Raw genomic sequence first — 140,206 nt, forward strand, 5'->3', positions numbered from 1 at the left:
ACACTTAACCCTTATTTGAGCTAATCTCTGATGGAATGACAAACAGATGAATCAATGCTCTTACCAAAAAAATTTACGACTATTTATCCAATATGTATGACCAATATCCTTGTGATGGCGCGACCTCTGGCTCCAGTAACACCATTGGTGCCAAAACAGCAAGCTGGCACTTTGATGCTACTTTCGCTGCTTCATCAGCCGCGATATTACCTTTACCAACCATTTTGTTACCTCTACGATTATTTGACACTGTATCACTGCCAATTTTCAATTTTCATGACTGCAATCCGCTCCTTCATTTGGACCTCCTGTCGCACTGGACTTCCGTCTGACCTCCTGAACCCTCTCTGCTTCAAAACTGCTTCAAACAAATAGCAACTATCATGAGCATATGCAGAATCTGTGTACACATTCGTAACCTTACCTTTCACCAGTCAACATGCTTCCGTTAGTGCCTTCAGTTCAGCCAACTCTGCCGAACATGGCTGTTCCCACTTCTCAGCTTTCACCATCACAAAGTTTTCCACCTTCCTGTTTCACAACTGCAAAACCTGCATGATCACCCAAATGATCTCACAACATGAACCATACACAACATAAGTGACATCAGCCTGCACAAGTGAAGTTGCTTCTAAGTCAGGTCTCAGTTTAATGTATCTCACAGCTTCTGACACACGCTCATGTGGTTCTCCTTCAAACTCACGTGGAATGACATCCGCAGGATCTGATGTAGTACACTTCTGTAATCACATCTGGATGTGTCAAAAGATGCACAACCTGCAAACATCCTGTCCGAGTCACAACATACCTACTCTGATTTATTAGTTCTGAAATCTTATGGTTTTTATTGGAGACATATAAGAAAAATGGCTTCTCATAGACTAGTGTTGGCCGTTTTGGATGACTTTTGCTAATTTCGTTTCAAATTTTCAAAGGCTAACTTAGCCTCGTTTGTCCTCTCCAGTTGTGCTTTCAACCTTTGATCTTTGGATCTTTCATGATTCCTTCCAGAGGAAGCGCATTTTATTGCATAATCCTCCCAAAAGAAGATCATACTTGTTGTATTTTAATTTTACTTATTTATTCATTAGATATTTATTCATTTATGTTGGACATGGCGCTTTTCTTACTCCCTCCAAGTGGGATGGAGAGATATCAGTAATTCCCTATGGGCTAAATAGATACTCTACTTCAGGCTATCAATGCTAAAATTTAAATTAGAAACTTGTTCCGTTCAAATTTTAGAACTTCGTAATAGTGGCACATTTAAATTTTAAATTCAGAAACTTGTTTTGTTTTGTCCTAGTAACAGTGACCTATTTAAATTCAAGTTTTAGAAACTTAGCAGTCGTGACACATTTAACTTAAAAACTTTGTTTTGTTTTGTAATAATGACACACCTGAGGGCGGTTTTTAAACCCTTTTGAGTACGTCTGGTGTAAGTGTACTTCTTACCTCTATATGTCAATGTAAACCAATACTGGGATTCCTCTGCCAGAGGAACGCCTTGGACCTGCCGGGCCACTTGCTCCGCCCCGCAGGGACTGGCCACGGTCCTGCCGAACACTCGGGTTTCTCGGTGCTCTCGGACAGCTGTCAGCAAAGTGTCCCCTCTCGCCACAGGCCCAACATGCCCCCGAGGACCTTCGTCCTCCAGGTGCACCTCTTCTTGACCTTTGACAGGGTCGACGATGGACTCGCCCCTGTGATGGCTGTTCAGCGGCCCCCGCTGTTATGGCCTCATTTCGTACTTCTTGCTTCGCTTGCAGTTCTTCTAACTGCAACCGTGCAAGTTCCCTTTGCATATCCTTCTCCTGCTCATTCCGTTTCAGTTCTTTTCTGTATTTGTTTACTGCATGCACCACGTGGTCTCGGAATTGTCCATGTGACATTGAATTCAACCCCATCACATCCTCCAGCCTCCCCTGAACTGGGGCAGGCAGAGCCTCTTTGATGGAAACTCTGAACAATGTCACCCAAGCTGGGCTCTTCTCGATTTCTCCCTCAGACTCTTGTCTCCATTTCTTCAATTGTTGGGCAATGTACACAGCTGGACTCTCTGTTCCTGACAGTGGTTGCTCCTTTAATGCTTCGAGGTCCACTCCCACAGGAAACTCAGCTCGTAACGCTCTCCAGAGTGCAGCTCAATATGCATTAAAGTCAGTTCCATCAGCTCGGTGGCTCAACATCCAGTCATTCTCACTGTGTCTCAAAATGCCCTCCATGGTAGAAGTTCCCAAACACAGTGCCCACACTGCCTTAATGTGTCCAACAGACAACAGTTTATGCACAGTCTCTTGTTCAAAAGCTCTTATCCATTTGCTTGCACCTGTGTGAATGTAATCGAGCAACCAGCCCCCCTAAGACGAGCGTCTGCCACGGCACATACTGTCCCTGCGTCATTTCTATCAAACTCGGTGCTGACGCTGTTGGACTCTTATGTTCTTCAGAAGATGCCTTTTGAACTGGTGGTGCCAGTTCGGGTGATTTTTGGTATTGTGGGAGCTGTCCCCTTGCCTGATCTGAATTACAGATGGCGTCTGGCTCAGGAGCTCCATGACTGCTTGATGTAGCTATTTGTGGTTCTGGACGTTCATGAGATATTTTATGATCTTTTATTTCAGAACCTCCTTGTATGTTTGCTGCTCCCGGCAGTGTTGGATATAGCTCTGCATTTTCAAAGAAATGTAGAACTTTTAATTCAAGCTCTCTCTTTTCCTGTCTATTTTTGCTTTTGTCCTTTGGTTTGTAAGCTTTAATCCTTTATTCCATAATCTTACAGGTAGTTACATTGAAAGTGCCACCTTTTGGCCAGGGTGAGACGTTATTTTTTGTTCGTTTTTCCCATTTTTGAGATATCTTTTTAATATCTTTGGAATGTTCAGGGTGTTTGGCGCTGATGATTATTGTTAGTGTTACATCCATTGTTTCAACTAGTTAGTTCCCTTCTATTGACTTTTGACTTTTTCTTTTTATTTACTTATCTATTTTCTAAATTTTCCTTATTTATTATTCGTATTCCCCCTTTTTTTTTTTTTTTTTTTTTTTTATTTGAAAGTCAATTTAAATTAACTCATTATTTAACTCTAATCAATGCTAATTTAATGCTCGGCTAAATTTAGCTTAGATGCAGCTAATTATTGGATTGGATGTTGTCAATGCTAATGTTAAGGTTAGCCTACGTTAGCTTTGAAAGCTTATGCTCTAGGTTGTTTTTTTTTTAAATTAAACCAATGTTAATTCAATGTTAGGCTAATTTAGCTTTTTGACTTCCGGTTTGGAGTTCGGTTACTATTATTGCTAATGTTAATGTTTGCTAACCAATGCCAATTGATGTTAGCTTCCTAGCTGTTGCTAATAAATGCTAACCTCTTGCTAATTAAGATTTAAACCAATATTTGCCTTATTGCTATTGCTAATCAATGCTAATTGTCTTTCTGATCAATGCTAATTATGGCTAACGAAATGCTAACAAATGCTACTAATGCTAACCAATGCTAACTATTGCTAATCAATGCTACTTATTGCTAATCAATACTAGCTTCCTTGTTGACCAATGCTAATTGAATGCTAATTATGCTATTCAACGCTAGTGATTGCTAATCAATGCTAGTTATTGCTAATCAATACTTGCTGTATTGCTAATGCTACCCAATGTTAATTTATTGCTAATCGAAAGCTCAGTTAATGCTTACTCTGTTTGAAGTGACTCAGGCTAAAGGCGTTGCCCCAACTTTTGCTCACATCCGGATGTTGCCGATCCAATCCACACACAATGTCCTCCACCAATCCAGATGATCCAATGTACGTCACAGCTACGTCAATTCTGACCAATGAAATAAAAATATATATTTTGACCAATGAAATCTGAACACACCTCTAAGCCCGCCTCCAATGAACCACGTGAATTTCTAACCAACCAAATATGAACACATCATTACATCTACTTCCTAGACTGTTATTAACTCCTCCCAAGCATAACAATTGAACCAGACATAACAATTGAACCACACCCCAACTCAAAATGGCGTTTGTCACACTTTTTGTTACAAGTTAAGAAAAAGGAGGAAATACAAACTTTCCAGCTGGACAGAGAAAAAATACAAACCAAACACAGAAATAACAGTTGCACTATTCTTCACCTCAAAATGGCATTTGTTAAGAAAGAGAAAGAAATACACTTTAACGCGCTGTGAACAGAGAAAATACAGACCAAAAGATACAGAAACAATGCATAAGCGAAAAACATCCTTTATCAGGAATGTTAACATTCAACTTGACTAGAGACAGAAACTCTCCTCTAGAATTGCGAAACCCTCATTACTCGACTGATAACAACTCCGCAATTAGCACATTACCTAAATAAAACTAATAATTATTACAGTTCAACCATAAATTGCCCCTGGAAGACACAAGGAAAGAAAATGCGGTCACACACGAACATTTGCAGCAGCAGAAAACTGTCAAGGACAAACCACGCTCCTTCACACCAGCCGCGTGGACGCGCAGCACCCTCTGTCCCCCTGAAATCCAAAACACCTTCACTTGCCTGTTGAGAATAGAACTTTAGAAACTTAACACCAATCACAGCAGTATTCAATAATCAATAGTAACAAGATGCACTCAACGAAAATACAGAATCTTAAAGAAATAAACACTCAGCGTTTAAAAATCACAGCACATTACTGCAACAACTCCTTATCTCCCCAAGTTATTAATGTGGCAACTATAACAATTAAGCAAACTATAAAAATGAAGCAAATTATAACAATGAGGCAAATCTGAGTTTAACTTAAAATACTACGAATACTCAAAAGTCAAGGGATGATATGAGTTAGAACTTTTTCCTTTTCTTGTCTTTCTTGATTCACACAAACATCAGATTTCACACACACTGACAGACAACAGAGACCGGTCACACTCACACCAGGTCAGTCGATAAAAGTTTTGTGTCAGTCACCGTTCAAATCTTCACATTTTTTAATTATCAATTTCTTTCATTTAGACTTTTAATTGTTCAGAAGATGTGGGTGTCGGCAATATATGAAATACAAAATGTGTTTTCCCTACAAGCCTTGTGATATGGTTTCTTGACCAAAGCAACAGATGCTGACGTGTACTTTACCAGCCTCGCTGTGACCTCTTAATAATAATCTCCTGTGGCCAATTTCATGAACGAATTTGAATTTTCTTCTCAAAATGTCTTTATACTGAGGTCTCGGATAACTCCAAAGAGTTCTAGGCAGATATATAAAATGATATAAACATATATACTTAAAATGTGCTCCTCATAGAACTGGATTTTTTCATTTCAGAGTTTTTTTTGAAAGCCTGATTGATTCAATCGTTGAACTTTAATGTTCGCCAGTCAATCAATTATCAGTATTCGTTTTACTCCTTGACTAGTGAAAATAATTTTCACGTATGTTTAATGAGTCTAGTGTACCCCGTACTCCCGTCAGTGTTCCTCCCCCCAATGCATTGAAGGATGGCTGATAGGATGCAAGAGGTACTATTGGTGGTTGCTCAACAACCTACCCGCTTCTTTACAGCTATTAATTAATCCAGTTTGAATTCATCCGATTCACAATTGGCCGGAGCGCAGCGACTATAGTCCTTCTTAATTACCCCAAAAATACAACAACCACACAAGCCAGACCAACTGACCACAGCTGTCTGCTTTACAACTCACATCAGCTGCTGTTTACCCAATTTTATCCCAATTCACACATATGGCTCCTCTTGGCCCAAAATTTCCCAAACAATTTCAGCAGCCCCCCTGCGCAGAGGAAAGCAATGGAAGAGCTTACCGAATGCAGGATCCGTCTCTCTCCTGTGTTCTTTTAAATTTGGGGAAGCCGGAAGAAGCCGTCAGCTGTGCTCCACTAACCGAGATCAACTGCATAATGGTAGGAACAAAATCCCACCTGCCGGCTTGTTACAGCTGATGTCGGCTGTCGGGGCACAGAGGACACGCTCCGCCGGGATCCAGATGCAAACTCTCACGCACTCGGGGTCACCATTATGTTGTGGAGGAAATAGGGCCGAGTACACTGTCGGCCAGAAGTCCATTGGGGAGTTTATTGAACAAACCGTCACAGCAAATGTGCATACAGAATGTACAAAATGTCCACCGTCTTCATACTGTGAACCAACTTTATACTGGTTTAATCATAACATGCATGCGTCATCCGAACTCAATCTCTTTCTGCGACGCCGAGCGTCTGCCCTAAATGTAAACAGCCCATACTACCTTTTACCCATATTCATATGAACCAGTCAACAAGGCCCAGGATGTAACTAGGCCAGAAGTCATGAGCATGTCATGACATCCTTCTCCCACACTGAACAAACCAGAGACAGTTGATGAGCAAAGCTGCTTCACAGGAAACATGTTGGAAGACTAAAAGATAGTGTCTGTGGCCATCAGTCTCAGGTAAAAAGTGCCAAGAAAGCAGCACAAAGCAGGAGAGGCATCGCTCAGAGGGTCAATAAACTAATTTGGGACTCGAAGATCATATGTTCAAGTCCTGTGAGAGCTGCTTACAGAGTTTAAATGTCTCCAGGTTTTAGAGGCCAAAGCAAAGAGTGAAAAGCTTTAAGGTGGAAAGTTTCATTCTCTGATTTAATGGCTCAAACTGGTACTGAGCAGCTTTTAGTTTGTCAAGATGAGGGATGAAAGCTCCTAAAGAAATAAAGTCTGCAGTTCAGCATCCCAACAGAACAATGGAAGCAGCTCAGAAAGGAGGCTGAAGCTGTGATTGGGTGGTTCAGGCAGATGCAGAGCAGCTTCTGGAAGCAGAGGGAGGGGCTTCAGCTCCTGTGGATGCTGATGGCTGTTAGGAAAGGAAGGGCAGGTTGTTTAGCTCAGAGCAGGCTGGGATTTATCAAGCCAAAATGAAAAGAGAAACTTTAGGATCCAACCCTTGAACAGCTCAGGCTGTCGGCTGAAAGCTTTGAGCCTCCGAGAACGGGGAAACTACGACCAGACGACTTTTAAAGTTCAACAACACTGCTCACAAGGAGCAGCTCAGGATGATGGGACACTGCCTGGGGTTGGACTCATCATGGGTTCAGTTCCCTCAGATGCTCTGAGTCACAGCTGTCTTTCAGCTCGCAGCCCAAGCCGTGCGTCCAGATGCTCAGTCATACATCAGTTAAAGGCAGATGATTTATCTGATCTGATTATTTACAACATGTTCATTCAACTTTGGACATATTTCTGGAATTAATGGTGTATTGCTTGTATCTTTAAAAACTTTGCCCCCTGGTGTATGAAGAGAAGAAGAAACCACAGGGACCCACTCAGGAAGAGGGCGGGCTTTATTTGGGGCTTCAACAACCAGCTCAAACTGGCCAAATGAGTGAGAGACACAACACTGGAAACAAGTGTTCAGCAGCTGCTCTGTAAGTAGAGAAGCTGTGTTTTTCTGCTTCAGCTGAAATCCTTTAACTGTTCCTGCTCTGTGGAGAACTTCTGATAGTGGAGGGGACATTAAAACAGCTCAGGCTGAGGTCGGATGGAAAACACATGATGATGAGCTGCTTCAGGAGGAACTTTACACAACTCAGAGCGGACAGAAACTAAGTGAAAAGAATGCAAAATAAGTGCTCAGTTTGATCCAAACTCCTGCAGCTGAGCGTGTAAAGAATAAACGGTGTGAGTGGTCTGTGGGGGGGGCAGCAGGGCTTTACCACTGCTCGCCCCACCTTGTTTCAGCTCAGGTGTTTTCTGCTAAAGTCGACAGCAGGAAATGTTTGAGGAACTCTAAGAGACAGTGGTGTCAGATAGAGATGGGCTTTAGGCCACGCCCACACAGACCCTTATCAGAAAGTAGAAATGGACTGTTCCTGTACAGCACTTTTCTGATCTTAATGAGCACTCAGAGCTGCCGTATTCACATCTCGTTGTTGCCATCACTAAGGCAACACCCACCTGCCTGGGGTGACTGCACTGTATGACCTCACCTGACAACTGCGCAGCTGCATATCAGCTGTGCAGACCTGCCGCAGCATTCAGCAAACCTTGCAAAACATGGGTTTTAAAGATGGAAAGGTGTCCTTAAAGCAGCAACGCCAGGAACCAAGGTTGAGTTGCCCAGGTATATTCACGTTATACAGTCAAATCAGGGGAGAGCGCGAACGCAGTCCCCCACTACCAGAAATTATGCAGTCGAGATTCCCACATTTGGGGAATTCGCAAGAGTCAGCACAGCCGGTGTGCAATGGCTGAGCCTCGTCCTGGGTGAACCACCTTCTTGATCATGGTATCTCCCCTGCCAGGTAAGTATGAGTTGGAACTGTCAGAGGCTGACACCTCTTTTCCAGGTGCCTCACTCGGCCGGACGGTGCAGCAAATTCAACTGTCTGCAGTGCCATGCCAGCAGCTAACCTGAATCTGAAAAGCTTGCAGATTAAAACAGTCCGGCTTTTCTTCATCTTTCTGATCAGTTCTTGTTTCAACAACCAAGGAACTTGGAGCACAAATTGATTTAGTTTTTCCACTCTCCCCGTCTCTAGAGCCACACCCATCCACACTGGGAAAATTCTTAGTTGAGGCAAACCCTCACGGCTTAATATCTCCAGTGCAGAAATGCTGCCGTATTCTCATCTCGTTGTTGCCATCACTAAGGCAACGCCCACCTGCCTGGGGTGACTGCACCGTATGACCTCACCTGACAACTGCGCAGCTGCATATCAGCTGTGCAGACCTGCCGCAGCATTCAGCAAACCTTGCAAAACATGGGTTTTAAAGATGGAAAGGTGTCGTTAAAGCAGCAACGGCAGGACAAAAACCAAGGTAGAGTTGCCCAGGGATATTTACGTTATACAGTCAAATCAGTGGAGAGCGCGAACGCAGTCCCCCACTACCAGAAATTATGCAGTCGAGATTCCCACATTTGGGGAATTCGCAAGGGTCAGTACAGCCGGTGTGCAATGGCTGAGTGTGAGAAAGGGGGCTTCTCTACCCCCAGCTCACGTCAGGACTGGCCCTCTCCAATAAAGATTAAAAGAAGACTGAAACTAGGCAACTGAAAATATCGTGATACGGGTGCGGATTTATTTCCAGTGCAGAAGTGCATACAAAATATGAAAACAAAAACTGAATCAACGCAAAAGAAAACCGGCCTCAATCAGGCAACTCAAATAAACTATAACAAAAGACTTTCTAAATACAAACTTCTTAGCATTTACTTCTTTTACACAGCCTCACAGCAAGCATGTGCATTCACCTCACCCTCTTTCTCTAGAATGAGACAGGCCTGCCCTTTTGAAGGGCTCACAGACTGCAGCTCACTGATGATTGGTTCAGTAATCAACCAATAGAAAAATAAAGTCACAAAAAGCATTAAAACACCCATTTAAATCCCCATACAAAATATCACAATACTCCCAAACCTACATTAAAATACTAGAATAGACACAGACCAAATTGACATTCCTAAATGTTTGCAATAAAGAGATACAATATTATTTCATTAAAACATTCCACTTCCGGGTGCCGAAAGCTCTCTCCACTGCCAGATCAGTGTATAAGAACTTTGGTTCCGAGAGGCTCTGGTTTCCTCCCGGACCCGATGGTTGACGCACCAATGCAAGGTGAGCGAAATGTTTGACTGTCTCGTGGGGGTTATTGTAATGCGTGTGGATTATGGAGCCAAGACAACGGGTACCGCGCTGCTTGCTAACATGGTGAGTAAATGAATGTTCAAACAAAGTGTACATGTAATTGCGTGTGGGTGTCATCTCGCGCTAGCCGCGGTAAAACAATGAATGAATGTTTGTAAGGCTAACAGGTGTCTCGGCTGTGTGCGCCTGCGTGCGCCTGTGTGTGTGTCTGTGTGCTACTGCGCAAATGAGAGGGTCTTGTGAGTGTCGGAGGTGTCTGTGAGTGTAGACGAGTGTAGGTAAAGTCTGTAGTAGCGTTTCTGTGGAAAATGTGATTACCATCCGTCGTCATTTTCCACATTTCCTCCCCCTTCTGTTGGCTCGCCACCCGGGTGGCGAGACAGGAAGTCCGCTACAGGGTTTTGTGACCCTGCCCTGTATTTCACTGTGAACCTGAAGGGCTGCAAGGAGAGAAACCAACGTGTAATGCGTGCATTAGAGTCTTTCATTCTCCCCAGCCACTGCAACGCTCTGTGGTCAGTCTCAAGTACAAAGTCTCTGCCCAACAGGTAGTACTTGAATGTCTCTAGCGCCCATTTCACGGCAAGGCACTCGAGCTCCACCACCGAGTACCTTGTTTCTCGGGGGAAAAGCTTTCGGCTAATATAAGCCACCGGCTTCTGCTGCTCTGCCTCTCCCTGGAGAAGGACTGCCCCCAGCCCAACCCCAGAGGCATCCGTTTGCACCGTAAAGCTCTGTTCAAAGTCTGGGCTCTGTAGCACAGGCTCACAAAGCAGAGACCCTTTCAGATCCTGGAAGGCCTGCTCCTGCACCTCCCCCCACTCCACCTTTGCCGACCCCGACTTGCGAGTCAGGTCAGTGAGGGGTGCAGCCCGGGTGGCGAAGTTCGGAATGAACCTCCGATACCACCCAGCAAGGCCCAGGAAAGAGCGGACGTCCTTCTTGGTCCGTGGTCGCTGGCAGTCCCGGACCGCCTCGAGCTTGTCCTTCTGTGGCTTGATCACACCATTGCCAATGATGTGGCCCAGGTAACGAACCTCCTGCTGAGCCAGGGAACATTTCTTTGGGTGGACAGTCAGGCCCGCCTCGCTGATGCGCCGGAACACCTCGGCCAGGTGTTGGAGGTGCTCCTCCCAGGTGTCGCTCCATACCACGACGTCGTCAAGGTAAGCTGCGCCGAAGCCCCCCATGCCCTCTAGGACATGGTCCATGAGTCTTTGGAAGGTCGCCGGTGCCCCCTGCAGGCCAAAGGGCATGGTTGTGAATTGGTACAGGCTTTGAGGGGTACGGAAGGCGGTGTACTGTTTCGCCCCCTCGGCCATCGGCACCTGCCAATAACCCCTGCAGAGGTCAAGGGTCGTGATGAACGACGCCCTCCCAAGCCCCTCGATCAAGTCGTCCAGTCTGGGCATTGGGTAGGCGTCAAATGTGGACTGCGAGTTCAAGTGTCTGAAATCAATACAAAAGCGGATGCTGCCATCCTTCTTTAGGACCAGCACCACCGGGCTGCTCCAGCTGCTGCTGGACCGCTCAATGACCCCCAGCTGCTTCATGACCTCCAGCTCCTCCCGCAGAGCAGGAAGCAATCGCTCTGGGATGCGGTACATCCTCTGCCGCACTGGATTCGAGTCTTTAAGCTGGAGGTCATGCTCCACCAACGAAGTGCGCCCAGGCTGTTCGGAAAACAGGCCAGGCGGGATGATGGCCTGCAACTCCTCTGCTTGCTGAGCTGTCAGGTGGGAGACATCGGGGTCAGTTGGTGCGGCTGCTGCAGGGAAGAACTGCTCCTGCGGCTCCACATCACCTTCCACGTCCTGCACCAGGAGCTGCAGGCTGGGCGGCACCTCCCGCTCATGCCACTCCTTAAGCAGGTTAATGTGAAAGACCTGCCTGGTCTTCCGGCATCTCCACCTCGTAGGTCACCGGCCCCCGCTGACGCGTCACGGTGTAGGGACCTTGCCAGCGGGCCAGCAACTTGTTCTCCGTCGTTGGCAACAGCAAGAGAACCTGCTGCCCGGGTGCGAAGCTCCTTTGCCTCGCCCTCTGGTCGTACCACTGCGACTGGGTCTGCTGGGCCTTGGTCATGTTCTCCTCCACCAAGCTGGCCATCCTCCCCATCTTCTCCTGGATCCGCAGGACGTAGGAGAGCACACTGTCTGGCTCCTGGGGTTTTGGTGTCACCCAGGCATCACGGAGTAGATCCAACGGGCCCCGGACCTGGCGCCCGTACAGCAACTCAAATGGGGAGAAACCAGTGGAAGCCTGTGGTACCTCCCTATAGGCGAAAAGGAGGTATGGCAACCACTGGTCCCAGTCTTTGCCGTTCTCCGCCACAAACTTTCTCAGCATCGACTTCAGGGTTTGGTTGTACCGTTCCACCAGCCCATCAGTCTGGGGGTGGTAGGGAGTGGTCCGTATCCCCTTTATCCCCAGCAAACTATACACTTGTCTAAGTGTCTTGGACAGGAATGCGGTGCCTTGGTCTGTCAGTATTTCATGTGGTATGCCTACTCGTGATATCAGTTGTAACAGTGCTCTTGCAACTGACCCTGCAGTTATCTTACGAAGGGGGAATGCCTCTGGATAACGTGTGGCATAGTCACACATGACTAGAATGAACCTGTGCCCTGACCTGGTTCTTTCCAATGGTCCTACAATGTCCATCCCTATCCTCTGAAATGGAACGCCTATGATGGGAAGTGGTTGTAGAGGGAAGGGTCTAGCCTTGTGTTTGCTAGTGAGTTGACAGGTAGCACATGTGCGACAGTATTTTTGAACATCAGTGTAGAGCCCTGGCCAGTGAAAGCGTTGTGCAATTCTTTCAAGGGTCTTAACAGTACCCAAATGCCCCGCCCAAGGTATATCATGGCCAAGACTGAGCACTCTCTCTCTCAGACATTTCGGCACTACCACCTGCTCTATACTGCCATTTTCAGGTTGGTGGTACAATAAGTCATCTCTCACAAAGTAGTATTCACCCGTTAGCGCCTTAGCCACACCGGTTTGCACACCATCAATATCTGTCACTTTAGCAAATGCATCCTTCAAAGAGTCATCATTCTTCTGCAGATCATTAAGATTATGGGGAGGCTTCCACACATCACTTTCATCAACAGGTTTTGGCAACTGGCCAACAACCTTAGCTGCTGTGCCCTGCAGTTTAGCACGTCTTCGTTGCCTACGTGTCTTAGGCATTCTAGTAACAGGGGGATCAATGTCACATTGGCTATAGGGCAACATCTCACACACTTCCTTCTGTGCCTCTTCCTGTGCATCCTCCTCAGCAAACTGCTTAGCCATGGCCCTTGTGACTACCATGCTAACAGGCACCGATGACAGTACCAGCTCAGGCAAAATGAGGACATCTTGACCCAGCACTACAGGATACCGTAATCCTTGTACAATGCCTGCCCTCAGAAGGAAAGCTTGCCCCTGAACCTCAAGAAAAATATCTCCCACAGGGTACACATGCTCGTCTCCATTCACACAACACACTCTAAGCTGCTCTGTCCTCAATACCGCTGACTTATCGATCAGGTGTGGCTGGACAAGGGTGTGTGTGCTGCCAGTGTCAAGCAGGGCAAATGTTGGCTTCTCATTTACAGTTACCGGGATCGTTTGCACTTTGGATAACACATCATCAGCTCTAGGGACATTACAAAAACTGGACCCCTGAGCTTTCCTGCTCGGGCAGTCTCTGGCAATGTGGTTAGGTTTACCACAGTTATGGCATGTGAAGGGCGGCCTATGAGTGGTAGCTGTGGGTGCCGGGTGTCTAGACGGTGGTGTGTAGGGGCGTGTAGGAGGCCTAGGTGATGGGGTGTAAGGGGAAGTGTAGGTGTGGTGCGGTGGCCTGACCTGACCTAACCCCCTAGGACCAACTCCCCCACCAGGAACCCCAGACTTACCACTGCCGGCTGGTCGGTTGTAGTTCTGGCTCCGGAACACCTTCGGACCCGATCGAGCTGCCAGGAACGCCTCCACCAGTTCAGCTGCTTGCTGGCCTGTGGTTGGGTTGTGCTCCTTAACCCAGACCCGGATTTCAGGAGCTAGGGTGCGCAGGTACTGCTCAAGCACGAGGATTTCTCCAATATCCTCCACAGTCTTGCCTGCCGGTCTCACCCACTTCTTGTATAGGTCCATCAGGCGGTTGTACAGTTCCCGAGGGTTCTCCTCTGCTCGCACATCTGGATCCCGGAACCGCTGCCGGTACGTCTCGCCGTTGATTTCATACTTGGTGAGTATTGCTGCCTTCACTTTGTCGTAGTCCATGGTCTCATTCATGTCCATCGCGACATACGCCGCTCGGGCCCGACCCCTCAGGTATGGGACCAGGTAAATGGCCCAGTCTGCCCTCGGCCACCGGTAGGCCAAGGCCAGTCTCTCAAACGTTGTCAGATATTGTTCAATATCATCTCCTTCTTCCAGCTTTGACACTGATGCCCTCGTCCAGGCAACAGGATTCAGTGCGGCTGGGCCGATTACAGGGTGTGGTGCTGGAGGCTGTGATGGTGCTGGAGCTGCTGGCGCTGCTGCTACGGCTGCTGGAACTGCTGGTACCGGGAAACCTGGCGGTGGCGCTACTGGGTTGTGTTGAGGTCTCAGCTGTAGTAGACCCCCGTCGTCATCATCATCTGGCTGCTGATGCTGCTCCTCTCTTGCCTTTCGTCGATCTCTCTCCAGCTCGTCGTGTACAGTGTTGAGCTGAATCTGGACGTTGCGCCATCTCATTTCCTGCTTGTTCGCCTCACGTTGCTGGTCCAGTATGGATTTCTGTAGCAGACCGTACAGCGCGCTCATGTCCATTGTCTGCGGAACACCATCTTCTCCGCCCATGGCTCCTCCGTTCGTCTCACCAGCCTCACGCTCCTCCACCTCTTCGGCTCTCACCTCCTCCCCGGCATCTTGGAGTAGACGCCGATACGCCATGCCCCGTTTAGGCTGAACCCGTCTGCCTGTCGTCTTCTTCCCAATCTTCCGAGGCGCCACTGTCACCACTTCTGAACACCACTTGTGAGAAAGGGGGCTTCTCTACCCCCAGCTCACGTCAGGACTGGCCCTCTCCAATAAAGATTAAAAGAAGACTGAAACTAGGCAACTGAAAATATCGTGATACGGGTGCGGATTTATTTCCAGTGCAGAAGTGCATACAAAATATGAAAACAAAAACTGAATCAACGCAAAAGAAAACCGGCCTCAATCAGGCAACTCAAATAAACTATAACAAAAGACTTTCTAAATACAAACTTCTTAGCATTTACTTCTTTTACACAGCCTCACAGCAAGCATGTGCATTCACCTCACCCTCTCTCTCTAGAATGAGACAGGCCTGCCCTTTTGAAGGGCTCACAGACTGCAGCTCACTGATGATTGGTTCAGTAATCAACCAATAGAAAAATAAAGTCACAAAAAGCATTAAAACACCCATTTAAATCCCCATACAAAATATCACAATACTCCCAAACCTACATTAAAATACTAGAATAGACACAGACCAAATTGACATTCCTAAATGTTTGCAATAAAGAGATACAATATTATTTCATTAAAACATTCCACTTCCGGGTGCCGAAAGCTCTCTCCACTGCCAGATCAGTGTATAAGAACTTTGGTTCCGAGAGGCTCTGGTTTCCTCCCGGACCCGATGGTTGACGCACCAATGCGAGGTGAGCGAAATGTTTGAATGTCTCGTGGGGGTTATTGTAATGCGTGTGGATTATGGAGCCAAGACAACGGGTACCGCGCTGCTTGCTAACATGGTGAGTAAATGAATGTTCAAACAAAGTGTACATGTAATTGCGTGTGGGTGTCATCTCGCGCTAGCCGCGGTAAAACAATGAATGAATGTTTGTAAGGCTAACAGGTGTCTCGGCTGTGTGCGCCTGCGTGCGCCTGTGTGTGTGTCTGTGTGCTACTGCGCAAATGAGAGGGTCTTGTGAGTGTCGGAGGTGTCTGTGAGTGTAGACGAGTGTAGGTAAAGTCTGTAGTAGCGTTTCTGTGGAAAATGTGATTGCCATCCGTCGTCATTTTCCACACTGAGCCTCGTCCTGGGTGAACCACCTTCTTGATCATGGTATCTCCCCTGCCAGGTAAGTATGAGTTGGAACTGTCAGAGGCTGACACCTCTTTTCCAGGTGCCTCACTCGGCCGGACGGTGCAGCAAATTCAACTGTCTGCAGTGCCATGCCAGCAGCTAACCTGAATCTGAAAAGCTTGCAGATTAAAACACTCCGGCTTTTCTTCATCTTTCTGATCAGTTCTTGTTTCAACAACCAAGGAACTTGGAGCACAAATTGATTTAGTTTTTCCACTCTCCCCGTCTCTAGAGCCACACCCAACGAACACTGGAAAAATTCTTAGTTGAGGCAAACCCTCACGGCTTAATATCTCCAGTGCAGAAATGCTGCCGTATTCTCATCTCGTTGTTGCCATCACTAAGGCAACGCCCACCTGCCTGGGGGGACTGCACTGTATGACCTCACCTGACAACTGCGCAGCTGCATATCAGCTGTGCAGACCTGCCGCAGCATTCAGCAAACCTTGCAAAACATGGGTTTAAAAGATGGAAAGGTGTCGTTAAAGCAGCAACGCCAGGAACCAAGGTTGAGTTGCCCAGGTATATTCACGTTATACAGTCAAATCAGGGGAGAGCGCGAACGCAGTCCCCTACTACCAGAAAATATGCAGTCGAGATTGCCACATTTGGGGAATTCGCAAGAGTCAGCACAGCCGGTGTGCAATGGCTGAGCCTCGTCCTGGGTGAACCACCTTCTTGATCATGGTATCTCCCCTGCCAGGTAAGTATGAGTTGGAACTGTCAGAGGCTGACACCTCTTTTCCAGGTGCCTCACTCGGCCGGACGGTGCATCAAATTCAACTGTCTGCAGTGCCATGCCAGCAGCTAACCTGAATCTGAAAAGCTTGCAGATTAAAACATTCCGGCTTTTCTTCATCTTTCTGATCAGTTCTTGTTTCAACAACCAAGGAACTTGGAGCACAAATTGATTTAGTTTTTCCACTCTCCCCATCTCTAGAGCCACACCCATCCACACTGGGAAAATTCTTAGTTGAGGCAAACCCTCACGGCTTAATTCCTCCAGTGCAGAAATGCTGCCGTATTCTCATCTCGTTGTTGCCATCACTAAGGCAACGCCCACCTGCCTGGGGTGACTGCACTGTATGACCTCACCTGACAACTGCGCAGCTGCATATCAGCTGTGCAGACCTGCCGCAGCATTCAGCAAACCTTGCAAAACATGGGTTTTAAAGATGGAAAGGTGTCCTTAAAGCAGCAACGCCAGGACAAAAACCAAGGTTGAGTTGCCCAGGGATATTCACATTATACAGTCAAATCAGGGGAGAGCGCGAACACAGTCCCCTACTACCAGAAATTATGCAGTCGAGATTCCCACATTTGGGGAATTCGCAAGAGTCAGCACAGCCGGTGTGCAATGGCTGAGCCTCGTTCTGGGTGAACCACCTTCTTGATCATGGTATCTCCCCTGCCAGGTAAGTATGAGTTGGAACTGTCAGAGGCTGACACCTCTTTTCCAGGTGCCTCACTCGGCCGGACGGTGCAGCAAATTCAACTGTCTGCAGTGCCATGCCAGCAGCTAACCTGAATCTGAAAAGCTTGCAGATTAAAACAGTCCGGCTTTTCTTCATCTTTCTGATCAGTTCTTGTTTCAACAACCAAGGAACTTGGAGCACAAATTTATATAGTTTTTCCACTCTCCCCATCTCTAGAGCCACACCCACCCACACTGGGAAAATTCTTAGTTGAGGCAAACCCTCACGGCTTAATATCTCCAGTGAAGAAATGCTGCCGTATTCCCATCTCGTTGTTGCCATCACTAAGGCAACGCCCACCTGCCTGGGGTGACTGCACTGTATGACCTCACCTGACAACTGCGCAGCTGCATATCAGCTGTGCAGACCTGCCGCAGCATTCAGCAAACCTTGCAAAACATGGGTTTTAAAGATGGAAAGGTGTCGTTAAAGCAGCAACGCCAGGACAAAAACCAAGGTAGAGTTGCCCAGGGATATTCACGTTATACAGTCAAATCAGGGGAGAGCGCGAACGCAGTCCCCCACTACCAGAAATTATGCAGTCGAGATTCCCACATTTGGGGAATTCGCAAGGGTCAGTACAGCCGGTGTGCATTGGCTGAGCCTCGTCCTGGGTGAACCACCTTCTTGATCATTGTATCTCCCCTGCCAGGTAAGTATGAGTTGGAACAGTCAGAGGCTGACACCTCTTTTCCAGGTGCCTCACTCGGCCGGACGGTGCAGCAAATTCAACTGTCTGCAGTGCCATGCCAACAGCTAACCTGAATCTGAAAAGCTTGCAGATTAAAACAGTCCGGCTTTTCTTCATCTTTCTGATCAGTTCTTGTTTCAACAACCAAGGAACTTGGAGCACAAATTGATTTAGTTTTTCCACTCTCCCCATCTCTAGAGCCACACCCAACCCACACTGGGAAAATTCTTAGTTGAGGCAAACCCTCACGGCTTAATATCTCCAGTGCAGAAATGCTGCCGTATTCTCATCTCGTTGTTACCATCACTAAGGCAACGCCCACCTGCCTGGGGTGACTGCACTGTATGACCTCACCTGACAACTGCGCAGCTGCATATCAGCTGTGCAGACCTGCCGCAGCATTCAGCAAACCTTGCAAAACATGGGTTTTAAAGATGGAAAGGTGTCGTTAAAGCAGCAACGCCAGGAACCAAGGTTGAGTTGCCCAGGGGTATTCACGTTATACAGTCAAATCAGGGGAGAGCGCGAACGCAGTCCCCCACTACCAGAAATTATGCAGTCGAGATTCCCACATTTGGGGAATTCGCAAGGGTCAGTACAGCCGGTGTGCAATGGCTGAGCCTCGTCCTGGGTGAACCACCTTCTTGATCATTGTATCTCCCCTGCCAGGTAAGTATGAGTTGGAACTGTCAGAGGCTGACACCTCTTTTCCAGGTGCCTCACTCGGCCGGACGGTGCAGCAAATTCAACTGTCTGCAGTGCCATGCCAGCAGCTAACCTGAATCTGAAAAGCTTGCAGATTAAAACAGTCCGGCTTTTCTTCATCTTTCTGATCAGGTCTTGTTTTAACTTCCTGCTCCTGAAGAGTGCAGACGTGTCTCTGCTTCCTCCTGCTTCCTCCTGCTGCTTATTGCTTTATTCGCTTTTAAATCATTCTACTTCTTTCCACAAGTCTTGGATATAATTTTATTCTTTTATTCTTTTTCTTTTAATTGTATATTTGTAAACGGTATTAGCCCTCCTGTTTACAAAAAGAATCGGACAGAAAAAATGTCTCCTAACCCTGCAGTATCAGTGAGCTGCACACAGTGTGAGCTACTCTTTGCGAAGGTAGCACAGCTCGAGAAGAGGATTGAAACGCTGCAAGACATTCGTAACGACGAGGAATTTATTGACTCTATTATAGTTCCTGCGCAGGCTGTGGAGCCTTCATGTGCCAAAGGACTAACTCAGATCTTTCTACACGGGATCACAGCTGATGTGGAATCTCACACTGCAGCCCTGGCTGACACACTTCCCTGGATCTGTCCAAATGACACTGGAATATCTGGTGAAGCTTCCAAACTGGACGGTCCGACTGACATCTCACACTGGAACAGTGTTGGTGCCAAACCCAAATCATCAACCCCAGCCAGGATCTGGTCTCATGTTGTCCGTCGCAGAGGTAAATCCAGCACCAAAACTAAACCTCCAGCACTCACTCCGCCACCTGAAGTTCTATTGCACAATAGATACGATCCATTGACTCAAAATAGAGTGTGTGATGATGAATGTAACCCAAACATGAAGACAAACAAAATAAATGGCCCCAAACCTCAGCCTAGGGCTAACCAGATCATCAGGAGAAGCCCAAATCCCACAACCAAGGTGAGGACTACAGAAGCGATCGACACCTCCACACAAAAAGCAATAGACACCATTCTAATCGGGGACTCTATAACACAGCATGTCAGAATGGCAAAGACGGAAAATATAACTTTTTCTGATATATCAGTCAGGGAACTGATAGATATTTTGCCGACCATTCTGTCTACTCATCCAGATGGCACGAGGATCATTGTCCACACAGGGTCTTTTGATATTCTGAGAAGGAAGACTGGCTCTGAGATCCTGAAGAAGGATTTTTCTCTGCTGTTTGAGAGACTGTGTCACTATGGAGCACACCGGGTCTCCATTTCTGGCCCCATTCCTACTGTGGGTAAAGGAATTGAACTTTTCAGCAGACTTCTTGGCCTGAACACATGGTTGTCAAATGCATGCATCGCCCATGGGATTAAGTTCATTGATAACTTTAATATCTTTTGGAACTGTAAGGAGCGTTTCAGACCTGATGGCGTGCATCCCAATCGAACTGGATGCAGATTACTTGGTGCACATTTACGTCATGCTGTTGGGACGGCAAACCCAAACATGACTGTACAGATTAGACTGAAGGACACAGCAGCGAGGCAAACAACCCCCAGCCCTCCCCCCTCACCAGACCCTTTACTCCACATCACCCAAGGTCTCAAAAGGATGTCTCTATCCCAGCCAGGACTCCAGCGACCACAATCAACCGAGAAACGCAGGGCACCCCCTCCTCCTCCTCTTACATCATCTGTCCTGGCAGAGCAGGACACAGGGGGGGGTGCAGGATGTTCAAGGAGCAGCACAACACCCAGAGTTCAAAACAAAGATAGCACTGTTCAAACCAAAGATACCATGCCATGATGTGTTCAGGGTCCCTGCTATAGAAGTCCGACTTCTGACAGCTGTTCTGAGAACAAGCTGGGGCCCAATAGGATTCCTGTATTAGTTAGTAAAAGAAGGAATCGAAAACAGTCAACCTGCTGGGTGAATTTATCTAATCTGTTATCGGTACCACGTACAACTCAGAATACAACAGAGACCAGTGTAAACTCCACAAAGCTAGCCTTACTTAATATTAGATCTCTGTCCAATAAGTCACTGTTAGTTAATGACTTCATCATTTCACACAATTTAGATTTTCTTTTTCTGACAGAAACATGGTTAACAGAGAGCACAAGTGCTACTGTTCTTAATGAAGCAGCCCCCCCAAACTTTAGTTTTATGGATAAATGCCGAAATGGGAGGAAAGGTGGGGGGGAGGCTGCCTTATTTAAAGATACATTCCAGTGTAAAGAGATATCATTTGGGGAATTCACTTCTTTTGAATATCTGAGTTTTATTTTAAAGGGTGTTCCTAAAATCCTGTTCTTAATCATTTACAGATCTCCAGGATACTGTGCAAGTTTTATTGATGATTTTTCTGAATTATTGTCTGTTATTTTGACTGATTTTAACCATTTTATCTTGACCGGGGATTTTAACATTCACATGGATAATATGACGGATGGTACTGCCAAAGAATTTTCTTCTGTGCTGGACATGTTTGGTTTGTGGCAGCATGTAACAGAACCAACCCACCTTCGAGGTCACATTCTGGACCTGGTCATTTCTAAAGGTGTTGATATTTCTTCTGTTGTGGTTACTGATTTGGCCTTGTCTGACCATTTTTGTATTTTATTTGATTTACATATTACTCAGAATGTTCAAACAACCAGCTTCTCAGTTAAGAAGAGGTATATCAATGAGAAAACAAGTGCTCAGTTTAGGGAGGCCATAGTTATGTTACCAACAATGAGCGCAGAGTCGGTTGAAGGAATGCTGGATCATTTTAACTTGAAAATTTTTAATGTAATGGAAGCTGTTGCACCGATAAGAATCAAGAGCACCTTGATTAAACAGAAAACCCCATGGAGAAACACCACTACGGTCAAAAATCTGAAAAGAGAATGCAAGAAAGCTGAACGTAAATGGAGGAAAACAAAGCTTCAGATTCACTATGAGCTATATAAAGAAAGCCTGCGTAGTTATAACAATGAGCTGTGTAAGGCCAGACAGCTGCATTTATCTGAAATGATTAATAAGAATGTCAACAATTCTCGAACTCTGTTTGCTATGGTTGAAAAACTCACAAATCCTCCTAAACAGTCAAACCCAGACCTCCTCTCCACTGAGAAATGCAACGAATTTGCCAACTTTTTTAGCCAAAAAATCAAAACAATTAGACAAAACATTCACGCAACACAGACAAACAAGAAAACTAATCTGTGTCTAAAACCTAGAAATAACTCTGACGTTATGTCACAATTTAATAATGTTGATTTAAAAATCCTAGAGGAAACAGTTCGGCAGCTGAAATCAACAACTTGTTCTCTGGACATAATACCATCCGACTTTTTAAAAACTGTTTTTACCTCAGTAGAAAGTGATCTCCTACGAATAGTTAACAGCTCACTGGCATCAGGCATTTTTCCCAAGTCACTAAAGACAGCTGCCATTAAGCCACTCCTAAAGAAGAGAACTCTAGATGCCTCTATGATGAACAACTACAGACCTGTCTCTAACCTCTCTTTTATATCCAAGATTATTGAGAAAGTTGTATTTAACCAGCTCAACGACTTTCTGAATGAAAGTGGAAGTCTTGATAAGTTTCAATCAGGCTTCAGACGTCATCACAGCACTGAAACAGCTCTGGTCAAAGTGTTAAACGACATTAGGTTGAATACTGATTCTGGTAATGTTTCAGTCCTGGTTCTGTTGGACCTCAGCGCTGCGTTTGATACTGTAGATCACAGAATCCTGTTGCACAGGCTGGAAAACTGGGTTGGACTTTCTGGAGCGGTCCTTAACTGGTTCAGGTCCTACTTAGAAGGCCGGAGTTATTTTGTTACAATTGGCAGCTATGAATCTGAGCGAGTGGCCATGACTTGTGGAGTCCCCCAGGGGTCAATTCTTGGACCTCTTCTGTTTAACTTGTATATGCTCCCTTTGGGTCAGATATTGCAGAATTTTAACATCAATTATCACAGTTATGCAGACGATACACAACTTTATGTGTCTCTGTCACCGGACGACTGCAGCCCAGCAGACGTGCTGTGTCAGTGTCTGGAGGAAGTAAACACCTGGATGAGAGAGAATTTTCTACAATTAAATGAAGACAAAACTGAGATCATTCTGTTTGGGAGCAAAGAGAAGAGGGTCAGCGTTGGTACATATCTTGAGACTCGGGACCTTATAATCACTGACCAAGTTCGTAACCTCGGAGTGTTGATAGACTCAGATCTGACTTTCAGCAGCCACATCAAAGCTGTCACCAAGGCAGCTTTTTACCACCTCAGAAATATCAATAGAATTAAAGGTTTCCTCTCCCAAAAAGACCAGGAGAAACTCATCCATGCATTCATCTCCAGTAGACTCGATTACTGTAACACTCTTTTAACTGGACTTCCCAAAAAGAGCATTAAACATCTGCAGCTCATCCAGAACGCTGCTGCTAGAGTTTTAACCCGGACTAAGAGATCTGAACACATCACACCAGTTTTAAAATCTTTACACTGGCTTCCAGTCAGTCATAGAATAGATTTTAAAAGCCTGCTGATGGTTTACAAATCCCAGAATGGTTTAGGCCCAAAATACATCTGTGATATGTTCAGAGAATATAAACCCAGCAGAGCTCTTAGATCCAAGGACTCAGGTCAGCTGGTCCAGTCCAGAGTCCAGACTAAACATGGAGAAGCAGCATTTAGCTGTTATGCTGCAAATAAGTGGAACAAACTGCCAGTGGAGATTAAACTTTCACCAAATGTAGACATTTTTAAATCCAGGTTAAAAACATTTCTTTTCTCATGTGTCTATGCATGAAATATCTTTTAACTTATCTAGACTGTTGCCTGATTTTAAATTCATTTAAATGATTTTATTTGTTTCTCTTTATATTATTTTATGTATTTTTAATGCTTCTTGCACTCCCTGCTGCAATGCTTTTATTTTATGTAAAGCACTTTGAACTGTTTGTACATGAAATGTGCTATACAAATAAATTTGATTTGATTTGATTTGATTTGAACAACCAAGGAAATTGGAGCACAAATTGATTTAGTTTTTCCACTCTCCCCATCTCTAGAGCCACACCCAACCCACACTGGGAAAATTCTTAGTTGAGGCAAACCCTCACGGCTTAATATCTCCAGTGCAGAAATGCTGCCGTATTCTCATCTCGTTGTTGCCATCACTAAGGCAACGCCCACCTGCCTGGGGTGACTGCACTGTATGACCTCACCTGACAACTGCGCAGCTGCATATCAGCTGTGCAGACCTGCCGCAGCATTCAGCAAACCTTGCAAAACATGGGTTTTAAAGATGGAAAGGTGTCGTTAAAGCAGCAACGCCAGGAACCAAGGTTGAGTTGCCCAGGGGTATTCACGTTATACAGTCAAATCAGGGGAGAGCGCGAACGCAGTCCCCCACTACCAGAAATTATGCAGTCGAGATTCCCACATTTGGGGAATTCGCAAGGGTCAGCACAACCGGTGTGCAATGGCTGAGCCTCGTCCTGGGTGAACCACCTTCTTGATCATGGTATCTCCCCTGCCAGGTAAGTATGAGTTGGAACTGTCAGAGGCTGACACCTCTTTTCCAGGTGCCTCACTCGGCCGGACGGTGCAGCAAATTCAACTGTCTGCAGTGCCATGCCAGCAGCTAACCTGAATCTGAAAAGCTTGCAGATTAAAACAGTCCGGCTTTTCTTCATCTTTCTGATCAGTTCTTGTTTCAACAACCAAGGAACTTGGAGCACAAATTGATTTAGTTTTTCCACTCTCCCCATCTCTAGAGCCACACCCACCCACACTGGGAAAATTCTTAGTTGAGGCAAACCCTCACGGCTTAATATCTCCAGTGCAGAAATGCTGCCGTATTCTCATCTCGTTGTTGCCATCACTAAGGCAACGCCCACCTGCCTGGGGTGACTGCACCGTATGACCTCACCTGACAACTGCGCAGCTGCATATCAGCTGTGCAGACCTGCCGCAGCATTCAGCAAACCTTGCAAAACATGGGTTTTAAAGATGGAAAGGTATCGTTAAAGCAGCAACACCAGGACAAAAACCAAGGTTGAGTTGCCCAGGGATATTTACGTTATACAGTCAAATCAGGGGAGAGCGCGAACGCAGTCCCCCACTACCAGAAATTATGCAGTCGAGATTCCCACACTTGGAGAATTCGCAAGGGTCAGCACAGCCGGTGTGCAATGGCTGAGCCTCGTCCTGGGTGAACCACCTTCTTGATCATGGTATCTCCCCTGCCAGGTAAGTATGAGTTGGAACTGTCAGAGGGTGACACCTCTTTTCCAGGTGCCTCACTCGGCCGGACGGTGCAGCAAATTCAACTGTCTGCAGTGCCATGCCAGCAGCTAACCTGAATCTGAAAAGCTTGCAGATTAAAACACTCCGGCTTTTCTTCATCTTTCTGATCAGTTCTTGTTTCAACAACCAAGGAACTTGGAGCACAAATTGATTTAGTTTTTCCACTCTCCCCATCTCTAGACTCACACCCACCCACACTGGGAAAATTCTTAGTTGAGGCAAACCCTCACGGCTTAATATCTCCAGTGCAGAAATGCTGCCGTATTCTCATCTCGTTGTTGCCATCACTAAGGCAACGCCCACCTGCCTGGGGTGACTGCACTGTATGACCTCACCTGACACCTGCGCAGCTGCATATCAGCTGTGCAGACCTGCCGCAGCATTCAGCAAACCTTGCAAAACATGGGTTTTAAAGATGGAAAGGTGTCGTTAAAGCAGCAACACCAGGACAAAAACAAAGGTTGAGTTGCCCAGGGATATTCACGTTATACAGTCAAATCAGGGGAGAGCACGAACGCAGTCCCCCACTACCAGAAATTATGCAGTCGAGATTCCCACATTTGGGGAGCTCGCAGAAGATTTCCGAACTGAAGTGCAAAAGTCTACGTTGCTTGTAGACAGTTACGGCCTGTCATTGGCCTAGACTCTACGTTAAGTGTAGACTCTAGGCCAATCAGAGAGGAGTCTACATTCTAAATGTAGACTCTAGGCCAATCAGAGAGGCTCTTGGCCAATTCAAGCCAAACCAACTCGCGAAATACCGAGAGGCTGCTACGAAGGTACAGTTTGTTACTACGATCATATTCTAGCGATATACCTCTGTAATTGATAAAAAATGTCCCGCATTTACCTACTACGATTATATTCTAGCGATATACCTCTGTAATTTATCAAGAAGATCACCTGTTTATATGTAATACAAGGTTTTTAGCGTAATGTTAAAGCTGGGTGACCGGAGGGTGTTAGCAACGCTATAAAGTTTATTTTTAGCAAAAAAAATATACAGCATGGCTTTATTTATATCATTTTCCTGTCTTCTTTGTGAATGTCACATCAACAGATAACAGATAACGTTTTTAACGTTGTAACATGGAAGTCGAGTGACACCAGTGGCAGTAAAGGTCTGCAGCCAGACCCTCTAGCTCGTCTGCGATCATATTCTGGCGATATACCTCTGTAATTTATTAAGAAGATCACCTGTTTATTTTTAATACAAGGTTTTAAGCGTAATGTTAAAGCTGGGTGACCGTACGCTGTAAATATCTCCGCGTTGCTCCATGGGTGTTTTGTTTAATCAACGCTATAAAGTTTATTTTTAGCAAAAGACAAAAATACGTCATGGCTATATTTATATCATTTTCCTGTCTACTTTGTGAATGTCACATCAACAGATAATAGATAACGTTTTTAGCGTTGTAAAATGAAAGTCGAGTGACACCAGCGACAGTGCACATGCGCTCTTTCAAGCTGCAACTCTGTCAAGTGCGTCTGTGATTTGGCCCGGAGCCATTATTTATGCAAAAAAAATAAATAAAATATCCACCTCGTTTGGATGAATTTTAATACGTGTTACATTTGCCTGTTGTACATTTTCAATTCTGGTGGCAATGCTATGGCTTTTGCCTCCATTTGTCTAATAATAGTGACCATTGCAATGGTTATAATGATCATGATATTGCTAAAAGTCTGTTGACAATTTCAGGACATGGATACTTTGCTGCCAGCCCTCAACATCCTGAACACCAGCCTGCCGGCAGAGAGGCAGCAATGCGTTCTGGCAGCCTCCAAGGCAGCCAAGGCCCAGCAGGGGAGAGGTCAGGTTTGTCCGAGGGACGATAAACTGAGGGACCCCAAGACTGCCTTTGAGGAGGGTAAACATCTTGGCATTGCATTTATACTATAAATATATAAGTAATGACAATGTGGTGCACCAGAGCTTTTGCTTGCCTGTTCACTGAGGTCATAACATGTCTCGTCTTCAGCAAAGAGGCGCTGCGGCGTACAGAGGCCGACTGAGGCCCAGTACTTGGGGCAGCTGGTCCTGACCTTCGGCCGCTACACCGGCCGGACCTTCAAGTGGCTGGTCGAGAACGACGTGGGCTACGTCAAGTAGTAAGCATTTACAAGAAAACCAAAGCAAGCCAGGAACAGTTTTCCCTTCACTGAAAATAACAGCGATGTGTGTGTGTGTGTGTGTGTGTGTGCATTTCAGTCTTGTCGACCGCCACGTTAAAGAGAGCCGGCAGCCGGAGAAGCGTGGGGCCTTAAACGAGGAGTGGTTGAAGGACAGCCTGCTGCAGTACGTGGAGCTCTTTCCGGCCATCTCCTGCCACCTCGAGAGGAACGTGGACAAGGCCATTTACGGCATGGGCCGTTTCCGGTCGTTCACGTTCCTCGAGATGTGGCAGTGGTACCAGCACCACCAATCTGACCCTCAAGCCGGCAGTGAGCAGGAGCGGAGGATGGCGCAGGAGGCCCACACCTCTGTCAAGCAGTGGCTGCTGATGCGGGAGAGTGACATCACCTCGAAGTCACTCAAACGCTTCAGACAGTATATACTGGATAAAGAGGTAACTACACTGCATTCTGTAACTACACTGCATTCTGTAACTACACTGCATTCTGTAACTACACTGCAAAACCCAATAATAATGTAATAGCTCACACTCACCTGTAATTCACAGAGCGCCACTCCTCCTCCTGCTGCTGCCGCCGCTGCCACTTCAAGGGCCCCTGCTGCAGCTGCCACCTCCCAGGCGCCATGGTCTGACGACGCTCCGGACGACACTGCTCTGGTGGATGCCCTCGTCACCTTCGAGAGCCATGGGGAGCCCATCTCCGCCAGTCAGCCTCCTCCTATGTCCGCCTAGGGTCCCAAACAGCCGTCGCCACTCTCCACCAGCGTGCCAGCTTCTCCAAAGAAGTCTACCAGCAAGAAGGAAAGGCGCAGCAAGCAGCAGAAGCCGTCCTCACAGCCCTCCACCAGCACGGCTGCCTTAACACAGCACAAGCAGCTCCTGCTGTCCTCACAGCCCTCCACCAGCAAGGCTGCCTCAAAGCAGCTCCTGCTGTCCTCACAGCCGTCCACCAGCACGGCTGCCTCAACACAGCACAAGCAGCTCCTGCTGTCCTCACAGCCCTCCACCAGCAAGCCTGCCTCAAAGCAGCTCCTGCTGTCCTCACAGCCGTCCACCAGCACGGCTGCCTCAACACAGCACAAGCAGCTCCTGCTGTCCTCACAGCCCTCCACCAGCAAGGCTGCCTCAGAGCAGTTCCTGCTGTCCTCACAGCCGTCCACCAGCACGGCTGCCTCAACACAGCACAAGCAGCTCCTGCTGTCCTCACAGGCGTCCACCAGTAAGGCTGCCTCAAAGCAGCTCCTGCTGTCCTCACAGCTGTCCACCAGCAAGGCTGCCTCAAAGCAGCTCTTGCTGTCCTCACAGCCGTCCACCAGCAAGGCTGCCTCTACTGAGTCTCCTGAACAACAGACGCCCGTGCCGTCCTCAGCGCCTGGTCAGGGTCCCCCTGATGCTCGTCCCGAGGAGCCGCCGTCGACCTCACAGCCTGCGTCTGCCACCACCTTGTCACAGAGTGACTCTTCTGTAAGTGTAAAATCACAAAATACACAAGCAATGTTAATGCATTTCACAAAATCACCACATTAGGGAAAATAAATAACTAAATGTTGTGCGTTGTTGTACACCTTGTGTCTTGCAGGTGGAGCTGGAAGGCTGGGTGCGCCTCTGGGAAGACCCCAACGGAATCCCCTCTGCCGACATCCCCTGGCTGAAGGAGGACAGCGAGCGAGGCCTCTTCACACCAGTCCAGGTCTACAAGGACATAAAGGGCGCCATTAGAAGGCGGCGAGTGTTGAAGTCAGACCGGATGTGGTTCTACCCACCCGAGCCACCCGGCTTTGTGAGCGGCGGCATTCCCACTCCACAGGCCTTTTTCCGAGGCCGCTTTTTCTTCTGGCGTCCCGTCGGAGTGTGGCGGTGCTCCCTGAAGTGTCCGCGCGGAGAGAAGTGTGCCGGGGCTGGAGGCAACTCACACCTCTCCAAGTCTGGCTACCACTCCCGGGTAAGGCTCAGTCTCTGCACAGCTGTGCTCAGAGAAATACACACATCACCATGGACTACTTAACCTTGTAGCACCCAAGCATACGAATAATCATTGAAAAAAATCATTTTGGCTCTTCTTTCATCTTTTTGGGTGGGAATAAACCAATATTTTTGGAATTTTTGAAATTGGGCTATTTTTAATCATTTTAGGCAATGTTGCAAATTTGCAACTGTGGGCTTTCCTGATTAATTTTGTTCACACAACCAAGTCATTCTCTGCAGATCGATTGGCAAAAAAGGTATAGTGAACTGCTGCTACCACAATAAAATGTATGTAATAGATCTTTATTGAACATTCTTAATACAAAGTGCGGAACGCAACCATCATAAACTTTCCATTCAACAACAAATCAAAAAGATTTCACAGATCTTTGTTGTGAAAAAGGGAAGCACACATAAAATGCAAAAAATGTAATGTAAATAAATAATGTAAATAAATAAAAAGCTTGTTGCATATCTGCAACCTGTGATTGACCTGTGATTCTCTCTCTCTCTGTTTTAGGTACGTCACATCTGTGATGTGTTGGGCTGGTACACCCTGGCGACAGAGGTGTTGTCGTGCGGGCCGTGTCTCAAGGCTGCCAGAGGTGGAGAGAGCGGACCCATGGGTCGGTGGCTGGCGTGGGACGACGCCATCCTCCGGCAGCTGAGCGAGGCACATCGGGCCAGGTTTCCCGCCATACTGACTGCCAGGCGAGGGGTGGACAAGACCATCATTCGCCTCCTGCGTGACAGAACGGAGGGTAACACGATGGTCAAGGTGTGGCGGCAGGTGCAGGAGAACCACCTGGAGGACTACCATGAGAGGAAGGACCTCTACACCACACTCCTCATGGCCCTGGTGGAACCCAGAGGCATCGTCTCTGCGCTGGGCCACAGGGAGTTCCAGGCACCGCCCCCTCCGAGAGCGGTTCCCTGCGCCCGGCTCCTGTGCCACGCCTTTCTCCTGGCCGAGGCGGACAACGTGCAGGATTACCGGAGCCAGATCCTGTCCACGTTCGGCAAAGTGCTGAAAATGGACTCCACGAAGAAGGCAAGTTAGCCAAAAGTGTGTTGCATACAAGTACTCACAGGGAAACACCACATTATGCAAAGCTAAACTGTATTTGTTTGTTTGTTTTGTTGTAGGTGGTGAAGAAGCTGTCTGGGGAGGGCAAGGGCTCGGCTGAGTGGTTCACCAGCATCGGCAACGAGCTCTCCCAGATCGTCAGCTTTGTGCTCACCTGCGAGGAGTCGGTGGAGAAGCTGGGGCCCATGTGTCGTGGGGTGATGGAGAGGTTTCGCCTCGCAAACCAGCCCGTCCCCCAGATCCTCTACATCGACCGCGGCTGCTGCAAAGCACAGGGTCCGACCGCGGTGGAGATCATGTTCCAGTCCTGGGTGGACGAGGGGATGGTGGTGAGGCTGGACATTTTCCACTGGCTCCACCGCTTTGACGCCGCTCTAAGAACGGAGGCTCACTCCAAATACGGCCCCTTTAAATCCGCGCTGGTCGGGGCGGTGCTGGCCTACAACCGCGAGGACCTCCAGCTCCTCATCGCTGCCATCAGGGCCAGAGACCCGGCCACCATGGAGGTGGTGAGTGACGAGGACGTGGTCCGGCGGTACGTCTCCCGGGACCAGCTGAAGCACCATGTCCGGCGGGTCACCCTCGGGGCCCAGGAGACGTTTCGCCTGGTCCACCTCCTCATCGAGGACATGAAGGGTCCAGCAGGGCCGGATGAGAGCGGCGTCAGCCTCTTCAAGTCCCCTGGTAAGAAAAAAAACACCTCACACACACACACACACACACACACACACACGTGCAAAATGACTGCAGCTCAACATGTGTGTGTGTGTGTGTGTGTTTACAGCGGCCATTGATGAGATGTGGGCAGCCCAGCAGCGACATCTGGAGTGCATCCAGGACCCCCCAGGCATGGTCATGAATCGTGTCGCCCGCACCACCACCATCAACAGTGTGGACGTCCCGTATTACAAGGGCCTGCGTGGGAGCAACAGCCTGGAGGGGTTCCATAAATCTTTGCCCCACATGATTCCAGGTAATCTAAGGGGGAAAAATACCAAAAAAAAAAACACGTTTATCACATGATAACTGAGGCACTGATAATACCTGTTTGTTGTGATGTTCAGGTCCCCACTGTGCGGCGCGGCCTGGCATCGCCAGGTGGAACGCTGACCGCAGCTCAGACGCGGTGTTTGGGGGCGGAGGGCGGCACCACCGGGTGTACTCTGCGCCACTCATTGACCGCCTGAACTCCCGCTGCCAGCAGCTGTTGGGCGAGCCAGTGGAGCGCAACTTCCGGGCCCCGGCTGATGTCCAGTCCGATGAGCTGCTCGGGCTGGAGTACCTCTTCAGCCAAAGCACGGGGGAGGCGTTCTCGCTGGAGGGCATCGTCAGCGACGGTCCTGGGCCGGAGGAGGAAGTCGTTCAGCCTGGGGAGGTCGACCCAGACGCCGACGAGGCGTACCAGAGCGAGGAGGACCGTACTGATGTGGAGCCCTACATCAGACTGACCAGCAGCGAGACTGCTTCGGATTGGACTCACAAAGGCAGGAGCCTTTGTGAGTCCAATACATACTGATAGAAGAGAATACAGCGATACATACATGTGACCCACTGAAAAAACAAGACATCGTATACATTGAAACTTACCTACTTTTCTGTGTGTGTGTGTGTGTGTTTTACAGGACGATGTCTGCAGTGTCAGTCCTCTGCCCGGGTTCCAGAAGCTGGAGGCTTTCTGTGCTGCGCTGCTGGAGGTCGGCTTGACAGAGCAGAAGCTGCTCCTCAGCACAGCAGAGCGGAACAGGGTCCTTCATGCCTGGAATGGGGTGAAGGAGCATGACAAACAGCCACAGCGGTACCACCAGCTCTACCGCACCCACTGGGGCAACACGCTATATTGTCGGACCAAGAGGGACGACCTGGCTGACGCCGCTGTGGTCCAGCGGGTAAAGATGGCTAGGAGGTACGCGCCAGCTCAGCAGGACATCAGCCCGCAGCACAACCGGCTGATGTGCGTGCTGGTCAAGCTGCTGTGGCTGCGCAGCCCTCAGGCCTCCCGCTCCAGCCCTGAGAAGGCCAACATTCTCAAGGCCTATGAGAGGATCCAGCACCGGGTCTTGGTAGAGGACCCCGTCCTTTGCAAGGCGGGCATCCCTCTCCCCAAAATTAACACCAAGACGGTGAGAGACTTCATCCGCCAGCAGGAGAGGCTGGTCAACCTCCACGCCACCAGGCAGCCAGCTGTGACCTCAAAGGCCGCGTCTGTGTCTTGTGAGCAGCTGCCTCCTGCACCACGCCAGCCGGACGTCCTCCCTCCACCCGACTACCCCGTGATGGAGTACGTCCCCACGTCCAGCACAGCCGGCACCAAGGTGTTGAAGGGTCGGACCAACCTGCTGCTGGAGACGCCGCAGCCTCCTCCACAGCTGCTCCGTCTGCCGGTGAGGAGAATCCCCACCACCTCCACCATCACCAGGCCTCCTGCAGTGCTGCCCCTCGTCTCCTGCTCTGCCCCGTCCACCATCACCACGCCTCTGCTGCCCCTCGTCTCCTCCTCCACACAGCCTGCTGGTCAGGCCTCCATCCCGCAGGTCACGGCGTCTGTGCCCATCAGGCCAGGTGTAAAGCCGCCCTCTGGACAAAGTGCTGTGGCAGGGTTGTCGTGGTCCCGATCGACTCTGTACAAGAGAAAGCTGGCAGACCACCCCACTGAGCTGGGCGTGAAGGTTCAGCGTCTCCCGGCCTGCAAAGTTTGCGGGCACAAAATCCAGGGACACAAAAAATATAAAAAAAAAGACATATTGCCCTGAGATCCACCGTTCACCCTCCAAAGGACTGGAAGACATAGTTTTCAAAAACTTTGAACACTTCATGTCCGTTGTGGACGGACTGGAGGAGTGAACGGTCGGCCCCTTGTAAATAGTGTATATAGTTCCTGTGTTCATGCTCTGCGTTCTGTGTGTTGTTCTCTGCACTGTTGCCCTATTTCATTCACTTTATGTGGGGTTGTTCTCTGCACTGTTGCCCTATTTCATTCACTTTATATGGGGTTGTTCTCTGCACTGTTGCCCTATTTCATTCACTTTATGTGGGGTTGTTCTCTGCACTGTTGCCCTATTTCATTCACTTTATGTGGGGTTGTTCTCTGCACTGTTGCCCTGTTTCATTCACTTTATGTGGGGTTGTTCTCTGCATTGTTGCCCTATTTCATTCACTTTATGTGGGGTTGTTCTCTGTGTTCTGGACGAACAATTGCCCTTAAACATGTCACGTGTTGTTCTCTGCACTGTTGCCCTATTTCATTCACTTTATGTGGGGTTGTTCTCTGCACTGTTGCCCTGTTTCATTTACTTTATGTGGGGTTGTTCTCTGCACTGTTGCCCTATTTCATTCACTTAATGTGGGGTTGTTCTCTGCACTGTTGCCCTATTTCATTCACTTTATGTGGGGTTGTTCTCTGCACTGTTGCCCTATTTCATTCACTTAATGTGGGGTTGTTCTCTGCACTGTTGCCCTCTTTCATTTACTTCATGTGGGGTTGTTCTCTGCACTGTTGCCCTATTTCATTCACTTTATGTGGGGTTGTTCTCTGCACTGTGCCCTTTAAAGTTGCACTTCTGTGATGCTCTGTAAACTGTGCCATTACATTTTGTATTGCTCCACAATGCCATGCAATTCATGGTCCTCTGTGCCCTCTCTGAGTGCCCTTTAACGCAGCACCTTTTGTTGTTCCTCGGCACTGCACCCTCTGGTGTCAACATTGCCCTTGGATGCTGTTTGCTGTGGTACTGAATAAAAATGGTCAGTGCTACAGTCACAATGAGTCGTGGAGTGTCTGTCAATTGATTCAACAATAACAGAGCCTAGTTATCAGAAATAAGGGCCATATAAATAAATGGCTTCTAGGGAAGTAGCATAAGAGGCATAGGAGTAAGTGATAATCAATAATACTTTATTGAAAGAAAGGGAGCAAAAAAAAAACTACATGGCATGAATTTTGAATAGCTTTTTGTTCATACACACACTTGAGATATAGCAAAAGTATGACAATAAATGCATTTAACACTTTATTCTGTTGATTGCCATGACAATACCATGCAAAAGCATGCCAGGAGGGGACTTTTGTGCGCAAATGGATGCAGGGGGCTTATGCTTGGTGCAACTATAAAATTGTGTGCCATTTGTGCTGTAATATCCTGGTCCTTCCTGGTCCACAAGACCTGGGGGAAGGCATATGCAAATTACTCTTGAGGTCAGTGATATCAGAATTCTTAATTGCACCCACATGGACTCTAAGCCAATGGCTCGCAGGGTCAATTGCACTCCTATTCAGCACATTGCCATTCGCAAGGGTCAGTACAGCCGGTGTGCAATGGCTGAGCCTCGTCCTGGGTGAACCACCTTCTTGATCATGGTATCTCCCCTGCCAGGTAAGTATGAGTTGGAACTGTCAGAGGCTGACACCTCTTTTCCAGGTGCCTCACTCGGCCGGACGGTGCAGCAAATTCAACTGTCTGCAGTGCCATGCCAGCAGCTAACCTGAATCTGAAAAGCTTGCAGATTAAAAAAGTCCGGCTTTTCTTCATCTTTCTGATCAGTTCTTGTTTCAACAACCAAGGAACTTGGAGCACAAATTGATTTAGTTTTTCCACTCTCCCCATCTCTAGAGCCACAGCCACCCACTCTGGGAAAATTCTTAGTTGAGGCAAACCCTCACGGCTTAATATCTCCAGTGCAGAAATGCTGCGTATTCCCATCTCGTTGTTGCCATCACTAAGGCAACGCCCACCTGCCTGGGGTGACTGCACTGTATGACCTCACCTGACAACTGCACAGCTGCATATCAACTGTGCAGACCTGCCGCAGCATTCAGCAAACCTTGCAAAACATGGGTTTTAAAGATGGAGAGGTGTCGTTAAAGCAGCAACGCCAGGACAAAACCCAAGGTAGAGTTGCCCAGGGATATTCACGTTATACAGTCAAATCAGGGGAGAGCACGAACGCAGTCCCCCACTACCAGAAATTATGCAGTCAAGATTCCCACATTTGGGGAATTCGCAAGGGTCAGCACAGCCGGTGTGCAATGGCTGAGCCTCGTCCTGGGTGAACCACCTTCTTGATCATGGTATCTCCCCTGCCAGGTAAGTATGAGTTGGAACAGTCAGAGGCTGACACCTCTTTTCCAGGTGCCTCACTCGGCCGGACGGTGCAGCAAATTCAACTGTCTGCAGTGCCATGCCAGCAGCTAACCTGAATCTGAAAAGCTTGCAGATTAAAACAGTCCGGCTTTTCTTCATCTTTCTTATCAGTTCTTGTTTCAACAACCAAGGAACTTGGAGCACAAATTTATATAGTTTTTCCACTCTCCCCATCTCTAGAGCCACACCCACCCACACTGGGAAAATTCTTAGTTGAGCCAAACCCATACGGCTTAATATCTCCAGTGCAGAAATGCTGCCGTATTCTCATCTCGTTGTTTCCATCAGTAAGGCAACGCCCACCTGCCTGGGGTGACTGCACTGTATGACCTCACCTGACAACTGCGCAGCTGCATATCAGCTGTGCAGACCTGCCGCAGCATTCAGCAAACCTTGCAAAACATGGGTTTTAAAGATGGAAAGGTGTCGTTAAAGCAGCAACGCCAGGACAAAAACCAAGGTAGAGTTGCCCAGGGATATTCACGTTATACAGTCAAATCAGGGGAGAGCGCGAACGCAGTCCCCCACTACCAGAAATTATGTAGTCGAGATTCCCACATTTGGGGAATTCGCAAGGGTCAGTACAGCCGGTGTGCAATGGCTGAGCCTCGTCCTGGGTGAACCACCTTCTTGATCATGGTATCTCCCCTGCCAGGTAAGAATGAGTTGGAACTGTCAGAGGCTGACACCTCTTTTCCAGGTGCCTCACTCGGCCGGACGGTGCAGCAAATTCAACTGTCTGCAGTGCCATGCCAGCAGCTAACCTGAATCTGAAAAGCTTGCAGATTGAAACACTCTGGCTTTTCTTCATCTTTCTGATCAGTTCTTGTTTCAACAACCAAGGAACTTGGAGCACAAATTTATATAGTTTTTCCACTCTCCCCATCTCTAGAGCCACACCCACCCACACTGGGAAAATTCTTAGTTGAGGCAAACCCTCACGGCTTAATATCTCCAGTGAAGAAATGCTGCCGTATTCCCATCTCGTTGTTGCCATCACTAAGGCAACACCCACCTGCCTGGGGTGACTGCACTGTATGACCTCACCTGACAACTGCGCAGCTGCATATCAGCTGTGCAGACCTGCCGCAGCATTCAGCAAACCTTGCAAAACATGGGTTTTAAAGATGGAAAGGTGTCGTTAAAGCAGCAACGCCAGGACAAAAACCAAGGTAGAGTTGCCCAGGGATATTCACGTTATACAGTCAAATCAGGGGAGAGCGCGAACGCAGTCCCCCACTACCAGAAATTATGCAGTCGAGATTCCCACATTTGGGGAATTCGCAAGGGTCAGTACAGCCGGTGTGCATTGGCTGAGCCTCGTCCTGGGTGAACCACCTTCTTGATCATGGTATCTCCCCTGCCAGGTAAGTATGAGTTGGAACAGTCAGAGGCTGACACCTCTTTTCCAGGTGCCTCACTCGGCCGGACGGTGCAGCAAATTCAACTGTCTGCAGTGCCATGCCAACAGCTAACCTGAATCTGAAAAGCTTGCAGATTAAAACAGTCCGGCTTTTCTTCATCTTTCTGATCAGTTCTTGTTTCAACAACCAAGGAACTTGGAGGACAAACTGATTTAGTTTTTCCACTCTCCCCATCTCTAGAGCCACACCCACCCACACTGGGAAAATTCTTAGTTGAGGTAAAACCTCACGGCTTAATATCTCCAGTGCAGAAATGCTGCCGTATTCCCATCTCGTTGTTGCCATCACTAAGGCAACGCCCACCTGCCTGGGGTGACTGCACTGTATGACCTCACCTGACAACTGCGCAGCTGCATATCAGCTGTGCAGACCTGCCGCAGCATTCAGCAAACCTTGCAAAACATGGGTTTTAAAGATGGAAAGGTGTCGTTAAAGCAGCAACGCCAGGACAAAAACCAAGGTAGAGTTGCCCAGGGATATTCACGTTATACAGTCAAATCAGGGGAGAGCGCGAACGCAGTCCCCCACTACCAGAAATTATGCAGTCGAGATTCCCACATTTGGGGAATTCGCAAGGGTCAGTACAGCCGGTGTGCAATGGCTGAGCCTCGTCCTGGGTGAACCACCTTCTTGATCATTGTATCTCCCCTGCCAGGTAAGTATGAGTTGGAACAGTCAGAGGCTGACACCTCTTTTCCAGGTGCCTCACTCGGCCGGACGGTGCAGCAAATTCAACTGTCTGCTGTGCCATGCCAGCAGCTAACCTGAATCTGAAAAGCTTGCAGATTAAAACACTCCGGCTTTTCTTCATCTTTCTGATCAGTTCTTGTTTCAACAACCAAGGAACTTGGAGCACAAATTTATATAGTTTTTCCACTCTCCCCATCTCTAGAGCCACACCCACCCACACTGGGAAAATTCTTAGTTGAGGCAAAACCTCACGGCTTAATATCTCCAGTGCAGAAATGCTGCCGTATTCTCATCTCGTTGTTTCCATCACTAAGGCAACGCCCACCTGCCTGGGGTGACTGCACTGTATGACCTCACCTGACAACTGCGCAGCTGCATATCAGCTGTGCAGACCTGCCAGCATTCAGCAAACCTTGCAAAACATGGGTTTTAAAGATGGAGAGGTGTCGTTAAAGCAGCAACGCCAGGACAAAAACCAAGGTAGAGTTGCCCAGGGATATTCACATTATACAGTCAAATCAGGGGAGAGCGCGAACGCAGTCCCCCACTATCAGAAATTATGCAGTCGAGATTCCCACATTTGGGGAATTCGCAAGGGTCAGTACAGCCGGTGTGCAATGGCTGAGCCTCGTCCTGGGTGAACCACCTTCTTGATCATGGTATCTCCCCTGCCAGGTAAGTATGAGTTGGAACTGTCAGAGGCTGACACCTCTATTCCAGGTGCCTCACTCGGCCGGACGGTGCAGCAAATTCAACTGTCTGCAGTGCCATGCCAGCAGCTAACCTGAATCTGAAAAGCTTGCATATTAAAACACTCAGGCTTTTCTTCATCTTTCTGATCAGTTCTTGTTTCAACAACCAAGGAACTTGGAGCACAAATTGATTTAGTTTTTCCACTCTCCCCATCTCTAGAGCCACACCCAATCCACACTGGGAAAATTCTTGGTTGAGGCAAACCCTCACGGCTTAATATCTCCAGTGCAGAAATGCTGCCGTATTCCCATCTCGTTGTTGCCATCACTAAGGCAACGCCCACATGCCTGGGGTGACTGCACTGTATGACCTCACCTGACAACTGCGCAGCTGCATATCAGCTGTGCAGACCTGCCGCAGCATTCAGCAAACCTTGCTAAACATGGGTTTTAAAGATGGAAAGGTGTCGTTAAAGCAGCAACGCCAGGACAAAACCCAAGGTAGAGTTGCCCAGGGATATTCACGTTATACAGTCAGATCAGGGGAGAGCGCGAACGCAGTCCCCCACTACCAGAAATTATGCAGTCGAGATTCCCACATTTGGGGAATTCGCAAGGGTCAGCACAGCCGGTGTGCAATGGCTGAGCCTCGTCCTGGGTGAACCACCTTCTTGATCATTGTATCTCCCCTGCCAGGTAAGTATGAGTTGGAACTGTCAGAGGCTGACACCTCTTTTCCAGGTGCCTCACTCGGCCGGACGGTGCAGCAAATTCAACTGTCTGCTGTGCCATGCCAGCAGCTAACCTGAATCTGAAAAGCTTGCAGATTAAAACACTCCGGCTTTTCTTCATCTTTCTGATCAGTTCTTGTTTCAACAACCAAGGAACTTGGAGCACAAATTGATTTAGTTTTTCCACTCTCCCCGTCTCTAGAGCCACACCCACCCACACTGGGAAAATTCTTAGTTGAGGCAAAACCTCACGGCTTAATATCTCCAGTGCAGAAATGCTGCCGTATTCTCATCTCGTTGTTGCCATCACTAAGGCAACGCCCACCTGCCTGGGGTGACTGCACTGTATGACCTCACCTGACAACTGCGCAGCTGCATATCAGCTGTGCAGACCTGCCAGCATTCAGCAAACCTTGCAAAACATGGGTTTTAAAGATGGAGAGGTGTCGTTAAAGCAGCAACGCCAGGACAAAACCCAAGGTAGAGTTGCCCAGGGATATTCACGTTATACAGTCAAATCAGGGGAGAGCGCGAACGCAGTCCCCCACTATCAGAAATTATGCAGTCGAGATTCCCACATTTGGGGAATTCGCAAGGGTCAGTACAGCCGGTGTGCAATGGCTGAGCCTCGTCCTGGGTGAACCACCTTCTTGATCATGGTATCTCCCCTGCCAGGTAAGTATGAGTTGGAACTGTCAGAGGCTGACACCTCTTTTCCAGGTGCCTCACTCGGCCGGACGGTGCAGCAAATTCAACTGTCTGCAGTGCCATGCCAGCAGCTAACCTGAATCTGAAAAGCTTGCAGATTAAAACAGTCCGGCTTTTCTTCATCTTTCTGATCAGTTCTTGTTTCAACAACCAAGGAACTTGGAGCACAAATTGATTTAGTTTTTCCACTATCCCCATCTCTAGAGCCACACCCACACACAGTGGGAAAATTCTTATGTAACCCGGAGGTATCCCCGAGTCACGTGATTTCAGTTCAGTATGTCAATTTATTCTCAGTAATAAATAAATAGTTACACTTATGATAAATAGTTTATTTTTACTTTTTTTTGTTTATTTGTACTTGTAAAAACATGGTAAAAACACACTATATAGGATATAATGTGAAATATTTAATTTGAACATAACTGTGAAATATATGCGAGTTCAGGAGGGTATCGCGGGAATTGGGGAAAAAGAGAGGGAGAGAACGGGAGGAAGAAGCTCCAGGCAGGTTTGCTAGGAGAAGTGTTTGAGAGTTACACGATTAGTTTCCTCTGTTAAGTAGTCATTTATCATTTATTGTGACACTTAGTGTTTTATGGCGCAAGCTCAATCCGGGTTTGTGAATTTGATTTATTACATTGTTTTTACTATTGGTGAAGTACTACGAGTGTAGACACCGCGATAAGGCAACGCACATGACCGAGTGGTGCATGATAGCTAGCTAAAGTAAAAGAACTGTACACCAGCGCGCCGATTGTTGCTGGTTATTTTGATAGCAGGACAAAGCAGTGAATGTTGCTTGGTTAGCGCCTCAGACTACCAGGGACGTCTGAGGTTCCACCAGGTTAACCATCGAGGGATCAACGCGCCCCGGAGAGTGCCACTGGCGACCAGGATAAAGTCAGTGGTTCCTCCGGGCACCGAGGGAGGCTCGCGCTTCGTGTCTCCACGTTTGCATGGGAGACGTGTGACACCACAGACAACCCACTGCAGCTCTCTGGGGTCGTGAGTAAAGACAGACTTTGACGGGAACAAACTTGAGAGAATTAACAGGCCTGCAACGTTTGTTGTTTTCATAGCCGGCTTTTTGTTTCTTTTATTTGGTGCACCGGTGCATTTTTGTATGAGTGTTGTGACTAGAAGGGTGACGTAAGCCTCACGCTCTACTTTCGGGAGTGTGGGTAACATTTGGTTTTATACTGTGGGGCTACTGTCTGCAATAGTAGCCTAGTCTAAGGGAAGTATTGGCCAACTGCTTTTGTTTTGTCTTTGATTAAGGGGGAGAGGTTTTTTGTCAATGTTTATGTTGAGTTACAGGGACAACGTTGTGCTGGGTTAGAGGAGGAGGAGCCTACTCTTCCATGCTCTTTTGAAGTTGAAGGGGCTGGTACTTAAATTTAGGTACTGAAGGGCTTATAATTATGCAGAGTGTGGCCACGGTTTAGAGGTGTGGTCGGTAAAAGCAGTGAATATAGTGACATATAGTTTGAAGTGTACTATTGAGTACCTTTGATTTATTGTTTTTTCATTTTGTGAGCTTATACGGGGGCAACATAGTAGTTGAGAGTGGGAGATTACCCATTTGTGCATTTTTTGTTTGAACTATTACATAGTTTTATTTTTTCTATTGAACATATAAATGGTGCTTAAACAAATATTTTCTTTTGGAAATTCATTGTATAACTTGTCATACTCTACTCACTTTAGGGTAACTGCATTACCAGGTACACATACTTACTATAGCTCAGCACGAACCCACTTTTGTCCACTTATTTATCTGAACGGTAATAGGAAGGGCTACACTTAGTTGAAGCAAACCCTCACGGCTTAATATCTCCAGTGTAGAAATGCTGCCGTTGTTGCCATCACTAAGGCAATGCCCTCCTGCCTGGGGTGACTGCACTGTATGACATCACCTGACAACTGCGCAGCTGCATATCAGCTGTGCAGACCTGCCGCAGCATTCAGCAAACCTTGCAAAACATGGGTTTTAAAGATGGAGAGGTGTCGTTAAAGCAGCAACGCCAGGACAAAAACCAAGGTAGAGTTGCCCTGGGATATTCACGTTATACAGTCAAATCAGGGGAGAGCGCGAACGCAGTCCCCCACTACCAGAAATTATGCAGTCGAGATTCCCACATTTGGGGAATTCATAAGGGTCAGTACAGCCGGTATGCAATGGCTGAGCCTCGTCCTGGGTGAACCACCTTCTTGATCATGGTATCTCCCCTGCCAGGTAAGTATGAGTTGGAACTGTCAGAGGCTGACACCTCTTTTCCAGGTGCCTCACTCGGCCGGACACATGCCAACTAACAAGTAAGCCCAATCAGACTCTAAAACCTGCTCCTCTATTACCAATTCCAGCAGTCAATCAACCTTTTGAGCATGTGATCGTGGACTGTTTGGGCCCCCTCCCTCGCTCGAAATCCGGAACTATCTATCTTCTCACTGTAATGTGCCAAGCCACTCGCTATCCAGCAGCGTACCCGTTGCGTACCATCACTGCTAGGTCGGTGGTGAGAGCGTTGTCACAATTCATCTCTATATTTGGCATTCCAAAAATCATTCAAAGTGACCAGGGTTCGAATTTCTCCTCACACCTTTTCTCTCAAGTGTTGAAGCAGCTTAACATCAAGCATAACAAAGCATCTGCGTATCATGCACAAAGTCACGGAGCATTAGAACGTTTCCATCAAACGTTGAAGTCGTTGCTACGTTCTTATTGCATTCAAATGGAAGGTGACTGGGAGGAGGGTTTGCCCTGGTTAATGCTTGCGGCTAGGGAAGTAGTTCAAGAGAGTACAGGGTTTAGCCCAAATGACTTGGTGTTCGGCCATACTGTACGAGGTCCGTTAGCCATTTTGAGGGACCAGTGGATGGGGGAGGACCCTTCCCGGAACCTGTTAGACTATGTGAATGGTTTTCGGCGTAGACTTTATGCAGCTGGCGAACTGGCCAGGGAGAAAATGGAGCATGTGCAGGGAAAAATGAAAAAGCTCTATGATAGACGTACGGAACGGTGGGTTTTCAGTCCTGGTGATCGAGTACTGGCGCTGTTGCCCATCATAGGCTCGCCATTTCAAGCCAAATTTAATGGCCCACACACAGTTTTAAGGAAGCTTTCTGATTTAAATTATTTGATTTCGACTCCAAAGCGCAGGAAAACCACCCAATTGTGTCATGTGAACCTGTTAAAACCATATTATGAGCGTGCGTCAAAATCACCTGGGTATGGTGCACAGGTTATCGCGGCGAATTCTCATCCAGCATGTTTAGCAACTAGAGCATCAGCGGTCACTACACCTTTGTTGGTGAGTGAGGTGGAGGCGGATGGGTTACCAGCTGTTGATCAAGCATTAACACATGGGCGGATGAAAAACTCTGAGGCTCTCTGTAACCTTGAGGCATTGTTGCAACATCTGCCAGAGTTAGAAAGGGCAGAGTTGGCAGAGTTGATTAGGTCTTTTCCATGTTTGTTTGGTGATACGCCTACTCAGACCCTCCTTATTGAACACGATATTGAGGTGGGAGATGTTCAGCCTATTCGTTAACGTGGGCATCGCCTTGCATCACGGTACCCAAAGCAGACGGCACACCAAGGTTTTGCACTGACTTCAGGAAAGTTAATGCTGTCACCAGACCTGACTCGTTCCCACTTCCTCGTATGGAAGATTGTGTAGATGAGGTTGGTCATGCTAAGTTTGTAAGTAAGTTTGATATATTGAAAGGGTACTGACAGGTCCCTTTAACTCAGCGGGCCCATGAAATTTCTGCATTTGTGACACCGCACAGTTTGTTTTCTTACAAGGTTATGCCTTTTGGCTTGAGAAATGCGCCAGCGACATTTCAACGCCTTATGACTCGTGTTCTGGGGGACCTGGAGGGTTGCGCTGTCTATTTGGATGACGTGGTGGTGTTTTCTGACTCTTGGCGTCAGCATGTCGAGCGCATCAGGGCGCTGTTCGGTCGCTTGGCTGAGGCCTGTCTCACCGTGAACCTCTCAAAATTTGAGTTTGCCAAGGCGACAGTGACTTATCTTGGCCGAGTTGTGGGTCAGGGGTGCATCCGTCCTGTGGCTGCTAAAGTGAGCCCGGTTGAAAATTATCCGGTACCAACCACGAAAAAGGAACTGTTGCGTTGTCTTGGATTAGTGGGTTACTACAGGTGATTTTGTCGCAATTTTTCCACTGTTGCATCGCCACTCACTAACCTTTTGAAGGCAAAGGCAGTGTATATATGGACCCCTGAATGTCAACAGGCTTTTGAGAACATTAAAGCCTTGTTATGTACAGCTCCTGTTCTTGAGGCACCACGGTTTGACCGCCTTTTTTCACTGCAGGTAGATGCGAGTCATGTGGGTGCAGGTGCTGTTCTATTGCAAGCTGATGATCTGGGTGTTGATAAGCCAGTGAGTTTTTTTTCCCAAAAAGTTTAACTCCTACCAACTAAATTATTCAATCATCGAAAAGGAGGCACTAGCTTTGATATGGGCTTTGAAACATTTTGACGTGTATGTAGTTTCAGGCACTACACCCGTGGTGGTCTACACGGATCACAATCCACTAACCTTTTTGAACTCCTTGCAGTGTCCAAACCAGAGACTGATACGATGGTCTCTGATGTTGCAGTCTTATGGGTTGGACATCCGATACATAAAAGGATCAGAGAATGTGGTGGCGGATGCCCTCTCTCGGGCCCATTAGAAGTATGGGTTGGCGAGGGACCTGGTGTGTTAGGACAACTTTGATCGGTTGATGTCCCCTTCCAGTTCCGCTTGCGGTGTCTGTTCCTGCCTCCTGTCTTTCTCCTCTTAAATGCTCACAGAAATCCTAGGCAAATCTCTGTTGCTGAGGAGCAAGAGTTTGGTGTGCTGGGGGCAGATGGCAGTGGTTGGACTTTAAGCTCCTAATGGGGCAAGTGTTTTTTTTCTGATTTGTTTTTTTTGATAACTTTTCATTGAGCATTTAATAGTGCTGGTTGTGTGTTGTACCTACTAGGTTTTAAACATATTTCGGTTCCCTATATTGAACCTCTTTTTAGGGGGAGGGTGTCACAGCCCCTGGGGCTTGTGCTGGGCATGTCTCTCTCCTCCCTCTTTCTTTGGCTGTGTTCGAAACCGCCTACTACATACTTGAAAACGGCATACTCATCGATCTGACAGTATGCAGAGCGTTTACACACAGTGCACTTCACTCCTGCCCGAGCCGAAATCAGCCGGCCTGAAAAGCTGATTTCGCTTAAGCTCTAAACTCTGTAAATATATAACTTTAGCAACATTTGAAACATTTTCAGGCGAGAAAGTAGTCATTTAGACCCCCAAGGTGTTGAAAATCTGACAAGATACCGGCTATTTATAATTTGTTCTCACGAATTCGGCGCTACTAAAGCTAGCCGCAGTGAGCAACGCACTTCCGGTTATGCCGTTTTGACTGCTCTCGTCCCGTTAACGGAATTTGACCGTTCAAATGGCGATGGGCGACGTCAAATTACGTTGCATCTTGGGTATTTTGAGTGTGACGAGTAACCTCATGATGAATACTCAACATTTCGGCGAATCTAGTATGTATCTAGTGTACATCCGGGAACTTAAAAAAGTATGACTAGTAGGAATAGTAGGAGAAGTAGGTGGTTTCGAACACAGCCTTTGTCTCCTCCCTCAGACTAGGAAGCTGGTTGGAGTGTGCAGCAGTGATTGCGGCAGCTCGTACATCTGGCCGTCTGTGGGAGTGGTTTTAAGCCGCCTTATTTTGTTAATTCTTCCCTTTTGGTTCCTGGCTGGGTTTGTGAGAACAGCATTGTGTTTTGGGATTGTTTGCTTTATCCTTTTGATATGTTTCGCACCATACAACACCTTTGCCGCACATTTATGCTCCATAACACCACTACACTACTGATGACTGATTGCCACATCCCATTGTTTTACTTTTGTTGAATTCGTAGCTTAAGTTTGAATTGTTTAAATAAATTTGATTTCCTTATAACTTACAAACCGTGTGCTTCCTCCTTTTTGATACGGCTTTTGAGCCAGGTCGTGTCATTAGTAAAAGCAAAGGTAAAATCACAGCTTTGATGATTAAAACCTTTCCTTCAATGGTCAGTCCTCTAAGTCCCCAGTATCCTAGTCTTTGCCTGACTTTCCCTACCACGTCTGGCCAGTTTGATGATCCTCCTCCTTCCCTGTCAAATTTAATCCCCAGTATTTTCTGTTTGGTCTGGGTTATAGTCACGGGGAGTCCTGTTGTCTCGGTCGCTGTCCATGGCCCATAAAATCAGGCTCGGGTCTTGTCTCTGTTTAGTTTTGCCCAGTGTTCAAACTATGCCGAGATTTTCGGGGGGTCAAAAGTGTAATTGGTCTCCAATTCTTCAAGTCAGTCTTGTCTTTTTTTTGTGAAGATAAAATTGGTCAACAGCTTGTTTAATTTCTTCCATTGTATCAACTGTGCACCCGTTCTCTTTTGTTAGCTTTGAAATGGCCCCCCCTTTATTTATAATTTTCTTTGTAGCGCTGTAGTCGCTTTTGCAGTCCCATCATGCGTCTGTTTTCCCTATTCTTTTTTCTCCTACCTGCCTGTCTAAAGAATGTCTGGGTCTTTTCCTTCACCATTTCCCACCAGTGTGCACGTGTATCGTAAAAGTCTTGAAGGGTCTGCCACTCGTGGTACTGCTCCCGGTACTGACTAACTATTTCATTTTCTTCTAAAAGGGAGCAGTTTAGTTTCCACAGACCACTTCCGGAAGTCACACCCGAAGAGAGTGATAGGGTGCAGGAAAGAATAAGGTGATCGGAAAAGAAAACGGGGGTCAATCTAGCATCGGTTGGTGGGCAGTCCCGTGTAAAAAGGTAATCTATACGAGAGGCTCTGGTGCCATCACCACTGAACCAGGTGAAGCCCTCCTCTCTGGGATGCATGGTTTTAAAACAGTCCTGAAGTTTAAAATCCTTGCATATGCCCTGTAATAAAACCGATGTTTTGTCAACTTTAAAAAATTCCCCTGCTCTTTTTCTGTCACTCCTACTTAAAATACAGTTAAAATCACCCCCTAAAACTAGTGGTGCCCTACCTAGCATGTGGGACTGCAGGTCTTCTAAAAGGTCATACCGGTCATTTTTTTTTTGTTAAAGCCATAAATATTTAAGAGGTTAAAATCTTGTCCCATAAAAGTCAAATGTGCTAAAAGTGCCCGTCCGTCTCTCACCACAGTGCTGCCCTTCACCAGAACCTGAGGGTTTTTGATTAAAATGGCCACTCCATAATTTTTTCTCTTCCTGGACATTTTGGGATCATTATTTGTATTTCTCAATTCCACTTGTTGGGAAAATCGCATCGATTTAGAAACATTGCAGTCCAGTTCGCGCGTAACATAATCAGCATGCATTATGGGAAATGTAGCTTTTGGTCCCTGCACATATTTGACTTTATTTTGATTTTATTTTTAGACAATCAGACCTTTTAAGCTCTCGCGGGCCACATAAAATGACGAGGCGTGCCACATTTGGCCCGCGGGCCTTGAGTTTGACACATAAGCTATAGGAGAATCAGAGGACAATTCTGATGCAAGCCTCTTTGTTTGCTGGGCATCTGGGAGGGAGGCATCCTCGCTATCATCCTGTGATTGGACTTCTTCACATTCTGAACTAGCTCCGCCTTCTGCCTGCACCACCTCCTCCTCCTCTCCAGAACTCTCCATTGGTGGGGGTGTAGCAGGCCTTTCCCCCTCCTCTGCCTCACCTGACGGCTGTCCACCATTCAGGGGTTTTGGCGGGAAGTTTGAATTTTCCAGCCCAGCTGTTTCAAGTAGCTCGTTAACTGCCTCGGTCTGCCCTCCATTTCCTTCCACGTTTTTAAGGATTTCAATTTGTTGGCAAAGGATTTTGGGCAATCTCTGAAGAGGTCGTTTAATTCTCCACAGAGATTGCACTTTCTGCCATTAGTACACTCTTCGAAGGTGTGACCGATTCCTCTATATTTGCCACAAAACACCTTCGTGTAGGCCTCCACCAGGTGCCCGTGCTCCCCATATTTGCATCAGAGTTTGTGCTGTCCCTGGTAGTGGATGTAGCCTCTGTTTTCTCCCAAGACAATCATTGATGGGAGATGTTTCAGGCCCTGGAAGCCCTGGGGGTCTTGCCATTGTTGGATGGGGACCCTCCAGGCGCAGTTCCAGATGCCGTCAACATCCCTCACCTTCATTGCCTGGCCTTTCACAGTGCAGAATCTTCCCAACCATATACAGATATCTTCTGCGTTCACCATTTCATTGAACATTCTGACAATTACTGTCTTCAGAGTATTGTCAGTAAGTTTCTCAACAGTAAACGCAGAAAACTGGGCTTGCACATTAACAAATCTCGTCCAAAACTCCTGCAGCAAAGCTGCAGTGCGAAAACTTACATCGAAACCTTTGTTAAAAGGCAATGACAGGATGCAATTCAAATCGTCTGGCTTAAAGTTCAATATATTTTGAATTAGCTTCTGAGAGAAGTCCAATCTGGACATCTCTATAAGCTTTCCTTCTTTTTCTTTAAATAAAAATCTAGCGCTGTGGTGCCTCCTCATGCCAGCATAGTTAGCCGACATGATGGAGGCACCACAAACAGTTTTTAAATAAAATGCTTAAAAGAACAATAATAAATATCACACTAAAAACCCAATAAAGGAGTAAAAAGTGGATAAAAAGGTACTAAAAGTGATACTTACCTTCCTCTAAAAAAACGGAACACCGACACCGACCCTGTTTCAGCTGAAACTCGTTCAAAAAACAAAAACCTGAAAAAAGAGGGTAATACAGGAAAATTTAAATACAAAGAACTCCAACTACAAAAGACTTGGAATACTTTGATCGAATACAAAAAGGAACCTCCAAAGCGAGAAAATTTAATGCCGAAAAAGCATAAAATAGTCCACCCAAAGGAGGCGATCGCAGTCTTAGCCAAAAGGCCGAGAAGCGATAACCCTCCACTGTTTCACATCCGAGCGCCCTTCCTGGCACAATGCGCACTTGTGGCGGTGCTCTTTTTTTGCCTACAAAGCGTCACTTTGCAGTGAGCACTCTTCAGCCGTTTCAGATGGTACAACTTTGCACTCCAGCCCGCTCCACTGAGCACCATTCAAACAACAACAATTTAGCGCTCCAGCTTTGAACATGGGCACGGTCTCAACAAATAAGGTGACTCTACTCCGAGAAGTCACTTGGCACAGCAAGAAGATTTCCTTTGCACAGACAGAATGGGCTTCACCCGCAAAGGTAAAGCCTTCCAAAAATAGAAACAACTCATTAATGTTGCTCTCCACGGAAGTCTTTAGTAAAAGGCGAAAGACTTGTACGTTAAGAGAAACCAGAGTACGAGTATTTGACACTGCGGGAGCGGTGCATCAGGCTAGTTGGCATAGCCACCTTCCCCACGGTGAGCTTTGCTTGGTTGAGACGCTCGCTCCTCGGCCGACCAGGTAGGAACAATCGGGCCCTATTCAATGGCTGCTTTGTCTTTTACTCTGTGCAAAAGACTAGGGGTCTTGAGGCTTTGTTCTGACCGCTCATTGGGTGTAGAGGTTTTTTTCAAGCAATTCTCCCAGTCGGCCCAATCCCAGAGAAAAGAGGAGCTTGACAGACACACACTAAGTTATCTAAGAGTCCCATTTTCAGCTGCAGAGAACAATCACATCAGGGAAGTCGACGTGCAGGCTCAACATCAGCCTCTCAAGCCAACTCTCTAGTAAAATAGGGGAAACGTATGGTTCCAGCACCTATATAACACATATTTGTCACGGGGACTGTGGCTTACGGCCACACCGCCCTGAACACGCCCGATCTCGTCCGAACTCGGAAGCCAAGCAGGGTCGGGCCTGGTTAGTACTTGGATGGGAGACCGCTTGGGAATACCAGGTGCTGTAAGCATTTTTCTCTCTTCTCCCTGCATGCTCCTCGGCCGACCAGGTAGGAACAATCGGGCCCTATTCAATGGCTGCTTTGTCTTTTACTCTGTGCAAAAGACTAGGGGTCTTGAAGCTTTGTTCTGACCGCTCTTTGGGTGTAGAGGTTTTTTTCAAGCAATTCTCCCAGTCGGCCCAATCCCAGAGCCATCTCAAAGTGGAGTTCACTTTCACTCTCTTTTCGCAGACTAAAAGCCAGAGTTTTATCTCTGAAGCTAAGCAGAGTCGGGCCTGGTTAGTACTTGGATGGGGAGACCGCCTGGGAATACCAGGTGCTGTAAGCCTTTTGGCTTCTCCAGGCGCATGCAGTTTGACTGCGTCAAACGCAGAGGCAGTCCCTGTTTGACTTTTTGGAACTGCTCCTTTGGGAGAAGGATGTCATGACATCCTCATGACATCTGGCCTAGTCACATCTTGTGCCTTGTTGTTCGGCTCATATGAATATGGGTAAAAGGTAGTATGGGCTGTTTACATTTAGGGCAGACGCTCGGCGTCGCAGAAAGAGATTGAGACCGGATGACGCATGCATGTTATGATTAAACCAGTATAAAGTTGGTTCACAGTATGAAGACGGTGGACATTTTGTACATCCTGTATGCATATTTGCTTTGACAGTTTGTTCAATAAACTCCCCAATGGACTGCTGGCCGACAGTGTACTTGGCCCTATTTCCTCCACAACATAATGGTGACCCCGAGTGCGTGAGATTTTGGCAGCTGGAGCCCGACGGGACGCGTCCTCTGTGCGCCGACAGCCGAGATCAGTCGTTAAGCCTGCAGGTACGACATATTTTTTCCTTTTTTTTCTGAAAGCGGCGGTGTCTGTTGGTGGCGTACAGGTGACGGGCCTCCGACAGTTCCACAAATTTAAAAGAACACGGGAGAAGGACGAGTATATTCGGTAAGCATCTCATTGTTACCTCTGCGCAGGGGGGCTGTTGAAATTGTTTGGGAAATTTTGGGCCAAGAGGAGCCATATGTGTGAATTGGGATAAAAATTGTGTAAACAGCAGCTTATGTGAGTTGTAAAGCAGACAGCTTTGGTCAGTTGGTCTGGCTTGTGTGGTTGTATTTTTTTGTGGTAATTAAGAAAGGCTAGTCGCTGAGCTCCGGCAAATGGTGAATCGGGTGAATTCAAACTGGATTAATTAATAGCTTTGAAGAAGCGGGCAGGTTGTTGAGCAATCGCCAATAGTACTTCTTGCGTCTATCAGCCATCCTTCAATGCATTGGGGAGAGGAATACTGACGGGAGTACGGGGTACACTAGACTCATTAAACATACGTGAAAATTATTTTCACTAGTCAAGGAGTAAAACGAATACTGATAATTGATTGACTGGCGAACATTAAAGTTCAACGATTGAATCAATCAGGCTTTCAAAAAAAACTCTGAAATGAAAAAATCCAGTTCTATGAGGAGCACATTTTAAGTATATATGTTTATATCATTTTATATATCTGCTTAGAACTCTTTGGAGTTATCCGAGACCTCAGTATAAAGACATTTTGAGAAGAAAATTCAAATTCATTTATGTATTGACCACAGGAGATTATTATTAAGAGGTCACAGCGAAGCTGATAAATACACGTCAGTATTTGTTGCATTGGTCAGGAAACCATATCACAAGGCTTGTAGGGAAAACACATTTTGTATTCCATATATTGCCGACACCAACATCTCCTGAAAAATTAAAAGTCTAAATGAAAGAAATTGATAATTTAAAACTGTGAAGATTTGAACGGTGACTGACACAAAACTTTGATCGACTGACTTGGTGTGAGTGTGTGGGACCGGTCTCTGTTTGTCTGTCAATCCTGCTGTTTTATGTGAATCTAAAAAAAAAGAAGAAAAGAAAAAAGGTTCTGATATCTGATATCATCCCTTGACTTTTGAGTATTCGTAGTATTTTAAGTTAAACTCAGATTTGCTTCATTGTTATAATTTGCTTCATTGTTATAATTTGCTTAATTGTTATAGTTGCCACATTAATAACTTGGGGAGATAAGGAGTTGTTGCAGTAATGTGCTGTGATTTTTAAACGCTGAATGTTGATTTCTTTAAGATTGTGTATGTTGGTTGAGTGCACCTTGTTATTATTGAATTATTGAATACTGCTGTGATTGATGTTAAGTTTCTAAAGTTCTATTTTCAACGGACTTGTTGAAGGTGTTTGGATTTCAGGGGGAGACAGAGAGTGCTGCACGCTCACGCGGTTGGTGTGTAGGCGCGTGGTCTGTCCTTGACATTTTTCTGCTGCTTCAAAAGTTACGTGTCTTAGACGTGTTTCATTGGAGGTAGATTTAGAGGTGTGTTCAGATCTCATTGGTCAGAATTTACGTAGCTGTGACGTGCATTGTATCATCGGGATTGGTGGAGACATTGTGGGTGGATTGGATCAGAAACATCCGGGTGTGAGCAAAGGTTGGGGCAGCGCCAAGCTTGAGTCACTTTAAACAGAGTAAGCATTAACTGAGCTTTCGATTAGCAATAAATTAGCATTGATTAGCATTGGTTAGCAATCAATAGCATTAATTAGCAACAACTAGCATCGTCTAGCATAAATTAGCATTGGTTAGCAATCAATAGCATTGATTAGCAATAACTAGCATTGTCTAGCATAACTCGCCATTGATTAGCATTGATTAGCAATAATTAGCATTAAATAGCATAATTAGCATTCAATTAGCATTGGTCAACAAGGAAGCTAGCGTTGATTAGCAAAAAGTAGCATTGGTTAGCATTACTAGCATTTGTTAGCATTGGTTAGCATTTCGTTAGCCATAATTAGCATTGATCAGAAATACAATTAGCATGAATTAGCAATAGCAATAAGGCAAATATTGGTTTAAATCTTAATTGGCAATAAGTTAGCATTCATTTACAACGGCTAGGAAGCCAACATCAATTGACATTGGATAGCAAACAATAGCATTCTTCAAAAGTTGTTTGGAAAAAAAAAATAAAAAAGGAGGGGGATAATAATAATTAGTATTCCCGGTTCTGGGGAACTAACTAGGTGAAACGATGGATGTAACACCAACAATAATCGTTAGCGCCAGGCATCCAGGACGTTACAAAGACATTCAAAAATTATCTCAAAAATGGTAAAAAAGAACCAAAAATATGTTCCCACCCTGGCCAAAGGATAGCACTTTCGATGTAGCTGTCTGTGAAGTTTTGGAACAAAGAATCAACGATCACAAATCAAAAAACAAAAGCAAAAAGAGACAGAAAAAGAGGGAGCTTGAATTAGAAATTTTGCACTTCTTTGAAACTGAAGGTCGTCGTTACAGAAGGAATTTGAAGGAGGGCGTAGCCATACTGAGGGGGGAACAGCCGGTAGTGGAGAAGGTCAAGCGGCATGAGTCTGCAGGACTATATCCAACACTGTCAGGGGTGATGAACATAAAAGGAGATTTTGAAATGAAAAATCAGGAAGTACCTTATGTACGCCCTGAACCACAAACAGCGGCTTTGAGCAGTCAGGGAGCTCCTGAGCCAGGCGCTGTCGGTGGTTCAGATCAGGTTGCAAGGGGAAACCCCCCACAATATCAGGCAGCGTCAGATCAAAATCCATCATGTGATCAATTTTCATCTTGTACTGAACACAGCAGTCCAACAGCTTCAACATCAGCACAGGCCTCAGGTTATCCGAAACCACCATCTGTTGTAGAGTTTAGGAGTCCAACAGCCTCAGCTTCAGCAACGGCACAGGCCTCAGATCACCAAAAAGCACTACACCTAGATCGTACCATCTCTCCCCTAGTAGAAAAATCTGTACGACACGATAGGACTTTACAAGAAAAATCCATACCGCATGAAATGCCTCCCAAACATTGTAGTACGGCCAGGAAGACACCACAGGTTTTAGACTGTTATGCAGAATATGAGGGGAAACTTGCAGAAGATTCATATTGGATAGAGCATAATCATTCCATGGTTGATTTACAGCAAGAGATAAACCAAGCAAAAAAGCAGGTTCAGGAACAGAATCCACCCGGCCAGCAGGGAAAAGGCAGGGACAGGGATTATGATTTAAGATACCGACCAAATATTCATGCACCACAGAAATATACTGCAGGTAATTATCCGATTTTGGTGAATGGGATGCAGGGACAGTATGTGCCGTGGCAGATGCTCGACTTAGCGGGGCTGGTTGCCAGACTGCCGGACATTCACACGGGTGCAAGCAAATGGATAAGAGCTTTTGAACAAGAAACTGTGGGTAAACTGTTGGTTGTGGGAGACATTAAGGCAGTGTGGGCAAGGTGTTTTGGAACTACTACCATGGAGGGCATTTTGAGAAACAGTATGAATGGCTGGATGGTGGGCCATCGAGCAGATGGAATTGGGTTCGATGCACATCGACCTGCATTGTGGGGAGCTCTGCGAGCTGAGTATCCTACGAAAACGGATCCAAAAGCATTAAAGAGCGACACACTGTTGGATACAGATAATCCAGCGGCGTACGTTGCACGCCAGTTGGAAAAATGGAAACAAGAACTGGAACAAGACATTGAACCTAACACAGTGCTCAACTCTGTGTTCAGAGACTCTATCCTAGAGGCCATGCTCGACTCAGTTCGAGCGAGGCTGGAGGATGTGGTAGAGTTGAAATCAATGACACATGCGGCATTCCGGGATAATGTTGTGCATGCTATTGACAAATACAGGCAAAGTGAACGGAAACGGAAGGAGCAGGATAAGAACTTGCAGAGGAAACTCACACAGATGCAGTTGGAAGGACCAAAGGTAGGAGGCCAGGCCCTGATGACACCGGGGACCACTGAACAGGTACCTCCACCCTTTGCACCCTCTACACCTTCTACACCTTCTGCACCCTCTGCACCCTTTGCACCCTTTCAACCCGTCACACCTCAGGCCTACCCGCAACCACCATACACACCACGTGCAGGAGGACAAGGCCAGCCTCGACCTTACCGAGGGTACAGGAGAGGCACAGCCGTAAGACGAAGATCCTCGGGGGCATGTTGGGCCTGCGGCGAGTTGGGACACTTTGCTGACAGATGTCCGCAAGCACCAGGAAATCAGAATGTGCGGCAGGACCGTGGCCAGTCCCCGCGGGGTGGATCAAGTGGCCCGGCAGGCCCATGGGTGAGTCCAAACTTTGGTTATTAGGGGTGCCCACAGAGTCCTAGAGGGGAGGGTCAGTTTCCAGTCGTAATGGTGGGAGCTGATGAAGAACCGATGCTGCAGGTTCTAATTGAGGATGAGCCAACTCCAATGTTGGTGGACACTGGAGCCACCTACACTTGTGTGAGTCAACATTATGCCACACACCTCCCCATGTCAAATAAATTTATTGAGACAATAGGATTCTCGGGAATTAAGCAGCTAGTACAAATGACCGCCCCCGTGCGCATCTACACAGGGGAAAATGAAATCAGGATGCCAATCGGGGTATCTCATCAGACTCCCCTTAACTTGTTGGGGAGGGATGCCCTATGCAAACTAAAAATTAAGATTTGGTGTTCACCGCAAGGCATAATCTTGGATAAAAGAGGTCTGGAGTTTCCAGAGTCAACACAGGCAGACACAGCAAGAATCTATTGGTTGGGAGACATTTCTGAGCCAGTAACAGTGGCTTGGAACAAATGGGAAAAATACATTCAAGTCCAGTGCCCTAAAGCAAGGAAACCCACGCTCGATTATCATTGTACAATGTATTATGATGTTTCAAAAAGTGGAGAGTTCGAAGAGCCATGGGACAAACAAACGGAACACTCGGAGATAAATTTGACAACTCAATACATTATCATTGGAGAACAAGGGGCAGCCATGAATGTGGAATCAAATGCATTTATTTCAAAATGGTACAATGTGCCAGAATCTGCTCCACATGTTACTTTGTTGGTGAATGAGAATTTCAAAGCAAAGGATGTGGGGCCCATGATGAAAACAGCGTTAGGTGTAAAGTGGGAGCGAACAGAGAATCCGTTAATTTTCCAATCACAGGATGCCACAATGATTAAAATCCTATGCAGCGTATCAGCATTGGCGAAACCGCAGGCTGTTATGGCATTGGCGAACCAATCAGTCCAGACAGCAAAGCAAAGTGAGACAGAAAGGGTTGAGAGTGATCTGTTGAAAGAAATGATAGCTCATGTCCCAAACCAAGTGTGGTCTAAGAATGAGGCCGATGTTGGTTTGGTGAAATCTGCTAATCCAGTGAGAGTAGAATTGAGACCTAATGTTAAACTTCCTAATCGTCCTCAGTATCCACTCAAGCCAGAAGCAGAAGAGGGGGTAAGTGGGACAGTAGAAGGTTTTGTAGGAAAAGGAGTGTTGGTTGAGACAGTCAGTGTGTGTAATACTCCAATATTTCCAGTCCTGAAGGCAGACAAATCTAAATACAGGTTAGCACATGACTTGCGCATGATAAACGCGATTGTGGAAGATTGGCCAGCAGAAGTGCCAAATCCATACACACTCCTCACCAACGTGCCTCCTGATGCAAAGTTTTTCACAGTAATCGATTTATGTTCTGCATTTTTCAGCATTCCTCTAGCCGAGGAATCCCAGTATTTCTTCGCATTCACATACAGAGGTAAGAAGTACACTTACACCAGACTTCCTCAAGGGTTTAAACACAGCCCTCATGTGTTTAACCAGGTCCTTGGACAGGACCTAGAGGGCCTCGCATTGAACGGTACCCTACTACGCTATGTTGATGATCTCTTGCTATGCTCACCAACACTTGAGGCGTGTCATCAGGACTCTATGAAGATCCTTGAGAGGCTGGCAGAGGGAGGGTACAAAGTTTCTAAATCGAAACTGCAGTATTGTCAACCTAAAGTAGATTATCTGGGGAGGGTAATCTCGCAGGGAACGATTGCTATTTCCCCAACACACTTGGAGGGAGTAAGTAAAGCACCATGTCCAAAAACAATCGAGGAAATGATGATCTTTTTGGGGATGACAGGTTTCAGTGCAGATTGGATAGAAGATTATGCAATTAAATGCGCTCCCTTGAGAGGGATCATGAAACATTCCAAAGACCAAAGGTTGAAAGCACCACTGGAGTGGACCAGCGAGGCTAAGTTAGCCTTCGAAAGTTTGAAACAGGATTTGCAAAAAGCACCAACACTGGGAATACCAGACTATGAGAAGCCATTTTTCTTATATGTCTCGAACAGACACAACATGTACGCTTCTGCAGTGCTGATGCAGGAAACGTGTAGTGGTCGAAGAAAACAAGCCATTGCTTATTACAGTACAAAATTGGATAATGTTGTACAAGGCTGGCCACCGTGTTATCAAGGGTTGGCCGCAGTGCAGTATACTTATGAGAAAGCATCCACAATAACAATGGGGTATCCAGTCAACATCATGACACACCATAACATCTCAGAACTAATAAATCAGGGAAAGTATGTTGTGACTCAGGCAAGGTGTTTGCAGTTTATGCATCTGTTGACATATCCGGATGTGAGAATACAGAAGTGTACTACATTGAATCCGGCGGATGTCATTCCACTCGAGTTTGAAGGAGAACCACATGAGTGTGTAGCAGAAACTATGAGATATACCAAATTGAGACCTGATCTAGAAGCAACTCCGCTTGGGCGGGCTGATGTCACCTAATTTGTGGATGGTTCATGTTTCAGAGATCATTTGGGTAATCATGCAGGGTTTGCAGTTGTGAAGCAGGAAGGCGGAGACTTTGTGACGGTGAAGGCTGAGAAGTGTGAACAGCCATGTTCGGCACAGTTGGCTGAACTGAAGGCATTAACGGAAGCATGTCGACTGGCGAAGGGTAAGGTTGCAAATGTGTACACAGATTCTGCATGTGCTCATGGTGTTTGCTATTTGTTTGGAGCAGTTTGGAAGCAGAGAGGGTTCAGAAGGGCAGACGGGAGTCCAGTGCGACACAAGGTCCAAGTGAGGGAGCTGATTGCAGCCATGATGCTCCCCTCGAAACTGGCAGTGATAAAGTGCCAGGCACATCGGAAAGGTAACGAAATTGTCAGTAAAGGTAATAACGCGGCTGATGAAGCAGCGAAAGTAGCATCAGGATGCCAGGTGGCTGTTTTGGCACCAATGGTGTCACTGGAGCCAGAGGTTACGCCAGAGGACATCATTCTAATGCAACAGGAAGCAGGGGTGGGGGAGCACAATGTCTGGACGCGGAGAGGCGCCACGAAGAACGAGAAGGGATTGTGGAGATCACATGATGGTCTCCTGGTGGCACCAGTGGCTCTGCTGACAATGCTGATCTCTGATGTTCACAGTGTGTATCACTGTGCCAGGGGAGAGGTAGTGAAAAAGGTAAAACAACAAGGTTATTGGTCACCATACATGCATGCAATGGTTGATGAAGTGTTGGGTCAATGTGAAATCTGTGCACAGAACAATGTGCGAAAGGGTGTGAAGACACCAGTGGGACACATTCTGGTGCCAGAAGGACCCTTTAAGTCATTGGTCATAGACTATGTGGACATGATTAAAACAGTACAAGGGAAAAGGTACATGCTAGTGGTGATTGATCGTTTCAGCCGATGGGTCGAAGCAACTCCATCCAAGGATTTGGGAGCAGAGACGGTCGTGAAGTTTTTGGTAAGAGAAGTGATTCCTTGGTTTGGCATTCCAGCAGAGATTAGCTCAGATAACGGCTCAGCATTTGTTCAGAAGGTTGCGAAAGGCATTCTGCAGCAGCTGCGGATCAAGCAGCGCTGTGGGGCCGTTTATCACCCACAAAGTCAAGGGATGGTTGAGAGAATCAATGGAACTTTGAAAGTGAAATTGAATAAAATCTGTGCTTCAACTAAACTAAACTGGGTAGATGCTTTGCCGCTTGCACTAATGAGCTATCGTATGCAGACTCATAGAGTCACGCACCTAACACCGCATGAAATGCTAACGTGTCGACCCATGCCGGCACCTCAGTTGAGAGGTCCATTTAAAGGGCCCCCACTCGAGCAGCTGCAAACAGAGTTGAAAGCTTACATGAGGCAACTGACTGCAATCCACAGAACAATCTATCTACAGGAAAAGTCCAGAGATGTGAGTCTCGTACAGCCGGTTGAGAGACCAGTGGTGCCGGGCGACCAGGTGTACATCAAAGTATTCCGAAGGAAGTGGCACGAGCCAAGACGAGAAGGTCCGTACGCAGTGGTGCGAGCAACGCCGACGGCAGTTCAAGTGGAAGGTAGCAACACATGGTACCATTTGAATCACTGCACTAAGGTTCGGGCTAAAGGCACAGACGGAGTTAAGCCCGAGGGGAAGAATGAACAAAAGGAAGATGTTAAGATTTCTGACACTGATGAGCATCCAGGTGTGGGTGTTGGCCGACGGCATGGGCTCAGGAGAGCAAGGCCTGGAGATGTGGGACGGCATCCCGCATCCAGGGGAGGCGGGAAGGGGTCCCGTGAGGATACCACCCCACAGGGGAAGTAGCCAGCCTGGGTCAGATGAGTATGATGCAACAATACAAACCCACTCAGACCATGCCACGCCACAAACTTTGCCAGCAATACACACTAGAGCTAGTCATGAAAAGGCAGATGTTAAGCTTGAATTTAAGTACGTTGGAATAAAGGATGGTGAGGAAGTGTGGATCATGGGTCCGGTGGAGGAGATGACCAAATCACCGCCTCCGGACGCTGCAACGAAGGGACAATCTGAGAAGATCAGGGTGTCCTCGGGCCAGAAAGGAGTTGTTCATAACGGTGGTAAGAATAGGAAGATGTCTCGTGAAAATCTAGGGGGACTTGATGCCATTAGCACTACAGGACGGAATAATCATGTTAATCCAAGAACATATGGAGGGTACATGCACAGGAAGAGACAGGAAAACAGTGTAACTGTGGAAGATGGTTTGTGGGGGAAGGCAGCACAGAATATGTGGTATAGGTGGGCATGGTACACTACGAGAGAACTAACGGCGACGGAGTGCCTCATATGCGCAGACGCTCCGGGGGCATTGCCTGTTGTTGTTCCAGAACCACACACCTTCAGGGACTGTGCAGTGGTCCAGCAACGGGAATGCAGAGAAGGTAGGTTTACACCTCAGAAGGATAAATGGTTATTGTTTGAGCTTCCGATGTGTGGAATTAAGTGCAGATTGATGTTTGGGGGAAATAAATTACAGGACTTTTTCAAAAAAGGGAGGGGCCACAAATTGGAGTCGTCCTGTGCGGAATTTAATCTTAGCACAACACAGGATGGGCCTCCGACTGATTGTAGAGTAGATTACGATGGTGAGTTTGAATGCTTCACGAGTGGTGGATTTACTAATGACAGTGGAACTCACGTAGGTAATACTACCGTTAAATGCAACGTCACATGGGTTTTATCTTGGTATCCACACGCAAATATGAAACCAATATTTATCAGGACACCTGTGTGGTATGAAAATCCGGTTCCTTTGGATCAAAAATGTGAGGATATAGAAATGACAATTCCGACTCTCTACCTGTTTGGGGATCAGACACACCCAATAGCTGATAGTTATTGGATGTGTGGAGAGGACGTTTTGTTAAACGTGTTACCCAACAGGTGGATAGGCCTGTGTGCACTTGTGAGGATGAAGACTTCGGTTGTGTTAGTGTATGACAAGGTAAACGAGTTACTGGGGTTGGATGTGGAAAATGGGAGAATTAAAAGATCTAGTGGTGACTACATAATGGACAAGCACATTTACTTGGATGCAATAGGGCAGCCGAGAGGGATTCCTTTTGAGTTCAAAGCACGCAGTGAGGTTGCAGCTGGATTTGAGTCTATTTTGCCGTGGATCACGATTAACAAAAATGTGGAGTGGATTAATTACATATACTACAACCAACAGAGAATTCTTAACTACACGAGTGAAGGGCTTGCAGCCTTTGGAGAACAACTACATGAGACGAGTAGGATGGCTTGGCAGAACAGACAGGCTTTGGATTGGATATTAGCGGAGAAAGGTGGCGTTTGCCAGATGGTTGGGGAAAAATGTTGTACATTTATACCCGGGAACACTGCAGCTGATGGTACGTTTACAACGGCCACGAAGAAGATCAGGGAGCTGAAAGAGGAGCTGAAGAGTAATGCTGGTGGCAGTGAAGGGTGGTGGACTGGTCTGGATGGGATTTTGGGAGAGTGGGGAGCGATGGCAGTGAAGGCGGGATTAGCTATATTGTCAATATTCATAATGGTCGCCCTATTGGTGTGTTGCATTATACCCATTCTGAGAAGGTGGTTGCTGCAAGTGATGTTCAAACGGAGTATGGAACAAACCAGGAGGCAGATGACCATGCGAGACCAGGTCTGAGGACCAACGCATGGGAGAGCGGGCCAACGAATGAAGGTTACCAACGGACGGTTCACATGATTCTTTCCTTGAGGGTGGAACCAAGGTTAGTCTGATAGGGAGAAGAGATGCTGAAGATCTCTTTGATTGGGAGTGATGTACTGGCGACCTCTCCTCCCAGAGTTAGCTTAGCAGTTCCAGACCCAGCCAGACGGATGTTCGGCCAGGAGGAGACGACACCAGAGTACAGGAGATGGGACGGGACTGGAGGAGCTGCATTACATTGCTTTTTATTACTTTTGTTGTGTGATAATCCATAATTTTATGTATTGTACTTGATACAAAACTGTGATTAATTGGGTTGATGGTCGTGTATTCATTCTATGTTTATTATCAATCAAAACTGATCACGGATATGTCCATTGCCAATTGTGTTGGTCGACTGTTCGGAGTGCGACCTTGGTAAAGTGGTCGGTCGCCAAGTGGGGTGGGGCCGTAGGTGAGTTTTCCCAAGATAAGAACATGAGTTACGGAAGTAGCAGTCGGTGGGTTTTTCGCACCTATGCACTGCGGACAGTGGACAAGTGTGATGGCAATGTAAAACTTGTAGTGTTGTTGAATTCAATATCGTTTAATTTAATTTAATCATTTAATGTGATTCGAGTACACATATATATATATTCCTTTTCATTGATTCAAAATGGTCCCGTTGATTGATATTGTAGAATTATTAGGATGATTTAGTGTTGATTATGTTAATTAATTCTTAATTAACTATGTGGGATGATTTTCTTTCATTTTAGATTATTTCTTTATTAAATCACTGAAAAGTGATTTCAGGGGGGACTATGTGGGAGAAGGATGTCATGACATCCTCATGACATCTGGCCTAGTTACATCTTGTGCTTTGTTGTTCGGCTCATACGAATATGGGTAAAAGGTAGTATGGGCTGTTTACATTTAGGGCAGACGCTCGGCGTCGCAGAAAGAGATTGAGACCGGATGACGCATGCATGTTATGATTAAACCAGTATAAAGTTGGTTCACAGTATGAAGACGGTGGACATTTTGTACATCCTGTATGCATATTTGCTGTGACAGTTTGTTCAATAAACTCCCCAATGGACTGCTAACCGACAGTGTACTCGGCCCTATTTCCTCCACAACACTCCTTTGTCAGGACAAAGTTAAATGTATGAGGATCAAAGGCAACCATGACACGGGACATCTTAGCAGATCCAGGATCAGCAAGATGGATCACAGGGTGATCAACAGATGTTTCAACAAAAGACATGCAGAGAGAAAAATGCTTACAGCACCTGGTATTCCCAAGCGGTCTCCCATCCAAGTACTAACCAGGCCCGACCCTGCTTGGCTTCCGAGTTCGGACGAGATCGGGCGTGTTCAGGGCGGTGTGGCCGTAAGCCACAGTCCCCGTGACAAATATGTGTTACATAGGTGCTGGAACCATACGTTGCCCCTATTTTACCAGAGAGTTGGCTTGAGAGGCTGATGTTGAGCCTGCACGTCGACTTCCCTGATGTGATTGTTCTCTGCAGCTGAAAATGGGACTCTCAGATAACTTAGTGTGTGTCTGTCAAGCTCCTCTTTTCTCTGTGTGTAGTTTGGTGTTCATGGTCATACAGAGAAACCAGGGAAGCTCAATCCCACGACGTGCTCATAAACTGCGTCTTTTCTAAAGATTATAGTTCCATTTTAGAAGTCAGAATACAACGGCTCCCTGAAACTACCACCATGTACCGCTGGTTTTGTTATTTCACAAGAGTTGGGAAGAGTGCACCGTTCCCGGCAGCACTGCAGTACCGGGTCGATGCGTGGAGTGAACGGAGCAAGCCCCTTTTTCAACCCCTGTGCCTAAAAATCCATTTAATATGTAGTCCTCATATAGAGGACGTATCAGATATTAAACTGATAAGAACAGATACTACACTTGATCTTAGCCAAAAGGCCGAGAAGCGATAACACTCCACTGTTTCACGTCCGAGCGCCCTTCCTGGCACAATGCGCACTTGTGGCGGTGCTCTTTTTTTGCCTACAAAGCGTCACTTTGCACCTCCGCCCACCCGCTGCAGTGAGCACTCTTCAGCCGTTTCAGATGGTACAACTTTGCACTCCCGCCCGCTCCACTGAGCACCATTCAAACAACAACACTTTAGCGCTCCAGCTTTGAACAAGGGCACGGTCTCAACAAATAAGGTGACTCTACTCCGAGAAGTCACTTGGCACAGCAAGAAGATTTCCTTTGCACAGACAGAATGGGCTTCACCCGCAAAGGTAAAGCCTTCCAAAAATAGAAACAACTCATTAATGTTGCTCTCTACGGAAGTCTTTAGTAAAAGGCGAAATACTTGTAAGTTATGAAGAGAAACCAGAGTACGAGAATTTGACACTGCGGGAGCAGTGCATCAGGCTAGTTGGCATAGCCACCTTCCCCACGGTGAGCTTTGCTTGGTTGAGACGCTCGCTCCTCGGCCGACCAGGTAGGAACAATCGGGCCCTATTCAATGGCTGCTTTGTCTTTTACTCTGTGCAAAAGACTAGGGGTCTTGAGGCTTTCTTCTGACCGCTCATTGGGTGTAGAGCTTTTTTTCAAGCAATTCTCCCAGTCGGCCCAATCCCAGAGCCATCTCAAAGTGGAGTTCACTTTCACTCTCTTTTCGCAGACTAAAAGCCAGAGTTTTATCTCAGAAGCTAAGCAGAGTCGGGCCTGGTTAGTACTTGGATGGGGAGACCGCCTGGGAATACCAGGTGCTGTAAGCCTTTTGGCTTCTCCAGGCGCATGCAGTTTGCAAAGGCAGTCCCTGTTTGACTTTTTGGAACTGCTCCTTTGTCAGGACAAAGTTAAATGTATGAGGATCAAAGGCAACCATGACCTGGGACACCTTAGCAGATCCAGGATCAGCAAGATGGATCACAGGGTGATCAACAGATGTTTCAACAAAAGACATGCAGAGAGAAGAGAGAAAAATGCTTACAGCACCTGGTATTCCCAAGCGGTCTCCCATCCAAGTACTAACCAGGCCCGACCCTGCTTGGCTTCCGAGTTCGGACGAGATCGGGCGTGTTCAGGGCGGTGTGGCCGTAAGCCACAATCCCTGTGACAAATATGTGTTACATTGGTGCTGGGACCGTACGTTTCCCCTATTTCACCAGAGAGTTGGCTTGAGAGGCTGATGTTGAGCCTGCACGTCGACTTCCCTGATGTGATTGTTCTCTGCAGCTGAAAATGGGACTCTCAGATAACTTAGTGTGTGTCTGTCAAGCTCCTCTGTTCTCTGTGTGTAGTTTGGTGTTCATGGTCATACAGGGAAACCAGGGAAGCTCAGTCCCACGACATGCTCATAAACTGCGTCTTTTCTAAAGATTATAGTCCTATTTTAGAAGTCAGAATACAACGGCTCCCTGAAACTACCACCATGCATCGCTGGTTTTGTTATTTCACAAGAGTTGGGAAGAGTGCACCGTTCCCGGCGGCACTACAGTACCGGGTCGATGCGTGGAGTGAACGGAGCAAGCCCCTTTTTCAACCCCTGTGCCTAAAAATCCATTTAATATGTAGTCCTCATATAGAGGACGTATCAGATATTAAACTGATAAGAACAGATTTTTTTTTCTTTTGAAAAAATTTATTGACACTAATACATCACATTTTCATTTAAAACATATGTTTTACCTATGAATAAAAACATCAATAAATAAGTGTAATCTGTATAACCACATTTAAAACAACAACAATAAAACAAGTTTTTCATGGGATATTACAGATAAAGTCAATGTCGTCTAATATAAAAGCTACATGTGAAGTAGTTCTCATGCGAGTAGCAGTTTGTATTGAGTGTCTTTAAAAAGGAGTGCATTAGTTAAAATGCTCTCTTCCAAGTCCATTTTTTGTGCAGGAGCGTAGTGAGTCCCTACCCAGGGAAACTCATTTCGCTCCCCCAAACAGTAGGTCTCTCGGGATCCTGTCGTGGTGCTCAGAGGAGATCCCCACCCTGTTGCTCCTTCCCACCTGCCTCACCCGGAGAGCCAGGCCGTCGCTGCTTTGACCTTTTTGTGTGTAGCTCCGGCTCCTTCATCCGAATGGGCACAGAGGCGATTCTTCTTGGTGGATGTGTCCTAGGCCCGCCGCCTGCAGCTCCGGCCGCTTGAGCCGCTGCTGCGGCCATCCGGATCACAGCCACGGGGGGGATCTGCATGCGCTTCCTCACCAGCAAGTTCCTGGAGGTCCACATGGCGTCTTTCATAGCAGCTAGGGTGAGCCACTGCTTGGCAAAGTCATTCTTTTTTATTTTTGTTTGGCTCACCCCATAGAGCACGAGTTGTGCTGTGAGGACCTCCCTTGCTGGCAAGTACGGGAATTGCAAGGAGCCGGCTGTTGCCCACTGGTCTGCAGCAGCGCTGCACTCCCAGAGCAGGTGCCTCACCGACTCGGGCGCGCCACAACCAGGTCGCGGGCAGGTTGAGATCGCTGACATGCCCCGGGAGTGCATAACGGACCTGACTGGCAGGATCTCATGAGCCACCATCCACGACAGGTCCCGGAGTCTGTTTGGGAGAGCGGAATGGTTGACGTTGCACCAAACTGTTGAGGGCTCGCCGAACGCGAGCCCACACACCGGACTCACTGGTTCCCGCTCCTGCACAACAGAAATCAAAGAGCGGTGGTTTGTTAAAACATGCAACTCCTCTGCCTCCAAGTTAAAATGCTTTAAGAACGTCTGGATAAAAGCATAGGATGGTGGCAGGCTAAAAGACACAGGCACTTTTAGGTCGGTGGGTAAAATCTTCAGTCTTCTGAGGTAAGAACCCATCCAGAATCGTGTCATTGCTTTAGTTTTGGGGTTTCCGGATGGGTCTGTGGCCTGTAGGATGTGCAGTGTAGTGTATCTGCTTCCTAAAAACAAATAAAAATCAGGCACTCCTTTTCCTCCTTTCTCTTTTTGTTTCTTCATTACATCTCTCCTCAGTCTTTCCCACTTGGAGCCCCACAGAAAATAAAAAATGGCTCGGTCCAGGTCTAAAAGCACTTTTCTAGGTGGGATAAAAACAGAACTGATTAGTAAAAGCAAAGGTAAAATCACGGCTTTGATGATTAAAACCTTTCCTTCAATGGTCAGTCCTCTAAGTCCCCAGTATCCTAGTCTTTGCTTTACTTTCCCTACCACGTCTGGCCAGTTTGATGTCCCTCCCCCTTCCCTGTCAAAATTAATCCCCAGTATTTTCTGTTTTGTCTGGGTTATAGTCACGGGGAGTCCTGCAGTCTCAGTCGCTGTCCATGGCCCGTACAATTGGGCTTGGGTCTTGTTTCTGTTTAGTTTTGCCCCAGAGGCCCGTCCATACCAGTCAGTCAAGTCCAGAGTCCTATTGATGGATATTAGGTCTGTACATAAAATGTTTACGTCGTCCATATATAAAACACACTTTGTCGATAGTCCCCCGCTCCCCGGGACTCTCACCCCATTGATTTGGTGGTCCCTTCTCAAGCTCTGTGCCAGTGGTTCCACACAGATGATGTAGAGGAGGGCAGATAACGGACAACCCTGACGGACACCGCAGTGGATGTTTACTGCTTTTGTCAGATGCCCGTTAACAAGGAATTTGCTGGTAATGCCCCGGTACAGCAGACCCACCCAAGCTATAAACCTTTCTGGGAACCCCATTTTTTGCAGTACCTGGAAAAGGTACTGGTGCGAGACCCGATCAAAGGCTTTCTCAAAGTCTAAATTTAGGACTGCTAGCCGAATGTTTCTGTCTCTCGCATAACAGATGGTGTCTCGGATCAGTACGAGGCTGTCGGTTATCTTCCTCCCCGGGATGGCACAGGCTTGATCCGGGTGAATCAGGTCTTCTAAAAACAAGGACATACGTGAGGCTAAAAGTTTACTAAAAAGTTTACAGTCAAAGTTTAAAAGTGTAATCGGTCTCCAATTCTTCAAGTCAGTCTTGTCTTTTTTTTTGTGAAGAAGAGTCACTATCCCTGCTCTAAAACTGTCAGGAAGTCGGTCAAGTTGCTCAAATTCCATAAAAACAGTAAACAGGTCAGGTGCTAAAATATCCCAAAAGGTCAAATAAAATTCCAAGGGAAGTCCATCTTGTCCTGGGGACTTCCCTTTCTTAAAATTTGTAAAGCATTTATTTAACTCTGAAATTGTAAAATCTTGGGTTAAAAGCACACTGTCTTTTACTGTTTTTTCTATGAAATTTAAAACTTCTGTCATGGTGTCCATTTCAACAGGTTTTTGTTCGTACAATTCACGATAAAATTGTTCAACAGCTTGTTTAATTTCTTCCATTGAATCAACTGTGCACCCGTTCTCTTTTGTTAGCTTTAAAATGGCCCCCCCTTTATTCACAATTTTCTTAAAAAAATACCTTGTGCACTTCTCTCCTTCCTCTATTTCTCGTTCCCTGCTTCTTAAAATGACACCCTTACTTTTAATATCTGCTAAAATCGACATCTCTGTTTTCACTTGTTTAATTTCATCATTAAAATCCATCCCTTGTTGGTTTAATTTAAAATAGCGCTGTAGTCGCTTCTGCAGTCCCATCATGCGTCTGTTTTCCCTATTCTTTTTTCTCCTACCTGCCTGTCTAAAGAAAGTCTGGGTCTTTCCCTTCACCATTTCCCACCAGTGTGCACGTGTATCGTAAAAGTCTTGAAGGGTCTGCCACTCGTGGTACTGCTCCCGGTACTGACTAACTATTTCATTTTCTTCTAAAAGGGAGCAGTTTAGTTTCCACAGACCACTTCCTGAAGTCACACCCGAAGAGAGTGATAGGGTGCAGGAAAGCATTAGGTGATCGGAAAAGAAAACGGGGGTCAATCTAGCATCGGTTGGTGGGCAGTCCCGTGTAAAAAGGTAATCTATACGAGAGGCTCTGGTGCCATCACCACTGAACCAGGTGAAGCCCTCCTCTCTGGGATGCATGGTCCTAAAACAGTCCTGCAGTTTAAAATCCTTGCATATGCCCTGTAATAAAACCGATGTTTTGTCAACTTTAAAAAATTCCCCTGCTCTTTTTCTGTCACTCCTGCTTAAAATACAGTTAAAATCACCCCCTAAAACTAGTGGTGCCCTACCTAGCATGTGGGACTGCAGGTCTTCTAAAAGGTCATACCGGTCATTTTTTTCGTTAAAGCCATAAATATTTAAGAGGTTAAAATCTTGTCCCATAAAAGTCAAATGTGCTAAAAGTGCCCGTCCGTCTCTCACCACAGTGCTGCCCTTCACCAGAACCTGAGGGTTTTTGATTAAAATGGCCACTCCGTCATTTTTGTTTTGGTTGGATCCACTCCACAATGATGTCTGTGGCCACATCTCCTCCCACTGTCTGTAGTGCTTTAAAAACGGTAGGCCGCATTCCTGTATTAAAAGAACATCTGACTTAAAAGAACTAAGAAAGGATAAAACACTCTGGGCTCTAACTTTCGACTTTACACTTCTCACATTAATAGTTGAGAGAGTGAGTGTCATGAGTATGGTTAAAAACAACAGGTATGACATCTTAAAAGACTAAATGAGGGTTAAAACAATTAAAATGTCTTAAAAGCAGTTATGTAATTTCTTGTGAACGGAGCTCTTCCTTCACTTCTACAGGTGAGAGGCGAGGGTGTTGAGCTCTATTCCCCGGTCGGACTCTGGGGGTTGGCCTCTGTTGCAAGGTTTTGTTAAACTTTGAGTCTCTAGGGGTTGATTGCAGAACTACATTTAAAAAAGAGACCTCATTTGGTGAATTGGAGGGGAAGACTCTGGGCTCCTCCACAGATGAACTGTCTGAGGTAGTCCCAGCTCTTCCCCTCTTCTCTGAGACTATAGGAGAATCAGAGGACAATTCTGATGCAAGCCTCTTTGTTTGCTGGGCATCGGGGAGGGAGGCATCCTCGCTATCATCCTGTGATTGGACTTCTTCACATTCTGAACTAGCTCCGCCTTCTGCCTGCACCTCCTCCTCCTCTCCAGAACTCTCCATTGGTGGGGGTGTAGCAGGCCCCTCCCCCTCCTCGGCCTCACCTGACTGCTGTCCACCATTCAGGGATTTTGGCGGGAAGTTTGAATTTTCCAGCCCAGCTGTTTCAAGTAGCTCGTTAACTGCCTCGGTCTGCCCTCCATTTCCTTCCCGCGTTTTTTTGGATTTCAATTTGTTGGCAAAGGATTTTGGGCAATCTCTGAAGAGGTGGTTTGATTCTCCACAGAGATTGCACTTTCTGCCATGAGTACACTCTTCGAAGGTGTGACCGATTCCTCTACATTTGCCACAAAACACCTTCGTGCAGGCCTCCACCAGGTGCCCGTGCTCCCCACACTTGCGGCAGAGTTTGGGCTGTCCCTGGTAGTGGATGTAGCCTCTGTTTTCTCCCAAGACAATCATTGATGGGAGATGTTTCAGGCCCTGGAAGCCCTGGGGGTCTTGCCATTGTTGGATGGGGACCCTCCAGGCGCAGTTCCAGATGCCGTCGACATCCCTCACCTTCATTGCCTGGCCTTTAACAGTGCAGAATCTTCCCAACCATATACAGATATCTTCTGCGTTCACCATTTCATTGAACATTCTGACAATTACTGTCTTCAGAGTATTGTCAGTAAGTTTCTCAACAGTAAACGCAGAAAACTGGGCTTGCACATTACCAAATCTCATCCAAAACTCCTGCAGCAAAGCTGCAGTGCGAAAACTTACATCGAAACCTTTGTTAAAAGGCAATGACAGGATGCAATTCAAATCGTCTGGCTTGAAGTTTAATATGTTTTGAATTAGCTTCCGAGAGAAGTCCAATCTGGACATCTCTAAAAGCTTTCCTTCTTTTTCTTTAAATAAAAATCTAGCGCTGTGGTGCCTCCTCATGCCAGCATAGTTTGCCGACATGATGGAGGCACCACAAACAGTTTTTAAATAAAATACTTAAAAGAACAAAAATAAATATCACACTAAAAGCCCAATAAAAGAGTAAAAAGTGGATTAAAAGGTACTAAAAATGGATACTTACCTTCCTCTAAAAAAATGGAACACCGACACCGACCCTGTTTCAGCTGAAACTCGTTCAAAAAGCAAAAACCTGGAAAAAAAAAAAAAAAGGGTAATACAAGAAAATTTAAAGACAAAGGACTCCAACTACAAACGACTTGGAATACTTTGATTGAACGCAAAAAAGAACCTCCAAAGCGAGAAAAATTTAATGCCGAAAAGGCATAAAATAGTCCACCCAAAGGAGGCGATCGCAGTCTTGATCTTACTACACTTGATCTTAGCCAAAAGGCCGAGAAGCGATAACCCTCCACTGTTTCACGTCCGAGCGCCCTTCCTGGCACAATGCGCACTTGTGGCGGTGCTCTTTTTTTGCCTACAAAGCGTCACTTTGCACCTCCGCCCACCCGCTGCAGTGAGCACTCTTCAGCCGTTTCAGATGGTACAACTTTGCACTCCCGCCCGCTCCACTGAGCACCATTCAAGCTTTGAACATGGGCACGGTCTCAACAAATAAGGTGACTCTACTCCGAGAAGTCACTTGGCACAGCAAGAAGATTTCCTTTGCACAAACAGAATGGGCTTCACCAGCAAAGCTAAAGCCTTCCAAAAATAGAAACAACTCATTAATGCTGCTCTCCACGGAAGTCTTTAGTAAAAGGCGAAAGACTTGTACGTTATGAAGAGAAACCAGAGTACGAGAATTTGACACTGCGGGAGCAGTGCATCAGGCTAGTTGGTATAGCCACCTTCCCCACGGTGAGCTTTGCTTGGTTGAGACGCTGGCTCCTCGGCCGACCAGGTAGGAACAATCGGGCCCTATTCAATGGCTGCTTTGTCTTTTACTCTGTGCAAAAGACTAGGGGTCTTGAGGCTTTGTTCTGACCGCTCATTGGGTGTAGAGCTTTTTTTCAAGCAATTCTCCCAGTCGGCCCAATCCCAGAGCCATCTCAAAGTGGAGTTCACTTTCACTCTCTTTTCGCAGACTAAAAGCCAGAGTTTTATCTCAGAAGCTAAGCAGAGTCGGGCCTGGTTAGTACTTGGATGGGGAGACCGCCTGGGAATACCAGGTGCTGTAAGCCTTTTGGCTTCTCCAGGCGCATGCAGTTTGACTGCGTCAAATGCAAAGGCAGTCCCTGTTTGACTTTTTGGAACTGCTCCTTTGTCAGGACAAAGTTAAATGTATGAGGATCAAAGGCAACCATGACCTGGGACACCTTAGCAGATCCAGGATCAGCAAGATGGATCACAGGGTGATCATCAGATGTTTCAACAAAAGACATGTAGAGAGAAGAGAGAAAAATGCTTACAGCACCTGGTATTCCCAAGCGGTCTCCCATCCAAGTACTAACCTGGCCCGACCCTGCTTGGCTTCCGAGTTCGGACGAGATCGGGCGTGTTCAGGGCGGTGTGGCCGTAAGCCACAGTCCCTGTGACAAATATGTGTTACATAGGTGCTGGAACCATACGTTTCCCCTATTTCACCAGAGAGTTGGCTTGAGAGGCTGATGTTGAGCCTGCACGTCGACTTCCCTGATGTGATTGTTCTCTGCAGCTGAAAATGGGACTCTCAGATAACTTAGTGTGTGTCTGTCAAGCTCCTCTGTTCTCTGTGTGTAGTTTGGTGTTCATGGTCATACAGAGAAACCAGGGAAGCTCAGTCCCACGACGTGCTCATAAACTGCGTCTTTTCTAAAGATTATAGTCCTATTTTAGAAGTCAGAATACAACGGCTCCCTGAAACTACCACCATGTACCGCTGGTTTTGTTATTTCACAAGAGTTGGGAAGAGTGCACCGTTCCCGGCGGCACTGCAGTACCGGGTCGATGCGTGGAGTGAACGGAGCAAGCCCCTTTTTCAACCCCTGTGCCTAAAAATCCATTTAATATGTAGTCCTCATATAGAGGACGTATCAGATATTAAACTGATAAGAACAGATACTACACTTGATCTTAGCCAAAAGGCCGAGAAGCCGCTGCACTCTTCAGCCGTTTCAGATGGTACAACTTTGCACTCCCGCCCGCTCAGGACAAAGTTAAACGTATGAGGATCAAAGCCAACAATGGCCTGGGACATCTCAGCAGGTCCAGGATCAGAAACATGGAGACTGAGAGCCAATAGAAACAGAGGTGTCTGCCAACCAATCAGCAGCAGCCCAAGCTGGTTAACTTCCTCGTGTCTGTGTGTCTGTGTGTGTGTGTGTGTCACAGGGTGATTGTCAGATGTTTCAACAAAAGACATGCAGGACGCAGAAGTAAATATAACTGTATTTTTTTTTAGAATTGGAAAGAATTGTCCTTATGGATAAAAATCATGTCATTAACATCCATTTCTGTGATGGGAAGTTAATAATTATTTGTGTTGACAGCAGCACCGTCACTGTGAAGGAGAGAGCATTAGAGTGTTATAAATAGTAGCTGAGGGATCACTATTGTCTATACCTGGGTGGTAGAACACAAACACTTCTACACATAGATTATATAAACCACCCCAGTCAGACCATCACCTGAGATGTCTACCCTGTAAGGGACATTTGTTTTTTGAGGTGTGGGAGTTAGAGGCAGCTGGAAGCTCTAACAGTCAACCAGCCACAGAGGATGAAGCTCTGATCACTTTTTTCTCATTCTCATGAGAAAATCTCAGCAATCTCATTGCTTTACAACTTCACCGCTTGACTAGGCTCATGGATTATCTATATACAATACATCTTCACTGTAAAGTCCAATAGCTGCCCTGACATACATACATTCCTTAACTTTACTAGGTTAATTACCATATGCACTTATGACTGATTTTTATGAAGTAAAAGTTAGTTGCATGGTGAAAAATGCAAAAAACTTAGTGTTTAGAGGGAAGATGACTTTATTTAGAGTGAAGCTCATTCAACAATAAGTAGCAACACAGTCTCACTCCCACTGCGCATTCAAAGAAGAAGAAGTGTGCATGCATGCCACATTCAGTGTCTCCCGCTCAGCAAAGTATATTAGGTCTATGTCAGCAACGCAGCAGTCCAGCACACAGGCCGGGGCACTGAGGGCAGCCTGCTGAGTCCAGTTTTTTTAATTCTTTTGAAGAAGAATAAATAAGGTAAGTTATCAAGCAAGTATGTTTGTTAATATGTTTTAATTACTGCTCTGACTGTTAGCGTTCACTAGCTAACGTTAGCATTAGTTAGCTAGCTAACGAACCAAACAGGCATAACGTTAGCCTGTTCAGGCCATGGTTAAGGCGAGTTTGGGCGGTTTCCCACCATAGTCCTGTGATTATCTTAAAACCTTTGAACAGTTCCAAAGCCTAATTACTTTGAAAGTCTCACATTTGAAATGTTGTAGCATGAGTTTTCCGTTTTCCCCAAATTGACAGCGATGGCATTTTGGCCTGACTTTCAAATTTGCAACGTGGAAATGACGGTTTTCAGTTAAGGCAGCATGAATGTGTTTGATGCAGAGAGGAGGATAAATGAGGTTCATAATGCACTGGCGCTGTCTTTCCTTGGGGAAATGGTGAAGGCTGGTGTAGTAACATAGATGCTTTCGCACCCTATGAGTCATGACGGCCCTAATTGCACACCGCAATAAGGGTAAATAGCCATTGACTGCAGGTGGGATGGACTATATAGCCCAGTTACCTCCTCATCTCGCTCTTTTTGCGCTCCGTGCCCATATTATTTCCCAGCAGAGTGGCTGAGCTCAGGTGTCTTGCTCCGTGTGCGACACATAATCAAGTTGGTTTGAGATGGTATTAATATTTTCAAAATAAATTGGCAATTGGCAACAACTTATCAAGAACCCATTTTAAATTTGGAACTTCATACCAATATTGCTCCATATGTAGTATCTATGTGGGGGAAAATTATGTTTGTAGATCAATCACCAAGAAAGAAGCATCTGTTTATGAAAGTAGGATAGTTTTGAGGGGATTTTTTCAACATTATAATTACAAAGTAAAAAGAAATTTAGGCCTCCTAATTTAGAGAAAATTAAATTCGGTATGAAGTTCCAAATTGAAGATGTGTTCTTGATAAATTGTTTAAGCCAATTTATCCATAAGGTCACTGTGAGTGTTCATAATGGCCAAATGTGTTAGTCTCTCCTGCGTCATGGTGCTGCGCAGCCAGGTTTTCAGGCTGAGAAAGAGCGCTCAGATGCTGTGACAGATATGGGCAGGGCCAGGGAAAGCCTAATGATCTTCTCCACCTCTGACAGCATGGAGCGGGGTTGGTGCTGCAAGGTTTGCAGGATGGACCCCTTTTGCAGGAAAGCCCTCCTCTGTCCCCCGTCCCTACACACAACTATAAAGAATGTGAAGGGGACAAAGGGCCTCCTCACACTGGAGGGCAAAGTTGTTCAGGTATGTTGATTTGTCTTCATCAGAAGAACACACTAATACACTCAGATAAATGACCGTGCTTAATTGTAATTCAGAGATACAAACATTTTAGGTAGACAAAGTAATGCCTACCAGTATTTGAAATGTTTTATTACAGAAAAGCTGTTGCAATGACATGTTTAGGTCTAATTAGATCACTAAGTGATTGAACTTGTTCTTATTTAGCTCTCAGCTGTGAAAAAGGTCCGCAGTGGGAGAGAGGAGGTCCCGCTGCGTGAGGTGAAGCTGCAGCAGGTAAGACCAGAGAACGGGAGGATTGGAGAGGAGGGACAACCTCTGTGGTTTCTAGATAAGGGAAGATAAAATAAGATAACTTTCATATTCTGTGAGTACCTTAGTAGTCTATGGGAGTGTGCTAACTGTCTCTTTCTGTGGCGCTGGTTGTTTATATGTTTACTGTGGTCACTTGTAGGCTGCACATTACAGAGTAATCTCTGGTGCCTTTATAGTTCTGACATCTCATACTGTGTTCTGTACAGGATAAAGCTTCTGCCTCCCTCACGCTGTGGCGGGAAGCTGCAGTCCAGGAGCTGGACCTCGGCAGCCAGTGCAGGATTACCCACTTAAAGTCCAACATGGATGCAGGAGGGGACTTCCTGCACACAACACCCTACAGCAATGTAGAAGTAAAAAGCATTCTAATTCATCTAATCTAAAAACACATTCTAATCAGAATCAGAATGAGCTTTATTTGCCAAGTCGGTAGGCACATACAAGGAGTTGTTTTCTCTGGTTTAAACATGTAAAAGGCCACATGAAGTTTGGAGGTCTGCAGCAATTGACTCTGCAGAAAGGTCGCCAACCTTCTGCAGAGTCCATTGCTACAGACCTCCAAACCCCGCTCTGTCATTTTACGTGGCCGACCACTTGGTGGCTGAGCTGCTGGCGTTCCCAGTCGCTTCCACTTTGTTCTAACACCACTGACAGCTGACTGTGGGACATTTAGGAGCGAGGAAATGTCTCCACTGGACTTGTTGCACAGGTGGCATCCTATCATGGCACCACGCTGGAATCCACTGAGCTCCTGAGAGCGAGCCATTCTTTCACAGATGTTTGTAGAAGCAGTCTGCATGCCGAGGGGCTTGAATTTCTACACCTGTGGCCATGGAAGTGATGGGAACACCTGAATTTAATTATCTGGATGAGTGAGTGAATACTTTTGGCAATCTAGTGAATATTATACAGACATAAAATGGCAAATGATCTGACACAATTGAGAAAGAGATTAAAGAAATAAACAAGGAGTAAGAAAGGGGTTTAATATCTAGCTGCAAGGTATTATGGGACATAAGTGCTGTTTGTTTTGGCAGGTGCTGATTGTGACTGATGAGGCAGCTGGAGTGGAGGTGATGGGCGTGATGGAGAGCAGCACAAGGGGGGGTGCTGGAGCTCCTCATGTCCAGCACCGAAGTCTTTTATATTTCCCAGGACTTGTGGGAGCCCTGGAAAAGGGTGAAGTCTTTCTAAATATAAAATATATTGGGAACAAAATCATTAACATTGAGGCAGTGGAAAGACCCTGCCCTCTGGCAGAATACATTTCATATATATGTATATAGTTTACACATAGTTAATATTGTTTTATGTTCTGTTTTTATTAATGACGTTTCTTTGAAAATCTAATAAAAATGAATTTAAATCCAGCATTTGGCTCAGTTGTATTGCTGTGGTAATATAGTCTGTGAAGATGAAGTGAAGATAAAAACTCTCCCAACCAAGGCTCAGCTCTGAAATATACTGAGAGGAATTTCAGATGTGAGATGGTGACAGAGGGAGGACACCTGGAAGAAACCCTGGACAGAATCAGACTTCAGATTTATTCATCTATTCAATAAAGATATATTTCAGTACTCTGTTTTAACGTAACATATAACAGTACAGATGCACATGTTCATTTATTTGTCATTTCAGTTCAGTTTTATTAACACAGACACAATTAAAAGAAGCAGCTTAGCTAAGGAATCCTACAAAATGCACCGTAACTTCTGTTCAATCCCGAGCACGCACAGAAGTGTGGGAAGAAAAAACTGAGTTTTAACAGGAAGAAAGCTCCATCAGAACCAGAACCAGGAAGGGCGGCCATCTGCCTGGAGCAGCTGGGGCTGAGAGGACAGAAAAGAGGGGACAACAAGCAGCGTAACACCAGGCCAGGGACACCTGCTGAGAGAGAGGAACAAGTTAATGACAACAATGATGTCACATGTACATGGAGAGGAGAGGTGCATCATGGGAGCTCCCCCAGCAGGCTGGGCCTACAGCAGCAGAACTATGGGATGTTTCAGGCTCAGCTGAGCCATCCCTAACTATAAGCTTCATCAGAAAGGAAAGTTTTAAGCCTGATCTTAAAAGTAGAGAGGGTGTCTGCTTCCTGAAGCCAAACTGGCAGCTGGTTCCACAGAGAGGGGCCTGATAACGGAAGGCTCTGCTCTGCCGTTTACACAAAAGGGGGAGATTAACATTATGCAGGACAGGTCCGATCCCTCGGTCAGTATATAGCTCATGCAAATTTGACTGTATCCATTGAACTTAGGATAGAATCATGCACCGTATTAGTCATTTTGGGGAACTCTGATTAAAGTTTTAATAATGTCTCTTACTGATGTGGCAGGAAATGCCCATGAGTTTCCGGCTTGTTGAGATTATTGACCAATCAGGTCTCACCATCCTAGTTATAAACGCTAGATGGTGATTCATGTTTTACGATTGAGCTCGGGTGTTGAGTGCCATCCGCCCATGTACTGTTGTCACTCGGATAGATCGTCTCCCTCTGTGACCTCCCGTGTGTCTGGAACGTTCCCAGTAAGTTTGATTCTCACATGTCATCAGTCTTGGTTGGATGTATATGAAGCAGGTGGTTTTGCCTTAGGTAGATGCGCTCGTTTCCAAAGGTGGATAAGCCTCACGCTGCCGCTTGCTTGGATCACCTGCCTGATTGGTATGTAAAATCTGCATCCCAGAACGTCCAATTACTGCAATCGTTTAGTAATACGTTTAATTTATGCCCAGGATTCTAGACTGGCTCCAAACTGCAGGAACGCTGCTGCTTTGCCTTTAAGTTTCATTTCTGTGACCTGGATTTTACGCAGCCTCTGGTTGATCAATTCGTATCATTGTTTGATAACGGAGGACGCCGCTGATGCTTAATTGATTCATTGTTTATTTTATGTCTTGTGTTAAAACTGTAAATATATTGTTTAAATTTCCTTTTTTTACATAAACTTCTTTTTTTTTAAAATTAATTCTTATTTCAGGCGCTGCAGAGCTTCCAGTGGTGGGGATCAGGGTCCTTCTGGTGGCAGAGTCTCCCTAGTGTGGTTGCATGTGTTGCACATTTGGGTTTGGGCTGCACCACCGTGTGATTGTGATTGTGAGTGAGAGTGTGACATGTGTGCTGTGGGGTGATGTCTTCCTCCTAACCTGCCTCCCCCACTGTTAAGCCTTAGCATTATTATTACAGCCATTTCCTCATTGTTTTTAACTTGTTTTTAAACCATATCTGTTTTAATAAAATATTTTTCATATTGGAACACGTCTACTGCTTGGGGTAAAACGGACCTGAGTGTCTTTGATTTTGGGATTGCAACTGCAGCATCATATCACATTTTTGTTTAATTTATTTTTAAGTTAGTTCCCTGGGTGAAATTCCCAGGGTGGCGTTGTCGGGTTTTAACTGTCAGCTTATATTCCCATTGAGCTCGGTTCGCCACACTGAGATTACATTTTATAACATTTAAGTCTACAGTAATGTAATGTAATGTAAAGTCTAACACACCATGTTATTGTGATTAAAATTAAAGGTTACGACTCTTAAATAACAGTACAACAGCTACAAGACGTCCAGGTTACATATAACAGGGCTAAAATTGACAGGATTTCAGGTGAAAAACACTTTGAAAGATGGAAGTTGTAATAATCCTAAACCTGTCACTTGATTTCATTGTAAGTTACAAATTTTTTTGTACTATTAACAAAATTTCAACAAACTTCTATAACTGCTTAACTTTCACAAATGTGCACAGTCATCACTTGACAGATAAACATACATTTATATCTAAATATCTGTTGTTGTAATATAATGTAAATGTAATATAAATATCTCAAGTGTTTCCAGTTAAAGCGAGTCTGCCATGTCAGCAGAAAGTATTACCTTATTGCTGAATATACTGTCCTGTTCCTGTGGGCAGTGTCAGTGATTGACAGATAAAGCAGCCAATCAGCACATGATGTTCACTGCAGGGCAGCTGCTTACTCGTGTGTACAGTATCTGACTAAATACATCCCAAAGAAGGAAAGTGGTCTGTCAGAGTACCTGCAAACTGTCATGGAGAATTCCAACATGGACAGAGTTAATGAGTGTGATGAGATGAGAGCTGTCATGCAGGCTTACTCCAGAAAGAGAGAGATCAGTGCTCAGGAGTGTGTGACTCATGCATGTGGAATAAAGATGAAGAAGTGCTCACGCAGTGTTGTGTTCATTCCTACTGATGACAGTCCAGTGAAAATGAGTCGCCCCATGTCATTCTTGGAGGACACCCCGTCAGAGTCTCGTAATGTCTGGATGACGAGTTTGAGTGACAAATACAAAGCCAGACCCGAGACCCCAGAGTATGAGGAGATGTGCTCGGCTGATTTTGCTGCTAGCTGCAGGTTTGTCAGTGCAGACCACTCAAAGCGTGATGGTGTTTCACCACTTCTGAATGAGCTGGGATTTGTCCAAAGGCGGAAAAATGATAAGCCCTCTGTCATCAGATATTACCAATGTTCCAAGGAGAAACAGCCCGAGCAGTTTTATGCCAGATTACTGAGACTGTACCTTCCTCACCGATCCGAGTATGAAATACCAAGTGCCCATCTTCCAACCTACGAGTCTTTGTACAACTCTGGCTGGGTGCAGCTCCCAGGCTCAAACCGTCCTGAGAGCGTGAAAAGCATTATACAAACACACAGAGACTAATATGAGAATCACACTGAGGAGATTGAGAATGCACTTGTAGAGTTTGAGGAGAGCAGAGAGCATGTGATGGATGAATGGTGTAATCTGGCTCCTGAATCTGAAGTTGTGATGATGAGCTGCAGCAAAGAGAGCCAGACGATGAGCAGGAAAATGTGCCCGACTATTGTCCTCAGTCTGCTGCTGTGACAGAAATGAGAGCCATCAGAGAACCCCCAGCTGTGGATCCAGCTGTGCAGAAGCAGGCCCAGTGGCGGCTCCTCCATAGGGGCGAATTGTGCGACGCACTACCAAACACGGAGTTTTTTTTTTTTTTAATCTAGTTGCTAAAGTGGGACTGATCTACTAGGCAAACTGGTTGTATATGTCATTGTCCAATCAGATTAAGGTCCCGCCTGGTGTTGCTACGCCCATTTTGTGCGATTTCTGTCAGGGTCGAATTTGCACCAGGAAGTTCCCATTGACATGAATGGGACCTCGGTTTTTTTCAAAAATCCTGCTCCCAATGCATTCTCTATGAGGGTTTATGTGCTCGCACAAACGACGCACAACGTGCTTTCGTCATATGTCTGTTGCGCGGGACCATGAACATTCTACTTGTTGTTGTAACATTGTGGTTTTCAATAAAGAAAAAAAAAAAACATTCTATGAAGAAGATGGCGAGTGTCGAGTGAAACAATACGTTAGTGTTTCTGACAGAAGTGCCCTTTAGTCGTCGTACTGATGCGGAGAAGGAAGTTTGGAAGAATTTTGCGGGATTTTCGGGCTCGCCTTGCGAGGCAAAGATGAAACCCAGGGCTCCACCAACCCTGCTATTTTTCCAGGTAGTATAACTTACCCTTTTGTGCTCAATCATTGACTTGTAATGATTTAAATCTTTTATATAATGTTGACAATGATAGCAGAATGTATAATGACACATTCATTGTTAACGGTGCAGTATTACATTTAAAAAAGAGAGAAATCTCACATAAGTAAGCTGCACTTAACCATGTTTGACAACTGGTTATGCTTTTCTAAGTCATATTTTCCAAAACTTCAATAAACACTTGACTTGGATTTATATGCTGTCATTTTAATTACATTCTTTAGAATGAAAATTGAATGAATATTATCATTAAGAGCTTATGTGTTTACTTATTTCATAGAATCCTGGAACAATATGAGGAAAATAAATAAATAATGGTTAAGGTGTAATATTAACTGATTGGCAAATTATGCAAAAAATAACAAAAAATGATTTAAAATCATTACAATAAATTATGCTACCTAGACAAATATACCTCAGTCCTATGGACTTTGATGGTACTTATGGACATAACGGGGGAAATTGCAGTCACTTTGGTTATTTGGCAGACCAAATAACCCCTCGACTCTGCGTTGTGTTTATTTAAGGAAGACAAGGAGTTTCTGGATGATTGGACATTTTATTTCCTGTGTGGGAACATAACAGGTTTGCATCAGTGCAATCAGTTCAGCATTGCACAGCTCACTCTGATGCAGCTTTCACAGACTGGAAATTGCACTACCTAAAAAAAATGTCAGGAGCCGCCACTGAGCAGGCCTGTGTGTTCCATGCTATCAGAGACTGCTGCATTAAACTTGTGTGTGGCCTAAATCCAGAGCAGTTTTTCTTTTATGTCAACGGTGGTGCAGGAACAGGAAAGTCCCACTCCTTCCAAAGTGGGATGCATGCCGTCTCTCCAGGTTTTCTCCAGAAAGATTGCCAATTATCTCTGTTGCCCACGTTGTTTGCTGGACACCATCTAGACAACCAGCGATTGTAGGACGACATGCGACTAAACATGTCATCACTGGTCAGATTTGGCAGGGGTCCAGAGAAAACTACGGAGTCCCACATTGTTTGGGCAAAATTACACACCGATGCAACATTAATTTTAGTGACCTCCGATTGGCGTAACCGGGCGTCATTAACGCCGACGTGAATAACTATTTTACCATATTTACGTTTATCCTTAGCCAGCAGTTTTAAATAGGATTCTATGTCGCCCGCTCTGGCCCCTGGAATGCATTTGACTATGGCCGCTGGTGTCTCTAATGCCACGTTTCTGACTATGGAGCTGCCAGTTACCAGGGTTTTGTCCTCAGCGGGTGTGTCGCTGAGTGGGGAAAATCTATTTGAAGCGTGGACAGGTCGATGGTGAACAACGGGCTTTACTTTAGAGCTACGCCTCTTCCTGACAGTCACCCAGCCACGATGTAATCCTGGCTGCTCAGGTTCTGCTAGGGGGAGGCTAATTGAGCTAGCTACGCTAGGTGGCTCCACACTGGCTAAAGGGACCTGGCTCGCTATCGGTTGATTTTCAACAGTGCAGAGCCGAGCTTCCAATTCAGATAACCTCGCCTCCAAAACTACAAAAAGACTACATTTGTTACATGTAGCATTATCGCTAAAGGAGGCAGAGGAGTAACTAAACATCTGACACACGGAGAGGGTGAAAGCAGGAGATGGAGGGAGAGAACTGGTAGCCATGCTAAGCTATAGAACCAGACACACCGCTAAAAAGTGAGAATAAAGATTAAAGATCTGTAGGAGTGTGTTAGAAAAGAACGGTAAGCTATAGAGTTAACTATGCAAAATTGTGTAAGTTATAGGTAGAAATAAAATGATTATCAGTAGTCCAAGAGGAGCAAGAAATTCCACAGTGCACAAGCAAGGTAACAGGAAGTGATGCAACACGTCTTACTGCAAAGCAAAGCGTCACAGCGTCAATCAACCACCACTTCACCACAGGGCCAAGACTCCTTTAATGTTGGGGATGTTCAGTCTATGTCCTCAATAACTTCACTCATGTTGAGTGAAGGGAGAGCCAACTGCTACAGCTCCAAACAATATAGTAAGACAGGACATTTTTGCAATTGTTATCAGCACTCTTAATGAACAATTTGGGTGAGATCAAGGAAGGTACCCAAAGTTAGCCATCAAGCTTTCCGTGTAGGTTTCTTAAAGTAGGAGGGCTCGTCCGGGATTTGAACCCGGGACCTCTCGCACCCGAAGCGAGAATCATACCCCTAGACCAACGAGCCAGAAGGTCGACATTTTACGTTTCATGAGATCGGGGTCAGCTGACGTAGCCATGGAATCTGTGGCGTGCATACATAGACATCAGGGGCCTCATGTACAAAGGGTGCGTACGCACAAAATAGTGGCGCACGTTTTCACGTCAACGATCAGATCAAGAACGAAAAGACCGTGGAAATGTGCGGTGCCTCACGGCAGCTTCAGGGCTGGCGTACGCACTTTTCTACAGCTGTTGATTCTTTGGCGACACCTAAGGTGATGTTGGGACACTGTTATAATAAATAAATGTAAAAACAATTAGTGCTCAGACAGTGATGTGCACACCTGAGACACATGAACAATTAATACTGATAAACTATTAACACACCCATGTGTCTGCAATTACACGAGCGGACATAAAAACAGCGCAAAGTGGTGCAATGCATACCATTAAAAACAATGGCTGCTTAAATTAGAAGACTTTGCAAATGGTGCAATTCGAAGAGAGCGTGTGTTCACTACAACAGAGAGGATTAGCTGGCACATGATGGCGACTGACTCATCAGCCGTTTTGAGGGAAATCCTCCTGGAACTGTGCGCAGAGCTGCGGCCGGCGTTGGAGCGCAACACAGCGAGGAGGCATGCGCTGCCTGTGCCCACAGGTGATGTGCACACTGGGGTTCCAACCGGGGCATTCCAGAGGTGATGTGCACACTGGGGTTCCAACCGGAGCATTCCAGAGGTGATGTGCACACTGGGGTTCCAACCGGAGCATTCCAGAGGTGATGTGCACACTGGGGTTCCAACCGGAGCATTCCAGAGGTGATGTGCACACTGGGGTTCCAACCGGGGCATTCCAGAGGTGATGTGCACACTGGGGTTCCAACCGGAGCATTCCAGAGGTGATGTGCACACTGGAGTTCCAACCGGGGCATTCCAGAGGGAGCTGGCCAACCGATTGGGACTGTGCCAGTCTACCCTGACCCGAGCCATGCCAGCCACGTGGGGCAGAATTAATCGCATCTCAGCCACGTATATCAAATTCCCAACAGGCCAACATTAAAGACCTCATGACACCTGGAGACGACTTTTTTTTTTGTTTAGTCTGAAATAACTATTATTATCGAGTTGAAATACATTTTTGTGATAAATATGCTCGGTTCTCTGTTATTTTCGAAATTTGAACGCACGCCACTGAAATCCACAGGCCAGTGTCCCGCCAACGTTCCAACATAAAAATGACGTATGCTCCGGAACGTCTGCTCCCTCCTCCTCTCTCCTCTCGCACACTTTAGACTGTTCGCGGCAGCACACCGACTCATCTACTACTGGCATTGGCTCACACCTCCCACAAGAACACCTAAAGCAGGGGTGGCCAACCGGTCAGAGCCGCATTTTTTACTGTGTTACCACAAAGAGCCACATTATTTGGAAAAATGACCGAATTCTCTCTGTTCCATCCGTCTGTTCTTGACTCGCTCTCTCGTCTCAGTCACATCAACGCTGATATTAAACCCACGAACCGAGCAAAATGAGTCAAAAACAGGCGTGTTTGGAAAGCTTCTTCCCACTGAGGAGACGGAAGAAGAGGCTAAGAAAAAGAAAGCTGCATTTTGAAGACATGTTTCAGCGTTACCATAGCGACCAGAGAGGATGTCAGGAGGACGCTGCTAATAAAGTTACATACAAGTACACAGTGGATTCAAGTTTATTATTATATTTACTAAATACCACAGAGTCTGTGATGGTATCATTTAATTTGTAGTATTTATCCGCCACACCTGAAAGGCATGAAAATATTGTCTGACATTAAAAGAAAAAGAATAAAATTATATCCAAGACTTGTGGAAAGAAGTAAAATGATTTAAAAGCAAATAAAGCAATAAGCAGCAGGAGGAAGCAGAGACACGTCTGCACTCTTCAGAAGCAGGAAGCAAAGTCTGGCAGCTTTAGAGGTCAAGTTAGCGACTGAAAAACTTATCTGTCCTGTGCAGGTCGTCCACTTTTGTGTAACACCCCAACTTTGAATGTATAAGCAGTCATAAAGTTGAGACTTCTTCAGAGCTGCAGCCAGCGCTGTTTCTCTCCTTCAGGAAGTCAAATTAAACTGAAACGTTGATGCGGTCTCACTGAGCTTTGTTAACAGAAGTTTCCTCCACAGAGGACAAGCTGCTGATCCTGGATCTGCTGAGATGTCCCAGGTCACTGTTGGCTTTGGTCCTCATACATTTAACTTTGTCCTGAGAAAGGAGAAATTCCAAAAAGGGAAACAGGGACTGTTTCTGCATTTGACATAGACTATATCATGCTGACGTTGATCTGTGGCTGCAGTTTTTCATTTAGTTTCAGACTTGTTGGATTGAAATGTTGATGAGTTTCTGTGGCAGATAGGCTCCAGTCCCCCTGAAACCATGTAAAGCAAATGGAAGGATGGGGAGTTTGCTCCATTGAATGTAAAGTTATCCTGAAGATAACGGGCAGGATTTGAACCAGCTGTTGCACCACTGGCAAGCTATGGTCTCTGTGAAACTCACCAAGCCACCTTCACACTTGAAGATGTTTCTGGAGTGTTTTTCAATTTGTATTTTTAGTGTTTGGAGCTGAAACTTCACTGAGTCTTAAGTTTTGATCCCAGAACCTCTGAGGGTGAAAACATTCACCAAACAGTCTGAGCTATTCTTCCAGACACTCCGATGTGCTGTCCTACACCTCTTCTCTCTGGACTTTGACCTATAAAATACAGAAACACATCACCTTACATTCATGATTTTTGACCTTTTCCTGTTATTGAACTCAGTTAGGAACCTTTCTGTGCAGAAAAACTGTTCCACTGAACCCTTTGCTCTGATTTCTGCACAGGCAGCAGTTCCATAATGAATCAGTCGGGGTGTTGAAAGGAATGTTTACATGACATCCAACACAGAACCGTCTCCATTCACCTCAACAGTGAATATCATCTTCTCCCGTCCACACCAGCTCTGTGAAGAATGTTAGCTGCAGTTCTTCATTCACCATCCCGTCTTCTGTGTCACTCAGAACAGCAAATGAAGAAGTAAAGGAAGTAAATCAGATCTTCTATGAGTCCAATGAGTGTGATCCTCCTGACCGTATCCAAACCAGTCAAACTTCTGTTTAGTTCAGTTCAGTTCAGTTTACTTTATTGGTACCCGTAGGTAAACTGGTTTTGCAGTTTAAGAGAGAGATGGGTGTCCTTACATACAAGCTACAAGACACATGACACATATAAACATGGAATCTAAAAAACACATATAGGCTACACAAGAATAAATAATACAAGGACAGTGCTGACATATAACATACAACATATATGTACGCAAGAAGCAGAACTGCAGTGGGATGACCGTAAGGCTTCATGCAGTTATTGAAGAACTATGGCAGTTAGAATGCAATTTAAGTGCAAAAGCATTGCTACAAGTAAATACATAACCTGCAAGTGCATTGGAAACATAATAATCCACAGGAAATTTGTCTTACATCTTATTTAGCAGAATAACTGCAGCTGGGACAAAACTGTTTTTGAATCTGTTGGTTCTGCAACCAGGAACTCCCAGCCTCCGTCCAGAGGGGAGGTACTGGAATTCATTATTCAAGGGGTGTCGGCTATCATCCAGGATACCCATTGCTATCCGCTGTAGTTGTCTTGTGTATAGGGAAGAAGGGTGCAGTTGTGTCTCCCCAATTAGTTTGCTTGACCACTTGACAATTTGGTATAGGCGGTTCTTGTGTGTAAGGGGAATATTGCCAAACCATGATGCTAAAGAAAAAGATATAATTGATTCAATAAAAGAGTGATAAAACAAAATCATCATGGTCTTGTTACATTAAACTGGTAAAGCTTCCTCAAACAGTGTAACCGCTGTTGTCCTTTTTTGCATATAGCCTCACAATTCTCCTGGAGATTTAGTTTGGCGTCGATGATTGTCCCTAAGCATTTATAGGATTTAACTTGTTCCACTATTTGACCTTTCATAGTGGTGGCCTCATGCCTAGGATTGTTTCCAAAATCAATGTGCATATCCTTTGTTTTTGCTATGTTCAGTTGAAGATATGATTCCTCACACCACTGTACAAAATCTTCTACTATTGGTCCATGACCTCGTTCGTTCTTCTGTAGCAAGCTTACAATGACAGAGTCATCTGCATATTTAATTATGGTCCTATTAGCAAAAGTACTCTGACACATGTTTGTATACAGGATGAACAGGAGGGGTGAGAGTGCGCACCCTTGTGGCGAGCCTGTGGAGGAGCAAAGTTGACTGGACATGACTCCATTCACCCTGACTTCCTGTGTCCTATTAATTAAAAAGTCTAAATTCCAACCAACAACGTTAAAACTTAAAGAAAATTGTGTAAGAAGACGGTTTATTAAAATGTGTGGTTGGATGGTGTTAAAAGCTGATGAAAAGTCAATAAATAAAACTTGTGCATGTGACCCACTTCCTTCAAGATGTTTTAGAAGCTGATGGAGTAGGGTGATGGTAGCATCTTTATTTCCTCTGTTCGGCCTGTAGGCAAACTGCATGGGGTCCAATGCATTTTCAGTGTGCCTTAAGATGTGTGACCTTATCAATTTCTCAAAATTTTTCATTACAATTGAGGTTAGGGCAAAGGGTCTAAAATAGTTCAAAGTACTTGGCCTGCCACATTTCGGGACAGGGACCACAACAGCGTGTTTCCATACCTTGGGTACATGTTGTGTCTGCAGAGATTTATTAAAAATGAGCTGGAATATTGAGCTCAACTCTTTTGCACATGTCTTAATTACATGCCCACAGATATTGTCTGGTCCATAACTTTTATTAACCTTTGTCTTGAAGAAGACATTTTCAACATCTTTACATGTGATGCTGGTGTGCTGACCATCTTTGAGTTTGCACTGGAGTTTTCCAATTTCCTGGCTGAAATCAAACTTATCAAAACGGTTATAAAAACAATTCAAGGCATTTGCAAGCTCATTATCAGATTTAAAACCTTCAAGGGATATATGGTTACTTTTACTCTGGTTCTGGAAACCAGCTATAGTTTTCATACAGGACCAGGCAGAGCCAAGGTTATTCTCAGTCATTCTTTGTTTGAGTTTGGACTTATATCTTTGTTTGGCTTTAGATATCTCAGTTTTCAGTTCTCTGGTGGCTACATGTAGATCAGTAGCAGTACCCTGCTTGTGAGCCTGCCTTTTTCCTCTGTAAACAGCTTTTAATAGTCCCATTTACCCATGGCTTGTTGTTTGGGTAAATCTTGATCTGTTTACATGGGATAATCATATCCCTACAAAAAGCCACATATGAACACACCACATCAGTGAGTTCATCCAAATCATTACAGGAGTCTGTAAAAGTGTCCCAGTCTGTGCAGTCATAACATTCCTGAAGGCACATAACTGAATCCTCAGTCCATTCCTTTACTTCCTTAATTTGCACTTGTTCCCTTCTCAAGACAGATCTGTACTTGGGAATGAGTTGAACACAGTTATGGTCTGCAGAGCCCAGCGGGGGCAGTGGAATCGATTTGTAGGCGTCCTTCACTGTACCATAACAGAGATCCAGTGTCTTACCCCGCCTGGTTGGACAGGTGACATACTGATAAAAGTCTCTCACGGAATGTTTTAGCGTCACGTGATTGAAGTCACCTAGGATAAAGTTCGGAGCGTCGGGTGAGAGTGATTGTAATTTATGCGTGACATCCGAAATAACATTGCAGGCAATGGTGGCATTTGCCTTCGGGTGAATGTACACGACTGTTAGAAAGATTTGCGGAAATTCGCGTGGCAGATAGAATGGACGCATTGACACGGACAGGAGCTCAATGTCGGGTAAACAGATGTTTTCTCTGACAGTCACAGAAGTACAGTAGCGCCTGTTCAGGTATACACATACCCCTCCGCCGAGCGTCTTCCCCGTTATAAGCATCTCTGTCCGTCCGGATAGGTGATCCAAAACCGTCGATCCACAGTTCTCGGTCCTGGTCGTGCCCAGACAACCAGGTCTCCGTGAAGGCCAAGACGCAGCATTCCCCAAAATCCTTCTGCAGCTGGACGTTTCCCTGCAGCTCATCGAGTTTATTCCTAAGGGATTGTACATTTCCTAAAATCATGGTGGGGAGGGGGATCCGTTTCAGACACCGCTTCCTCCGGCGTAAACGAACACCTCCGCGTTTGCCCCGCTTCCTCTTTTTTCCCTGCCATGCCGAGTGTTCGGGCTTGTGATCTTTTCTTATACAGTCTGGTAAGTTTAAAACCGCATCTGGTGTGTTGTGCGTGCCCTCAAAGCGAAGTTGAAGCAACTGGTCTCTGCTGTACACAGTTCTTGCTTGGGCGGCCTGCATTGTGTCTCGGGCAAGCAGCAGGCATGACACCAGAATCCAAGTTACAACCAGATAGAAAAGTTCCATTTTTGTTTTGTATCGTCAGTTCAAGGTGAAATGACGTGGACAAACTTTAAACAGACTTCAGACAAACGTCAGGACTCTTAAGACTTATACAACCGATTAAAACAAACAAACATATCGGACGCCAAACTCTCTCCCTGCCAGTCGCTGCGTGTGCAAGCGCCTGTGGCTCTTGCTCACAGTTCAGGTTCAGTTGAAGGTTTAGTCAGTGGTGTTATTTATTTAGTCATTTACAAATCCTCTGAAAAGTAGATCATAATCCAACTGAAGTTTGGTGGATTAAAGCCTGCTCTTTAAAGCACAGAGCAACGACACCTCCCAAAGCCAACCCTGTCACTGGCTCTAAAGGAGAGGAGCCTGTTAGCGGAGGGCCCTGCTCAGAGTCCTGCTTTAGTGAACTACAGCAACCAAGTAAACCTGCGAGACTTCTGTTGGGATCAGACTGATCTATGAGGGCTTAAAGATTCCACAAAGAGAAACATGCAGCTGAACCTAAATAAAACTTGAACAGAGAACTTACAGGAGAGGTTTCTAATGCTTTTATGCATCAATCTTTACTTCATTGGCTCCCTCCATGGGATAAAATTTGGAACATTTTCCTAATAAAAGAAAAAGATGTCAAGGCTCAGAAAGCACCTTTATCATTGTTTTACTGTGTAATATGTAGGATCCATAAACTCATTTATTACCAGCTCTATCAGCATGGAGAGAATCCCCTTTTCTCCCAAAAGATCCCAGGTGCTGCTCCTGAGGTGTTTCTGTAAGTTTATCACACCAGCTGGTGAAATGATATGAGTCCCTCTACAGCTGTTGTAGATGTCAGCTGAGATTCAAACTAAAAGACACATTTTGTGTCTGAAACTGTGAGAGACTGTTCAAGTGGGACTGAAAGCAGATTCAGAGGGTTGTGATGTATGTTTTTCCACCCAAATGACCTGATAACTGTCAGAGATGCAGCAGTGCTATGAAATCCACTTTAGAAGCTGCAGTTATTGGACACAATGAAAGCTGACCATCTCTGTGGCTCAGAGGAAAACTGAGCAAAAATATATTTTAGATAACTTATATATTTATATATTTATATAACTTACAAATGAGGATATAACGATGCAGCTAACAATAAGCATCAGCCAGGCTCTATCAGAGGTGACAGTGTAGAAACAGAGTGCAGGCATAGAGGGAAGTACAGGTTAAGTGGGAGATTACATTTCTACACCTGAACAGGGACTTGAACCCTGGACCTTCAGATTAAAAGTCTGATGCTCTACCAACTGAGCTATCCAGGCCCTATGAAAGCTTGTCTGAGTGACAGCTCACATCTGAAACACTTCCTGAGTCCAAAGCTGTGACGCTGTTTTCTGAACAAATGCCTGGTTGATGTGAACTTGTGTTGCAGCCACTGAGCATAAAGAAGAAGGCCTTCATGGAGGGAAACAGTTAGTTAAGGAGGAGTGTGAAGAAAAAAGGAAGAGAGCAAGTCGGTGGGAAACTATCTGCAGCAGAACAGTGTGAGGGATGTGTGGTCAGGAATGGAAAAGCTCACAGGCTTTGGGATAATGTGGGATCAGACAGATGGAAGAGTTCAGACAAACTCAGCATGCTGCTGCCTCCTGCTACAGACCTCACATCCTCCATGTACCAACAGCTTCCCTGTCACACCTCAGCACATCTACATGAAACTATCACATCTATAGGAAAATAAACTATGGCCTCATCTGGAATACAAACTAAAGAGATGATTGTGGATTTTAGGAGGAGCAGCAGTCAGCTGAACACCGTCTCCATCCTCGGTGAAGAGGTGGTTGAGGATTACAGATACCTGAGGGTTCACCTGGACAGCAGACTGGACTGGAAATGCAACACTGAGGCTGTCTACAAGATGGGACATTCAGTAAACTGTTCCTATAACTGTATATATGCTAACTGAGTTGGCATGGGTTGGTGCACTAAACACATGTTACAGAGTTTAATATTTCTGCATCTTTTAGTAAAAACAGGAAAGAATGAGTGAATATTTCCAGCCAAATTCCCAATAAAGCTGCTCTCATCCACATATTTTTCTGTTTCTTCTGTCAGACGGCTAAACTGAAAATCAGCCCATTAAGACTACGTGTCAACTCGTGGTCACTTAAAGCATGTCCAGACTGTCGCTCTGCTCTAATAAATCCTTATTTTGTAACCGCAGCCTCATGTGAGAAAATCACCCTTCAGGTGACTTAAAGACAACATGTTGGCAGCAATTTCAGCTGTGCTTACATGCAGCGTGATGTCCCACAGAGAAAGTTAGAGGCAGCAGAATGTCAGGAAGGTTTTCTGCACAGTCTATCCCGTGCATGTACGCTGGGACAATATGGTGGTCCAGTTAAATGGACGAGTACACCTGGAACTGAAGCTGGACTTACCTGTGCATGCAAGCGTTCTGAATGTCCTGATCAAGATAAAAATATGTAACATACAGAACAAAAAGCATACATCTCCAGCTGAAAACATGAAACCTGCATCCTACAAATAAAATGTTCCACTGGGGTGACCCACCTAAGTTGGTTATTAGGAGGAAATTTCAGAAATATCCTCAAAAGCAGTTTTTCTCAGTGTGCAGACTTCAGCTTTTTGTTTTAAGTTTTGAACAAAGAAAATAGACTCAAATGTAACCTCTCTTCTATGCATATTCAGAACTTATTTAAATCTCTTCCAGAAAAACTCTCGTTTTGATCATTTTCTTTAAAATAAACATTTTTAAAAAGCTAACTGACCATGTGCTTTGTTTTACATATAACACCAGTTATAGAGGTGAACACGCAAAGTTAACATATTGACAGGTTTCAAATGTATGTTTCAGTGGTGGCCGTGCTTTGGCTCACTGGGCCTTCAGTGCGGGTTTACCGTCCATTCAGAGTCGCTATTTAAATCCGTCCTGAGTGCCCACATGGATCTGGATCTCACTAACCGTGCTGTATGCCAATAAACACAGAGAGACAGCTGCTAGAAGACTTTCTTCTGCAGGTTTCCTTCTGATTTATTTATTTTTAAACACATATTCAGCAGCAGGATGTTTATTCATCAATTAGCCTACTAATAATGAACTATGAGAGGCATTTCACGTGTTGAGAGCGACTTCCATTGTTATTGTTATTATTATCACGTATATCAGCAGTTCAGGATATTTGATCATTTATATTTATAATTTAATATTTATACATGTAAATAAAATACATAATACTCACAAGAGTTCCTGATTATTATCTATTTATTGACATAACACTGATATGCTCCATATGTGAGTCCATTGTTGCCAGTTAACTGCAGCCTTGCAGCTTTCAGCAGCAGCTGTTACCGCTGAGCAATCAGTTCCCTCTGCACTGAGGATCATATGAAAGCAGCTCCTGCAGCTTCAGGTTAGTGTCACAGGGCTCTGAACTTTGTGTTAGTGCAGTTTGGCAGGAGCAGGTCCCAGGCAAGCTTTAATTATATTGCACCAGAATGAGGTGAGTAACTTCTAGTCTGTCCCAGTGCTTCTAAGTGGTGGCACTGAACCTCTGCTGCCTTAAATGTCTGAGGCAAGCAGAACCTCATTTGGTCGCAGCATTACACCATGTTTATACAGTTAAGCTCAACAGGACTGGGAATGTTAAGGGGAGGTGGTGGTTGGACCCCACTGGTCTCTAAATGTACTCAGAACTTCATATGAGATGTCCCTGTTTCTGCAGGGTTTTGTGGATTTCTTGTGTGCTGATTGGAAGCATCGCCTGCATTCCTGCACAAAGCGGTAAGCTGATCCCAATCAAAGCTCAGCAACTAAAAGCAGTTTAAATTGACTCGGGTTGTAAATGGAAGGCTGCTCTTAATTCTGTTTCCTCACCCATGTATTCAGTTTATGGACAAGATCTATCTAAGCCAACGTATCAGAAACAAACTGGAGCCAGTGGTTCTGGAGCACAGCAGCATGGTGCTCAGGGAGGTCAGTCTGGAGCTCCTGGCAGCAATTACCAGTTTGAAGATGGGAGCTGGAGCCTTTCATCTGACACCAGCGGCGAGGACGAGCCAGTCTTCACTCCTGTGGCCGACGAGGATCAAGTCTACGCTTACAAATCTCGGTCCCGCTACAACAAGAAGCGTGTGCTGTTCAGCCAGTTCCGCTACACCCCAACAGAATCTGAGCCAGACCACGGCAAAACCTCTCAGCACAAGGTTCAAGTTCAGAGCGGCTTCTGAGGATCTTTCTGGTGAGGCTCATTTTACTCTGCATGTGTGCTCTCTGTAGCTGCTGGTAGGTGACTGACTTTCTTTGTCTTGCAGATCTGCATATTCTAGAGGCATCGCTGCTGCTACCGCTTGAATAAATGGCTTTAACTTGAATACCTTGTTGCTCCATCAAATGGCTCCTAGCTGTCTCTGGGTCATCCAGTTGTGGGTTGGAGGGGATGGTTGAGGGCCTGACAGGTTGACATGACTTAATCCTATAAATAAGGTGTTGGCCTTAACTTAAGGACAGTATCTGATCAAAGGTGAGCTTGTGAAGGTCTTGACGGCTTCAGCTTGGAATGCATTCCCAACTAAAACTGGCTGAAAAGCCAACTGCAGCTCTCTGACAGCAGTGGGTAAAGGTGTGGCCTTGAGCTCTATCAGAAGATTCCACTGCTGCATATTGTGCTGAGGGGGAAACCTTTACACTCTGTAGCAGTCCTCACCCTACAGCTCTGGGTAAGGGCAGACCCATCAGATGCTGGGGCCATGTGAAACCTGGACAGTAGTTTCTGCAAGTCCATGACTGAGGATGGCTTCATATTGTCTGCGGTTGCAAAGGTCTTGTACTCTGAATACTTGTAATGAAGCTTGTGCTACACAAATCAAAAGATGTGGCAGCTACTTCTAGTGAAGTGGCTTGGGAACAATTTATTGGCTCAATGTTGTCACTTACTACCTGGAAGTAAGTTGGATCAGGTGGTGGGGGCAAACATCTAGAGGACCCTGTTCATGACATCTTAAACACAAAGCTGAGTATTATTAAATCTATATATTACCATTGAGGTCGGGTCATGGAAACTGAGAGGAGCCTCTCAGCCTCAATTGCAGAGGTGTGGCCAGAACGTCATCATTGCCTCAGGACAGTAGCATAGGACCTGCTCGTGAATATTAGCATGTAGGGAAAAATTCAAGCTGAAGAAAAAGGCCTTTTGTGTTGGGTTGTTCAGGAGGTTGACCTGAAGCAGGTGGCCAAAAGGGCCGCATCATCAGTAGCTGCTCAAGCTAAAATTCAGGGATGGGAAGAATTTCTCATCTGGCTGCCTATAAGGTTCAGGATTCAGTTTAAAATTCTTATCACATACAAAGCCTTTAATCATCAGGCACCTGGTTACATCTGTGACCTGATCCACCCCTATTACACAACCAGGTCTCTTAGGTCCTCAGACCAGAGCTCATTGACTGTCCCCCGCTCTTGTCTAAAGACAAAGGGTGATCGTGCCTTTGAGGTATTGGCTCCAACTCTTTGGAACTCTCTTCCCCTATGTCTACGGTCTGCAACTTCTTTAGACATTTTCAAAAAGAATCTGAAGACCCACCTATTTAAAATAGCTTTTATCCGTTCTTAAAGTGCCCATCTGCTCTGTAGCCTCATGCTTTTCTGCTATTACTGTGTTTTCTTATGTGTGTGTGTGTATATGAAACGTTGACTTGCATCGTATTGTGAAGCACTTTGTGAATTTTATTTTCTGAACGGTGCTATACAAATAAATTTATTAAATTATATTATTATCTGTTCCCATTTCTTTGTATCTATAAAATAACAGTTTGACATGCATGAAATGGCATTTTTGCAGAAACCAGGTAATTCCCTGAGAGATGCATCTGTACCTTCAGCTGTTCAATGAAGCCTCATCAGAAATGGGCTCCATGGAAGGGTGGCTGTTAAGAAGCCGTTCTTAAGGAGGGGAAACAGGGAGAAAAGGCTAAGTTTTGAAAAATGGCACAAGAAGACTGAAAATCAGGTCTGATGGAGGGATGAATCCTCCCCAGAACCCGGGGAGGGTTAGAATAAATGTGTTAAATAAATTAATAAATCCAACAACTCTCATTGATTCTGTCCATTACATAAGATTTTACAGATCAAACATCTATTTTGTTCTACAATTGGAAGCAAGAAGGCGAGCCAGGTGTTGGAATATATTCAGTTAAGTTGTGAGCTGTACAATCACACAGTGGACTGTGCACAAAAGCATTCACTATCCTGTCTGGAACATGAACAAACATGTCTGATTAATACTGGGCATAATGCAACATCAAATGTTCCATCTATATGTGAGAATCAGATGTCTTACCTGGTCGTCCCTGCAGCAAGGACACTGCCTGTGGGGACTACTTGCAGATAGTCGACATATATTGACTAATAATTAAAAGAAAAACTTCTGTGGACTTGTTTCCACACTTTAAGTCACTCACATTGTAAACCTGCAGGTTGCAATTTAAATATAAACATGATAAAGTTTGGTCTTTGTTGGATTTTATGAAAGTAATTATGAGGACAGATGATGTGAACTACTGTAACAAATGTTAGTTTTCAGAATTAAAACAATCTGGGGATATAAATATTCTCATTTCCATTAATAAATATGAAGTTCAGGTGTGACAGTCAACATTTTACAGTAAAAAAGACTTCCTCAGAAACGTAGACCCACATTAAAAAAGAGCATTATTCAAATAGATGCATTTTCCCTTTAAATGAGTTAAAAATGTAACTTTAACTTCAGTGTATTTTCAGTACAGTTCCACCTCACTGATGGCTGCTAAAGCCTCCACAGTACGAAGAACAGAAAACAGTCGCCTACAGACTATAAAGTGCTCAAATGTCACATTTCCCATGTTGGAAGTTTGCTGTGTCACAGGGAGTCTGTGGGAGTCTGTGGTTGTTCTCACAAGGCAACAAGTTTTCAGGAGGAATGATGGAAATCCACAGAAATCCAAGACAAATTTGGGAAACACTTCCAGATATGAACAAAATGATGGCACAAGGTGCTTTAAACATTTAACCTCCGTTATGTCCTGTTTAATCAAGTTCATCTGAAATAAATCTAAGATCTCCTCCATATCACTTAATAAAAGAGCAGCTCTGCATCATGTTGTCTCACGTTTCTACATCTCAGCTCAGATATTAATCTGAGCTTTAAAGGAGCCTTGGCATGAAATTTTCACTTTTTAAGGTTGTTTAACATTAATATGAGTTCCTCTTGCCTGCCTGCGGCCCCCCAGTGGATAAAAATGACGATAGACCTAAACTATGCAATGGAAATTATTTTAAGCCTTTGGTAATGTGACCATGCAGATGGCCTGATCGGGAAAGCTGCCTCTCATGACGTGGAGCCTCATATAATGTCAAGGTTATTTCCACCCAGAGCCCATATATGGCTATGCCAAAACTGCCTTTCCCCGCCCACAGCTCTTTGGCCAGCTCATTGCTCTGTATATGGATGTAAAAAATCTGTTTAGAGCTCCTGCATCAGAACCTTTAAAGAGCCAGTGGACAGATTTAGTTTTTTCTGGGAAAGTGACGACAGAACCGAAGAGATTTGTGTATGTGTGCGCCAAACATTTCACCAACGAATGTTTCCACCCCCACCCTCCACTTTGCCCCGCCTTTCTCCCCCTAATTTGCATTTAAAGCTGCAGACCCTAAACAGCTCATTCTGAGGATCCTAAGGAAAGCTCATTTTCGGGACTGGCTGTAATTCTGCATCAAGGCAGAATTTTTGGGAAAAAAACTCAGATACAGTATAAGGGGACCACTAAAGCCTTTAAAAATATATAAAAACCTCCATTTATTTTCATGCCATGGCACCTTTAAACATCTCAGAGGAAGCATAAGGCAGTTAGCGTGACTTTAGTAAGAATCCACCCTCTGCTATGTTCCAAACACATCCATGCTTCTAGATCCTCTGGATGAGAGAGCTGCAGAGCTCCTTATTCCTGCCAAGGAGTCAACATTATTTTAGAGTTATTTCCAGAACTCAGCAGGTTAACTTACTAAGACTCCAGTCTTATGTCACGCTGAGCTCACTTTTTTCCCCTTGAAATCCAACTAGCAGCTCCCACTAGTGAAGTGGACAAGTGATGTGTTGGACCCCAATTTCATGACTTTGACGTGTTTGTGACGGATTAGAACCGAGGTTATAACCTGGAGTCCTTCAGACCAAATCTCTGTCACTCCCCTCACACTCCCCAGCCAGAGATTAGGGGCCCACAGTGATCTGCAGGACTTTGGTCCAGATGTTTAACACCGTATCTGACCAAGCGGAATTCACCTTCTTTAAAACATCCCATGTTCATTCCTCACATGTTGCAACAAACCTTTTCAAATGGGATTACAGAAGTGTTCATTTTCCGAGCTGAATTGAATGCAGCACGATCTGACTGGGTCCCAGGTGAGGTTTATGAGTGTAATTAGAGCAGGTAGAGCACCAATATAAAGTCAGCTGCAGCCTCAGATGAGTTACAGCACACATCTTCTCTCAACAGCAGTCACTAGGTTGCTGTTTTGGACCAGTTTTATCTGAATTGTGTTGCTGCTGTTTTGTCTTGTTCAACATGTTGTTTAAGATTTTCTTCAGGTGAGTCTTCATGTTTAATGGTTTAGGTTTTTGTTCTCCTATATACTAAAGTTTCTTTCTTTTCTTTTGAAATCCAAACAGGATTTCCTGGCTTTGTGTCCTGCTCTTCAGCATTGGAACATGTTATCCCCCCCAGAAAAGCAAGTATATCAACATTTAGGTGCAGTTTATATAAAGGCAGCCAACATGGGAAGTTGTTTAGGAATGAGAGAGAGGAGGGTCTGCAACTATATTAATCATGCAGCCTCAAATCTTCCAATATATTAGACTTGATTGTGACTGAGTTGCTTTGGCCTTTTTTAAACTAATACTTATATGTACTTAACTGTGTGTTTCTATTGTACCTATAAAGCGCTTTGTGACCCTGGTCTGCGAAAGGCGCTGTATAAATAAATTACTTACTTCAGGTTTAATGACCCACTTCAACTGCAGATGCTCCTTTAGCTTTGTTTTTGTTACTAAACATATTGGCAATGATACAGAGGCTACTGAGAGCATGACTAACCATGCTGTCCTACTTTGCTTCAACTAATTTCTGTGCTCAGGTCAAAACAGTGGATCCTCTGGCTCTGGTAGTAGCACGTCTGGGTCTGGCTACGGCAGCGGCGTCTCCTCTGGGTCTGGCTACGGCAGCGGCGTCTCCTCTGGGTCTGGCTACGGCAGCGGCGTCTCCTCTGGGTCTGGCTACGGCAGCGGCGTCTCCTCTGGGTCTGGCTACGGCAGCGGCGTCTCCTCTGGCTCTGGCTCTGGCTACGGCAGCGGCGGCTCCTCTGGGTCTAATGCTGGCTTTACTGCGCAGGACGCAGACTTTGCCCGTTTCCTTGCTGCCCTAATGAACTTGAAGATCGACCGTTCTTTCCCACAGTCTGCCTGGACCTCCGACCAGGTCCCTAAGGACACATCTGAGATGCGCGCTGTATACCCTTCATCCCACGTCGTCCAGTCCAGCAGTGGCTACCAACGAGCCCGCGACTCCAGTTCGTACGCCAAATACTCCCAGGATGCTTTTGACCACTTTGATGCCAAGACTGGGTCTAAAGGGCAGAAGTTGTACTAAGGTAAAGCTGGACTAGTGTCTGAAGTATTGAGACTCCTGTATCAATACTGACCCCTTCTGCTTTCTGCAGGTGACTCTCATGGACACTTCCATGGAGATTCCAACATGTGGCTGAGCTCTGGCAAAATAAACTTGACCAATAATACGTGGTCTGTGTATTGAATACTTGATCTCAAGGTTTGTTTTCTTCTTCATAGAAGATTTGAGTCTTCACCACACCCACTGAGGCTTACTCTGCTTTTGAAGGGCAAACTGAATACTTCTGCTTTAAATTCCACCACTACACGTTTCCTTCTCCTCATGGTTGAATTGCATTACACAAACCCAGACCAGAATAACTTGAAGCTCAATACAGTGGCCCTGCTTGCCCTTGTACAATGAAGGTGCCTCAGTTAAATCTGCACTCGCTGGCCTTTTCCAAGCTTTAATTGCATATGACTCATTAGCCTATGCTACGTAGCTTTGCCCCTCCTCTGCTTGGTGTCTTCTGTGTGCCTCAACAGAGCCATACATCCCTCTTAACCAACTTTGTCTCGACTTGCCTTCTGTGTGTGAGGCCACTGCTTCATACACTCGGTCCTTAACGTGGCATTGCACATCTTCCCTTGTTGGTTTTCATCTTACACAAGACTTGAATATCTCCTCTGCTTCTGTTTTCCTGATTCTACCACATGTGGAAGATGCATTTTTGAATTCCCTCAAGCTCAAAGCTACATGATCATTTCCAAAATATTTTCTAACTTAGTTTCAGATCACTTTCAAAGTACTCTCCCACACTAGGCTCTGATACAGTTCTCTAGAAAAGGTCTCCAAACAGTTCTAGCAGAGTCCCAGTGAATGGAAGTGTGGAAATTATTAGACCTTTTCCTGAGTGGACTGGAGAGCTGTCCAGGGTGTACCCTGACTCTCTTTCAATTGGCAGCAGGGATAGGCTAAAGCAGAGCTACTCATTATGCGGCTCCTCAACCTTTAATTGGCGGCTCGCACTCGCATAGTAGCTTATGACAATATGGTAACAATAACCAATTTTTTTCAAATAACATACGGCGAACACTGCACAGTATTAAGGCTTAAAGGTGGGGTAGGGCTTCTTTTTCTGGAGCATTTTTTTACTCTGCTATGGGTAGGCTAATTGAGCTAGCCACGCTAGGTGGCTCCACACTGGCAAAAGGGACCTGGCTCGCTATCGGTTGATTTTCAACAGTAAAGAGCCGAGTTTCCAATTGAATTGACAGATGTAGTGGAGGAGGGGCCTATACCCTGGGCCCTCCAATGTTGATTAGCCAGACACTAGAGGAACTGTTAACATTGGTTATCACATCAAAGGCCAGCCCAATTACATTAAAACTCTATTTCGCACCGGCCCACCGGGAAAAGTCCCGGTACTCCCGATGACCAGTCCGCCCTTGCATACAATAAATACATTATTACTGACCTGGACAATGATGCATTCAGGTTCAGTTACTGTTGTCCCATTTTTAATCACATATATAAAAAGGATCACTGCTTCTGTTTTCATTTACATCTCAAACACCATTCATACAACCCATGTTTACCACTATTGCCTGGGCTCTATGAACATGTGCTGCATATTATTTACAGTTCAGATCATAAAGCTGAAAAAGAGAGGGTATCCTCACAGTTTTGCATGACATCAAAGTGGAAACATGTCATCAGAGGACATGACATCACTGTAGTTTCTAAAAGCCTGAAAGACAAAGCGCCTGAAAAACAACACGTACTTAAAAAGTCATTTAGACAAACGCTAAAAAACAACAAGCAAAACGAGTCAAAGCAGAATATCCTCTCCTGCACTTCTGTGGGGTGACATAGTAGATGAAGAGATTCTGGAAAATGAGTCGGAGGGTTTCTACATATTTCCCTTTGAAAGTGGCAAAGAGGAAAGTTGTGAGGAACCCGCCAACAGGCCAGAAGCTGTAACAGCGAGCTCAGGAAACCATCAATCCCAGGTCTCTGCTGCTTCCAACACAGCCAACACAGAAAATCTGCTGTTGTTAGAGGAGCAGTCAGAGGTCTCTGCTGCTGCTGGGACTCCTCACTCAGAGGATGTCCAGCTCCTGCAGAATCATCCCCAGGCCTCTGCAGCTCAACACGCCAAGAGGAAGGTTACAGATTCAGGAAGCTGTCCCACTCCCTCTGTGGGCAGCACTCAGAGGGAGTTTTGTTGTCGGCTCAGAGAGCTGGACTGGACAGAAACAGTCTAAATACAGATCAGGTTTCTACACATACTTCTGCAGCTGTCACTGAGCACTGATGTTGAAGATGATCGTCCTGTTGTGACCAGTTGTGGGTCAGACTAAATACAGAGCACCTTGAACTAATACATATCATCCCTTTCTTCAGTAAAGCATAAAGTATGTGTGAGGGTTTCTATATATTTCCCTTTGAAAGTGGCAAAGAGGAAAGTTGTGAGGAACCCGCCAACATGCCAGAAGCTGTAACAGCGAGCTCAGAACACCATCAATCCCAGGTCTCTGCTGCTTCCAATACACCCAACAAAGAAAACACGTCTACACGTAGAGGCACGTCTACGTCTATGCCAGTTCCTACGCTTATGCGGGTGACTCATGTAAATACAATATTTGATACAAACTCGTGTCAGCAACAGCCAGCATGACAGTGTGTCCTTAGCCAACGTACAAAGAAGCATAAACTAACGCTTCCCCAGCATCCTTTTGCAGCTTTGATGGTGGAACCTCTGGGAGCTCCTTCTTGTTCAGGGTTTGACTCCAGTTCAGACTGATATTGTTGTTCCATTCTACCAGAGTAACGTTCTTTTCACCAACTTTCTTCCTCCCCCGCAGCTTGCTCGGCAGTTACCATGGTAACGAGAATCTGGCTTTCTCAAGAATTTTGACCAAAGCCTGTCTCACACATTTCAGTAAGACCTCGGGAAATTGTACCAAAAAGGGCAAAACATGTCTCCTTTAAAGGACCAATAAGAGCTACATCTCAGACTCTACAGGCCTCAGTTTACTTGTTGAATGTGTGAGTGGGTCGGTGTGAAAACTCAACATCTAGGCTGTTATTTCCAGCTCCTACATGTAACTGAAATTCCGAGAGAAACTCAGAATAAGTGCACAGCAATAGACAGTACAATGTTTGGCAGTGACTAAGTGCCTTTAGCACAGACAGGAGGGTGGAGCTGAGAGGTGATATTCAGTGGGTCTATATGATGAGATTAGTTTGATTATAGCTATGGTTGGGTTATGCTCCTTATTTGAGCAAGGGTAATTATCTTGGCTATATGGCGGTGAATGAATCGAATCATAGGCACAAAGCACGTCATACCCCGCCCGGTACGATAGGTGGCGCTGTACCCGTTTCAACTATTGCTAATAGAGCCACCTCCGGTTGACCTCTTCACCACAACCAACAACAACAACAAACTCAGGCATTCGAGAAAGATGGCGAACGATGGGCAAGATGACGCTACGTCCCTCTACATTTTGTTTGTGATGAGCTGCTTATTGCACAAACGCGACTCACAACCGAGTTATCTCGGGGTCTTAATCCGATCGCGAGTAACCCGATCCGATCCAATTTTTTGTCAGATTAAGGTGTACACATGAACTTAATAAATCAGTCTTATTTTAATTTAGCCCTTAATCCGATTCTTTCAGTGCCATGTAACCTCACTTTATGAGGCTGATACCAGAACAACCAGATGAGCCTCCAACATCCACCTGTCCTGATAGTCCCTCACAAGCAGCTGTCTGTTGTTTAGCTCGTTAAGCTTTGATTGGTCTGGGCTGGTCTGTGGCATTATTTATAAACCTTCACCCTTGCTGTTTCCTCTCATAGCTTGTTTTCACCATGACAGCTGCTGGGTTCTTCCTGAGGTATAAGCACAAGCTGCCTTTTACAGTTTTTGATTGATTGGAAACATTGGTTAACATTGCATTCTTACTCTTTGTTGTACATAATTTCAGGATTTCCCTCTTTGCCTTGTTGACTGCTGCTACATGGGGTTTTCCCACCAAAGGTGTGCTATCATCTGTTGTGGTAAAATATTACATGCTTGCTTGAATCTGCTTCTGCTAAACTTGTTCTCATGCACCCAGGTTCAAAATCAGCAGGCCAGAGCAGCAGCGGCACAAGAGCTGCAGGTCATTTTGGCTCTTACCAGGGAGTAGCCGCTAGCCGCCCGGTGACCGTGCCCAACACTGCTTCCAGTAACACTTATATGGCGACACCTGTGCTGGTCTCTGGTCAAAGTCAACCTGTTCTTCAGGCTGACCCAAGACTCAGCGGCTATGGCTCATTTGTGCCAACGCAATTGGTTGTCCAAGCTCCCGGTTTTGTCCAAGCTCCTGGCCTTGTCCAAGGTGCTCTTCAGGCAGACCCAAGATTCAGCAGCTCTGGCTCCATTGTGCCCGTGCAAATGGCTGTGCAAGCTTCTGGTGTCCCACAGGCTGTTCAGACGGGTCCAGCATTGAGCAGCTTGAGCTCTGGCCTGCCTGCAACAGGATACTCTACTGTCACTTATGTGCCTGTTGACGTAGGATCTGGCGCTCTGCAACCTGGAGCTGCCCAACCTGGACCACAAGGTAAATCTTCTGCTTGGAGTGTAGATGGCCCAAAATATGTTTGGAGTGGAGCTTTTAAGTTTACATCCTAGGAAACTGCGATGTCAAGACTCTGTGCTATCAGAGCTTCTGCTGTGAAAAGGACTAATTGTGAAATGTCTCCACACAGAAACCCAGTGGGCTATTGCTCCCTCAGTCTTTGAGGATGCGTCAGCCCAAGCCCTCAGCCTCACTGACGTTCTCCCTGCAGCCCCTCTGTCACCACCTGGCCCTGTCCTCCAGTCAGGGGAGACCTCCAGTGTCACAAAGGAAGCTGAACTCGGAAATTACCAGCAGCAGACGGAGGAATTCGGCTACCCGGATGAACGCCAAGGGTCTGGACCGGGATCCGCAACCGTACTGGTGCCACGCTTTGGTGTGGGTGGATCTCCTGACTTTGACTACAGGCTTTTGTACGGCTTGTACCCCTCTGGAACCTACAGCACCTTCAGCCAGCAGCATGAGAAGGGCAAAGACTACTTTCAGGATGTCCACCACTTGAAGGAGCATATTACTGACAGCCATGGTTCTGGGCAGCAGAAAAAGTTCTTCCCAAGTGCCCGCTAGAGCTGAACATGATGTGCAGAGGGTATGTTGAGTGGTACCTGCAAATGTCTTTATCTCAATGCTCTAACTAATCTGGTTCTGTTTCAGATTGAAAAGCTGAAACCAACGTTATAAGAAGATTCTTTTTAGTCTTTGAATAAAGTCTTGTCAAATGATCTAGCTTCAGAATGATTAAGGGAAACGATGTCCTATGTACACCATCTGGGTTCAAGGCAAATGGCAGGCATCACCTGTCATATTTGACTGGGATGTTCTGCTTTTGGTTTCAAACATGGCTTCTCAAAGCTCTGCATCTTGAGAGGAATTGCTATGGAAGTGTTAAATAGTTGAACCCTTTGCTCAATTGACTATAGCGATCAGCTACAGCATTCTTTGCAGCCATTTCTCTACACCTGTTCATGGCAGCCAGACACATCCCCTTCTATGCAGTGCATGCTTCATATTGGTACAACTTTGTGCCACCACGTAACTCCGGGCACAGATTGCTGAGTGCACGGTAGCCAACCTGAAGGCTTGCTAAACAAACATTTTGCTTGAAATACCTGGCTGGTTACTCCTTAAATATTATTCTGCAATTAAACCACAGCCAGTGCTGTCTTTAGCAGTGTCATGTGATGACCTTGTCTGGGTTTTTCCCCCATTCCCTGCAGATGGAATGCTAAAGTAATCGCAAGCCAGTGGCTAATGACAGTTTAAACATATTTGAGTTTAATATTATGCCATGTTCATTTGGGTGCACATTTTCAAGATGTAACCTCATGTTAATGGTGGTCAAATGATGAGCTAACCGTAGCTTTTTTACATATGTCAACTTTCAGCAGTGACTCCTGTGACCTGTCCCTGACCCCGTCATGCAGTGTGCCGACTCAAGGCAGACAGCGGCTGCACAGATGTTTTTCCACATTTGACTATTAATTTTCACCTTTGTCTGTAAAACCTATTCAAATTTAGAATATTCTTTGACAACCCTACCTTGTACCACTCTACTATTGTGCTTTAATAGGCAACTTCAGTTATGGTGCAGATTTAGTTAAAATGCAACACGAACAAAAACCTTGTACTACACCATCACTGCGTACAGAACATAAACATAAACCCATACAAACTCTACCACAGCACTAAATACAGCACATAACGGGGAACAGAGAGCACCCATAATGCAATGCGGCAACACACCCACAGCACGCCACAATATATTGTTTAAAAAGAAAATTGTATGGGAAGGAAGAAATTAAAAAATACATTTAAATTGTTCAAGTTCTTTTATTTCAGAAAACACTGAAATTAACAATTAACACAAATAATTCACTGCAGCAATAATGAATTAAGACTGGTGCAGTCTTAAGCTAACCTTTAGCAAACGTTTAGCAACCAAACCGATCTTAATAATTGCTTTACACGCTCTTCCATCTACTTAGTGTAGTTAAAACTACTTTAAAACATCCACGGTTTATTTTTAAATACACAATTCAGTTTTCTCCAAAAATCGAGCAGGTCACGCTCTCACACAGGACAGGTCTTGACTCTCAGTCGAACTTCAAATAGGCTCCGCCCCTCCCTCACAGAACGTAACTTTATATGTAATCTCTGCCTAAGATGATCATTGCAGTGTATATTTTCAAATTTCTAATCCAAAGAACTAATTTGATTTAGTAATTACATAGATTTTTACAAAACATAATAGAATAAGTAATGAACACTAAAACGTTTAATTGAAAACAAAATCCGGGTTTACAGTGTACATATATGTACCTTTTGGACCCTCAAAACAAAAGGGTAAACAGTACACGCAGCCAGAGGCTACTCATGAGAGGGGCGGGGCGTGGCCAGCAACAGCTTATTTGCATAAAAGTGACAGAGCCCTTTAAACGGCTCAATTTGGGAGAGACTGAAAATGGCAAGAATAGAACTGGTGAAATCTCTTTATGTGAGAGTGATTTTGTGCAAAGAACTTCATGAACATGTTTTGTATAGCCCATAGACCAATTCTAACTTGTTTAAAGAGGTAAAATATGTCTCCTTTAAGTCTTGTGTAGGATGAAAATCCCAACATGGGAAGATGCAATGATGTCATATTCAGGACCGAGCCTGTATTAAAGGTAGGGTAGGAGATCGTGGATTTTGAGTCCAGTGAAGCAGCATTTTGAAAAGAGCAGTGGTTCTCAACCGGTGGGGGCGCGGACACACTCACAGGGGGGCGCGAGTAGACTACAGGATGAGGGAAAAAAATTTTTTTTTAAAAAATCACGAAAATTCCCTCCTCAAAAATGCAAGAAGTTGGACTATTGTTTGACTGGTTTCATTTCAAATTTGACAGGGGGTAGTATTTTTAGCCTGCAACATCACGTCACGTGTCGTGGGGGTGGGGCTGTGAAGGGGGGGGGGGGCCCTCAACTGCAATGAACCATCTTAGGGGGGGCCCTGCTTGCAAAAGGTTGAGAACCCCTGCTCTAGAGTACATGAGCACGAAGGTGCACGAGCGCTGTTCTGACAACAAGCGTCGATCGTTGCTGTATTTAGTATGCTAACTATGTTTAATAATGCTAGCCAAGCTGGCTCTAGTTTAGCTTCCGGGCATACGTAATTTGTTCACGAAGGGTACGCGCACAGGGGGAAGGAGCAGATTGCAGTTTGATGGACGCATCAGAACGCAATCATCGTTAACAGTCCTTTCAATATGATTGGATAGTTTTTTTCCTGGATTGTTTGTGCCAAGAGGCCACTAAAACTTTTAATTGGTTGCAATGGGGGTGTGAAGAGTATTTCAAGCAATATGTACAGGGTCATGAGCCCTCCAGCTGGTGTCCCAGGTGAGATGAATAAAGGCCGCACACACAGAGAGCAAGTCGAGACAGTTGGTTAAGAGGGATGTATGGCTCTGTTGAGGCACACAGAAGACACCAAGCAGAGGAGGGGCAAAGCTACGTAGCATAGGCTAATGAGTCATATGCAATTAAAGCTTGGAAAAGGCCAGCGAGTGCAGATTTAACCGAGGCACCTTCGTGGTACAAGGGCAAGCAGGGCCACTGTATTGAGCTTCAAGTTATTTTGGTCTGGGTTTGTGTAATGCAATTCAACCATGAGGAGAAGGAAACATGTAGTGGTGGAATTTAAAGCAGAAGTATTCAGTTTGCCCTTCAAAAGCAGAGTAAGCCTCAGTGGGTGTGGTGAAGACTCAAATCTTCTATGAAGAAGAAAACAAACCTTGAGATCAAGTATTCAATACACAGACCACGTATTATTGGTCAAGTTTATTTTGCCAGAGCTCAGCCACATGTTGGAATCTCCATGGAAGTGTCCATGAGAGTCACCTGCAGAAAACAGAAGGGGTCAGTATTGATACAGGAGTCTCAATACTTCAGACACTAGTCCAGCTTTACCTTAGTACAACTTCTGCCCTTTAGACCCAGTCTTGGCATCAAAGTGGTCAAAAGCATCCTGGGAGTATTTGGCGTACGAACTGGAGTCGCGGGCTCGTTGGTAGCCACTGCTGGACTGGACGACGTGGGATGAAGGGTATACAGCGTGCATCTCAGATGTGTCCTTAGGGACCTGGTCGGAGGTCCAGGCAGACTGTGGGAAAGAACGGTCGATCTTCAAGTTCATTAGGGCAGCAAGGAAACGGGCAAAGTCTGCGTCCTGCGCAGTAAAGCCAGCATTAGACCCAGAGGAGCCGCTGCTGCCGTAGCCAGAGGAGCCGCTGCTGCCGTAGCCAGAGCCAGAGGAGACGCCGCTGCCGTAGCCAGAGCCAGAGGAGACGCCGCTGCCGTAGCCAGACCCAGAGGAGACGCCGCTGCCGTAGCCAGACCCAGAGGAGACGCCGCTGCCGTAGCCAGACCCAGAGGAGACGCCGCTGCCGTAGCCAGACGTGCTACTACCAGAGGATCCACTGTTTTGACCTGAGCAAAGAAATTAGTTGAAGCAAAGTATGACAGCATGGTTGGTCATGCTGTCAGTAGCCTCTGTATCACTGCCAATATGTTTAGTAACAAAAACAAAGCTAAAGGAGTATCTGCAGTTCAAGTGGGTCATTAAACCTGAAGTCTAATATATTGAAAGATTAGGTGCTGCATGATTAATAGAGTTGCAGACCCTCTTCTCTCTCATTCCTAAACAACTTCCCATGTTGGCTGCCTTTATATAAACTGCACCTAAATGTTGATATACTTGCTTTTCTGGGGGGGATAACATGTTCCAATGCTGAAGAGCAGGACACAAAGCCAGGAAATCCTGTTTGGATTTCAAAAGAAAAGAAAGAAACTTTAGTATATAGGAGAACAAAAACCTAAACCATTAAACATGAAGACTCACCTGAAGAAAACCTTAAACAACATGTTGAACAAGACAAAACAGCAGCAACGCAATTCAGATAAAACTGGTCCAAAACAGTAGCCTGGGTGCCAGCCGAACTTAGCCCCGCCCATAAAAGTTTTGGTCGGGAAGTTCGGTCTGGCTCTGCTCAGTTGGGAAATCATTATGCCCGACCAAGAATTGGTCGGACCAATCAGATTGCCAGGGCGGGCTTTATACGATGATGGACAGATGATCAACAGGGACATTATCGAGTACGTCACTAAAGAGCTGAACATGGCTGCCGCTGGAGAGCTAGGGTGTGTAGATTCTGCCATCGAGTCTGTTCTACAGGATCTCCACATTGCATTCATTTTGAAAGACGAACAGAGGAACGTGATAAAGGCTTTTATCGATAGAAAATATGTTTTTGCCGTCCTTCCTACAACAAGTGTGTGTTGCTTAATCTACGTCACATACTACGTTGCTCTGATTGGTTGTAGGTCTATCCAATTGAGCGAAGAGGCATTTTTTCTCCTGGTTCGGTTGAAACACGCCACATACTCAAATCTCTATTGAGCAGTATCAGACTCACATTCTGACTAGAATCGTGAGTATGACGTAGTCAGGCTACCAAAACAGCAACCTAGTGACTGCTGTTGAGAGAAGATTTGTGCTGTAACTCATCTGAGGCTGCAGCTGACTTTATATTGGTGCTCTACCTGCTCTAATTACACTCATAAACCTCACCTGGGACCCAGTCAGATCGTGCTGCATTCAATTCAGCTCTGAAAATGAACACTTCTGACATCCCATTTAAAAAGGTTTGTTGCAACATGTGAGGAATGAACATGGGATGTTTTAAAGAAGGTGAATTCCGCTTGGTCAGATACGGTGTTAAACATCTGGACCAAAGTCCTGCAGATCACTGTGGGCCCCTAATCTCTGGCTGGGGAGTGTGAGGGGAGTGACAGAGATTTGGTCTGAAGGACTCCAGGTTATAACCTCGGTTCTAATACGTCACAAACACGTCACAGTCATGAAATTGGGGTCCAACACATCACTTGTCCACTTCACTAGTGGGAGCTGCTAGTTGGGTTTCAAAGGGAAAAAAGTGAGCTCAGCGTGACATAAGACTGGAGTCTTAGTAAGTTAACCCAATGAGTTCTGGAAATAACTCTAAAATAATGTTGACTCCTTGGCAGGAATAAGGAGCTCTGCAGCTCTCTCATGCAGAGGATCTAGAAGCATGGATGTGTTTGGAACATAGCAGAGGGTGGATTCTTACTAAAGTCACGCTAACTGCCTTATGCGCCCTCTGAGATGTTTAAAGGTGCCATGGCATGAAAATAAATGGAGGTTTTTATATATTTTTAAAGGCTTTAGTGGTCCCCTTATACTGTATCTGAGTTTTTTTACCAAAAATTCTGCCTTGGTGCAGAATTACAGCCAGTCCCGAAAATGAGCTTTCCTAAGGATCCTCAGAATGAGCTGTTTAGGGTCTGCAGCTTTAAATGCAAATTAGGGGGAGAAAGGCGGGGCAAAGTGGAGGGTGGGGGTGGAAACATTCGTTGGTGAAATGTTTGGCGCACACATACACAAATCTCTTCGGTTCTGCCGTCACTTTCCCAGAAAAAACTAAATCTGTCCACTGGCTCTTTAGAGGTTCTGATGCAGGAGCTCTAAACAGATTTTTTACATCCATATACAGCGCAATGAGCTGGCCAAAGAGCTGTGGGCGGGGAAAGGTAGTTTTGGCATAGCCATATATGGGCTCTGGGTGGAAATAACCTCGACATCATATGAGGCTCCACGTCATAAGAGGCAGCTTTCCCGATCAGGCCATCTGCATGGTCACATTACCAAAGGCGGAAAATAATTTCCATTGCATAGTTTAGGTCTATCGTCATTTTTAGCCACTGGGGGACCGCAGGCAGGCTAGAGGAACTCATATTAATGTTAAACAACCTTAAAAAGTGAAAATTTCATGCCATGGCTCCTTTAAAGCTCAGATTAATATCTGAGCTGAGATGTAGAAACGTGAGACAACATGATGCAGAGCTGCTCTTTTATTCAGTGATATGGAGGAGATCTTAGATTTATTTCAGATGAACTTGATTAAACAGGACATAACGGAGGTTAAATGTTTAAAGCACCTTGTGCCATCATTTTGTTCATATCTGGAAGTGTTTCTCAAATTTGTCTTGACGATTTCTGTGGCTTTCCATCATTCCTCCTTTAAAGTTCTTGCCTTGTGAGAACAACCACAGACTCCCACAGACTCCCTGTGACACAGCAAATATTCCAACATGGGAAATGTGACATTTGAGCACTTTATAGTCTGTAGGCGACTGTTTTCTGTTCTTTGTACTGTGGAGGCTTTAGCAGCCATCAGTGAGGTGGAACTGTACTGAAAATACACTGAAGTTAAAGTTACATTTTTAACTCATTTAAAGGGAAAATGCATCTATTTGAATAATGCTCTTTTTTAATATGGGTCTAAGTTTCTGAGAAATTCTTTTTTCACTGTAAAATGTTGACTGTCACACCTGAACTTCATATTTATTTATGAAAATGAGAATATTTATATGCCCAGATTGTTTTAATTCTGAAAACTAACATTTGTTACAGTAGTTCACATCATCTGTCCTCATAATTACTTTCATAAAATCCAACAAAGACCAAACTTTATCATGTTTATATTTAAATTGCAACCTGCAGGTTTACAATGTGAGTGACTTAAAGTGTGGAAACAAGTCCACAGAAGTTTTTCTTTTAATTATTAGTCAATATATGTCGACTATGTGCAAGTAGTGCCCACAGGCAGTGTGCTTGCTGCAGGGACGACCAGGTAAGACATCTGATTCTCACATATAGATGGACCATTTGATGTTGCATTATGCCCAGTATTAATCAGACATGTTTGTTCATGTTCCAGACAGGTTAGTGAATGCTTTTGTGCACAGTCCACTGTGTGGTTGTACAGCTCACGACTTAACTGAATATATTCCAACACCTGGCTCGCCTTCTTGCTTCCAATTGTAGAACAAAATAGATGTTTGATCTGTAAAATCTGATGTAATGGACAGAATCAATGAGAGTTGTTGGATTTATTAATTTATTTAACACATTTATTCTAACCCTCCCCGGATTCTGGGGAGGATTCATCCCTCCATCAGACCTGATTTTCAGTCTTCTTGTGCCATTTTTCATAGCTCAGCCTTTTCTCCCTGTTTCCCCTCCTTAAGAACGGCTTCTTGACAGCCACCCTTCCATGGAGCCCATTTCTGAATAGGCTTCATTGATCAGCTGAAGGTACAGATGCATCTCTCAGGGAATTACCTGGTTTCTGCAAAAATGCCATTTCATGCATGTCAAACTTATTTTATAGATACAAAGAAATGGGAACAAATAATAATAAATTTATTTGTATAGCACCGTTCAGAAAATATAATTCACAAAGTGCTTCACAATACGATGCAAGTCAACGTTTCATATACACACACACATAAGAAAACACAGTAATAGCAGAAAAGCATGAGGCTACAGAGCAGATGGGCACTTTAAGAACGGATAAAAGCTATTTTAAATAGGTGGGTCTTCAGATTCTTTTTGAAATTGTCTAAAGAAGTTGCAGACCGTAGACATAGGGGAAGAGAGTTCCAAAGAGTTGGAGCCAATACCTCAAAGGCACGATCACCCTTTGTCTTTAGACAAGAGCGGGGGACAGTCAATAAGCTCTGGTCTGAGGACCTAAGAGACCTAGTTGTGTAATAGGGGTGGATCAGGTCACAGATGTAACCAGGTGCCTGATGATTAAAGGCTTTGTATGTGATAAGAATTTTAAACTGAATCCTGAACCTTATAGGCAGCCAGATGAGAAATTCTTCCCATCCCTGAATTTTAGCTTGAGCAGCTACTGATGATGCGGCCCTTTTGGCCACCTGGTACCTGCTTCAGGTCAACCTCCTGAACAACCCAACACAAAAGGCCTTTTTCTACAGTTTGAATTTTTCCCTACATGCTAATATTCACGAGCAGGTCCTATGCTACTGTCCTGATAGGCAATGATGACCTTCTGGCCACACCTCTGCAATTGAGGCTGAGAGGCTCCTTTCAGTTTCCATGACCCAACCTCAATGGTAATGTACATTTAATAAAAATACTCAGCTTTGTGTTTAAGATGTCATGAACAGGGTCCTCTACTAGATGTTTGCCCCCACCACCTGATCCAACTTACTTCCAGGTAGTGAGTAAGTGACAACATTGAGCCTATAAATTTTGTTTCCAAGCCACTTCACTAAAAGTAGCTGCCACATCTTTTGATTTGTGTAGCACAAGCTTCATTACAAGTATTCAGAGTACAAGACCTTTGCAACCGCAGACGATGTTATGAAGCCATCCTCGGTCATGGACTTGCAGAAACTACTGTCCAGGTTTCACATGGCCCCAGCATCTGATGGGTCTGCCCTTACCCAGAGCTGTAGGGTGAGGACTGCTACAGAGTGGAAAGGTTTCCCCCTCAGCACAATATGCAGCAGTGGAATCTTCTGATAGAGCTCAAGGCCACACCTTTACCCACTGCTGTCAGAGAGCTGCAGTTGGCTTTTCAGCCATTTTTAGTTGGGAATGCATTCCAAGCTGAAGCCGTCAAGACCTTCACAAGCTCACCTTTGATCAGATACTGTCCTTAAGTTAAGGCCAACACCTTATTTATAGGATTAAGTCATGTCAACCTGTCAGGCCCTCAACCATCCCCTCCAACCCACAACTGGATGACCCAGAGACAGCGAGGAGCCATTTGATGGAGCAACAAGGTATTCAAGTTAAAAGCCATTTATTCAAGCGGTAGCAGCAGCGATGCCTCTAGAATATGCAGATCTGCAAGACAAAGAAAGTCAGTCACCTACCAGCAGCTACAGAGAGCACACATGCAGAGTAAAGTGAGCCTCACCAGAAAGATCCTCAGAAGCCGCTCTGAACTTGAACCTTGTGTTGAGATGTTTTGCCGTGGTCTGGCTCAGATTCTGTTGGGGTGTAGCGGAACTGGCTGAACAGCACACGCTTCTTGTTGTAGCGGGACCGAGATTTGTAAGCGTAGACTTGATCCTCGTCGGCCACAGGAGTGAAGACTGGCTCGTCCTCGCCGCTGGTGTCAGATGAAAGGCTCCAGCTCCCATCTTCAAACTGGTAATTACTGCCAGGAGCTCCAGACTGACCTCCCTGAGCACCATGCTGCTGTGCTCCAGAACCACTGGTTCCAGTTTGTTTCTGATATCTTGGCTTAGATAGATCTTGTCCATAAACTGAATACATGAGTGAGGAAACAGAGAATTAAGATCAGCCTTCCATTTACACCCCGAGTCAATTTAAACTGCTTTTAGTTGCTGAGCTTTGATTGGGATCAGCTTACCGCTTTGTGCAGGAATGCAGGCGATGCTTCCAATCAGCACACAAGAAATCCACAAAACCCTGCAGAAACAGGGACATCTCATATGAAGTTCTGAGTACATTTAGAGACCAGTGGGGTCCAACCACCACCTCCCCTTAACATGCCCAGTCCTGTTGAGCTTAACTGTATAAACATAGTGTAATGCTGCGACCAAATGAGGTTCTGCTTGCCTCAGACATTTAAGGCAGCAGAGGTTCAGTGCCACCACTTAGAAGCACTGGGATAGACTAGAAGTTACTCACCTCATTCTGCTGCAATATAATTAAAGCTTGCCTGGGACCTGCTCCTGCCAAACTGCACTAACACAAAGTTCAGAGCCCTGTGACATTAACCTGAAGCTGCAGGAGCTGCTTTCATGTGATCCTCAGTGCAGAGGGAACTGATTGCTCAGCGGTAACAGCTGCTGCTGAAAGGTGCAAGGCTGCAGTTAACTGGCAACAATGGACTCACATATGGAGCATCTCAGTGTTATGTCAATAAATAGATAATAATCAGGACCTCTTGTGAGTATTATGTATTTTATTTACATGTATAAATATTAAATTATAAATATAAATGATCAAATATTCTGAACTGCTGATATACGTGATAATAATAACAATAACAATGGAAGTTGCTTTCAACACGTGAAATGCCTCTCATAGTTCATTATTAGTAGGCTAATTGATGAATAAACATCCTGCTGCTGAATATGTGTTTAAAAATAAATAAATAAGAAGGAAACCTGCAGAAGAAAGTCTTCTAGCAGCTGTCTCTCTGGCCCTCATTTATCAAACTTGCGTAAGACGAAAAACGTGCGTAGGTCGTGTGTACGTTCTTTTCTGCGCAAAGGTTGGCATTTATCAAATCCATCGTGAGCACAGGAAAGATGAAATCGCCACGACAGGTCTGAGGCCGTGTACGCACTTTTCCATTTTTACTTGCGGTGACTGCAATAGCATACATAAACAGCAGCGTCACTAGTGCGTGCCTTATGAGTCGCAACAAATCCCTAGGTTAAAATTACAGACTTATCACTTCAAAGAAGGCCCATGTTTTATTTGACTTCAACATAAATATAAACATAAACGCAAATTAAATAAATTAAACAAGTACAACTCCGTAATTGGAAGAGTGATGGCTCATTATTCAACCGCGCACCCTCACACCGAACAGGAGAGGCGCTTTAACACTGCGCACTGTGGAGAGGTTAGGGCACCTAAAGGGCAGGTGGATCTGTCTCTCGGCTGCGGGGGAACCCTTCTATATACGCCCGAAAAGGTATGCAATATTATTATTGCATGCGGGGTTCTCCATACATTGCCCAAAAAAATGGAGTGCCATTTCCAGATGTACATCCAGAGGACCCCGTACCCAGAGATCCCACCAGCCTGCACATTCTGTTATTCAAGGAAAAAAGACATAGCTCCGATCAGGCCAGCCACCCTCTCCTCCAAGGCACTCAAATCCAAACCTGGATCAGAGCCCCCCCCCCCCCCTGTTTGTGACATGCTGCGTCCGAGAGCTGCGACCTTTTTTGTGGCCAATTTCATATCGGACCACTTCTTCCTGATCTTATTGGAGAAAAAGTAAAACATCGTTCAATTTTAGATTTCATTTAATCTGGAGTTTATCACATTTTATTGACCATCACAGTAGGGGAAAATACATAACTCGTCCGGTCTGCGATTTACATCGCCAACGCTGTTGACAGCCGTCCCAGCTGTCAACAGCGTTGACAGCGTTTCTTTGCCGTCTTTTGTCTATCCATGTCGCAAATCTAGAGGTGCGGCCCTTTTATAGAAGGCGTGGTTAGGATCATTACGATGGATTTCACCCGCCAGATTTATCAACAGCCGCTCTGTTTTACGATGGGATTGGTGTGGTACGCATGTTTTGTAAATCTCACTTGAGCTTCTGCGTACGACGAGTTCTCCGCTCATATCTACGATGCTTTCTACGACGGCTTGATAAATGAGGGCCTCTGTGTTTATTGGCATACAGCACGGTTAGTGAGATCCAGAGCCATGTGGGCACTCAGGACGGATTTAAATAGCGACTCTGAATGGACGGTAAACCCGCACTGAAGGCCCAGTGACCCAAAGCACGGCCGCCACTGAAACATATATTTGAAACCTGTCAATATGTTAACTTTGCATGTTTACCTCTATAACTGGTGTTATATGTAAAACAGAGCACATGATCAGTTAGCTTTTTAAAAATGTTTATTTTAAAGAAAATGATCAAAACGAGAGTTTTTCTGGAAGAGATTTAAATAAGTTCTGAATATGCATAGAAGAGAGGTAACATTTGAGTCTATTTTCTTTGTTCAAAACTTAAAACAAAAAGCTGAAGTCTGCACACTGAGAAAAACTGGTTTTGAGGATATTTCTGAAATTTCCTCCTAATAACCAACTTGGGTGGGTCACCCCAGTGGAACATTTTATTTGTAGGATGCAGGTTTCATGTTTTCAGCTGGAGATGGATGCTTTTTGTTCTGTATGTTACATATTTTTATCTTGATCAGGACATTCAGAACGCTTGCATGCACAGGTAAGTCCAGCTTCAGTTCCAGGTGTACTCGTCCATTTAACTGGACCACCATGTTGTCCCAGCGTACATGCACGGGATAGACTGTGTAGGAAACCTTCCTGACATTCTGCTGCCTCTAACTTTCTCTGTGGGACATCACGCTGCATGTAAGCACAGCTGAAATCGCTGCCAACATATTGGCCCTCATTTATCAAGCCGTCGTAGAAAGCATCGTAGATATGAGCGGAGAACTCGTCGTACGCAGAGGTTCAAGTGAGATTTACAGAACATGCGTACCACACCAATCCCATCGTAAGACCGAGCGGCTGTTGATAAATCCGGTGGCTGAAATCCATCGTAATGATCCTAACCACGCCTTCTACAAAACGGGGCTGAGAGGCCGCACCTCTAGAATTTGCGACATGGATAGACGAAAGGCGGCAAAGAAACGCTGTCAACAGCGTTGGCGATGTAAATCGCAGACCGGACGAGTTATGTATTTTCCCCTACTGTGATGGTCAATAAAATGTGATAAACTCCAGATTAAATTAAATCTAAAATTGAGCGATGTTTTACTTTTTCTCCAGTAAGATCAGGAAGAAGTGGTCCGATATGAAATTGGCCAAAAAAGAAGGTCGCAGCTCTCCGACCCCGGGGGTGGGGGGTGGGGGGGGGTGGCGGGTGGCTTCTTTTGTTCTGCAGAGAAAACATCTGTTCTGTAAATGTGAAGTGATGTTGGCTGGCGTGATCGGAGCTACGTCCTCATCGGGCTTGCCAGGGAAACTTGACACTGATGCTGATGGAGAATGGTAAGAATGACTGCACACCCAAGACGTTTAAATAAAACAGTTGCTTTAATTTTCAACACAAATGAGGTTCCTAATCAAACTAATATTTTTCATTCACAGATGAATCCGAAGTGGCATCCGGGCTACCTGACCCGCGCAACGAATACGCGGCCCCGTCAACATCCGAAGCCTCTGCCTCTGCCTCTGCCCCCCGGTCTGCAGCGTCACACCGGCCAGCCGTGTTGACCACAGAGGTCCTAGAAAGACAAACAGAGATCGTGAAGTGGATGATGGCTTTAACACACACCGTGCAATCTATCGACAGTACATTGAAAGACGTAAATGAAACACTGAAGTCACAGAATAAATGCTGAAAGAAATCGTTGTTCTCCTTTCTTTTTTCCTTGAATAACAGAATGCTTACCAAAAGTCAGAATCGCTGAATACGTTCCTCTCTCCTCCTGAGCGCTCTTGGCTGTGCAGGCTGGTGGTAGGGATCTCTGGGTGCGGGGTCCTCTGGATGTACATCTGGAAATGGCACTCCATTTTTTTGGGCAATGTTATGGAGATCCCCGCATGCAATAATAATATTGCATACCTTTTCGGGCGTATAGGGTTCCCCCCGCAGCCGAGAGACAGATCCAGCTTTAGGAGCCCTATACACCTCTCCACAATGGCACGCGTGCGCGAATGCGCAGTGTTAAAGCCCCTCTCCTGTTCGGTGTGAGGGTGCACGGTTGAATAATGAGCCATCACTCTTCCAATTACGGAGTTGTACTTGTTTAATTTATTTAATTTGCGTTTATGTTTATATTTATGTTGAAGTCAAATAAAACATGGGCCTTCTTTAAAGTGATAAGTCTGTAATTTTAACCTAGAGATTTGTTGCGACTCCTGAGCACGCACTAGTGACGCTGCTGTATTGCAGTCACCGCAAGTCAAAATGGAAAAGTGCGTACACGGCCTCAGACCTGTCGTGGCGATTTCATCTTTCCTGCGCTCACGATGGATTTGATAAATGCCAACCTTTGCGCAGAAAAGAACGTACACACGACCTACGCACGTTTTTCGTCTTACGCAAGTTTGATAAATGAGGGCCGTTGTCTTTAAGTCACCTGAAGGGTGATTTTCTCACATGAGGCTGCGGTTACAAAATCAGGATTTTATTAGAGCAGAGCCACAGTCTGGACATGCTTTAAGTGACCACGAGTTGACCCGTAGTCTTAATGGGCTGATTTTCAGTTTAGCCGTCTGACAGAAGAAACAGAAAAATATGTAGATGAGAGCAGCTTTATTGGGAATTTGGCTGGAAATATACACTCATTCTTTCCTGTTTTTACTAAAAGATGCAGAAATATTAAACTCTGTAACATGTGTTTAGTGCACCAACCCATGCCAGCTCAGTTAGCATATATACAGTTATAGGAACAGTTTACTGAATGTCCCATCTTGTAGACAGCCTCAGTGTTGCATTTCCAGTCCAGTCTGCTGTCCAGGTGAACCCTCAGGTATCTGTAATCCTCAACCACCTCTTCACCGAGGATGGAGACGGTGTTCAGCTGACTGCTGCTCCTCCTAAAATCCACAATCATCTCTTTAGTTTGTATCCAGATGAGGCCATAGTTTATTTTCCTATAGATGTGATAGTTTCATGTAGATGTGCTGAGGTGTGACAGGGAAGCTGTTGGTACATGGAGGATGTGAGGTCTGTAGCAGGAGGCAGCAGCATGCTGAGTTTGTCTGAACTCTTCCATCTGTCTGATCCCACATTATCCCAAAGCCTGTGAGCTTTTCCATTCCTGACCACACAGCCCTCACACTGTTCTGCTGCAGATAGTTTCCCACCGACTTGCTCTCTTCCTTTTTTCTTCACACTCCTGCTTAACTCCCTGTTTCCCTCCATGAAGGCCTTCTTCTTTATGCTCAGTGGCTGCAACACAAGTTCACATCAACCAGGCGTTTGTTCAGAAAACAGCGTCACAGCTTTGGACTCAGGAAGTCTTTCAGATGTCAGCTGTCACTCAGAGAAGCTTTCATTGGGCCTGGATAGCTCAGCTGGTAGAGCATCAGACTTTTAATCTGAGGGTCCAGGGTTCAAGTCCCTGTTCAGGTGTAGAAATGTAATCTCCTACTTAACCTGTACTTCCGTCTATGCCTGCACTCTGTTTCTACACTGTCACCTCTGACAGAGCCTGGCTGATGCTTTTCCTTCTATGTAGCTTATTGTTAGCTTTGCTTTTAGCTGCATCATATCCTCATTTGTAAGTTATAGAAATATATAAATAATATATATAATATATAAGTTATCTAAAATATATTGTTGCTCAGTTTTCCTCTGAGCCACAGAGATGGTCAGCTCTCATTGTGTCCAATAACTGCAGCTTCTAAAGTGGATTTCATAGCACTGCTGCATCTCTGACAGTTATCAGATCATTTGGGTGGAAAAACATACATCACAACCCTCTGAATCTGCTTTCAGTCCCACTTGAACAGTGTCTCACAGTTTCAGACACTAAATGTGTCTTTTAGTTTGAATCTCAGCTGACATTACAACAACTGTAGAGGGACTCATATCATTTCACCAGCTGGTGTGATAAACTTACAGAAACACCTCAGGAGCAGCACCTGGGATCTTTTGGGAGAAAAGGGGATTCTCTCCATGCTGATAGAGCTGGTAATAAGTGAGTTTATGGATCCTACATATTACACAGTAAAACAATGATAAAGGTGCTTTCTGAGCCTTGACATCTTTTTCTTTTATTAGGAAAATGTTCCAAATTTTATCCCATGGAGGGAGCCAATGAAGTAAAGATTGATGCATAAAAGCATTAAAAAGCTCTCCTGTAAGTTCTCTGTTCAAGTTTTAGGTTCAGCTGCATGTTTCTCTTTGTGGAATCTTTAAGCCCTCATAGATCAGTCTGATCCCAACAGAAGTCTCGCAGGTTTACTTGGTTGCTGTAGTTCACTAAAGCAGGACTCTGAGCAGGGCCCTCCGCTAACAGGCTCCTCTCCTTTAGAGCCAGTGACAGGGTTGGCTTTGGGAGGTGACGTTGCTCTGTGCTTTAAAGAGCAGGCTTTAATCCACCAAACTTCAGTTGGATTATGATCTACTTTTCAGAGGATTTGTAAATGACTAAATAAATAACACCACTGACTAAACCTTCAACTGAACCTGAACTGTGAGCAAGAGCCACAGGCGCTTGCACACGCAGCGACTGGCAGGGAGAGAGTTTGGCGTCCGACATGTTTGTTTGTTTTAATCGGTTGTATAAGTCTTAAGAGTCCTGACGTTTGTCTGAAGTCTGTTTAAAGTTTGTCCACGTCATTTCACCCTGAACTGACGATACAAAACAAAAATGGAACTTTTCTATCTGGTTGTAACTTGGATTCTGGTGTCATGCCTGCCGGTTGCCCGAGACACAATGCAGGCCGCCCAAGCAAGAACTGTGTACAGCAGAGACCAGTTGCTTCAACTTCGCTTTGAGGGCGCGCACAACACACCAGATGCGGTTTTAAACTTACCAGACTGTATAAGAAAAGATCACAAGCCCGAACACTCGGCATGACAGGGAAAAAAGAGGAAGCGGGGCAAACGCGGAGGTGTTCGTTTACGCCAGAGGAAGCGGTGTCTGAAACGGATCCCCCTCCCCACCATGATTTTAGGAAATGTACAATCCCTTAGGAATAAACTCGATGAGCTGCAGGGAAACGTCCAGCTGCAGAAGGATTTTGGGGAATGCTGCGTCTTGGCCTTCACGGAGACCTGGTTGTCTGGGCACGACCAGGACCGAGAACTGTGGATCGGCGGTTTTGGATCACCTATCCGGACGGACAGAGATGCTAACATAACGGAGAAGACGCTCGGCGGAGGGGTATGTGTATACCTGAACAGGCGCTACTGTACTTCTGTGACTGTCAGAGAAAACATCTGTTTACCCGACATTGAGCTCCTGTCCGTGTCAATGCGTCCATTCTATCTGCCACGCGAATTTCCGCAAATCTTTCTAACAGTCGTGTACATTCACCCGAAGGCAAATGCCACCATTGCCTGCAATGTTATTTCGGACGTCATGCATAAATTACAATCACTCTCACCCGACGCTCCGAACTTTATCCTAGGTGACTTCAATCACGTGACGCTAAAACATTCCGTGAGAGACTTTTATCAGTATGTCCCCTGTTCAACCAGGCGGGGAAAGACACTGGATCTCTGTTATGGTACAGTGAAGGACGCTTACAAATCGATTCCACTGCCCCCGCTGGGCTCTGCAGACCATAACTGTGTTCAACTCATTCCCAAGTACAGATCTGTCTTGAGAAGGGAACAAGTGCAAATCAAGGAAGTAAAGGAATGGACTGAGGATTCAGTTATGTGCCTTCAGGAATGTTATGACTGCACAGACTGGGACACTTTTACAGACTCCTGTAATGATTTGGATGAACTCACTGATGTGGTGTGTTCATATGTGGCTTTTTGTAGGGATATGATTATCCCATGTAAACAGATCAAGATTTACCCAAACAACAAGCCATGGGTAAATGGGACTATTAAAAGCTGTTTACAGAGGAAAAAGGCAGGCTCACAAGCAGGGTACTGCTACTGATCTACATGTAGCCACCAGAGAACTGAAAACTGAGATATCTAAAGCCAAACAAAGATATAAGTCCAAACTCGAACAAAGAATGGCTGAGAATAACCTTGGCTCTGCCTGGTCCTGTATGAAAACTATAGCTGGTATCAAGAACCAGAGTAAAAGTAACCATATATCCCTTGAAGGTTTTAAATCTGATAATGAGCTTGGAAATGCCTTGAATTGTTTTTATAACCGTTTTGATAAGTTTGATTTCAGCCAGGAAATTGGAAAACTCCAGTGCAAACTCAAAGATGGTCAGCACACCAGCATCACATGTAGAAATGTTGAAAATGTCTTCTTCAAGACAAAGGTTAATAAAAGTTATGGACCAGACAATATCTGTGGGCATGTAATTAAGACATGTGCAAAAGAGTTGAGCTCAATATTCCAGCTCATTTTTAATAAATCTCTGCAGACACAACATGTACCCAAGGTATGGAAACACGCTGTTGTGGTCCCTGTCCCGAAATGTGGCAGGCCAAGTACTTTGAACTATTTTAGACCCTTTGCCCTAACCTCAATTGTAATGAAAAATTTTGAAAAATTGATAAGGTCACACATCTCAAGGCACACTGAAAATGCATTGGACCCCATGCAGTTTGCCTACAGGCCGAACAGAGGAGTGGAAGATGCTACCATCACCCTACTCCATCAGCTTCTAACACATCTTGAAGGAAGTGGGTCACATGCACAAGTTTTATTTATTGACTTTTCATCAGCTTTTAACACCATCCAACCACACATTTTAATAAACCGTCTTCTTACACAATTTTCTTTAAGTTATAATGTTGTTGGTTGGATTTTAGACTTTTTAATTAATAGGACACAGGAAGTCAGGGTGAATGGAGTCATGTCCAGTCAACTTTGCTCCTCCACAGGCTCGCCACAAGGGTGCGCACTCTCACCCCTCCTGTTCATCCTGTATACAAACATGTGTCAGAGTACTTTTGCTAATAGGACCATAATTAAATATGCAGATGACTCTGTCATTGTAAGCTTGCTACAGAAGAACGAACGAGGTCATGGACCAATAGTAGAAGATTTTGTACAGTGGTGTGAGGAATCATATCTTCAACTGAACATAGCAAAAACAAAGGATATGCACATTGATTTTGGAAACAATCCTAGGCATGAGGCCACCACTATGAAAGGTCAAATAGTGGAACAAGTTACATCCTATAAATGCTTAGGGACAATCATCGACGCCAAACTAAATCTCCAGGAGAATTGTGAGGCTATATGCAAAAAAGGACAACAGCGGTTACACTGTTTGAGGAAGCTTTACCAGTTTAATGTGACAAGACCATGATGATTTTGTTTTATCACTCTTTTATTGAATCAATTATATCTTTTTCTTTAGCATCATGGTTTGGCAATATTCCCCTTACACACACAAGAACCACCTATACCAAATTGTCAAGTGGTCAAGCAAACTAATTGGGGAGACACAGCTGCACCCTTCTTCCCTATACACAAGACAACTACAGCGGATAGCAATGGGTATCCTGGATGATAGCCGACACCCCTTGAATAATGAATTCCAGTACCTCCCCTCTGGACGGAGGCTGGGAGTTTCTGGTTGCAGAACCAACAGATTCAAAAACAGTTTTGTCCCAGCTGCAGTTATTCTGCTAAATAAGATGTAAGACAAATTTCCTGTGGATTATTATGTTTCCAATGCACTTGCAGGTTATGTATTTACTTGTAGCAATGCTTTTGCACTTAAATTGCATTCTAACTGCCACAGTTCTTCAATAACTGCATGAAGCCTTACGGTCATCCCACTGCAGTTCTGCTTCTTGCGTACATATATGTTGTATGTTATATGTCAGCACTGTCCTTGTATTATTTATTCTTGTGTAGCCTATATGTGTTTTTTAGATTCCATGTTTATATATGTCACGTGTCTTGTAGCTTGTATGTAAGGACACCCATCTCTCTCTTAAACTGCAAAACCAGTTTACCTACGGGTACCAATAAAGTAAACTGAACTGAACTGAACTAAACAGAAGTTTGACTGGTTTGGATACGGTCAGGAGGATCACACTCATTGGACTCATAGAAGATCTGATTTACTTCCTTTACTTCTTCATTTGCTGTTCTGAGTGACACAGAAGACGGGATGGTGAATGAAGAACTGCAGCTAACATTCTTCACAGAGCTGGTGTGGACGGGAGAAGATGATATTCACTGTTGAGGTGAATGGAGACGGTTCTGTGTTGGATGTCATGTAAACATTCCTTTCAACACCCCGACTGATTCATTATGGAACTGCTGCCTGTGCAGAAATCAGAGCAAAGGGTTCAGTGGAACAGTTTTTCTGCACACAAAGGTTCCTAACTGAGTTCAATAACAGGAAAAGGTCAAAAATCATGAATGTAAGGTGATGTGTTTCTGTAGTTTATAGGTCAAAGTCCAGAGAGAAGAGCTGTAGGACAGCACATCTGAGTGTCTGGAAGAATAGCTCAGACTGTTTGGTGAATGTTTTCAACCTCAGAGGTTCTGGGATCAAAACTTAGCTAAGTTTCAGCTCCAAACACAAAAACTACAAATTGAAAAACACTCCAGAAACATCTTCAAGTGTGAAGGTGGCTTGGTGAGTTTCACAGAGACCATAACTTGCCAGTGGTGCAACAGCTGGTTCAAATCCTGCCTGTTATCTTCAGGATAACTTTACACTCAATGGAGCAAACTCCCCATCCTTCCATTTGCTTTACATGGTTTCAGGGGGACTGGAGCCTATCTGCCACAGAAACTCATCAACATTTCAATCCAACAAGTCTGAAAATAAATGAAAAACTGCAGCCCCAGATCAACGTCAGCATGATATAGTCTATGTCAAATGCAGAAACAGTCCCTGTTTCCCTTTTTGGAACTTCTCCTTTCTCAGGACAAAGTTAAATGTATGAGGACCAAAGCCAACAATGACCTGGGACATCTCAGCAGATCCAGGATCAGCAGCTTGTCTTCTGTGGAGGAAATCTCTGTTAACAAAGCTCAGTGAGACCGCATCAACGTTTCAGTTTAATTTGACTTCCTGAAGGAGAGAAACAGCGCTGGCTGCAGCTCTGAAGAAGTCTCAACTTTATGACTGCTTATACATTCAAAGTTGGGGTGTTACAGAAAAGTGGACGACCTGCGCAGGACAGATAAGTTTTTCAGTCGCTAACTTGACCTCTAAAGCTGCCAGACTTTGCTTCCTGCTTCTGAAGAGTGCAGACGTGTCTCTGCTTCCTCCTGCTGCTTATTGCTTTATTTGCTTTTAAATCATTTTACTTCTTTCCACAAGTCTTGGATATAATTTTATTATTTTTCTTTTAATGTCAGACAATATTTTCACGCCTTTCAGGTGTGGCGGATAAATACTACAAATTAAATGATACCATCACAGACTCTGTGGTATTTAGTAAATATAATAATAAACTTGAATCCACTGTGTACTTGTATGTAACTTTATTAGCAGCGTCCTCCTGACGTAACATCCTCTCTGCCTCCTAACGCTCTCTGGTCGCAATGGTAACGCTGAAACATGTCTTCAAAATGCAGCTTTCTTTTTCTTAGCCTCTTCTTCTGTCTCCTCAGTGGGAAGAAGCTTTCCAAACACGCCTGTTTTTGACTCATTTTGCTCGGTTCGTGGGTTTAATATCAGCGTTGATGTGACTGAGACGAGAGAGCGAGTCAAGAACAGACGGATGGAACGGAGAGAATTCGGTCATTTTTCCAAATAATGTGGCTCTTTGTGGTAACACAGTAAAAAATGCGGCTCTTAGTCTATGACCGGTTGGCCACCCCTGCTTTAGGTGTTCTTGTGGGAGGTGTGAGCCAATGCCAGTAGTAGATGAGTCGGTGTGCTGCCGCGAACAGTCTAAAGTGTGCGAGAGGAGAGAGGAGGAGGGAGCAGACGTTCCGGAGCATACGTCATTTTTATGTTGGAACGTTGGCGGGACACTGGCCTGTGGATTTCAGTGGCATGCGTTCAAATTTCGAAAATAACAGAGAACCGAGCATATTTATCACAAAAATGTATTTCAACTCGAAAATAATAGTTATTTCAGACTAAACAAAAAAAAAGTCGTCTCCAGGTGTCATGAGGTCTTTAATGTTGGCCTGTTGGGAATTTGATATACGTGGCTGAGATGCGATTAATTCTGCCCCACGTGGCTGGCATGGCTCGGGTCAGGGTAGACTGGCACAGTCCCAATCGGTTGGCGACCTGCCCCTGGAATGCTCCGGTTGGAACCCCAGTGTGCACATCACCTTTGGAATGCTCCGGTTGGAACCCCAGTGTGCACATCACCTCTGGAATGCTCCGGTTGGAACCCCAGTGTGCACATCACCTCTGGAATGCTCCGGTTGGAACCCCAGTGTGCACATCACCTCTGGAATGCTCCGGTTGGAACCCCAGTGTGCACATCACCTGTGGGCACAGGCAGCGCATGCCTCCTCGCTGTGTTGCGCTCCAACGCCGGCCGCAGCTCTGCGCACAGTTCCAGGAGGATTTCCCTCAAAACGGCTGATGAGTCAGTCGCCATCATGTGCCAGCTAATCCTCTCTGTTGTAGTGAACACACGCTCTCTTCGAATTGCACCATTTGCAAAGTCTTCTAATTTAAGCAGCCATTGTTTTTAATGGTATGCATTGCACCACTTTGCGCTGTTTTTATGTCCGCTCGTGTAATTGCAGAAACATGGGTGTGTTAATAGTTTATATTTATAACAGTTTCCCAACATCACCTTAGGTGTCGCCAAAGAATCAGCAGCTGTAGAAAAGTGCGTACGCCAGCCCTGAAGCTGCCGTGAGGCACCGCACATTTCCACGGTCTTTTCGTTCTTGATCTGATGTTGACGTGAAAACGTGCGCCACTATTTTGTGCGTACGCACGCTTTGTACATGAGGCCCCTGATGTCTATGTATGCACGCCACAGAGTCCATGGCTACGTCAGCTGACTTCCGCTCTCATGAAACGTAAAATATCGACCTTCTGGCTCGTTGGTCTAGGGGTATGATTCTCGCTTCGGGTGCGAGAGGTCCCGGGTTCAAATCCCGGACGAGCCCTCCTACTCTAAGAAAAGCTTACGGAAAGCTTGATGGTCAACTTTGGGTACCTTCCTTGATCTCACCCAAATTGTTCATTAAGAGTGCTGATAACAATTGCAAAAATGTCCTGTCTTACTACATTGTTTGGAGCTGTAGCAGCTGGCTCTCCCTTCACTCAACATGAGTGAAGTTATTGAGGACATAGACTGAACATCCCCAACATTGAAGCCACTGACAGTTAAGTGAACAACTCATCTTTTTTTTACAATGCAATGTTTAGCTAGACAAACCGTTATCCCGGCTTTTGGAGTTTACGTTGACCCTCCACAAGTTTACACTCACAGCTGGGATTTGTAGTGTTACAGATTAATTTACACATACTTTTGGCAACTAATCTCCACTTTAGAATAAGAGAACTTTGAAATAAAAAAGATGGAAGCAACACTGACATTGAGTGAGCTGAACTGAAAGTTGTAGGATGTTTCTATTCGATGATCGAACGTACCTTCCGAGGGTATCGTTTTGACTATAACATTGAATGCATTTGGAATCAAAGCCCCAAATAAGGAAATACAGCTCAAACCTCCAACACTCATTCCGAAGTTGCTTCAAGTCCTTCTTAAATGAATTTCTTATCTGGAATTTGAAAGACAGATCCACGCATAAATTTCTGTATCATGTAAGCACACCCTCTGCAGTTTTATCTAAAGCAGTTTTGGTATTTGTTCTATAAATCCAGATTGAAACGCTTCAAGTCAATGGTAGAGAAATGGAGATATAGGCCTGTTCTGTCTTAAAGTTGGGCTTCTTGATAAAATGTGATGTGAATTGGTGGAACCTGGCGGTGAGTATTGACTCATTGGTCTCAGGAGTTTTTGTGGGCTGTTCAGTGTATGTGCCTAATAACTTCACTCATGTTGAGTGAAGGGAGAGCCAACTCCAAACAATATAGGCTCATTGCTCTGGAAAAGTCAAAGAAGAAAGAAAGCAATCACAAATTCCCAGGATTCCATGGCTACGTCAGCTGTCCGAACGCTCTCACGAAACGCAGGAAGACCACCGTTTGGCTCGTTGGTCTAGTTAACCATCAAGCTTTCTATACGGAAAGCTTGATGGTTAATTTTGGGTACCTTCCTTGATCTTAAATGCGTCTCTCTTTGCTCACCCAAATTGTTAATCAAAGCTGCCGTCTGCAACTTTTTTTTAGTCATATTCTGATTCTGGAAGTAGAATATTAAATAGGCTGTTTAGGAAAAATCCCGAATTCTGTAGCTCCCTCTGAAGCCTGTAATCATGCTTGCAAAAATCGAGCGCTCCCGGCTGTTTTTAACCAAAGACGTTAGGTTTATTATTTATCTATTATCTGAGCAGAACAGTCACCAACCACGTCTTCCATGCTGAGCGTGAGTCTGCCCCCAGCTTGTGTGCGCGCACACTGGTGTGAACTCACGTGCACAACCTCGTCCACAGAGGGGGAGGGACCTGAAAGTTGTATCAGTTCGAATTTTCCGACTTTAGACTCGGAATTTTGAGAACCTGCCGACGGCAGCTTTAAGAGTGCTGATAACAATTGCAAAAATGTCCTGTCTTACTATATTGTTTGGAGCTGTAGCAGCTGGCTCTCCCTTCACTCAACATGAGTGAAGTTATTGAGGACATAGACTGAACAACCCCAACATTAAAGGAGTCTTGGCCCTGTGGTGAAGTGGTGGTTGATTGACGCTGTGACGCTTTGCTTTGCAGTAAGACGTATTGCATCACTTCCTGTTACCTTGCTTGTGTTCTGTGGAATTTCTTGCTCCTCTTGGACTACTGATAATCACTTTATTTCTACCTATAACTTACACAATTTTGCATAGTTAACTCTATAGCTTACCATTCTTTTCTAACACACTCCTACAGATCTTTAATCTTTATTCTCACTTTTTAGCGGTGTGTCTGGTTCTCTAGCTTAGCATGGCTACCAGTTCTCTCCCTCCATCTCCTGCTTTCAGCTGCTCCGTGTGTCAGATGTTTAGTTACTCTTCTGCCTCCTTTAGCGATAATGGTACATGTAACAAATGTAGTCTTTTTGTAGTTTTGGAGGCGAGGTTATCTGAATTGGAAGCTCGGCTCTGCACTGTTGAACATCAACCGATAGCGAGCCAGGTCCCTTTAGTCAATGCGGAGCCACCTAGCGTAGCTAGCTCAATTAGCCTCCCCCTAGCAGAACCTGAGCAGCCGGGATTACAGGGTGGCTGGGTGACTGTCAGGAAGAGGCATAGCTCTAAAGTCAAGCCCGTTGTTCACCATCGACCTGTCCACGCTTCAAATAGATTTTCCCCACTCAGCGACACACCCGCTGAGGACAAAACCCTGGTAACTAGCAGCTCTATAGTCAGAAACGTGGCATTAGAGACACCAGCGACCATAGTCAAATGCATTCCAGGGGCCAGAGCGGGCGACATAGAATCCTATTTAAAACTGCTGGCTAAGGATAAACGTAAATACGGTTGTAACCCACATGGTTTCTAGACCCATTTGTTTTATTTGAATGTAGTACCCTTGCTCCACCACAAGGTGGCGTATCAGCAGTGTACAGTATGATCCGCAAAACGTGATCTCACTTTGAGCCGAGTTACTGACCAGAGCACCCACGATAAACGTGCTGACGAACTTGGGAGAAAGTCTAACTGTTTAAAGAAAGAGGAGCCGGTTCACCGGACAACCCTCTGAGAACTCCGATTGGTTTTTTTATCCACTTCACCGGATTAGGGATTGATTTGGAATTCCAAACCCATGGAGGTTTGGTGGCGAGCCAGGGAAGACGAGCGACTCTGAAGAACGGTGCACGGTGTGGCCAGCCGTGGAATCTGCTCCAGGGGACTCCAGACATTCTTTTCACTTCACTCGTGATACAGATAAGAGCGTAACACAAATCTACCCGGGTAGTAAACAGTCGATCAGAACATTACACACATTCACGCAGAACGGAACTGAACTGAACTCGGACCTGCTAATAAGGAAGCGGGACACTTTTATTTTGACTTTGATTTTATTTTATATTTCCTTTTTTTTGAAAGAGCTCTATTTTTCTGTTTCTGTTTTTTTATTTTTCATACATTGCAATAATTTACCTGTTGGGTGTGGCAATAAATTGTCAACTGCAACTTCATGTTCTCTTATTGAGTGCCAGCTTTCCGAACCTAGAGAATGTAGGTGTCATAGTGTGTCCCAATCAGGCTAAAAGCGCTACACGGTGAAACTGTTATTCACGTCGGCGTTAATGACACTCGGTTACGCCAATCGGAGGTCACTAAAATTAATGTTGCATCGGTGTGTAATTTTGCCAAAACAATGTCGGACTCCGTAGTTTTCTCTGGACCCCTGCCAAATCTGACCAGTGATGACATGTTGAGCTGTATGTCCTCCTTCAATCGCTGGTTGTCTAGATGGTGTCCAGCAAACAACGTGGGCTACAGAGATAATTGGCAATCTTTCTGGAGAAAACCTGGTCTGATGAGGAGAGACGGCATCCATCCCACTTTGGAAGGAGTGGGACTTTCCTGTTCCCGCACCACCGTTGACATAAAAGAAAAACTGCTCTGGATTTAGGCCACACACAAGTTTAATGCAGCAGTCTCTGATAGCATGGAACACACAGGCCTGCTTCTGCTTCAGGTTCTGATACATCTGCCGCAGCACAGCTGGATCCACAGCTGGGGGTTCTCTGATGGCTCTCATTTCTGTCACAGCAGCAGACTGAGGACAATAGTCGGGCACATGTTCCTGCTCATCGTCTGGCTCTCTTTGCTGCAGCTCATCATTACAACTTCAGATTCAGGAGCCAGATTCCACCATTCATCCATCACATGCTCTCTGCTCTCCTCAAACTCTACAAGTGCATTCTCAATCTCCTCAATGTGTTTCTCATATTAGTCTCTGTGTGTTTGTATAATGTTATTCACGCTCTCAGGACGGTTTGAGCCTGGGAGCTGCACCCAGCCAGAGTTGTACAAAGACTTGTAGGTTGGAAGATGGGCACTTGGTATTTCATACTCGGATCGGTGAGGAAGGTACAGTCTCAGTAATCTGGCATAAAACTGCTCGGGGTGTTTCTCCTTGGAACATTGGTAATATCTGATGACAGAGGGCTTATCATTTTTCCGCCTTTGGACAAATCCCAGCTCATTCAGAAGTGGTGAAACACCATCACGCTTTGAGTGGTCTGCACTGACAAACCTGCAGCTAGCAGCAAAATCAGCCGAGCACATCTCCTCATACTCTGGGGTCTCGGGTCTGGCTTTGTATTTGTCACTCAAACTCGTCATCCAGACATTACGAGACTCTGACGGGGTGTCCTCCAAGAATGACATGGGGCGACTCATTTTCACTGGACTGTCATCAGTAGGAATGAACACAACACTGCGTGAGCACTTCTTCATCTTTATTCCACATGCACGAGTCACACACTCCTGAGCACTGATCTCTCTCTTTCTGGAGTCAGCCTGCATGACAGCTCTCATCTCATCACACTCATTAACTCAGTCCATGTTGGAATTCTCCATGACAGTTTGCAGGTACTCTGACAGACCACTTTCCTTCTTTGGGATGTATTTAGTCAGATACTGTACACACGAGTAAGCAGCTGCCCTGCAGTGAACATCATGTGCTGATTGGCTGCTTTATCTGTCAATCACTGACACTGCCCACAGGAACAGGACAGTATATTCAGCAATAAGGTAATACTTTCTGCTGACATGGCAGACTCGCTTTAACTGGAAACACTTGAGATATTTAAATTACATTTACATTATATTACAACAACAGATATTAAGATATAAATATAAATGTATGTTTATCCGTCAAGTTAAGCAGTTATAGAAGTTTGTGGAAATTTTGTTAATAGTACAAAACAAATTTGTGTCTTACAATGAAATCAAGTGACAGGTTTAGGATTATTACAACTTCCATCTTTCAAAGTGTTTTTCAGCTGAAATCCTGTCAGTTTTAGCCCTGTTATATGTGTAACCTGGACGTCTTGTAGCTGTTGTACTGTTATTTAAGAGTCGTAACCTTTCATTTTATCACAATAACATGGTGTGTTAGACTTAAATGTTATAAAATGTAATGTCAGCAAGAGACATTATTAAAACTTTAATCAGAGTTCCCCAAAATGACTAATACGGTGCATGATTCTATCATAAGTTCAATGGATACAGTCAAATTTGCATGAGCTATATACTGACCGAGGGATCGGACCTGTCCTGCATAATGTTAATCTCCCCCTTTTGTGTAAATGGCAGAGCAGAGCCTTCCGTTATCAGGCCCCTCTCTGTGGAACCAGCTGCCAGTTTGGCTTCAGGAAGCAGACACCCTCTCTACTTTTAAGATCAGGCTTAAAACTTTCCTTTCTGATGAAGCTTATAGTTAGGGATGGCTCAGCTGAGCCTGAAACATCCCATAGTTCTGCTGCTATAGGCCCAGCCTGCTGGGGGAGCTCCCATGATGCACCTCTCCTCTCCATGTACATGTGACATCATTGTTGTCATTAACTTGTTCCTCTCTCAGCAGGTGTCCCTGGCCTGGTGTTCCGCTGCTTGTTGTCCCCTCTTTTCTGTCCTCTCAGCCCCAGCTGCTCCAGGCAGATGGCCGCCCTTCCTGGTTCTGGTTCTGATGGAGCTTTCTTCCTGTTAAAACTCAGTTTTTTCTTCCCACACTTCTGTGCGTGCTCGGGATTGAACAGAAGTTACGGTGCATTTTGTAGGATTCCTTAGCTAAGCTACTTCTTTTAATTGTGTCTGTGTTAATAAAACTGGACTGAAATGACAAATAAATGAACATGTGCATCTGTACTGTTATATGTTACGTTAAAACAGAGTACTGAAATATATCTTTATTGAATAGATGAATAAATCTGAAGTCTGATTCTGTCCAGGGTTTCTTCCAGCTGTCCTCCCTCTGTCACCATCTCACATCTGAAATTCCTCTCAGTAGTATTTCAGAGCTGAGCCTTGGTTGGGAGAGTTTTTATCTTCACTTCATCTTCACAGACTATATTACCACAGCAATACAACTGAGCCAAATGCTGGATTTAAATTCATTTTTATTAGATTTTCAAAGAAACGTCATTAATAAAAATAGAACATAAAACAATATTAACTATGTGTAAACTATATACATATATATGAAATGTATTCTGCCAGAGGGCAGGGTCTTTCCACTGCCTCAATGTTAATGATTTTGTTCCCAATATATTTTATATTTAGAAAGACTTTACCCTTTTCCAGGGCTCCCACAAGTCCTGGGAAATATAAAAGACTTCGGTGCTGGACATGAGGAGCTCCAGCACCCCCCCGTGCTGCTCTCCATCATGCCCATCACCTCCACTCCAGCTGCCTCATCAGTCACAATCAGCACCTGCCAAAACAAACAGCACCAATGTCCCATAATACCTTGCAGCTAGATATTAAACCCCTTTCTTACTCCTTGTTTATTTCTTTAATCTCTTTCTCAATTGTGTCAGATCATTTGCCATTTTATGTCTGTATAATATACACTAGATTGCCAACATTATTCACTCACTCATCCAGATAATTAAATTCAGGGGTTCCCATCACTTCCATGGCCACAGGTGTAGAAATGCAAGCCCCTCGGCATGCAGACTGCTTCTACAAACATCTGTGAAAGAATGGCTCGCTCTCAGGAGCTCAGTGGATTCCAGCGTGGTGCCATGATAGGATGCCACCTGTGCAACAAGTCCAGTGGAGACATTTCCTCGCTCCTAAATATCCCACAGTCAGCTGTCAGTGGTGTTAGAACAAAGTGGAAGCGACTGGGAACGCCAGCAGCTCAGCCACCAAGTGGTCGGCCACGTAAAATGACAGAGCGGGGTTTGGAGGTCTGTAGCAATGGACTCTGCAGAAGGTTGGCGACCTTTCTGCAGAGTCAATTGCTGCAGACCTCCAAACTTCATGTGGCCTTTTACATGTTTAAACCAGAGAAAACAACTCCTTGTATGTGCCTACCGACTTGGCAAATAAAGCTCATTCTGATTCTGATTAGAATGTGTTTTTAGATTAGATGAATTAGAATGCTTTTTACTTCTACATTGCTGTAGGGTGTTGTGTGCAGGAAGTCCCCTCCTGCATCCATGTTGGACTTTAAGTGGGTAATCCTGCACTGGCTGCCGAGGTCCAGCTCCTGGACTGCAGCTTCCCGCCACAGCGTGAGGGAGGCAGAAGCTTTATCCTGTACAGAACACAGTATGAGATGTCAGAACTATAAAGGCACCAGAGATTACTCTGTAATGTGCAGCCTACAAGTGACCACAGTAAACATAGAAACAACCAGCGCCGCAGAAAGAGACAGTTAGCACACTCCCATAGACTACTAAGGTAATCACAGAATATGAAAGTTATCTTATTTTATCTTCCCTTATCTAGAAACCACAGAGGTTGTCCCTCCTCTCCAATCCTCCCGTTCTCTGGTCTTACCTGCTGCAGCTTCACCTCACGCAGCGGGACCTCCTCTCTCCCACTGCGGACCTTTTTCACAGCTGAGAGCTAAATAAGAACAAGTTCAATCACTTAGTGATCTAATTAGACCTAAACATGTCATTGCAACAGCTTTTCTGTAATAAAACATTTCAAATACTGGTAGGCATTACTTTGTCTACCTAAAATGTTTGTATCTCTGAATTACAATTAAGCACGGTCATTTATCTGAGTGTATTAGTGTGTTCTTCTGATGAAGACAAATCAACATACCTGAACAACTTTGCCCTCCAGTGTGAGGAGGCCCTTTGTCCCCTTCACATTCTTTATAGTTGTGTGTAGGGACGGGGGACAGAGGAGGGCTTTCCTGCAAAGGGGTCCATCCTGCAAACCTTGCAGCACCAACCCCGCTCCATGCTGTCAGAGGTGGAGAAGATCATTAGGCTTTCCCTGGCCCTGCCCATATCTGTCACAGCATCTGAGCGCTCTTTCTCAGCCTGAAAACCTGGCTGCGCAGCACCATGACGCAGGAGAGACTAACACATTTGGCCATTATGAACACTCACAGTGACCTTATGGATAAATTGGCTTAAACAATTTATCAAGAACACATCTTCAATTTGGAACTTCATACCGAATTTAATTTTCTCTAAATTAGGAGGCCTAAATTTCTTTTTACTTTGTAATTATAATGTTGAAAAAATCCCCTCAAAACTATCCTACTTTCATAAACAGATGCTTCTTTCTTGGTGATTGATCTACAAACATAATTTCCCCCCACATAGATACTACATATGGAACAATATTGGTATGAAGTTCCAAATTTAAAATGGGTTCTTGATAAATTGTTGCCAATTGCCAATTTATTTTGAAAATAGTAATACCACCTCAAACCAACTGGGTTATGTGTCGCACACGGAGCAAGACACCTAAGCTCAGCCACTCTGCTGGGAAATAATATGGGCACGGAGCGCAAAAAGAGCGAGATGAGGAGGTAACTGGGCTATATAGTCCATCCCACCAGCAGTCAATGGCTATTTACCCTTATTGCGTGTGCAATTAGGGCCGTCATGACTCATAGGATGCGAAAGCATCTATGCTACTACACCAGCCTTCACCATTTCCCCAAGGAAAGACAGCGCCAGTGCATTATGAACCTCATTTATCCTCCTCTCTGCATCAAACACATTCATGCTGCCTTAACTGAAAACTGTCATTTCAGTTAAGGCAAATTTGAAAGTCAGGCCAAAATGCCATCGCTGTCAATTTGGGGAAAACGGAAAACTCATGCTACAACATTTCAAATGTGAGACTTTCAAAGTAATTAGGCTTTGGAACTTTTCAAAGGCTTTAAGATAATCACAGGACTATGGTGGGAAACCGCCCAAACTCGCCTTAACCATGGCCTGAACAGGCTAACGTTATGCCTGTTTGGTTCAACTAATGCTAACGTTAGCTAGTGAACGCTAACAGTCAGAGCAGTAATTAAAACATATTAACAAACATACTTGCTTGATAACTTACCTTATTTATTCTTCTTTAAAAGAATTAAAAAAAGTGGACTCAGCAGGCTGCCCTCAGTGCCCCGGCCTGTGTGCTGGACTGCTGCGTTGCTGACATAGACCTAATATACTTTGCTGAGCGGGAGAGACTGAATGTTGCACGCATGCACACTTCTTCTTCTTTGAATGCGCAGTGGGAGTGAGACTGTGTTGCTACTTATTGTTGAATGAGCTTCACTCTAAATAAAGTCATCTTCACTCTAAACACTAAGTTTTTTGCATTTTTCACCATGCAACTAACTTTTACTTCATAAAAATCAGTCATAAGTGCATATGGTAATTAACCTAGTAAAGTTAACGAATGTATGTATGTCAGGGCAGCTATTGGACTTTACAGTGAAGATGTATTGTATATAGATAATCCATGAGCCTAGTCAAGCGGTGAAGTTGTAAAGCAACGAGATTGCTGAGATTTTCTCATGAGAATGAGAAAAAAGTGATCAGAGCTTCATCCTCTGTGGCTGGTTGACTGTTAGAGCTTCCAGCTGCCTCTAACTCCCACACCTCAAAAAACAAATGTCCTTCACAGGGTAGACATCTCAGGTGATGTTCTGACTGGGGTGGTTTATACAATCTATGTGTAGAAGTGTTTGTGTTCTACCACCCAGGTATAGACAATAGTGATCCCTCGGCTACTATTGTCTACTATTTATAACACTCTCATGCTCTCTCCTTCACAGTGACGGTGCTGCTGTCAACACAAATAATTATTAACTTCCGTCACAGAAATGGATGTTAATGACATGATTTTTATCCATAAGGACAATTCTTTCCAATTCTAAAAAAAAATACAGTTATATTTACTTCTGCGTCCTGCATGTCTTTTGTTGAAACATCTGACGATCACCCCGTGACACACACACACACACACACAGACACACACACACGAGGAAGTTAACCAGCTTGGGCTGCCGCTGATTGGTTGGCAGACACCTCTGTTTCTATTGGCCCTCAGTCTCCATGTTTCTGATCCTGGACCTGCTGAGATGTCCCAGGCCATTGTTGGCTTTGATCCTCATACATTTAACTTTGTCCTGAGCGGGCGGGAGTGCAAAGTTGTACCATCTGAAACGGCTGAAGAGTGCTCACTGCAGCGGGTGGGCGGAGGTGCAAAGTGACGCTTTGTAGGCAAAAAAAGAGCACCGCCACAAGTGCGCATTGTGCCAGGAAGGGCGCTCGGACGTGAAACAGTGGAGGGTTATCGCTTCTCGGCCTTTTGGCTAAGACTGCGATCGCCTCCTTTGGGTGGACTATTTTATGCCTTTTCGGCATTAAATCCTCACGCTTTGGAGGTTCTTTTTTGTGCGTGGTCAAAGTATTCCAACTCTTTTGCAGTTGCAGTTCTTTGTCAAAATTTTCCTTTATTATCCCCTTTTTTCAGGTTTTGCTTTTTGAACGAGTTTCAGTTGAAACAGGATTGGTGTCGTTGTTCCGTTTTTTTTTTTTTTTTTTGGAGGAAGGTAAGTATCCCTTTTTAGTACCTTTTTATCCACTTTTTACTCTTTTATTGGGTTTTAGTGTGATATTTATTATTGTTCTTTTAAGCATTTTATTTAAAAACTGTTTGTGGTGCCTCCATCATGTCGGCAAACTATGCTGGCATGAGGAGGCACCACAGCGCTAGATTTTTGTTTAAAGAAAATGAAGGAAAGCTCATAGAGATGTCCAGATTGGACTTCTCTCGGAAGCTAATTCAAAATATATTGAACTTCAAGCCAGACGATTTGAATTGCATCCTGTCATTGCCTTTTAACAAAGGTTTCGATGTAAGTTTTCGCACTGCAGCTTCGCTGCAGGAGTTTTGGACAAGATTTGTTAATGTGCAAGCCCAGTTTTCTGTGTTTACTGTTGAGAAACTTACTGACAATACTCTGAAGACAGTAATTGTCAGAATGTTCAATGAAATGGTGAACGCAGAAGATATCTGTATATGGTTGGGAAGATTCTGCACTGTTAAAGGCCAGGCAATGAAGGTGAGGGATGTTGACGGCATCTGGAACTGCGCCTGGAGGGTCCCCATCCAACAATGGCAAGACCCCCAGGGCTTCCAGGGTCTGAAACATCTCCCATCCATGATTGTCTTGGGAGAAAACAGAGGCTACATCCACTACCAGGGACAGCCCAAACTCTGCCGCAAGTGTGGGGAGCACGGGCACCTGGTGGAGAGTGTACGAATGGCAGAAAGTGCAATCTCTGTGGAGAATCAAACCACCTCTTCAGAGATTGCCCAAAATCCTTTGCCAACAAATTGAAATCCAAAAAAACGCGGGAAGGAAATGGAGGGCAGACCGAGGGAGTTAACGAGCTACTTGAAACAGCTGGGCTGGAAAATTCAAACTTCCCGCCAAAACCCCTGAATGGTGGAAAGCAGTCAGGTGAGGCCGAGGAGGGGGAGGGGCCTGCTACACCCCCACCAATGGAGAGTTCTGGAGAGGAGGAGGAGGTGGTGCAGGCAGAAGGCGGAGCTAGTTCAGAATGTGAAGAAGTCCAATCACAAGATGATAGCGAGGATGCCTCCCTCCCAGATGCCCAGCAAACAAAGAGGCTTGCATCAGAATTGTCCTCTGATTCTCCTATAGTCTCAGAGAAGAGGGGAAGAGCTGGGACTACCTCAGACAGTTCATCTGTGGAGGAGCCCAGAGTCTTCCCCTCCAATTCACCAAATGAGGTCTCTTTTTTAAATGTAGTTCTGCAATCAACCCCTAGAGACTCAAAGTTTAACAAAACCTTGCAACAGAGGCCAACCCCCAGAGTCCATCTGTTGTGACACAGATTTCTGAATAATATGCATCCTATTCTAATACAAAGCTTGTATACTAGTCATGCCATTACTACATGGAACAATTTACTATTAATATCCCATAGTTATACAGATTTATAACTACAGTAATGCAATCGTGTCAGCCTCTGTGCTTTTTTCCCCTATAACTTGTAAACTAAACAATTGGTCACACCATACAGGCAGGCTGTGTGTGTGTGTGTGTGTGTGTGTGTGTGTGTGTGTGTGTGTGTCTGTCTGTGTGTGTTTACAGAAGCAAATGGATCCTCTGATGCCTGTGCTGTCCATCCTGGACACAAGCTTCCCTAAGGACAGGCAGCAGTGTGTGCTTGGGATGACCAAGGAGGCCAAGGACGTCCTTAAGGCACATGCACGGGACCTTGAGACAGTGGACAGTAGGCTGAGAGACTCAGATAAGGCTTACAAAGAAGGTGAGAAGAGTGCATGCACAACCCTGTGCTTACAACTGCACTACTGTCTAGACATGATTACTTTAATTTTGTTCCCCCTTATTTATCTGTCTACAGCTTTGAAGAAATGCCAGATCGTCACACCCTCTCCAACTGAGGCGCAAGTCCTGGGGCAGCTGGTGATGACCTTTGGCCAGTACACCAGCAAGAGCTTCAAGTGGCTGGTCGAGAATGATGTCGGCTACTGCAAACAGTAAGTGATCGCCATGTGAATAGTGTTATAACTTAATAGTACTGTATCACTATGTTACATTACTATGCCATTTCAGCATCGTCGACCGCCACATGAAGGAGATGAGGCACCCTGAGAAGAGGAAGACCATCAACGACGAGTGGCTGAAGGAGCAGCTGGTCAAGTACGCGCACCTCTTCACCACCGTCTCGTGCCACCTGGAGGTGAATGTGGACCGGGCCATCTATGGACAGGGGAGGTTCAAGTCGTTCACCTACCTGGAGATGTGGCAGTGGTACAGCCTGCACAAGAGGCTCCTGGCGGATCCTCAGGCTGGCAGCGACGCTGAGAGGAAGAGGGCGCAGGAGGCCTACACGTCGGTGACACAGTGGCTCCTCATGAAGGAGGATGACACCAATTCAAAGGCCCTCAAGAGGTTCAGAAAGTACATTCTGGACAAGGAGGTTTGTGTGCAGGTGAACATGTGTATAAAGGAATAACATAACAAATGTATTCAGCACAACTGAAATGTAATATTCCTCCTAATACCTCAGCAGGGTGTAGCCACTCCTTCCACCGCGTCTGCTTCCTACAGCAAGCCCCCAGCAGCATCAGCAGCAGCATCAGCAGCAGCATCAGCAGCAGCATCTGCAGCAGCATCAGCAGCAGCATCAGCAGCAGCATCTGCAGCAGCATCTGCAGCAGCATCTGCAGCAGCATCTGCAGCAGCATCTGCAGCAGCATCTGCAGCAGCATCTGCAGCAGCATCTGCAGCAGCAGCACCACCCACCACCAGCAAGGCCCCTCCATCACCTCCTCCTCCTGCACCTCCCTCCATCACCAGCAAGGCTCGTCCATCAGCCACACCTACCTCCACCACAAAGCCCCCCTCAGGACCAGCACCAGCAGCAGCATCCCCCACCTCCAACGCGAAGCCGAAGAAGAAGGCCTCCTCCAAGTCGGCTGCCCCAGCAGCCCGTGCAGCTGTGCCTACCTCTTCACCGGTACCCTCCTTCTTCCGACACCGCGTCTTCTTCTGGAGGCCAGTTGGTGTGTGGCGCTACAGCGTCCGCTGCACCGAGCCCGGCTGCCCTGCCAAGGAACACCCGAAGGCTTTCCTGTACCAGCTGTGACATCAACGGCTGGTAAATGACTGATACTGAGGCCCAGTGACTGATCTTGACTTGTCTGAACTTTTTTTTTCTCTTATCTTTGATGTCCCTATGTTGTTGTTTGTGTATATAGTTTCCTGATTGCACTCCTACATGCACATGTATATAGTTCTCATTTGTATTGTTCACTTACACTTGATTTCTTGTTTGTTCCCATATCTGCTGTTGCACATGGCTCTCTCTCCTGTCTGCCCACTGCTCCTGGTCAGTCAGTCTGTCTCTGTCTCACACACACACACTCTCCCTCCACCTCCACCTCACCCCCCCCCCCCCCGCCCTCTCTCTCTCTCTCTCTCCCCCTCACACACTTAATTTCAAATGTCTTGTCATGAAAAATGTGCACTATACATGTCTTAACTTTGTTTACTAAATGAGAATGCACTTGAATAAATGCACTTCAGCCCTTAAAGTGCCTTGCATCGCAGTAGCAGTGTGTTGTGTCATTTCTTATTCCAAGTCAACACTTTCAATGTTCTCCTTCAATCTATTCATTATAATGTAACCTACCAGTAAATATAATCATTCATGATATACCATCATCTGTAATAATAAACACATTAACAGCATACAACTGTGAAGAAATAAAAAAAGTTGACTTAATAGACAATGTTGCAGAGGTAACAGTGTGTCATTTCCCCCATAATCAATGTCTCCATCA

The 140,206-nt window shown here is 45.3% G+C and overlaps 27 non-coding genes and 6 pseudogenes across 27 annotated transcripts; 3 read left to right on the plus strand and 30 right to left on the minus strand.

Moving 5' to 3' along the window:
• Positions 1 to 8,127: 8,127 nt before the first annotated feature.
• On the minus strand, positions 8,128 to 8,291 carry LOC142401772 (U1 spliceosomal RNA). Its single transcript, XR_012773201.1, has one exon. It is a non-coding gene; the product is annotated as a U1 spliceosomal RNA (small nuclear RNA).
• Positions 8,292 to 8,839: 548 nt separating this feature from the next.
• On the minus strand, positions 8,840 to 8,988 carry LOC142366743 (U1 spliceosomal RNA; annotated as a pseudogene).
• A 7,283-nt stretch (positions 8,989 to 16,271) lies between these two features.
• LOC142402019 (U1 spliceosomal RNA) lies at positions 16,272 to 16,435 on the minus strand. The gene has a single exon (XR_012773264.1). It is a non-coding gene; the product is annotated as a U1 spliceosomal RNA (small nuclear RNA).
• Positions 16,436 to 16,983: 548 nt separating this feature from the next.
• LOC142402586 (U1 spliceosomal RNA) lies at positions 16,984 to 17,147 on the minus strand. Its single transcript, XR_012773397.1, has one exon. It is a non-coding gene; the product is annotated as a U1 spliceosomal RNA (small nuclear RNA).
• A 548-nt stretch (positions 17,148 to 17,695) lies between these two features.
• On the minus strand, positions 17,696 to 17,859 carry LOC142366330 (U1 spliceosomal RNA). Its single transcript, XR_012766790.1, has one exon. It is a non-coding gene; the product is annotated as a U1 spliceosomal RNA (small nuclear RNA).
• A 544-nt stretch (positions 17,860 to 18,403) lies between these two features.
• LOC142366071 (U1 spliceosomal RNA) lies at positions 18,404 to 18,567 on the minus strand. Its single transcript, XR_012766710.1, has one exon. It is a non-coding gene; the product is annotated as a U1 spliceosomal RNA (small nuclear RNA).
• A 5,387-nt stretch (positions 18,568 to 23,954) lies between these two features.
• LOC142401964 (U1 spliceosomal RNA) lies at positions 23,955 to 24,118 on the minus strand. Its single transcript, XR_012773245.1, has one exon. It is a non-coding gene; the product is annotated as a U1 spliceosomal RNA (small nuclear RNA).
• A 548-nt stretch (positions 24,119 to 24,666) lies between these two features.
• Positions 24,667 to 24,830, minus strand: LOC142402580 (U1 spliceosomal RNA). The gene has a single exon (XR_012773396.1). It is a non-coding gene; the product is annotated as a U1 spliceosomal RNA (small nuclear RNA).
• Positions 24,831 to 25,378: 548 nt separating this feature from the next.
• Positions 25,379 to 25,538, minus strand: LOC142366683 (U1 spliceosomal RNA). Its single transcript, XR_012766858.1, has one exon. It is a non-coding gene; the product is annotated as a U1 spliceosomal RNA (small nuclear RNA).
• Positions 25,539 to 34,321: 8,783 nt separating this feature from the next.
• LOC142366641 (U1 spliceosomal RNA) lies at positions 34,322 to 34,447 on the minus strand (annotated as a pseudogene).
• A 547-nt stretch (positions 34,448 to 34,994) lies between these two features.
• Positions 34,995 to 35,158, minus strand: LOC142365829 (U1 spliceosomal RNA). The gene has a single exon (XR_012766661.1). It is a non-coding gene; the product is annotated as a U1 spliceosomal RNA (small nuclear RNA).
• A 548-nt stretch (positions 35,159 to 35,706) lies between these two features.
• Positions 35,707 to 35,870, minus strand: LOC142366359 (U1 spliceosomal RNA). The gene has a single exon (XR_012766797.1). It is a non-coding gene; the product is annotated as a U1 spliceosomal RNA (small nuclear RNA).
• A 548-nt stretch (positions 35,871 to 36,418) lies between these two features.
• LOC142365948 (U1 spliceosomal RNA) lies at positions 36,419 to 36,582 on the minus strand. Its single transcript, XR_012766684.1, has one exon. It is a non-coding gene; the product is annotated as a U1 spliceosomal RNA (small nuclear RNA).
• Positions 36,583 to 37,130: 548 nt separating this feature from the next.
• Positions 37,131 to 37,294, minus strand: LOC142366076 (U1 spliceosomal RNA). The gene has a single exon (XR_012766711.1). It is a non-coding gene; the product is annotated as a U1 spliceosomal RNA (small nuclear RNA).
• Positions 37,295 to 37,840: 546 nt separating this feature from the next.
• Positions 37,841 to 38,004, minus strand: LOC142402497 (U1 spliceosomal RNA). The gene has a single exon (XR_012773378.1). It is a non-coding gene; the product is annotated as a U1 spliceosomal RNA (small nuclear RNA).
• A 549-nt stretch (positions 38,005 to 38,553) lies between these two features.
• On the minus strand, positions 38,554 to 38,717 carry LOC142402569 (U1 spliceosomal RNA). The gene has a single exon (XR_012773394.1). It is a non-coding gene; the product is annotated as a U1 spliceosomal RNA (small nuclear RNA).
• Positions 38,718 to 39,263: 546 nt separating this feature from the next.
• Positions 39,264 to 39,427, minus strand: LOC142402500 (U1 spliceosomal RNA). The gene has a single exon (XR_012773381.1). It is a non-coding gene; the product is annotated as a U1 spliceosomal RNA (small nuclear RNA).
• Positions 39,428 to 41,535: 2,108 nt separating this feature from the next.
• Positions 41,536 to 41,699, minus strand: LOC142366277 (U1 spliceosomal RNA). Its single transcript, XR_012766772.1, has one exon. It is a non-coding gene; the product is annotated as a U1 spliceosomal RNA (small nuclear RNA).
• A 6,992-nt stretch (positions 41,700 to 48,691) lies between these two features.
• Positions 48,692 to 48,801, minus strand: LOC142374312 (U5 spliceosomal RNA; annotated as a pseudogene).
• A 432-nt stretch (positions 48,802 to 49,233) lies between these two features.
• LOC142374127 (5S ribosomal RNA) lies at positions 49,234 to 49,352 on the plus strand. The gene has a single exon (XR_012768648.1). It is a non-coding gene; the product is annotated as a 5S ribosomal RNA (ribosomal RNA).
• Positions 49,353 to 61,947: 12,595 nt separating this feature from the next.
• LOC142374197 (5S ribosomal RNA) lies at positions 61,948 to 62,066 on the minus strand. Its single transcript, XR_012768661.1, has one exon. It is a non-coding gene; the product is annotated as a 5S ribosomal RNA (ribosomal RNA).
• A 364-nt stretch (positions 62,067 to 62,430) lies between these two features.
• Positions 62,431 to 62,621, minus strand: LOC142368360 (U2 spliceosomal RNA). The gene has a single exon (XR_012767333.1). It is a non-coding gene; the product is annotated as a U2 spliceosomal RNA (small nuclear RNA).
• Positions 62,622 to 62,925: 304 nt separating this feature from the next.
• On the minus strand, positions 62,926 to 63,038 carry LOC142374330 (U5 spliceosomal RNA). Its single transcript, XR_012768692.1, has one exon. It is a non-coding gene; the product is annotated as a U5 spliceosomal RNA (small nuclear RNA).
• Positions 63,039 to 63,629: 591 nt separating this feature from the next.
• LOC142374255 (5S ribosomal RNA) lies at positions 63,630 to 63,748 on the minus strand. Its single transcript, XR_012768676.1, has one exon. It is a non-coding gene; the product is annotated as a 5S ribosomal RNA (ribosomal RNA).
• Positions 63,749 to 64,112: 364 nt separating this feature from the next.
• On the minus strand, positions 64,113 to 64,291 carry LOC142370485 (U2 spliceosomal RNA; annotated as a pseudogene).
• A 5,467-nt stretch (positions 64,292 to 69,758) lies between these two features.
• Positions 69,759 to 69,926, minus strand: LOC142370762 (U2 spliceosomal RNA; annotated as a pseudogene).
• Positions 69,927 to 70,215: 289 nt separating this feature from the next.
• Positions 70,216 to 70,321, minus strand: LOC142372086 (U5 spliceosomal RNA; annotated as a pseudogene).
• A 604-nt stretch (positions 70,322 to 70,925) lies between these two features.
• Positions 70,926 to 71,044, minus strand: LOC142375561 (5S ribosomal RNA). Its single transcript, XR_012768987.1, has one exon. It is a non-coding gene; the product is annotated as a 5S ribosomal RNA (ribosomal RNA).
• A 364-nt stretch (positions 71,045 to 71,408) lies between these two features.
• LOC142370081 (U2 spliceosomal RNA) lies at positions 71,409 to 71,599 on the minus strand. The gene has a single exon (XR_012767786.1). It is a non-coding gene; the product is annotated as a U2 spliceosomal RNA (small nuclear RNA).
• Positions 71,600 to 81,939: 10,340 nt separating this feature from the next.
• Positions 81,940 to 82,011, minus strand: trnap-cgg (transfer RNA proline (anticodon CGG)). The gene has a single exon. It is a non-coding gene; the product is annotated as a tRNA-Pro (tRNA).
• Positions 82,012 to 89,606: 7,595 nt separating this feature from the next.
• On the minus strand, positions 89,607 to 89,679 carry trnak-uuu (transfer RNA lysine (anticodon UUU)). The gene has a single exon. It is a non-coding gene; the product is annotated as a tRNA-Lys (tRNA).
• Positions 89,680 to 118,287: 28,608 nt separating this feature from the next.
• Positions 118,288 to 118,360, plus strand: trnak-uuu (transfer RNA lysine (anticodon UUU)). Its single transcript has one exon. It is a non-coding gene; the product is annotated as a tRNA-Lys (tRNA).
• A 7,504-nt stretch (positions 118,361 to 125,864) lies between these two features.
• Positions 125,865 to 125,936, plus strand: trnap-cgg (transfer RNA proline (anticodon CGG)). The gene has a single exon. It is a non-coding gene; the product is annotated as a tRNA-Pro (tRNA).
• Positions 125,937 to 140,206: the final 14,270 nt, after the last annotated feature.

Source organism: Odontesthes bonariensis, chromosome 2, assembly GCF_027942865.1.
Source record: "Odontesthes bonariensis isolate fOdoBon6 chromosome 2, fOdoBon6.hap1, whole genome shotgun sequence".
In the NCBI taxonomy this organism is placed as follows: Eukaryota; Metazoa; Chordata; class Actinopteri; order Atheriniformes; family Atherinopsidae; genus Odontesthes; species Odontesthes bonariensis.